The 144,179-nt window shown below is 36.5% G+C and overlaps 5 protein-coding genes, 1 long non-coding RNA gene and 1 pseudogene across 9 annotated transcripts; 2 read left to right on the top strand and 5 right to left on the bottom strand.

Annotated features, from left to right (window-relative positions):
* The first annotated feature begins 35,946 nt into the window (after positions 1–35,946).
* Positions 35,947–41,464, top strand: LOC113318754 (peroxisomal membrane protein PMP22-like). 4 transcript variants are annotated; one of them, XM_026566992.1, is made up of 10 exons: positions 35,947–36,298; positions 36,390–36,488; positions 36,808–36,909; positions 37,009–37,084; positions 37,168–37,238; positions 37,333–37,418; positions 37,548–38,343; positions 38,434–38,485; positions 38,589–38,649; positions 41,077–41,464. In XM_026566992.1, the coding sequence occupies exons 1-7, from the start codon at positions 36,227–36,229 to the stop codon at positions 37,597–37,599; spliced, it is 558 nt and encodes a 185-aa protein (XP_026422777.1). In that variant the 5' UTR covers positions 35,947–36,226; the 3' UTR covers positions 37,600–38,343; positions 38,434–38,485; positions 38,589–38,649; positions 41,077–41,464. The 4 variants fall into 4 exon arrangements, with proteins under 4 accessions (XP_026422777.1, XP_026422779.1, XP_026422776.1 ...); XM_026566994.1 differs by having other exon boundaries at positions 38,589–38,659; XM_026566991.1 differs by lacking the exon at positions 41,077–41,464 and adding an exon at positions 39,826–40,219 and having other exon boundaries at positions 38,589–38,659.
* Positions 38,727–40,989, bottom strand: LOC113318753 (dynamin-related protein 4C-like). The gene has a single exon (XM_026566989.1). The coding sequence runs from the start codon at positions 40,380–40,382 to the stop codon at positions 39,705–39,707; it is 678 nt and encodes a 225-aa protein (XP_026422774.1). The 5' UTR covers positions 40,383–40,989; the 3' UTR covers positions 38,727–39,704.
* Positions 41,465–55,181: 13,717 nt separating the features above from the next.
* On the bottom strand, positions 55,182–55,926 carry LOC113317113. Its single transcript, XR_003343254.1, has 3 exons — positions 55,888–55,926; positions 55,674–55,811; positions 55,182–55,373 (listed from the first exon to the last, which is right to left on the bottom strand). It is a non-coding gene; the product is annotated as an uncharacterized LOC113317113 (long non-coding RNA).
* Positions 55,927–55,989: 63 nt separating this feature from the next.
* LOC113317844 lies at positions 55,990–58,570 on the bottom strand. The gene is made up of 6 exons (XM_026565972.1): positions 58,516–58,570; positions 57,432–58,434; positions 57,245–57,341; positions 56,666–57,159; positions 56,467–56,557; positions 55,990–56,384 (listed from the first exon to the last, which is right to left on the bottom strand). The coding sequence occupies exons 2-6, from the start codon at positions 58,403–58,405 to the stop codon at positions 56,115–56,117; spliced, it is 1,926 nt and encodes a 641-aa protein (XP_026421757.1). The 5' UTR covers positions 58,406–58,434; positions 58,516–58,570; the 3' UTR covers positions 55,990–56,114.
* Positions 58,571–59,937: 1,367 nt separating this feature from the next.
* Positions 59,938–64,865, top strand: LOC113318182. Its single transcript, XM_026566313.1, has 3 exons — positions 59,938–61,362; positions 62,211–63,684; positions 64,383–64,865. Exons 1-3 carry the CDS (start codon positions 60,195–60,197, stop codon positions 64,585–64,587), a joined length of 2,847 nt encoding a protein of 948 aa, XP_026422098.1. The 5' UTR covers positions 59,938–60,194; the 3' UTR covers positions 64,588–64,865.
* Positions 64,866–122,280: 57,415 nt separating this feature from the next.
* Positions 122,281–124,100, bottom strand: LOC113319509 (annotated as a pseudogene).
* A 12,855-nt stretch (positions 124,101–136,955) lies between these two features.
* LOC113317502 (oxidation resistance protein 1-like) lies at positions 136,956–139,847 on the bottom strand. Its single transcript, XM_026565627.1, has 8 exons — positions 139,626–139,847; positions 138,600–139,048; positions 138,435–138,507; positions 138,218–138,298; positions 138,059–138,122; positions 137,672–137,759; positions 137,469–137,553; positions 136,956–137,261 (listed from the first exon to the last, which is right to left on the bottom strand). The coding sequence occupies exons 1-8, from the start codon at positions 139,737–139,739 to the stop codon at positions 137,223–137,225; spliced, it is 993 nt and encodes a 330-aa protein (XP_026421412.1). The 5' UTR covers positions 139,740–139,847; the 3' UTR covers positions 136,956–137,222.
* Positions 139,848–144,179: the final 4,332 nt, after the last annotated feature.

Genomic DNA, 144,179 nt, shown 5'->3' with positions numbered 1-144,179 from the left:
AATTAAGGTCGCTCGTTGTTGTTCCCTTGGGAATGACATCTAATGGGGGAGGGTTCTTTTGAACTTGTGCTTAATGGTCATATCTTGAGGGGCGTGCGGCTGTGGATTTTAGAGGGGTTATCTTGTATCTTTAAACTCCTTGATGAATGTTGTTAGCTTCGGCTATATGATTACATCTAAAATAAGATGATGTGTGTTTCTTTCTCTCAGTCATGAAATGTCTCTTACGGAAATTTCATTATGACCCCGTTCTTGTACCTTTGCCAATTTTATTAACAAAAAGGGGGAGAATTAATATGTAGTTCACACTACAAATACATATGGTTTTCGGATCATTGTGTAAGGGGGAGTGGTTTTCATGTGAGATGGAGTATGGACTAAGGGGGAGTGATACATATCACCATAGTATTATTGTTGAAGTTATGATACAATTGGACTTTGACACTGTATAATAATACTATGACACTGTATAACAATGATTGAGACAGATGCTTTCTCATTGTTATAGCTACGGATCTTCAACAACGGTGATGCTAAAATTACAACCTTTGGGATCATTGGAGTACTTGGAAGTGACGAAGATTTCGAGGAATGTTGAAGATTAGACATGTGGAATAGGAGCTACTAAAGTTTCATTATCTTTTTTTTGTATTCCATATGTATTGATAGTTTTGTCACTAAAATTGACAAAGAGGGAGATTTTTAGAGCACTGCTCGGTCAAATTCGCATGCGTTGCTATCTCAAGCATGTTTGTCGATGTTAGTGATCAAAACTATAAGTCTTGATTTCTAGTCTCTTATAGCTAAGTCTTGGGCTAGGATAGTAAGTGTAGTTGATCTCAAGGACTTCAAGGCGATTCATCATACAAGTAGAAGATCTACTCAAGGAACCGGTGGAACTTCTCGAAAAAAAGGTATGTGCAGACTTGAACTTATCGATCTATCACTCAAAAGTCTATCTATTCTATCTCCTACTCTTTGAGATAAAAGTCGTATGCTATATATATAGACTAGATCATACACATTTGATATTTCGAGACGAATATACCTCGCCTATATATATCTCGAAATATGTGTTGGTAAGATTTTCTCTTTGACCAAGTTTATCTTTACCTAGTGACGAGAGTCATGAATGGTTCAATCACTTTGATAATTGCTTTGACTAGAAATAGTGTAACAACTACATAACGTCCTCTAAGAATGTTTCAATGATTGGAATGAGAGTTTAGATTACATAACCAATGGATTCCTTGAACCGAAGTTTTCGAACTTTGTTGATCAAGAGAACCGGAAGTATGGCAAGTGCCAAGTCTGCGAACTCAGTCCGCGAACTGCCGAAGTTCTCAAACCGAGAATTTCTGCTGGAGTTGACAAACTACTTGCGTGAGCCAAGTCCGCGAACCCAGTCCGTGAACCGGCGTAGTTCTCGAACCCGAGAATTTCTGCTGGAGTTTGTAAACTCTATCCGGTGTCTTAAGTCTGCGAACCTAGTCTGCGAACTTGAGACGGTTATATATCTAAAGATGATTTCTGAACTTAATCTTAAAAGGCTAAGGAATGCATTTGCAAACCGTGGCTATTAAAGTTCATGAACCGATTCGAGTGAATAAAATCATCTTTGCTTCAATTGTGTCTTGTGTAGTTACATAAGATTTCCTTGCAATTGAACAACTCTCTTAACTAGTTCATTTGAGTCAATTGAACTAGTTATGGTGAAGGAGAACATGGTTGGTATGAAACGCTCATATGGTTAACCTCTTTGGGTAGACTATTGTTGAACCAACAATGTACACATTTGGGTGAGGTTAACAAACCTAGAAGCGTACAGTCATTTGTGTATGACAAGCTAAGTTTTCGATCTAACGTTTGAGAAATGTTAGCTTGAATCTAAATCAGGTTTTCATCTAACGGTGAATATTGATTGCTTTGTAACTAAGGCAAGACCCTGATTTGAAAGGATATATAAAGGAGACATTTAGCATTGAGAAAACTAATTCCCACACGTCCGTGTGATACTAGTTTCTCTGCTAGAGTCGATTCTCCTTTAACCTTTGGTTTTCTTCTTCTAAAACCAGGTTAACGACTTAAAGACTTCATTGGTATTGTGAAGCCAGACGGATACTACTTTTATCGTAGTTGTGTGATCTGATCTTGCATCTTCTATCGTAATAGTACAATCATATTTATTGGATAGAGATCGTGAGAGTTCTCCGATAGGCAAGATATAAAAAGTAATCACAAACACCTTCGTCTCATCGTTTGTGATTCCACGACATCTTGTTTCGCTACCATACAATTAAGATTGTTGTGAGGTGATTGATTAATCTAGGTTGTTCTTCGGGAATATAAGACCGGATTATCAATTGGTTCTTGTTCACCTTGATTATTATCAAAAGACGGAATAAAAACTTTAAGGTTTTTCTGTGGGAGACAGATTGATCCTTTGATAGACTTGTCTCTGTGAGACAAATTTGTTTATTGTTAAAGCCTGCGATTTTGGGTCATAGCAACTCTTAGTTGTGGGTGAGATCAGCTAAGGGAATCAAGTGCGCAGTATCCTGCTGGGATCAGAGGCGTAGGGAGTGCAGTTGTACCTTGGATCAGTGGGAGACTGACTGGGGTTCAACTATAGTCCAATCCGAAGTTATCTTGGAGTAGGCTAGTGTCTGTAGAGGCTTAATACAGTGTGTATTCAATCTGGGCTAGGTCCCGGGGTTTTTATGCATTTTCGGTTTCCTCGTTAACAAAATTCTGGTGTCTGTGTTATTTCTATTTCCGCATTATATTTGTTTATATAATTGAAATAATACAGGTTGTGTGTTTGAATCAATCAATTGGAAATCCGACCTTTGGTTGTTGATCGATATTGATTGATCCTTGGACATTGGTCTTTGGTACCGTCCAAGTTATTCCTTGTGTTTGATTATAGACTCGCTGATTTCTATTAGCTTTAGTGAATCAAAACAAGAGAGAGATGTTAACTCCTTGAGATACTTTTATCTAGATTGAGTCTGACTGTCTAGTTGATTCTCTAGTAAGTGTTTCGGAGTTAGTCCATATAGATTGCTAAGCGAAATATTTGGTGGTGTTGTTAGACCCCCGCTTTTTCAATATTACCAGTTAATTGTGTGTAAATAAGTTATTTAAATTGATTGCACTTACGACAACCATCATTTAGAGCACATTTTATCTGCTGTCTCATCAAAACAAACATTTTTATTTCTACCAATGAACAAATTTATACCTAGATATTTCTCATGCAAAGGCATACACTTCATCTTCACCATTGTAGTAAGATTTTGTTTAGCTGCATCACTTAAATTCTTACTAAAATGAATGTTAGACTTCTAAAGATTAACAATTTGTCCAAAGACAGCAGTGAATTGATTAATAATATCCATTAAGTTGAGAACAGACTTTATTAATGCCTTTTATAATAATATGCAATCATCCGTGAAAAAAAGATGAGAGATTTTAGGACCTCTTGTGGCTGGATGTAATGGAATAATCAAACCATTCTTTTCAGCTGTCTGCAACATTCTGCTCAAAGCTTCCATGCAAAGAATAAAATAAAAATATATGGATATAAAGCATCCCCTTGCTTCAGACTCGAGAAGGAATAAACGAATCCGTATGATAACCATTTAACAGGACTGAAATATATGAAGTACTAATGCATTGATTGATAAGTTGACACCACTTTCAATAAAACCCAACCTCTTCATAATATTAATGATGAAACTCCATTCCATTCTGCCAAACTCCTTTACCACATCCAATTTAATTGATACTTCCCCAGAAAACATATTAGTCTTTTTTATATAATCAATGACTTCATGAGCAATAATGGTGTTATCTAGAATTGTTAGAGCATAGCTCGGTCGACCTCGCATGCGTTGCTATATCAAGCATGTTTGTCAATGTTAGTGATCAAAACTATGAGTCTTGATTTCTAGTCTATTATAGCTAAGTCTCGGACTATGATAAAAAAGTGTAGTTGAGTTCAAGGACTTCATGGCGATTCATCATACAACGACGAAGATATACTCAAGGAACCGTGGAACTTCATAAACAAAAAGGTATGTGGAGACTTGAACTTATCTATCACTCAAAAGTCCATCTATTCTATCTCCTACTTCTTATGAGATAAAAAGTCGTATGCTATATAGACTGGATCATACAAATTTGACATTTCGAGTTGAGTATTCACTACTTATCTTTTTATCGAAATCGTGTGTTGGTAAAGCCTTTCGCTTTGATCAAGTTTATCTTCACCTAGTGACGAAAGTCATGAAAAGTTTCAATTACTTTGAGAATTGCTATGACGTGAAACGGTCTGTGAATAACGGCTATATAACGTCCTCTGAGAATGTCTCAATTATTGGAATGAGAGTTTAGATTACATAACCATGTATTCCTTAATCCGAAGTTTTCGAACTTTGTTGATTGAGAGAAACCGGAGGAATTGGCTTTACCAAGTCCGCGAACTCAGTTTGCAAACTCAGTCTGCGAACTGACGGAAGTTCTCTTGTGTAGTGAACTCACTACAAATTGATTTATCAGGAACAGAGTGAATCTCTAAGGATAGAGATGATTTGCGATTGGTAGAAGAAATTAGAGGATTAGGGGAAGAACTAGACGAATTAGAGGGATAATAACAAGAATACATTGGAGACAAGAAGTTGCAGAACAATTAAGGAAGAAGATAAAGTTTACATTATTCATTAGCTAGCTCACAAAATATAACTCGTTTGGATAATATAGCCGGCTTACTACTCTCGACTATATGAGTACCTAAACTACCCTTCAGATAACAATAAACCACCACATATATCCCAGCCCAGGTACATGACAAATACCCACTCCTCTAAATCATCCTTGTCCTCAAGGATAAAAAATAAGAACTGAGCTCAGATAAGGAGAGGCATTGTTGTGGCTGCAACCACATCTCGAAACCAATAGTAAATGTGAATGTGACCCTGGTGGACTTCAAGGAAAAATTCATAAGCCATTGATCTTTTTCAAGTGAACTGCAGGATTCCAGCTTGGTCAGGGTTCCATCATAGGCACAATCAACGTTAAAATTGGTAGAGCAATTGGTTGTGTAGACCCCAATGAGCATATTTTCTTCATTACTGAAATGTAGCGCAAGTCTCTTATCTCCAGCTTGACTTATCTGTAATATTTTAGCAAGATTCCTGCTTTTGGACATAATGATCCTGGTGATAAAGACGAGGTCGAAAGAATGTAACATCCAATACAGAACTTCACCCCTTTGTGCTAGTATGCTGCACTTAGTAGTGATGACTTTTAGCAGTTGATAGAGTTGGTTGCAAGCTAGAAGGTGTAAATAAGACTGGAGCCCATGTACCATCCAACTAACTCCTTCTAGGCTCTGGTCAATATACTTACTTCTCACACATGTTAATGGCTTCCCAAAATTACCAGTAATTGCCTTTGTTAGGATTCCCTTAATAGCCATCATCATGATAACCGATTTTTTCCAGCAAGCCGAACACATTAGACTTCTCAAGAGAGTGGGAAACCCTTCTTTAACTGTCGGCAACATGAGGGATGTCATAAACACCTCACCTGACTCCAACTTGTGCTGCAAAATAATTACTTCTTTGTACTGCACACATACACCATACTGAAGTTGAAAGAATAAATGATTTATGTTCCCACTACAACTCCATCAAGGACTAACACACCCAAACCCAATAAGCGATGAACTCCAAATGGCTCCATGAAAGTCAACAGATAACAACTAACATTTCTCATATTCCAAAATCTTGTAATTCTGGTGCACTGCGAAACTAGTTTTTTCCTTGTCACTTGTAGTATCAAACTACACCAGAGAATATCAACTTGATGCGCCATTTCATTGACAAACTCATAAACCTTTAGACTGCCATCACTTGTAACAATCGGGGATACATTCCCACTGTATCCAACTATCAACTTTAACCCATTAAGAACAAACATACAGGTAGTAAGAGAGTCTAGGCAGAATTCGGTACTCCTCTGAATCAACTCTACCAACCTTCCTCTATCAGATACCCTCCCAGCAAAATCCTGGACACAATAGAGGCGTCTTTCACTACTCAAACTGCCCATTACTCCATCAGATATTTCAAGTAGACTATATCCCAGATGCAAGTTATGATGCTCTTTGTTATAGCTGAAACTCTGTTTACTGCTACCTGACATTTGATTAATAAGCTCCTGAGTGTTCTCAAACACCTCAGTTGTAGTCATTGTGCAACTAACTTGCTGCAACATTTCTTCAAAGAACTTGCAAACAACATGATTGTCACTTTTGTTACCAAACACAAGCACAGTTGCATCCTTAAGACGTGACAAATAATGATCCAAGCTTAAAATCCATCCACCAGGTCCACAAGCAATACAGCTACACAATCCTGATGGCTCTAAGAAAACCAAAATATAGCCACAAACGTCTCTCATACTCCACAACCCTTTCTGAGCCTCTTCTAGTTCTTGCACATTCTCATACTCACTTTCTTTTGCCACTTAAAGTATCACCCCAGCTAAGAGAACATTACCCTGCGGAAACATTTTATCAAACCACCCTCTGGCATCACCCCTGTCACCATTCTTAACAAACAAACATACATTCGCCTTCGCAATTGACAATTCTAAACCAAAGCAAAGATTTACAGTTCGCTTATAAACAACATGTGTATTGGATTCATGCACAAAAATCAACTTATTAAGAACAATCAAACCAGAAATAAGTATACCCAAACTGAATTTGGAAATGCTGTTATTGTAATGAGAATACCTGATGAAAATTTCAAACAACTTTCCTCGATCAAATAATGTTCTAAAGGAACCCAAACAGCAGCGAGAACATACCCTACCAGACCATTTGATATTTGTAAGAAGCAACATATTTTAGTTTCCCAGCTGCTCGGAAAGTTCTTCTTGAGCTGTAATCAAATTAAGTTGGTGATGATAACTTTTATGAGCTTTATCCGATGAAGGAATTTGAATGGTGGACTGTATATTTTTGAATGAAGGAAATTTGAGCTTAAAGATCTCTACAAGAAACTGATCAAAAATGTCATGTGTCATGCGATACTCATCTTGCTTTGGCCTTTGGAGACTCAATTTAATGATCCAGAGAACATCATATCGTAGCGGAATTTCATCAGGCAGCTTCTTAGCATCTCTACTGCCACCATCTGCATAATAATGATACCTCCTCTTCAATACAAACCACTTCCCTCTATGAATTACCTTTCCAGCAAAAACCAGGACATCACAGGAACAGTCTTCACTACTTGCACAAATAAGCCCTGACTCAAAATTATTACTTCCCAGGTAGTTAAGTAATCTCTGATATGAATCTGAACTTGTTGCAACTAACATCTTCGAATACGAATTACACATTTTACCACGATCGAACATTATACAACCATAATCAAAACTAGGTAAAATAGCAAACAAGAACTCAGAATTCGCACTCAGAAATTTTAAACAATACCCACGACCAGAATTTAACTCCAAAACGAATTCATCGAACTTTCTTCCTCTACCAAATATCATTCTATTATAATTAACACCAGATGAAACATCACTAGCTCCATCGATTGTTGAGAATTTACTTTTGAGTTTACATCGAAATTTACCTTCCTCCATTGTTAGAGGAGTAGAATTATTTCCACAAAACTCATTCAACAAGTTGAAATCCTTTACCTCTTCATTTATAACCCTTCTAACTTGAAAACCCACATCATCAACACCAGATTCATTACCAAAATTGAATGGTTTACCTTCTTGGTAATCCAGAAACACTGTAGTGTCCTTGTACTTTTGAATCTCATTAACATCACTAGATCCATTAACACTAGAGAAAGCAATTATTGGTGTAGATAGAAAATTACCTTCATCTGTTGCTGTATAAGTAGAAGAATTTTGAGAGAAATCATCTACTGAACTAGAATCCAGTGGAATTGATTTCAAATCACCATCGATTTTTTCCTCGATCACCTTCGACTCCAATTCACCAAATCTTTTAGAATAATCTATTGTTGGAGAAGAACCTAAAACTTCGTCTGATACTGGTGGATTTGAAGATCGTTGAGTGAAATTACGAGCTGAACTTGAATCAATTATCATTTCTTCTATGACAATCCCATCCTCCATATCCGTAGGTTCCATATCCCCAACCTCTTGTAGTGATTCCAACTTCTTCTCGGCGATGGAAATGAGAGTTTCAATTTGTATACGATTAATATCACGATCTGGTGAATTCATATCCCAGATTAGACGTATATACTTCATTCTCAAATCAAATAATTCATTGTATAATGCTTGTCAGGCTTCATATTTATCTTGTTCTAAGATATCAACCCTAGTGGTTAATTCTTCAATTTCTGGTTCTACTTGTGAAGCTTTAGTTGTTGCAGCGGCCATCGTAGCGTTCGGAGAATCGACCGCTCTGATACCAGTTGTAGTGAACTCACTACAAATTGGTATATCAGGAACATAGTGAATCTCTAAGGATAGAGATGATTTGGGATAGGTAGAAGAAATTAGAGGATTAAGGGAACAACTAGATGAATTAGAGGGATAATAAGAAGAAGACATTGGAGACAAGAAGTTGCAGAGCAATTAAGGAAGAAGATAAAGTTTACATTATTCATTAGCTAGCTCACAAAATACATCTCGTTTGGATAATATAGCCGGCTTACTACTCTCGACTATATGAGTACCTAAACTACCCTCCAGATAACAATAAACCACCATATATATCCCAGCCCAGGTACATGACATCTTGCCGAGAATTTCTACTGGGATTTTCCAAAAACTCGTTTGCGTGTTTAGCGCGAACCTAGTCCGCGAACTGGCGGAAGTCTCTTTGCCGAGATTTTCTGTTGAGTTTGGAAAACTCTGCCGGCCGCCTTAAGTCCGCGAACTTGTTTGTGAGCTTAAGTGGGTTATGATCTAAAGATGTGCTCTGAACATGAAACTTAAATTACTAAGGAATGCTTTATGCAAACCCTGGCTATAAATTTCATGAGCCGATTCATCGAATCGAATCATCTTTGTTTCAATTGTGTCTTATGTAGTTACATAATATCTCGTAGCAATTGAACAACTCTCTGAGTCAATTGAACTAGTTATGGTGAAGAATAACTAGGTTAATATGAAATGCTCATATGGTTAACCTTTTGGGTTACTATGTTGAACCAACATACACGTACACGTTTGGGCATGGTTTTCACAAACCCAGTAAACGTCTACCCAAGTGTGTGTGACAAGCTAAGTTTTCGATCTAACGCTTGAGAATATTAGCTTGAATCTAAATCAGGTTTCATCTAACGGTGAATATGGATTGCTTTGTAACTAAGGTAAAACCCTGATTTGAAGGCTATATAAAGGAGACATCTAGCATTGTGCAAAACTAATCCCCACACGTCTGTGTGATACTAGTGCGCTCGCTAGAGTCGATTCTCCTTTAACCTTTGGTTTTCTTCTCTAAAACCAGGTTAATGACTTAAAGACTTCATTGGGATTGTGAAGCCAGGCCGATACTACTTTTATCGTAGTTGTATGATCTGATCTTGCATCTTCTATCGTACGAGTACAATCTTTGATTGGATTAAATCGTGAGAGTTCTCCGATAGGCAAGATAAAGAAGTCACAAACATCTTCGTATCACGGTTTGTGATTCCTCGGCAAACCGCTTGTGTAGTCAAGAAGGATTGTTGACAGGTGATTGATTAATTTAGGTTGTTCTTCGGGAATATAAGACCGGATTATCAATTGGTTCCTGTTCACCTTGATTTTATATCTTAAGACGGAAGAAAACCTAGGGTTTTTCTGTGGGAGACAGATTTATCCTTTGATAGACTTTTCTGTGTGAGACAGATTTGTTTACTATCAAGTCTGCGATTTTGGGTTGCAGCAACTCTTAGTTGTGGGTGAGATCAGCTAAGGGAATCAAGTGTGCAGTATCCTGCTGGGATCAGAGGCGTAGGAGTACAACTGAACCTTCAATTAGTGGGAGACTGATTGGGGTTCAACTATAGTCCAGTCCGAAGTTAGCTTGGAGTAGGCTAGTGTCTGTAGCGGCTTAATACAGTGTGTATTCAATCTGGACTAGGTCCCTGGGGTTTTCTGCATTTGCGGTTTCCTCGTTAACAAAACTTATGGTGTCTGTGTTATTTCTTTTCCACATTATATTTTATATAATTGAAATAATACAGGTTGTGCGTTAATATCATCAATTGGAAATCCAACCTTTGGTTGTTGATTGATATTGATTGATCCTTGGATATTGGTCTTTTGTACCGTCCAAGTTATTCCTTATGTTTGATTAAAAACTCGCTATTGTTTTAGCTTGAGTAAATCAAAACAAGTGAGAGATATTGACTCCTTGAGATACTTTAATCTAGATTGAGTCTGACTGTCTAGTTGATTCTCTAGCAAAGTATTTCAGAGTTTGTCCATATAGATTGCTAATCAAATTATTAGGTGGTGTTGTTAGACCCCCGCTTTTTTAATTGGTATCAGAGCAGGCAAACACGTTTAAGACCTCATCAGTCTGTGTTTGTAGCGATCTGACTCTATGGACAGAGGTGCTATCTCTATTAACGTACCACCAGTCTTTGATGGCTCAAACTACTCAGCATGGAAAGTTGCAATGTGTGCTTATCTTCAAGCATGTGATTTTCAAACCTGGGTATGTATTGTTAAAGGCTATAATCCTCCGGTTAATACAAAAGGCGATGTATTTATACCAAAGGAGGTTGCTAGTTATAGTCCTGAAGAATCTCTTGCTGCAATGCAAAACTCTTTTGGATTAAATGTTATCAGACAGGTCGTTACCCCAGATCTTCAGTACTATGTGGCTACTTGCACTAAGTCTAAAGAAGCCTGGGATATCTTCGAAACTGTATTTTAAGACAAGAGATACGTTTCTAAGAAACATGCCATCAATGGAGGAAACAATCTCAACACTCCTTCCACGAATACCTTATGTGGACAGGTGACAATTCATGATCCAAATTCTGTTAAAACCTTTGCATTCAATGCTGTTTCCGAGACAGGTAAATCCTCTAACTTATCTTGGGCTGATGAGTGTTGTTCATCTGGTTATCGGTTCAATAAACCATTGTTAACAGAAAGGATCAAGGATTTTATAAAGAGGAGCGTTAGATGTGATAAACATCCCATGTCAGCTATTGCTTCTAAAGATTCTATGGAAGATAAATCTCTTTGTGTCGACGTCTTGAATACGTCTGTTGGATGTGAATCTACAGATCTAGCGGAAGAAACCTCCATACACTCAAAATCTGATTCAGAAATTGAGTCTGACACAGAGATTTTCGATTTCTTGAATAAAGAGGTCCATCAAGAAAATCTTCAATTAAAAGCTTTATCGAAGAAACTGGAATCTTTAATCCAAGTGAAAGATCTGGAGATAGATTGTCTTAATAATCAACTCACCAGGACCATTTTTCTAAAGGAAAAAGAGATTAATACTCTCAAAGATGATCTTCAACGATTATCTGGAAGTTCTGATAAAATCTCAGCAATGTTATTTGGTCAGAAATCCTTTGGAAACACTAATGGTTTAGGATTTAAGAGCAAGACGGCAGGTATCGTCAATTATGTTCCTAAGTGTCATGGGAAAACAAAGGCTGGCAGTTGTGATAAACAGAAGGCACTTCAATAAGACAAAGGATCGCCGATTTGTTCGTTTTGTGGAAATGCAAATCATGTTCAAAACACGTGTTGGAGGTTCCAACAGAGGAAAAAAAAGAATTTCTAAACTACAAGAGAACATGCAAAAGTTGAATCTGGATAATCAAAGGTCATGCAAAACCAATGCTTCCAGAATCAGAAGGAGGAGGAAACCTATTTATACAACAAGCCTTGACAAGCAAGGGGAGCATCTGGCTCACTTTGTCTCTGGTTGAGCTCGGAGACGCCTGCATCCTCATTCTTAGCTTGAGAGGTTGAGGCTCTGCATCTTGTGGCTCAAGTATGTATCTATGTTTGTTAAGAAAATATCATACTAACGATATTGATTGTGGATCCTTAAACTGTGGAAGACTGTGTCGAGGATTAGGGTTTGACACTTATAAATCTTCTTATCTTCTTCTTTCTTCTCATACGTTTTCATGGCTCCTGTAACTAGAGGCTTTTCCAAAAGACTTGAGGAGAAAATGGATAGTCTTGAATCCAGGATTGACCTAATCGAAGATCAGCTTGAAGAATATAGAGAATACGAGAAGATTATTCAAGGTGAGTGAAATGATTGTTAAGAGGTACAGATACCTAGTAAGTCTTCTTTTTGGATTAGTTGGAAGAATAACTAGCGTTTTGAATAGCGAAGATTGTGACTACACGTAGCTATTTTTGTTTTCATCTTCTTATATTATTTTTTAGGTTTATTGGTTTTAAATTCTAAAAATATTTGGAGGATGATATTATTGCAGTAGTAATCTGTTTTGAAGTATTGCAATATTTTTATGGTATATGTATTGTTTGCGTCTGTGAACTTGAAGGTCCCATATTGTGTCAAAAGTAAAGTCGTTCATAAATTGATATTCGTATTGATGAAAGGACGAATGGACTTTTGACAATTACAAAAGTTATGCATATGCAGTCATTTATTTGATGGAAAATAGGATGAAATATTTTTTTGACAAGGATAAAGTCTATTATGTCGTTATGCAAATAGTGATGGAAAATAGAATAGATCCTTGTATGTTATCCACGGTATTGATCTTCATTGATCCATTTTGTTATGTTTTACCGTGAAGGCTCCATTGTGTATCTTATGTTGAGCACCTTACAACTATGTCGATTAATATTGGCCTTGTTGGTTGTTCCATGAGATGCTATATGTTGAGCATTCTTGAACTAAATTAATCATCTTGATTGGTTATTTAGTTATTTGCTCCGAAAGTCTTCTTTTGTCGAGCAAAATCTTTTGAAAATTAAATTGATTGCTTCGGTCATTAGGTTGGTTGTGTATTCCAATTAGATTAATTATAAGTTCTCTTGTAATTAATCTAGTTGAGTTTTTCATATATTCCACAAGTTCTTGTGTTGAGTATATGAACGACTATACTAATCATGTTCTATTGGTTGATGTAGTTGTATATTCCGTAAGGTTTTCCTTATGTTGAGTATTTGGACGATTAAGGTAGTCATCTCCGTGTGGTTATCTTAGTCGTAGCTCCGTAAGTTTTCTTATATTGAGCACAATCAATTAAATTGATCACTTTTGTGGTTTGATTTAGTTGCGTATTCCGATTAAATTAATCATGGGTTTACTTGTGATTAATTTGGTTGAGTTTTGGATATAAAAAATCATTTACATGGTTTTTGGTGACCAATTAAAAAATCCTTCTTTTCTTTCGAAATTAAGGTCGCTCTTGTTGTTCTTTCGGGAATGACATCAAATGGAGGAGATTTCTTTTGAACTTGTGCTTCATGGTAATATCTTGCGGGGTGTGCGGCTGTGGAATTTTATAGGGGTTATCTTGTATCTTAAAACTCCTTGATGAATGCATTTAGCTTCGGCTTTATGATTGCATCTAAATTAAGTTGGTATGTATTTTTTCTTTTAGTCTATGAAATGTCTCTTGTGAAATTTCATTATGATCCCGCTCTTTTACCTTTGCCAATTTTATTGACAAAAATGGGGAGAAATAATGTAGTTCACACTACAAATACATATGATTTTCGGATCATTATGTAAGGGGGAGTGCTTTCCATGATCGAGATGGAGTATTGACTAAGGGGGAGTGATACATATCACCATAGTATTGTTGTTAAAGTCGTGATGCAATTGGACTTTGATGTTACATAATGATACTATGACACTGTATAATAATGATCGAGAATCTCGATTTCTCTCATTGTTATAGCTATGGATCTTCAACAACGGTGGTGCTAAACTTATAACCTTTGGGATCATTGGAGTACTTGGAAGGACAAAGATTTCAAGAAATGTTGAAGATTAGACTATGGAATAGGAGCCACTAAAGTTTATCTTTTTTGTATTCCATATGTATTAATAGTTTTGTCACTAAAATTGACAAAGGGGGAGATTGTTAGAGCATAGATCAGTCGACCTCGCATGCGTTGCTATATCAAGCATGTTTGTCAATGTTAGTGATCAAAACTATGAGTCTTGATTTCTAGTCTATTATAGCTAAGTCCCGGACTAGGATAAAAAAGTGTAGTTGAGCTCAAGGACTTCATGGCGATTCATCATACAATGACGAAGATCTACTCAAGGAACCGTGGAACTTCATCAACAAAAAGGTATGTGGAGACTTGAACTTATCTGTCACTCAAAAGTCTATCTATTCTATCTCCTACTTCTTATGAGACAAAAAGTCGTATGCTATATAGTCTAGATCATACACATTTGACATTTCGAGTTGAGTATTCACTACTTATCTTTTTCTCGAAATCGTGTGTTTGCAAAGCGTTTCGCTTTGATCAAGTTTATCTTCACCTAGTGACGAAAGTCATGAAAAGTTTCAATTACTTTGAGAATTGCTCTGACGTGAAACAGTCTGTGAATAACGGCTATATAACGTCCTCTGAGAATGTCTCAATGATTGGAATGAGAGTTTAGATTACATAACCATGTATTCCTTAATCCGAAATTTTCGAACTTTGTTGATTGAGAGAAACCGGAGGAATTGGCTTTGCCAAGTCCGCGAACTGACGGAAGTTCTCTTGCCGAGAATTTCTGCTGGGATTTTCCAAAAACTCGTTTGCGTGTTTAGTCCGCGAACTCAGTCCGCGAACCTAGTCCGCGAACTGGCGAAAGTCTCTTTGCCGAGATTTTCTGCTGAGTTTGGAAAACTCTGTCGGTTGCCTTAAGTCCGTGAACTTTTTTGTGAGCTTAGGTGCTTATGATCTAAAGATGTGCTCTGAACATGAAACTTAAATTACTAAGGAATGATTTATGCAAACCGTGGCTATAAAGTTCATGAGACGATTCATCGAATCGAATCATCTTTGTTTCAATTGTGTATTGTGTAGTTATATAAGATCTCACAGCAATTGAAAAACTCTCTAACTAGTTCATTTGAGTCAATTGAACTAGTTATGGTGAAGAAGAACTAGGTTAATATGAAATGCTCATATGGTTAACCTTTTGGGTTACTATGTTGAACCAACATACACGTACACGTTTGGGTATGGTTTTCACAAACCCAGTAAACGGCTACCCAAGTGTGTGTGACAAGCTAAGTTTTCGATCTAACGGTTGAGAAATATTAGCTTGAATCTAAATCAGGTTTTCATCTAACAGTGAATATGGATTGCTTTGTAACTAAGGCAAAAGCCTGATTTGAAGGCTATATAAAGGAGACATCTAGCATTGTGCAAAACTAATCCCCACACGTCTGTGTGATACTAGTGCGCTCGCTAGAGTCGATTCCTCTTTAACCTTTGGTTTTCTTATCTAAAAACCAGGTTAACAACTTAAAGACTTCATTGGGATTGTGAAGACAGACCGATACTACTTTTATCATAGTTGTGTGATCTGATCTTGCATCTTCTATCGTACGAGTACAATCTTTGATTGGCTTGAGATCGTGAGAGTTCTCCGATAGGCAAGATAAAGAAGTCACAAACATCTTCGTCGCACTGTTTGTGATTCCTCGAGAAACCGCTTGTGTAGTCAAGAAGGATTGTTGAGAGGTGATTGATTAATCTAGGTTGTTCTTCGGGAATATAAGACCGGATTATCAATTGGTTCCTGTTCACCTTGATTTTATATCTTTAGACGGAACAAAACCTAGGTTTTTTCTGTGGGAGACAGATTTATCCTTTGAGACTTTTCTGTGTGAGACAGATTTGTTTATTATCAAGTCTGCGATTTTGGGTTGCAGTAACTCTTAGTTGTGGGTGAGATTAGCTAAGGGAATCAAGTGCGCAGTATCCTGCTGGGATCAGAGGCGTAGGAGTACAACTGTACCTTGAACTAGTGGGATACTGATTGGGGTTCAACTATAGTCCAGTCCGAAGTTAACTTGGAGTAGGCTAGTGTCTGTAGCGGCTTAATACAGTATGTATTCAATCTGGACTAGGTCCCGGGGTTTTTCTGCATTTGCGGTTTCCTCGTTAACAAAACTTCTGGTGTCTGTGTTATTTTTTTTCCGTATTATATTTTATATAATTGAAATAATACAGGTTGTGCGTTAAGATCATCAATTGGAAATCCAACCTTTGGTTGTTGATTGATATTGATTGATCCTTGGATATTGGTCTTTGGTGCCGTCCATGTTATTCCTTGTGTTTGATTAAAAACTCGCCATTGTTTTAGCTTGAGTAAATCAAAACAAGTGAGAGATATTGACTCCTTGAGATACTTTAATCTAGATTGAGTCTGACTGTCTAGTTGATTCTCTAGAAAAGTACTTCAGAGTTTGTCCATACAGATTGCTAATCGAATTATTGGGTGGTGTTATTAGACCTCCGCTTTTTCAAGAATGTTTCTACCTGGCACATAGGTTGCTTTCCAAGGAGATACTATATTATTAAGATGCACTTTGAGCCTATTAGCTAAGGTTTTAGAGATCACGTTATAAGCAATATTACACAAACTAATAGGGTGAAAATATGAAGGAGTTTCAACACCTAGCTTCTTTGGAATTAACACTTAGTAAGTATAGTTTAGTTGATTAAGAAGATAACATGTTATGAAAAAATGTTTAACCATAACCACCAAGTCATCAGAAACCTCATCCCAACATGTTTGATAAAACCCTGCCTGAAAGCCATCAGGGCCCGGAGAAGCCCACACTTTCATCTGAAAAACCACCTGCTTTATTTCCTTATTATTAGGAATTCTTGTAAGAGCTTAATTATCTTCTTGAGAAGTACCAGGAGTGATCAGCCCTAAAGTCTCCGAATTATGCAGAGGATGACTAGTTGTTGTAATAGAACTGAAGTGAGAGATAAGCAAGCCTTGAATTTCCTCTTTTGTATTATACCACTTTCCATTAACATCCTTGATAGAATCAATTTGTTTTCGGAGTCTTCTGAAATTTACCTTAGCATGAAAAAACTTTGAGTTTTTGTCTTGATTTTGAAGAATTTTCTCTCGAGACTGTTGAAAACTGATGTCTTCTTTAATTTGATACCATTTCTGAAGTTCATCTTGGAGTTGTTTGATAATTTGTTGGTCCAACCCTGGTTGGTGCTGAATCTCCTGTATCTTAGCTTGAAGTTCCTGAATATGACTATCCAAATTACCAATGTGCAACTTCTTCCATTTTCGAATACCAGTACGAGCAAAAATTAGTTTATTTATAAATTGAGTTGCAGGAGAACCAGACTTTGAAGTATCCCAATACTCTTTAATCATAGTTTTGAATGAAGCATGTTTAGTCCAGGTTTGATATAAATGAAAAGGTTTATAGAGCTTAGATAATTGAGGAGAAGTATCCAATAAAATTGGAGCATGATCTAAACCCACATGAATTAAATTATGTATCATAGCATTTGGAAAAATAGAGAACCATTCAACGAAAGATAAAGCCCTATCCAATCTTGTGGTAACAAATAGAAATTATTTACGATGATTAGACCAGGGAAAAGGGCTGCCTGTAAAGAGAATTTCTTGAAGACCACAATTAGAAATAGTTTGGTGTATAATAGTTGAAGTAGAAGGCTTATGAGTATAAAAATATTGCCCATCATAACTGGAAAGTGTAACGTTCAAATCTCCAATAATGAGCCCCAAGGAAAATCCATGTATAATCTCATATCTCCAATAAGACTCCATTGTTGATTTATCTCCTCGGCATAAAAAGAACTATACATACATGTTAACATCCATTGACAATTCTGAGGACCCGAATACACAATGAAATTTACCATATTATCAGTAAAATTCATGAATTCTATTTTAAATCCATCCTTCCATAAAATAGCTAAACCACCAGCTCTAATCTTTTGATTATGACACCATACATTAGGATAATTTATAGCATGCGGGAGAAAATAAGCTTTGGAGAAAATAAGCTTTCTTATTTTGTTGTACTTCAAAATCATTAGGCGAGAACTGGTATCATAAACCAAACGGATTCCTTAACTTTTAGTTCATTTATTTCTAAATCCTATAAGTCCAGTCTTTACTTTCAGCTCATTTACGTTTATCACTTGCAAAATTTACTTTCTTTACGATTTTAGTTTACTTACTTTCAGTCCTTACGAACTTAATTTCATTAATTTTCAGTCAAGCAACCAGCTCTGCTTCGTGTTTGTATTTCATTTTTAAATATCACGACAGGAGAAGTTGTCGTGTGAGTTCTCGGTACGAGGAACACATTTGAAAATTCACCCACAGATCGTCTAAAGTCCCTAATAACTAGCTTAGTCTAGTTTTCAGACAAAAAACTTCTACTGGTTGTTATATTACTATATACATGATGCATGAAAAACGTGTTTTCAAAGCCACGTTGTAATTTACTTTTCCCCATAGAAAGTCGCACTCCAAACACACATAAATAAGGCGGTAATATCTATTACTCCATCCGTTTCTAAAATATAGACAGGTTTCTTTATTTGGGTATGTCAAAAAAATAGGTTTGTTTCCATATGTGGAAAGTCAAATGTTATGATTTTACTACTATACCTATAAAGGGACCACTTCTCTCTCTCTTTTTCTCTCCTAATACAAAAAGGGGACCACTTCTCTCTCCTTTTTCTCTAATAACAAATGAGTGGGGACCAAAGGATATTTTAGGAAAAAACATGAAAAAGTGACTACAATGATTAGTTTTCTTAATTTTTGTGAAAACCAAACTTGCTTATTTTTTAAAAACGGAAGGAGTAGCATGGATCAACTTCGTAAATCTAGATTTAACGCTCACAGCCTCATTCCGAAAACGGTGTATAATCCACGTAAATTTCATTTAATCTTACCACATTTTCTTCTCATACCTTTTTTTTTTTTTTTTTTTTTTTTTTTTTTTTTTTTTTTTTTTTATCAAAAAGGAGCAAGGTGAACCAAACTAACTAGGAGCTATATTCCAAGGAGTATCTATATTAGTCGAGATATTGAGATTGGTCCATTCATCTTTGACTTTGTGAGATAAAGCATAGGTATCTAACGAGTGAGTTGCAGTATTGGCGAGCTTTGGTACGTAGTTGAAATTCCAACTATGTAAAAGATCAGACTGTCTTTTTATATCATCTCTTCACTTCCATATTCTCCAGGGGGAGGTTTTTGGGGTTCCATTCAAGCAGTGCACACCTGAGTGTCTCCTTCAATGATGATGGAATAGAGATTCAATTTGATTGTTAATTATATTGCAAGTATAAATCCATCTGCTTCAGCATAATTCACCATGTCAGAGTTGCTGAATCTTGTACTAGTACCAATGGTAGCTCCATGTCTATCTCTTGCAACCGCAACACTTGCATAGGAGCCATCCTTCCATGTGGCATCGACATTTATCTTTATATATGGTTCATGAGGAGGAGTCCAAGTTGCAATTAAATCTGCAGAAGTAGGGGTGCATGATTCTGATGTAACAAGATCTATAATTAAGTTTCCAATAATGACGATTATATTAATATATGGGGTAAATTCTTTATGACGGGATTAGAAAAAACTATTAATATTAAAATGTGGAGGTTATTATTATTTATAACTGGCCCAAATTGGGACTCTGATTTTTTATTAATATATAGAGTTTATTAATATATGGAGTATTAATAGAGTTTTTATAATATGGTACGTTTCAAACAACCAAAAAGTTTCCCAAAACCACTCCCCATAATCTTCATAAATTCACAGACCCGTTTTGCAAACATAATTAAGTCAAGTAAAGCCATGTATTAGAATGATGAGATTCGCCACAACAATAATATTGCGAGTGATAGGAATTTGTTCATATGTATCGACTACTCTGTCATGTTGCCTAAATAGGAGATAGCACGATCCGCGTATCTATCAAATTCTGTCAAAAACAATACTTCAGATATTGAATGCGGCCGACTATTCCGGTTATTAATTAATTTCAAAAAAATGGAGGAAAAACAATATTTTCATCAAGTTTCAATTATTTGTAATTATTTTGCATTAAGTTTCCGTTGTGATAAACCATCATGTCCGGATATGAATACTTTTAATTATTTACATTCGTTTCACTGGAAGTTTCCTCCATGGAATTCCATTATGTATGTAGTTGAATAGTTTCAGAAAAAAATTATATCTGTCACACATTAAGTTCCTTCACGGAAAACCCATCATTTCGGAGATGAACAGTCCTAATCATTTGTATTTGTTTCGCACTAATTAATCTTCTGTGACAATTAATCATGTCTGAAGGTAAAAATTCGTACTTATTTGATAAAATAAAATATATATTAAGAGTAAGATAGTACACGAGTCGTGAGGGTGCCACCGATACAAGAAAAACATCACTAAATCCTTTAGTGTAAATCAAAGAACAGGAGAAAAAAAATCATTCCGAACAATGAATACTAGATCTCATCTCGACACCCCCGAAGTGCCTCTATCCAGCACTAATGAAGTGTACGTCATTTAGTAATGACAATAGTAAAACATGCCCTACCCAGAATTACACGGACTAAAAACAAGTAAGATCATAATCATCACCAAGACATTGCCAGCATCAGCTATAACCTTGATAGCAAGATAAAGTTTATTCTCAGCTTCCATCTTCACCGTCAAAACAAGGAGCTACTAACTGTCCAGACAAGTAACCTTCGTCTTCAGCTTCCAGATATTTTGACGGACGTCAAGATAATAACAAGTCCTCTCCTTCAACTTTTTAGTATAAATTCCAGAGAAGTGAAGTCACAGTATGGAAAATTGTTCGGTTTTTCAGATTCTTTATCAGACTTAGCCAGCTACTTTCTAGACCCCGCAAGTTCCGCAATAACATCTCACCAAACATTATCAGAGTTATTTAAAAGAAAAAAAATGACAGGCTACCATTAGCATTACAACACTTCGAATCAGAATCGCAAGAGAAAAATACAAGATAACAAAATACTTATTACTGGAAACAATTGCACAAAAAGATAAATCTCACAAGAAAAAATCTCAAACAACTGAGTCGCAGAATAGATCGCTCTTTTTAAAATGTTTCACGACTTTGATTCTTGATTATATATGCTAGCAGTGAACTCTTTTCGAAATTCTTATGGGATAAAACAATCGATAACTCTCTTGTTCGATTTCTCTACACTATGAGAAATCGAACCAACAACTACTCTTTCTAACACTTGCTCAACACTCAAAATAGATGAAAAACGTTATATGTTTTCATCATCTCCAAAAAAATGGTCATTTATAACTTATAATCAGTTCCGTTTAAAGAAATAACTTCGTTAATTGATCCCTACGAAAAATCCTCCATAACAGTCATAAAATTGCCTGAATATAATTCCCAAAATTAATAAAATTAATTGTAGAATATTAAGTTGACAAAACTGTTTTGGAAATCAGGAGTGAAATATGCAAAAATATATTTTTTGAATCACTAGACCTCCCAAGGCCCCACTCCCATACTAATGTAATATAAGTACATAGTGTATAATATATATACCCTAGTGAAATTGTATGGGACAGAACTTGAACCCATGTCTATAGTTTGACAGCCCATACCATCACACTATTTCTCTAAGTTCGACATAGTATTACAAAAAAATAAATAACACCATCACACTATTTCTCTAAGTTCGACATAGTATTACAAAACTATGTTTTTAAACATATATCGAAACACTTACCTATAAAATAAGAAGATCGAGAATTTTCCACACACTCTTTGCATTAAAGATCATCGAAGAATCAGAATAAAACAACAGTAAAAAATATTAATGATCATTTATAGAGCATCATTTACACTGTAGAAAGTTGATCTTACCCTCAGCAAACCTTCAAACATACATTACACTTCTCTTACGAAAGAATGCTAAACTCCTCCACATTACCAGTAACTTAATGACGATCTTCGGATGACAAAGATAGTTTCCGTATTTTTGCATCAGCAACCCGCGCATCAATAACAACGTCCGCACTAGCAACGAAACGCACCAACACATCCTTACAGTTGAAGACTTCTCCTTTCTGATTCCTTTAGGGTTTGTAAAAAAAAGGAAGAATATGGATAGCATATTGTATATGTATCTTATAATCCCACGACTTATATTGCTTGGCTCCAATCCCAAACTCATTATGTAGATTCTTGATATAATTTAAGTCTCTTTTTTTCTTCAAGTGAAAAGTACCCATATATTAAATTACGTAAAATCGATTACGCTGACTACGTAAACGTAGCCTTTAGTTGAGAAGATAAAGAAGATTACATCTAAAACTAACAAAACAAGGAATATTTATAATTCTTAAAACACATAGTGCTTCTTATTTCTTCTTCGATACCCATTAAGATGTCTTCTAATGCTGGAAATGTGTAAGTCTCCACTAAAAAGTCACATGAGATGAGCGCCTATGCTCGTCTAATTTAGGTCTCATACTCGTCGAGATTTATATGATCAATATGGATTGTCCTTTGAACCCTTTAAATAGAGGGCCTTTTAACCCTATAAATAGAGGGCCTTATCCTCCATACTAAAATGGCCAGATCAGTTAAGGATCCCGAATTACGTAATATTTCCCCTCTTAATAGCATTGAAACACTTTATTTATTTTATTTATGTTTAGTTTATTAGCTTAAATAGTTAAGTTACACTTGCGTGTGATATATAGTATTTCTAGAAGCTACATATTCAACAACCATGATTCCTCGTTTGCTTACCTGCAACTCACATACCACCAGCCATCAGTTGTTGTCTACATGAGTTCCACATTCACACGGTAATTGCAACCTACTGAATAATAATAAATAGAAAGGAAAAGTATCTGCAATCCACACTTGGCGATACAATTATACATAACTTAGTTTAGGCAAGATCATGATTACGTCCTCTTCTCTTTCTTCTCTCTCCTCTCTCTCACTCTTTCTTCTTCAACAACAAAACCATCACCAACAACCCTTTTCTGCTCAGATCTGGTTCATTTTGGACCGGATCTGTGCAGATTTCCTCACTATTTCTTATTTTATAGGTTAGTTCATAGTTTTAGCTTAGTTGTTGTTCTGTTTTCTACTTATCTACACCATTATGGTGGTTTTATCTACTCTTTTGAGGTTTGTCTTCGCTTCAATGGAAGTTTTTGGTTGTTGGGTTGGGTTTTAAGATCAATATTGATGCGCTCCAACAACGAAATCTTCATCTTTTTGTCTTCGGCGAAGAAATCTTCATCATCAACTTATCCGGCGACGGAATCTTCATCGGTGATTTTTTTGACGACGGAATCTTCATCACTAGTTACAAGAGATTTGAGAAAATCACTCCTACTTTGGGAGCACATCTTTCTAAAGAAGAAAAATAAACTAAATGGTTGGAATTTACCATTCCTCCTCTTCATACTTATTTTTTTTTTATTCCGGTAATCCTTCTCTTTCTCTTGTCAGATTTCTCGATATTGCATTTTTACGTTATGTTATTGTTACTTTATATTTTCTTATTTTCGATCTTAAACTCAATGTAACCTCGAATTTCCATTAATGAAAAGGTTCATTATTTATAAAAAAAATAAAATAAAAAAAGGGTCTTATTTCCTTTTTCAACCATTCTAAAATTCCGTTATTGAATAATTCTCACGTGAACTACAGTTGGTCACTTAATTGGGCTGGAGGTTTACCTATTTTTAATTAATGGGAATAGCTTGTTTATCCAAATTAGTTGTTCATTTATGAGATAAGATCCATGGACACTCTTATATGTACATTATCATATATGACTTGGGCCATTTTTTTCACAAAATATAAAGGGCAATGAATTTAAATCTAATATTATGATGATATGTTCCTCTTAAAAGACTCTACATTCCTATAAAAATGAGCTTGATCTAAGATACTAAACCTCACCATATACCGATCTTAATTTCCACCGTTTATTTTTAATTGTTGATTCTCAAAAGATTAGATGGTGGTGTTATGCTCTCGAATTATGCTCATTTTTGGTAAGAATGTAGAGTTTTTTTTTTTTTTGAGATCAAAAGGGCAAATTTAATTAAAATTTAAAACTTATCAAAGTGATGAGTGAAAAAGTAATATAAAATAGAAGTAAAAGTAAAAAGAAGAAAAAAATCAGTTGTGACCAGTTACAACTTCCCAATTACAGGTCAAAGTACTTAACGAGTAACCTTCAAAGACTTTTGTTCCCAAAGACCAATTGAAGTGAGTGTATTTAATTGCAATGATTAATTGATCAAAATATCTTCTCTTGTTGTTAAAAATCCTGTTGTTGCGCTCTCTCTAAATAGACCACCAAATTGCAAATGATAAAATACCCCAAATCTTCTTTAATCTGTTGTTGCTCTTCTTAGCAGACCATTCCCATATATTTGACTTGATGCTTTCAGAGGAAACCTATTTAACTCCAAAACTGTCCAAAAAATATTGCCAAATCTTTCTCGTTTCTGAACAAAAAAGAAAAAGATGTCTCTGTGTTTCATGTTCCACATTGCACAAACAACAAATGCTGGAATTCATCTTCCCTGCTCTAAAAAGATATTTTAAAGCAGGGGTCCGTTGTGACATAGAGTCCAAACCAGAAAAGAAACCTTCAAAGGAAGTTTTGGGTTCCAAATCTGTTTATATGGAAAAGTTAGAAAGGCATCTACCTCTAAAGAAGAATAACAACTTGCAACTGTGAAATCCGGAGAAAAATTCCATCTTCTACTGTCCTCCTTAGTGTTATTGTGCAAACCAGTGATAAAAACTTCTAGCATCTATAACAATATATCAACCTCGCCAACTTCCTGAGTCTTCAAATCTCTCTTAAAATTGAAATTCCATACCCCTTGATCTGAAATCATGTCTTTTACAGAAGTATTTTTAAATCGAGATAACTTATACAGTGAAGGAAATCTAACATGTAGAGTAAAATTTCCAGCTCACTTATCAGTATAGAATTGGATGCCCGCGCCATTTTTCAAAAAAAGGACAGTGTTATCTTCAATGTATTTTCTCTCTTTAAGAATCCCCTCGCATAGGCTATGTCCAGCTGATTTAGAATAAGTGTTAGGAAGAAAAAAACTAATACTTCCCCAAATTTCTCATGAACAATCTTCCTCCAAAGTTCCTCTTTTTCTTTCCCATATCTCCAAATCCACATGCAATGCAAGGATTTATTAACTAACCTCAACTTTTTTATTCCAATTCCTCCTTGTGCCTTTGGCACATATGCCCTTGACCATGATACCAAGATTCATTTCCTTGTTAAGGTTGTAGATCCCCATAGGAAATTCCTTATTATACTTTCTATTTCCTTAGCAACCGAAGCTGATATTTGGAACATAGAGAGGTAGTAGATAGGGAGGCTTGCAAGTACGCTATTTACCAAAATGAGTCTCTGACCTTTTGCAAGAAGTTTTCTTTTCCATGTACTTAGCATTTGGTTACACTTCTGAATAATAATATCCAAAACTGTCTTGTTCTTTGATTTGCTTCACAGGGGAATACACAAATAATTAAGAGGAAAAGAGACCAGCTCGCAGCCAAAAATAGTAGCACAATCACTTCCATTATGAACTGTTCCAATACCAACTATAACACTTTTTCTATAATTTACCTTCAAACCACTCACCATTTGAAATCCAAATAGAACATCTATCACGCCCCAAATACTAAACCTGCTTAGATAATAATAATATATCCTAAACCTGAAGTAAAAGAATTTGGATCTACGAACTTAAGGAACATAATCTCATAAAGTAAAACAAAACTAATTCCCAAACACTCTGATACTTAATAGATGAAAACTCTTAAATGATACGAATATATGAATGTGTTGTTTTACAGATAAACAAAGAATACATATATATAAAAGATACATAAACGTTCTTAATCTGCTAAAGTTTCGAACTACTAAACGAATATCTTTATGCGCGCCATCTCTTCTGAAAAACGGAAACTGAAGAGGGAACAAGTGAGCACATCATCCCAACGGGGTGCCCAATGGAAACACATCACTTTCAAATAATCACTATATGCTTCACAGTTCTAGAATAACAGTAAATGAAAGAAAGAGTAATAAATCTAAGCATTCAGCAAATCATACAACAAAAAACAAGTGTTGTCCTAACCTCACCAAACTCATTGGAGAAGACGACGCGAGAGAAACCCTAATCAATAATAATAACATCATCCACACTGAGTGCCCATACAAACCATGATTCAAAATATTATCATCAAGATCAGAAAATTAGACAAACAAGTATAATATGCACACGAGTGATTTCCCCCAAATAAGATAATATATAATATTAAAACGGAAGGGCATCCGCCATACTATGTAATATTCGAACGGAAGAGCATCCGCCCTACTATCTTAAGACAGTAAAATTAAAATATAATAATATTCAAACGGAAGAGCATCCGCCCTACTAAGTAATATTTAAACGGAAGAGCATCCGCTTTAATAAATAATATTGCAGACCGAAGAGCATCCGCCTTACTTAACTTAGCAAGGAGCCGTGGGGAAACACAGTCACTCCTCGCAGGGAAATCTCACAATACATATCACACAAAAACACATCATAGCAAGCATCGTACATAAAAATACAACATAAACATCATACTCAAAGATACAGGAATAGTACATCAAAGTACACGCAATCATGCACATAAATAGTAAGTCTCATCATGCTCGCAGATAAAGTAAAACTTAATGATTACAAGAAGGTTACAAAGCTCCCACCTGATTTGATGACAAGCCTCGCCTACCTCGAGATCCTCAATCCACTGGTTCATCCTTTGAATCGATCGTTGTTAATATAGACTAATTGTTAATCATACAAGCACTCCAAGAATTTAGCCAATAGGCTCACACAATGCTCATAACATATTCTCATACAATTTTCTAGTTATAGGTTAAGTCAAATAACCAATGGTTCTAGTTTTATTAATGGTTCTATAATTTAGTAATAAGTAATCTTGGGATAAAACAATATCTACTTATCCAAATAGGGTCAATTTACGTATCATCGGAAATCCCTCGAAAAGTCCTACAACTTTGAAGAAGGAACCGAAAGCTAATTCGAAACAAAAGTGGTCCAAAAACTTATAATTAAGATTTATGGCCCTAAACCCAAGCCATTGGGCCTGACCCGTCCAAGCCCGTTAATCCGACCCGATACCCACTTACTAAGCCATCGGTTCAACCCACAATCCGACCTGTTGACCCGGTCTACGACCCACATAGGTCTGACTCACACCGAGTCAGATTAGTTGACTGAGTCAGAAGCTGACTCGGTCATCTTCTTCACTAGTTCTCTGAAATATTCCCAAGTGTTTGAACTCAAAACTCAGTTTAAGTGGTCACTTTCTAAGGTCTCTAGAATACAACCTATAAACCCAAATTAAACAAACGATGAATCCCTAGAATCATGGGATCTCCCTCTACAAGTTTCGTGTACTGAATAATTTCCAAATCTCGCTATAACCTATCTAGAATTACTCAAACTTATTCATAGTCGTGACCGATTACACCTGGGTTTTGCTGCGTCGACTAGTATTAGATCACTGATATCTCACTCGTTACTCAACCGATTCAAACAAACTTTATATGTGCATAATCTACATCCGGTGTACTACAAATATCATTTATAGCTCTATAACTAAATCTCAACCGAAGGTGCCTAATTAAATCTATACATTAAGGCCAGTTAACAAAATACCATGCAAACAATCATGATTTCCATGCATAAAGAACTGAATTGTCTCTTACAATTTTTCATGACAAACTACTACCCATAACTTCAATAACATACTATAATAATTATAAGAGGTTACCTTGATTGATTTCACAAGTTTTCACCATCTCCATCAACATCATCAACATCCAATAATTATCACCATTGATTAATTAATTATTCTTCATCAAACTCAAACAAGAACACCATGGTTTACCATCATCTACACTCTCTAAAAGACACTCTCTGCTTTCTATTTATCTCTCCCTAATAATCTTTCTTTAACCTTTTCATTCTCTCATCATCAAATTCACCATTATCGATCTCTTCATATATATAATATTACAACTCATCAACAACCAATATTATTCCCTCTCCTTATTTTACTTCTTCAATCCTTTTTACTTTCCTATTCATACAAACTACGGAATATGTTTCCAAAGCTCTGTCTCCCTAAAAACTTAACACCACCACCTTCACCCATAAACCTTCACGAGCAGGAGAAGAAGAGAGTTTATCTGATCGAATTTTAATAATGGTAAGAAAGGTTGTCGTTCACTCAGACTTGTAGGATTGATTTTAAGTTTTAATAAAATAAAATACTAAAAATAAGAAAATATATATATACAAAATAAAGTCACAGGATGAAAAGGGACCGGGACTCGGGATTCCATGGCTTTTCATGTTCATGGGATTCATAAATTTATCCTAGACATTTATATCTCAAAACAAAAGAAACAATGACTCTATTATTTGCCAAAGTAGATTTCGTAAAACATCAATTGTAAATTACAAGCATAGTGTATCTAAAGAACCTAAGACTGAGCATACACTATCTAACAAGATAACAATTGATTAATAGAAATCATAAATCATTTAAAATCGGTGCAAATAGTAAATAAGGAATTAATTAAATTACCCCAAGGATGAAATCCATCTTCCTCCGTTGTCCCAGTGATGGGTTCTAGCTCCACATGGTGAAAACACACTCAAAGGAATTTTTTATTGCTCAATAGGTGTTTACAAAGAGGAAAATATAACTCAGGCAATTCGCAATACTGAAAAGGCGCTACAAAGATCATTGTTACAATAATTGTTACAAACTGAAGGTAATTGTTAGAAACTGGACATTACAAACTGTTAAATATGTGACCCTTAAAACGACAGTTTTATACGGTTTTATGTTCTTCAGGTTCTTCTTCCCTGCAGCAGCAGAAAAATATGCTTTGCAGCTTCCTATTCCTCTTTGTCGCCTCTCCCAACTCTCGATCCCCCTCCTGTGAATCCTTACACCCTTTATATAGTCACAACACCTATATATCTTCGTAATAAACTCCGAAATCTTCTCACTGTCAAACCATTAACTCGGGAATATTTTGCTTCATGTTTTAACTTCTCACGCGCCTGCAGCTTCCTAACCCCATTCAACACGTTGAGTCATCATCCAGACACGTAACAAACTTGATTACAGCACACTCAGGTCACACACAATTACCATAAATGGCTCGGAAGAATCCGGAGAATATTACAACTCTGTTTAACGATAATCAAGAGAAATTTTCCCTGTTCGATGATTCAGCCAAGCCTAGTCGAAACAAACAACCATACCAACCCTGTTTCGTAGAAACAGGCTGGTTCCAATCCAAACACGAAATTTAATCTATTTCAAACCATTCATTGTTTCAAACTGAAAACCCGAGAATAAAACCATCTTTCCCTGATATGCTCAATCGAATTCTCCTGCCAATTCTGGTCCAAGCCATTGATCATACCTCGCATGTTAAGATTAATGAAGTCGTCACATACAATTTCAACCGTTGAGTCTGCTTAAATCACCTCCAGAACACGAACCCTAATTTCTGTTAGTGATGAACACAATTTCCCGCCAAAACAGGAAATTCAAACGAAGAGGATGGTCAGCCCTTATCCAACAACTGGGGGTGTGAATATCATCTGGGTGCCCCTTAGTAATTGAGGAGCCCCTTATCCAAGATGAGAGTCCGCATAGCAAATGTCCTCCGGGGGTGCCCCGAGCAACTTTTCGAGCCGATTTTTCCACACATGTTTATTTTTTCCAAAAACACCTACACAAATACAAAAACAAAATAATAAGTACGAAATCGAGTACCAACAATACGATACATTGAGGACAAATTAGACACAAAAATGCGTCTATCATTATCTTAAAGGAAAAAGATAAGTATTATTTCTATTCCCACTTTATTTACACCCCATCTACTATTACCATCTCCAGGAACTTGTTAGGGGACAACCTAATCACTAAGGGCATCAAGGTCTGGTCAAAGTGAGAATCAACAAAGGGAGTCAGTCAAGTCAACGGCGGAAGTCAGGCCAAGTCAACTCCGGTTGACTTTTTATTGTTAAACTTCGAAATCCAATTTTCCGACTGCGATAACTTTCTCATCCGGTGTTCGGTTTACTCGTTTTAGTAGTGCATTTCGCGTAACTTTTCGAGATCTATCTAATGGTACTAGTTTCACTTCCAAATTATTATTAGATTGTTTTTATTAATTATTGTTCATATTTAATTAATCGAGTCATTAACGGCTTAATCGTCTCTTGACTAGTCTAATAGCATTGACATGCTTTACAGGGCCTTACAACATCCTTAAGATTTGAAACTTGTTCTTTTGTATCATCTAAAAACACTATCAAGTCGTCAGCAAACTACAAATGATTTATTTATATGCCATTCATTGAGACCTTGAAACCAGAAAGAAGACCAAGTGAAGCAGCTTTCTTAATCACTTTTGATAAAATTTCAGCAACCATGATGAATAATAACGGAGATATTGGATCTCCTTATCTGATGCCTTTCGAACTCTTAAACATTTGTGTAGCTTCTCCATTTATGAGGACTGCAAACCTTACTTGAGTAATACACCATTCGATCCACCCTCTCCATACATTTTCAAATCCAAATCTTTCCATCACAACATCTACACAATTCCAGTTTATGTTATCGAAATATTTCTGAAGTCTACCTTACAAACAATGCACGACTTGTTTTCTTTAATTCTTGAATCAATAAGTTCCGCTGCAATAAGAATCCCATCATTTATTTGCCTCCAATTGATAAAAGCTCCTTGAAAGTTGTCAATTATTGATGGTAATACTAGTTTCAATCTCTCTGTCAACAGTTTTGAGACTATTTTTCCAGACTATTTTGAACCCATTACATTTAGGCAGAAGCTTCAAGTTGGTGCAGTTCATCCTCCAATCCATATTACATTTAGTCTCAAACTCTTTGCTTACTAGCATTAAGTCAGATTTAATAATTTCCCATGAAATATTAAAAAGTTCCATATAATCCATCTGCCACTGGTGCCTTATTTGTGCCATTAAAATCTAACTCCTTTAAAGTCCTAACTCATTGGATCCCCCACGTTGAACGGTGAGCGTCACCGCTCAATGAGGGAAGAAGGCCACGATCAATGAGGGAAGAGGGCCGCGAGCAATGAGAGGAGAGGGTCGCGATCAATGATAGAAGAGAATTGAGTTTTCACGAGGGTTGAGAGAAGAGTTCTCACGTTAAACCTGGTGAGGACACTTGGTGATACGCGATTGGTCTAGGGGTTAAGCCTTTCGTTATTTTCTTTGGTCTGCACCTCTTCAAGAAATTCAAAACCCTGACTTCTTTTTTCCAGCCGCTTCCTTTCTTCTCTCTTTATTCCACATCTCTCATGTGCTCTGTTCGTATTAAATACAATACATGACAGGTAAAGCCTAAGTCTAACCCTTTGCTTTTCTTCCTGAATGTTCCCCATTCTCAGCTCCAGAGGTTAGGATTACTTCTTCTTTGAATCCTTAGATTTTGGTTTTTATAATTTGTTATTCATAATATTTTTGATTTCGTATTTGTATAAACATGATTTTTAATGAAGGGATCTTTGCTCATATGTCAGGTTCACAGAACTGAGAAGAATCTAGGTAGTAATAAATCCCGCTGTGTTTCCTTCTTTTTTTGTTCTTATCAATCCAATAGTGTTTGTAAAAACTTATTTTTACATTGCAGGGATCTGAAGACATCACATATCTTTGTTATTTTGAAGAATGGTTCGGTTTTGGTTATTATCTTTATCTGTAGACTAATTTGAACGCCTGAATATTAAAAAACAAATAACTTCTCAGTTTGGTTTTCAACACTGACTTAAATCATGAGGCCTAACAAATATTTGTTGTGATAAATTACGAGACTCGTTGAACTGGACTCACTGGGTTGTGCATGCAGGGAGGATATAACGAGACTTTGTTACGAATCCTGTAATATACGAGCTTTGATCTGGATGCTCTAATGATTTTAGCTTTGTATTAGTAACATTGTGAGATCATAAGGTTCAAGAGAGATATCTAAAAGTGACACTACAATTAGCACATTATGAGATATATCTAAAAGATTAGGTATATCTAAAAGGCTAATTTAGGTACCTACTTAATAGATTGACACTTATTTTTTTGGTTCGCAGGGTATGAAATAGCTCGAGTTATGAAACAGTTCATGATTACATTGTGTAGCATTCATCTCAGTCAAGGGTAAAGATAATACTTAGATTATTGATGAATCTAAGTTTTTCTTGCTGAACTTTTAAGTTAGGTTTCGATCATTGAAAAATTGGTTCTGATAATTAATCCAAGCTACAAGCTTCATTAGTTAAGAGATCGAATTTCTGACGTTTGTATTTTTGTTTGTTTTTTATTACAGTGCATGCAAGCAGGTCTCTGTTTGTAGTCTTTGTCATATGGAGAACATACCAGGTAAAATCAGTATACTTTATTGAATTTTTTGTTTTATTTGATTTTCAGAAGTTAGGGTTAACCCTAAGATTATTCTTCGTGAATCTCTATAAATCTTTGTCTTAAATCAAATTTGGGGTATGGTTTTACACCATTATTGCTGAATAATGTTAAACCCTAATTATCATGTATAAGTTTCCTATTGATTCTGCAGTGAGGGTCATTGATTTCTTTCTCTTTTTGTTGTTGATATTGGAGGTGATAGTACATGGATGTGCAGATGGAATGAAGTATGAAAATTGTGAGGTAGTGGTAAGGATTTTTTTAGGTCTTACAGAAGCTTACAAAGTAAAATTATGGAATTTTCTATAATATTCTTTATTCAATGGTGGGAACGAAATTTGGTTAAGGTAGATATAATAACAGTCATGGCTCCTAGAAAATACTAAAATCTATTAAGTTTTGGTAAACCCTAAGCTTAATTAGTTTATGACTTGAGCAGTGGGAGCACTGGAAGCTTCAGTTTATAGAACATTGAATTATGGAACGGATAATTTTAATTTCAAGGTTGAGAAATCTGGACAGGAGAAGATAACTATACCGAGTGTGTTTGCTACAAGTCTATAACAAATGAAAATGAGGTACCTAATTGAGGTATATGTCATTTACTTTACTTAATAGATTGACACTTATTTTTTCGGTTCGCAGGGTATGAGATAGTTCGAGTTATGAAATAGTTCATGATTACATTGTGTAGCATTCATCTCAGTCAAGGGTAAAGATAATACTTAGATTATTGATGAATCTTGGTATGCCATAGTTTTGTGCCGGCACGGATACCATGTGATGCACTCTTGGGGTGCCATCCTTCTTTGGTGGATTATCACTACCGAGCAACCAGGGGTATAACGCACTTCTAACATATATATATATATGGCATAAAGAAATACATGTTTATGCATAAAGAAAACAACGAGATCTTAAAAATGAAATATTTTCGTAGCTGGAAGATAAAAATGTGTGTATATGCAGATATAGGTGAAACATACAGTTACATACACCAAGGGTCTCGGTTATTTGAATTCTAATTGCAAGTTTCTAAATTTATTCTCCTTACTATGTGTTTCCAATAGAAGTGGCAGACTATACTCATAAGTGTACCATTCTTTACTATGTTATGTTTGATGGTTGTCAACATTGAATCTTCTGCCTTCCCAAGTTGTATAATAAGCCAACGTCAGTTTTTTTCCCGTTATTTTATTTTTAATCTGATAAGCAGAGTATTGGTGTTTTGATATATAGTGTTTTTTGGAACCTAATCACCAACTTTCCTTGGTTTTTCTTGGTGAAAAAATAGTGATCATGAATTGGCATGCAAAGGAAGAACTGACGGAGAGAAGCATAAACATGTTTGATTATCACAGAAAAGAGAATTCAAGTATCTGATATCAGTATAATTAGAAGATACATGATAAATGGTATGAGAAGCATGTGAATAATAATGCACGGGTGAAAAATTGATTATAGGGAGGAAAACAATCGAAATATGCAGTAAGAAAGTGGGTTTGTGTCAGCAATAAACCAGAACTGCTAGATAGGCCTAACTGCACCGGCAGATGAGCTATTCAGTGTTTATTTAACTAAGTATGTATAGATCGACGAAACTGAACTCATATACCAGATGTTTGATAAATGTAAGTAACTAAGATTTCAATTTTTATTAATTTTTTCATCATTTTTTTGTGGTTAGAAATGTATATATGATTCTCATTGTTGACAATTGTGGTTCGAGTTTAACATATTTCAGTGGAGATTTTGATCATCTCTATGTGCAAATGTGTATGCGACTAGGATTGCATAGCTCGATGTTTCCTTGGATCTTTCTGTAAATTATGGTTGCCCCGAGCAGCATTCCTGGACAGCTCTTGTGATTTTCTATTGTTGTTTGATTGTTGTCTATGAGTTCACCATGACATCTGTTAGATTGTAGATGATTTTAGACTCAGCAAGTAGTTAAAAATCAGTGTGTGAAAAAGAGTGTAGATTTGCAGAGATGATTCAAAGGCTTATATAGTGTAATGTTTGAAGTACATTTTGTTTGATATGGCCGATGGATTTATCGAAAACCATGAATATTTTGTTTGGAATCTTGCTCAAATATCGGAAATAAGTGAAATCCAAAGCAGCCAAAGCAAAAGTGTAGTGAAATCCGAAGCAAAAGAAATTGAATTTTAGGGTTATGTACCAGTTTTGTTAAGAGAAAAAGATGGTTTAATAATTGTGACGGGGCAGGGAAAAACCCTGTCATACCTAATCAAAGGTTCTCAAGGAACCAAATGTATAGCGGGGCATTGCGAATCCGTGCGACACCAAATCAAAAATGCATCGGGACAGGACGAGGCGAGCCGAGCCACACCAAATCAAAAATCACAAGCGACGGGGCGAAGCTTAGCCGAGCCACACCAAATGAATAATCCTAAGCATGTCGATAACCTTACGAGGTTAGCGCCACCTCCTAATAGTTACATACATACCCAAAATGTATACAATTCTAAAAGAAATAGTCACCCCAAATCAAAAATCCTAAGCATGCATCGGGACGGCCGAGGCGAAGCCGAGCCACACCAAATCAAAAATCCTAAGCGACGGGACGAGGCGAAGCCGAGGCACACCGGATTAAAAATCCCAAGCGATTCGGTTAAAACGATGTGGTAGAAAGCAACGTGCACTTACCAAATCAAAAAATTCTAAGCATGTATCGGGACAGGGCGAGGCGAAGCCGAGCCAAGAATGCATTGGGACGGGACGAGGAGAAGCCGAACAAAGCATGCATTGGGACCGGGCAAGGCGAAGCTGAGCCACACTAAATCAAAAATTCTAAACATTCATTGGGACGGGGCGAGGCAAAGCCGAGAACCATCCATGGTGCAGTTGTATTGCTCATTGAGACGAATTCACATTACACCAAACCAAAAATATGGTTAAAAGTAAAAAAAAATAAAAATGGTTGATGGTTTTCGGGTCTGCCGAGTGTAGCATGGGCACAAAATCTAGTATTAAATTTAAATTCACTATCATTTAAATTTTGTGGAAAAAATGACACAAACCATGTATGATAGTGTGCATATAAGAGGGTACATGAATCCTCGCTCTACATTTATTTTTAGAAGACGAATGAAGAGAAACGCACCGTCCATGCAATTCCTATATTTATTTTTAGAAGACGAATGAAGAGAAACGCACCGTCCATGCAATTCCTGGCTTTTGGAATTAAATCACAGGTCCACCTCTCTAGAAACAGAAATTTCCTATGCAAATCACAACGCAATTTCTTTATTTTCTATCATATGATCAATAAAATAAAAGTCTTAGGGCCACTGTTACTCTTCCCGGCCTCCCCTTCTTCTTCTTCATTTTGACTCCAGTAAACTCCCTCTTCATTTAAAAATCTGAAAAAGGGTTTGGTAAGTCAGAGTCAAAGTCAGTTCAGTTGTCTTCTTGTGATCTCGTTTCTTCACTCTGTTCTCTCTTGCCAACTACCTCCTCCTCTTTACTTATTCTCAATCTCCATATTTCCATTCTTAAAACCCCCTAATTTCTCTGTCTTCTCAAACTCTAAAAATATAGAGAACCAGAGACAGACTGATTTGATTTAGCATGTCTGATATAATCAAAGAAGCTTGGAGAAAGTATTTGTTACAGCTACAAATCAATCCTCTCAGAACAAAGGTATTTCAGATTTGTTGCTATTAGATTGAGTTTTGATCTCTCAAATGTACTTAACTTTGGATTTTGATTTTATTTCTTATTGGGTTGCTAGGCTATTACAGCAGGAACTTTAGCTGGTTGTAGTGATTTAATAGCGCAGAAGATTTCTGGAGTTAAGAAGCTTCAACTGAGAAGATTTCTTCTTCTTGTGGTACTTGTGCTCTTTCTTTTCTAGGGTTTTATTTCCAATCTTTATTTGATAAATAAAATTTTGTTGAGTGACATATCTTTGCATAGTTAGGCACATGAGTTTAATTGTTCTTAGGGTTCCCGTCTCTTTTAAGATCTGTGCATACATCATTTGTGAACTTAAAAAGAAACCAGTGATTATTTTTGTTTTGGGAGAGGGTCATGCTGGACTCGGACCAGTGACCTTGAGAATTAGCCCCTGGCTTTCTCTACATTTATGAATTATGGAACAACAGAAATCACAATTGTGTATCTGAATTTCATTTGTGATTCTTTTGTAGCTCTATGGATTTGCATACTCGGGGCCATTTACACATTTTCTTCACAAAATAATGGATAAAATTTTCAAAGGAAAGACAGGCAAGGAAACTGTTGCTAAGAAGGTGATTTTTCCTGTAAACAAACTCTTTTGAATATGAAAAACAGATACGTACTATTGAATTTGAACCATCTGACATGGATTATACATGTATGTTCTGCAGGTACTTTTGGAGCAATTGATTTCTTCACCTTGGAACAACATACTTTTTATGGTGTACTATGGTCTCGTAGTTGATGGTATATGCAACTTCTAGGATCTCGCTTGTTATCTTTCATGTGTTTCGGAAACCTTAACTTGTATGTTTTGGCTAAATATGCAGGAAGATCGTGGAGTTTGGTCAGAAGTAAAGTCCGCAGGGATTATCCTACTGTTCAATTGACTGCATGGAAGGTACGACAACATTTTATTATTAGATAGTGTTTTAGTGACAATTTTGTTTTATGAATGGTTATATTGATGTACTAAAAGTGTTGTCAAAATGCAGTTTTGGCCAATAGTTGGTTGGGTGAATTACCAATACATGCCTTTGCAGTTCCGCGTCTTGTTCCATAACTTTTTTGGCGCTTGCTGGTATATATTATCTTGGTCTAGTTTACTGATTTATTTTTGTAGTGTTCCCATCTGTTGTATGTTTTGATCATTATAAGGTACGTTTATGTATGGACCTCCAACACTATCTTGTTTTTTTTTACAACTCAGGGCAATTTTTATGAATCTGAAAGCTCGATCAGTTGCAATTAAGAAAGCCTAAGACACAGGAGCCTCTATATCAGCTTAGCATCTCATTTGTTTTTTCTGTTTTCTTGTTCTTTTGTTGATTCTTGCTCTTTTATTGATTCAGTTTGATTGTTCTTGAATGTCTTTGAGTCTTAACTATGTTAAGATTTTGTAGCTCCCTAAAAAGTTATGGTACCAAAAGATGATTCTTGTTGAATGTTAAAAAATAATAATAGAAAAACTCTATTTTCATCATGGCTGTTATCATCTCTCAAACAAACTATAGTTGGTTATTCAACTCTTATGCATGCAGATGATAAGCATCACACCTAGTAACATACCAAAAAATGAAAAAAGAAAGAAAGAAAGAAGATTTTGATGAAGGATAAAAGTGTTCTTTTATCTTTTCATTGGTTGCTTGGAACTGGGTGCTACATGTGATCGTACTGGTGTCAATCCCTTACGAACTTCTGCAGTTTCAAAACATTTTGTTGCCTCACAATCTATTGCTCTCATCTTGCATAGAAGCCTAAGACTAGGCAAGTAGAATGGTTCCGATCTGTCTAATTGTGCTGTCACAGTTAAATATGTCTAAATAAGATCAAGCTTTACCATTTTTCTGAGAATGTTAACTGTTGAAATTTGAAAACAAAGCTTGGAATACAGGTGTGTGGTCATGTTTCAGCAAAATCAAATATACTTTCTTTTTGAAAATGTTAGCTGTTGAAAATCAAGCTTGGGAAATATCTGTCCGGTCAAGTTGTCACATCTATGTTTGGTAAGTGAACTGATTCTTGTTACTGCACCTCTGGGTGCTCATAAATGTTAAGAAAGCTACTCAGCAAAATTGTATCTCAATGTCTTGCAGACGCTAACATTGGCAGCAACTGGTTCGCCGTCTCAGCATCCATGAATATGAGGTCCTATGCTTGTATCTTACCATTTGTTCCCAATAGATGTAGAAATTCAAAATGTTTTCGTTTTGGTTATTTGTTAAATTTAGGAGCTGCCTTCTTTTTTCAGGAATGGTGCTTGGATAAGTTCGTATTACCAAACTGGTCTACAAGGAAAAACCGTGATCAAGGTTAGTCAAGGTATCAAACTTCGACGCAAGTTTCTTGTGAATGTGAATGCTACTTGTTTGTTAGTAAGTTTTTTTTTCCATACCTTTCAACCCACATTCTCTAGGTAGACATTTCATTTCTTTGTTCTCCGCCCTTCAACATTCATCAAACTCCCAAATAAAACAATTAACAAGTTGCTAAACCAAATGTATTTATGATTCATTTACTAGCGATAATAACAGTCAACATACATAGATACACTATGGATAACTGACAGATCAGATGGCAAATCCTACTCCCAGGAGTAACCAAAATCATCTCAAAAACAGACTTCAACTTTGCAAAACTATGATATTCTAAACCAAGTCAAGAAACCAAAAACATGACATGAGGTAACACATCACCGTACACAGCAGAAGACCATATCCTTGACCACTAGCAGAAATACAACCCAGAATCTTAGCTACCACATCTTTGGATTCCTGAAGCAGCTTAATGCTTCTGTTCAATTTCTCACGTTCGGTTACCACAGACGGTGGTTCTTCCAACATCCTATCAATACCACCAACACCAGCACCACCAGTAGGATTTGTTAATTAGATTCTGAATGGTAAAGATCAGATGCAGGGCCAATTTATCGACTAGCCTCCTCGTAACAATCTTCCAATAAGCCATAATTCTCATCTTAATATCAAAAGCTTGTTCAACAATTTGTGTATCCTGCAGATGCCCAAATTCAACTTCACCTAGCATTTCAAAAAAAGGTAATCTCTTTTCTTTTGATTCATCAGCCTAGTCCATGTTGCAGCCTTGAACTTTTCTTGTTGCAGCATCAGCCTAGTTCATGTTGTAATGTAATCAGGACTACAACTGTAATCTGCCATTTTCTCCATCTCCACAATCTCCTTCACTCGTTCAATTGACTGGGTTCTTGCCTTTGTAATGAGATTATGAGCCGCCCATCTTATAAAAGACTGAAGTTGTGGTAGCTTTCAGATTTAGTTAAGAGTACACAAAAAAAAAATGTCTTCCATAGTTCCAAGCCTTTTCACAAAATCAGTTGGACTTTCCGCTACTACATCTTCTCTGTAAGATTGTTTGGAATGCTGTGCGGGGTAAATAGGAAGCCAATACTCTTCGTTTCCCCTAAAACCTTCATTTCATCCTCTAAAAACTTATCTTTGTTGCTATTCCAGGCGGATTTGGTTTCAATATCAGCTGAGAAACCATCCAGCATCTCAGCCAGACAAGCTGTGCAATGCATCTTCACATCATCTGGGAACTCGTGAAGTTCTCCTGTAATGAGAATCTTCCTCGGACTCTCCTTGGCAGATCCAAGAATAAGCATAAACGCTGTTATAGCATCAGCTGCTATGCTAGACAAATGTCGAGGCATGTTATCTAATTCAGCCGCATTCTTGTTTAACATTTCACTATTCTTCTTTACAGTGTCAGGCAAGAACTTAGCAATACTTGTTGCTTGAATTTGGACAAGCTTTTGAGCCAATACAGGAACTCCAACAATAGATTTATCCATCTTTGAAAGAAGTGGATGTGAATGAAATAGCCTTGCCTTTTCAGCCCTTGCTTCGTTGTAGGTCTCACCACCGATGTGATTTCTCGCGCAAACATAACCAAGGCCAATATTAACGTTATCAGCAAGAACTTTTTCCTGTAAACCTTTAGGAGATTTATCAACTCTTGTGACTACAGCCAAAGTTCTCTCACCAATCTTATCTACTTTCTGAGACATTCTTATTGACTGGCAAGTAGGGAAATCAACGCCAGTAGATAATACTCCCTCCGTTCCGATTTACTTGACGTTGTAGAGTTTTTCACGAAGATTAAAAAATATCAGAGAGAGTAAAATCTTTCCAAGTTTATCCATATTAATTCTTCTTAAAGATTTAGATGACCTAGTTATCAATCCCGTAGTATTTTACTTGGGATGTATTACCAAATTCTCTATCATTTTGGAACACAATAAAAAACTAGAGTAGATTTAAAATTAGAGTATTGATTTCAATAAAAATTAATAATATTGTGTAATTCCAAAGTAAGGGCAAATTAGTGAGAATATGAATACCAAAACTATCATCTATTTTGGAACATAGAAAAAATCTTAAAACATCAAGTAAAATGGAACGGAGGGAGTACATTGAGAATGATGCTTTCTTTAGGAACAATATACTCCATGACAATATTATTAATCTGTTCATATATATCTTCTGGCTGACTATGAACTGGAACCCTAGTAATGCCCGGCAAATCAACCATTGTTAAATCTGGAACTCCTTTTTTGTCAACTACCAGAGTAAGAGGAGTATTTGAAATGCACTTACCATTCCCTGCAATCTCTTCGGTTGCAGAAGAAATCGCTTCAGAAATGTGTGTTTCATCAGTATCCACCACCTTTTCGCAAAACTCTAACTGCAATTTCGGTTCAGGTGAAGTGTGATTTTGGAGACGCATTATCGAAGGAACACAAGCACATATCCCTTGGCCTCGAGGAAGACTAATACCAGCCAAGGATTTGAGAGCACTAGACTTTCGGACGATTGATCACCTACTATAACAACGGTAGGAAGTTGTATGCCTTCATTCATTACATGCAAATGACGAAGTTTGTTGTCATGTACAGCTTTTGAGAGGCTGCTCTTAGTAGATTTTGGGATGTCTCGGGTAGTGAATTAGAGACGTTGTTAGTTAAAATGTATGTTAATCAGTTACTTGTTGTAGGGCCTACGGCCCATAGATGTGCGACCCAACTAGGGTTTGCCTTTCCATGTAATCCTATTACTGTTATGAATAGGAACTCTCTGTCTTTTTACCTTTCCCTATTATTCTACTACAACACGTTATCATGCACGAAGCTATACCGCAGAGCTATATTGGATCGGTTGATATATTTTTTATTTTTTTGCATGGATCCGTTACCAGGTATTTCTTTTGAACAAAGAAATTTCGTTTCGTAGTGTATATTAGGGTTCCACGAAAGCATGATTATCAAACGTATAGATTTCACCGTTTGATTTTCACGATAATTTAGTATGTTCAACGCAATTCGTTGTTATTTACTCTGTTAAAATTTCAATCAAATCGGAGTATGATGCAATCTCCAAATTCTTATTTTAGTAGAACTGTCTTCGTTTAGAAAACCCTAATTATAACAGCGTAGAAAAACCTAAGTCTCATATAATTTTAACCGTTGGATTATTCTGTAATTTTTATATGTGGTATATGCTATCCTCATGGAGATACTGTAAACTTTTCATAAAGATCCAACCATGAAAAGTACTCCAAAGTATGTGATATTTCCTGCTGTGTCCACATAAACGTGAATTGGAATAGTTATACGGCGTCATAAATATCTTTTAATCTAGCCGTTGGATGTCTTTGAAATTTTAATATGTTTGTCGAAACATTGCGGAAAATCTACAGTAAAAATTTCATGATGATCGGACTATGATGCATTTGTCTGACGATCAGAACAGTTGAAAGAAGATTTTTTTTTCAATTTTTAGGGTTAATGATATGTTTTGGGCTCATATGCTAATAGTTTCACACTTATTATCAATGGGCCTAAATATTTCATATATAATGTACCATATATGTTTATATTCATTAAACATGACCTTGTCAACCCAATGGACCGGGTCTTGGCCAAATAGTTGATCATACTTTGACTAAACCAATTCGACTCTAATTTGACCTTTTGAACTCAGAAGTACTTGAGCACCACTAAAGAGTCTATGCTGTGGAAGTTTGTGTACACAAGTACAATACTTTCTTCATAAAAATCTTCAACTTAGAAAGATACACCTTTCAAAAAGGAAGCCATACCTTCAACATTTCCAAGGCGACATATTAACTTCAGCTTGAAGGAAGTTTGTCGAAACATTCATTTTCCCCCAAACTTGAATGTTAAGTGGGATGTAATACACTTGTTAGACTATATTGAGTCAATAACTTTGACAATGATATGTTGTAATTAAAAGCACACCTCACGTTTTGTGGAAAGAAACTAACAAAAGTTTCCATGAGTCAGAGATGTAATTCTGGCTCCAGTTTTAATGATACAAAGTAAATGTATCTACCTATAATGGGACAAAGATGTAATTTTGACTCATACCAATAAGAGTTGCAAATCTTGGTATAAGCATTTTACTGAGAATGGTACAAGCGTTGTAATGCAAGTATCATATATTAGTAATCAATTACATGAGATATAGGGAGTTTAAAGGAAAACGAACACACTATATTCTTGGAGAAGGCCATGCCCTAGACATCAACAGTAATGGGAACAAGAAATTTGCCAAGTCAATACACTTACCCATTTTTTTTCGTACCTTTCGCTACACCAAATCAGAAATTTTGTTACACAAATGAGTGTGACATTTGATTTATTATCACACTTATTAGTGTCATAAATATGGTGTTTTTCTTTTGTTACACATTAGAGATCACACTAATAAGTGTCACTTTAATTAATTAAAATCACACTAAAAAGTATGTCAATTATCTGACACATATAAGTGTAATAATTTAAACAGTAATTACGAAAAAAAAAATATTCATTTTTATTTTCCCACCCTGTTTTGGGTTCATACACCCACTTTCTCTAACTCACCCTATTGTTTGATGTGCATAATCCAAAAAAATGGTACCCAAAATTTTTAATAGATGATAGAAATTAAATTAATAAAAAGAAATCTGTTTCAACATTCACTGGATATCCCCAATACACTCTTAAAACACTAAACAATAGAAACTAACAAACTATCATAAATTAAAACATAAACTCTACCTAGTAGTACTGATCTGTAACAAGGTACACAAAGTTTAATTTGTAAATTGCAGACGCTTCTTATGCCATATTATCCAACCACCAGCAACATAAGAAGATAGCTTATAGAAGTCATCACCTTGAGGAGGGTCCCAAATTGGTGCAGAATCATCGTAGACGCGTTCCATGCGAACTTTCCCCTCGTTCTTTTGGACAATTCTGTGGTGAAAGACTTCACCTTCCAAACCGGTTACCACATATCCAGCTGCAACTATTTTTCCATTCCTGTCCAACAAATTCACACTCTGATATGAAGACTCTTCATAACCAGAATTGTCGAAAGGTTGTGGCTCTGACATGGGATCTAAATTCCTGGTAAAAGCATGATTTTCTGGAGTGAAGTCAGGAGGGAACTCAGAGTTAGGGGTACAAGAATCATCCAAGATTGTTTCTTCGCTTGTCGGATGATCACTGGATATATTTTGTGCCATGACCTGTAATGCAATAGTACACAATCAACGTAAAGTCATAAATGCTTCAACAAGAAAAATATAAAGTCGTCATATATAATGTGTATTATCATTAACCATTTCTTAGAAGTCAACCTGATTACAAATACTGAGAAAAGGCTAACCAGTAATCATGGGTAAGTTAGCTTTTAGGATCATACAAAACAGATCAATAAAAAAAACAAAACAGAGGATGAACTGAATTGTGCCAAATGTTAATGGAAAAATAAGAAAAGATTTCTAGTCAAAGTAGCCAAGATGTTACATGGGAGAGACTACCAACCTATAAAAATTGTACACCATTCCATTTGAACTTTCAGTTTCACACGCACCAACATCACAATTTTTACTGATTGTACTAAAAAAAGCCCTATGAAAGTTACAAGGTTGCAACTCCTGCTCCACTTATCACTATAGGGAAGGTGGCCTAAAATGAGAAGGGTCATTTCAACGTTTTAGGACACGCACTTATCATTTTTGTGTCATTTTCTGAGCGCACTTATCACTATTTAGGACAATCAATATAGGAATTGTTCCAAGTGACCATCAGATAGGACAATCACTTATCAGATACTGAGAAGTAATCTGATGTAATATCAACACCACTGTAATCTGATGTAATGCACCCTTAATATCAACACCACTGTAATCTGATGTGAGGAATTTTGGACCTCCTTAATATCGACACCACTATAATCTGATGTGAGGAATTTTGGACCTCCTTAATATCAACACCACTGTAATCTGATGTAATGCACCCAAAATTCACAATAATAACATCTTAGAGCTCAATTTGCCTCCAAATTTGGGAGCAACTAGCACGAGTTGTTTCCAAATCTGAAGCCAACTTAAAGAAAGTTGTTCTTAAATACGAAACGCGGTAAAAGTTCAATTTTAACACAGGTGATATGCATGATTCTAATTTTGAAACCTCATGGTCTATCAATCAACGTAGTATTAACGAAAACGACAATTTTCAATAACACACATAGAAGCTCATTACATCCTAAAACTTGTAGCTAACTGAATAGGTCTAACTAAAACTAATGGACAACGACTCATAAATATAAGAAGTTCCCGCAGCAATTTCAAACAAAACACATCTTCAAAGCTAACAAAAATTGTTCGAAATCCTTAATATAGTTTATTACCCAGGCTATCAACATAAAAATTTCAGAACCTAAGTAAAATAAAGGATTAAAACAACTTCTGAAATGCATCCACATTTTGACAGTTGAATCATTCAACATTTTCATATAACTACCATCACCACTGCCACCACCACCACTACCGTATACAACCACCAGCATTTCAATCAAATGCTTCTAAATTTTATAGTGTTCATAAAATTACCAGCTTTTTATATGATTCAATCAAAATATTAACATCAACACAACATATTAGAAACATCTTCAAAGTTAGGATTTTCAGAATTAAAAATAAAACAGTGAAATAATTTATTTATTTTTACCTTTGAAGTTGTTTTAACACCAACACCATCAGTTTTCATCCACCAAATCATCACATGCAACAAAATCAGTTAAATGAAATCATTATCATAAAATAAAATTGATGAATCAATCAGTATACAGTTGAAGAAGATTTGAAACGAAAAACAAAATCGAACAAAAATTTAAGAAAAATGATGTATTATCCTAACAAAATCAAATTCAAACGAAATGTAAAATACTCGAAACACATAATCTCTGTTTAGCTTTGTTTTGCATCTTCAAACTATTGTTGTTGAAGATGACAGTAAATCGGTCATCTTCAAAATCTCCTTTGAGAATAGTGATTCTCGATTAAAAACTCTAGTTTTTCTGTTCTTTTGATTTTCTCTGTTGAAATTGATCTTCTAAATTTCTATAATACTATCTACAACTTGATTGATCTTCTAAAAATTTGTTTGAATTCTACAATTTTTTTGAGATCTGGTTTTGGTCGCTTCGGTGCGAGGAAGAGATGTTGAGAGAGAAAACTGAGAATGAAAGAAGTAACGGTTTTTCATTTAAAGGGGGATACTTTGGTAATCTAATAATCCGAGGGTTGGGCTTTTAGATGGTTGGGGGTATATTTTAAGTTGAATGATTTTTTAGGGACCATGATTTTTTTGAGGGGACCATGGTTTTATTAGGCCACCTTCCCTATAGTGATAAGGGGTGTCCTAAAACGTTGAAATGACTAACCTACCCTTAACCTAATTTAATTTAGGGATTTTTAACGAACTACCACACTTACAAATCCCGATTCAAGAAAATGCCACCGTTTTTTCAGAGTTTATTTAATGTCATAACCGTTATCAATTCCGTCAAGGCCCATGTGATTGGTCAGCCCTTATTGACTTAATTAATTTTGCCCTAAATCAGAAGAGTTTTTGCTGAGTAAATTACAAAAATATCCTCTAAATTTCTACTACCGCGCACGTTTTTCCTCTTCCGTTTCCGTCGAAGTGGCACAAACACAGACTAACTCATAACTTTCTTCTTCCTCTTCTCTTTCTCCGATCGAATAGAAAGAATTAAGTTGTACCAGAAATAGTGATGATGGTGGGTTGTTTAATGCAGTTAAAATTGGTGATTTAGAATGTATTGAGAGTCTTTTAAGAAGAAACCCAAGTTTGATACATCAACTTACTGTTTGTGATAAGCTTTCTTCTCTTCATATTGCTGCCGCTAATGGTCAGATCCAGGTAAAAGACACTAGTTGCAGTTTAACTTTTTGTGAAGTTGTCTGTGAGAGGATTTTTTTTTCCTGATTTTTTGTTAATGGGGTTTTCTTACAGATTGTTTCCATGATGTTGGGGAAATCAGTTAATGTTGATTTTGTTTCTAGATATACTGAATCGGAATAAACAAGTAATGATCTCTGTTTTGGTGATGATGTGAGCAGTTCTGTTTTGGCCCTTTCGGGGTTTGTTTTGATTGGTGTAGACTCCATTAGAAACGGGGACTTATTGTTGATTGTGTATGATATTTGGTCAGATACTGATGTTTGATTCGCTAAGTGGAAGAACTTGTTTACATTACGCTGCTTATTATGGTCATTCTGACTGCTTACAAGCCATTCTTTCGGCAGCACAGTCGACCCCAGTTGCAGATTCTTGGTATGCATTACTTTTGATTTTTAACCATTTTTAGAAATGCATTTGATTTTAGGAAAAATATTTCACTGATTTAGCTAATTTGGGGTTAAAATGAAAACAAGGGATTTGCAAGATTCGTAAATGTTAGAGATGGTAAAGGAGCAACTCCATTACATTTAACGGCTCGTCAAAAACGACCTGAATGTGTTTCGCATTTTATTGGACAGTGAATTCCATACTTGGTTGCAGTCAAGTATAAACATGGAGCATGTGCTGCATTGCTAAACCCTTCAGCAGCAGAGCCTCTTGTTTGGTCTTCCCCACTGATATTCATAAGTGAGCTTAATTGACCCGAGTCAGACAATTTAAGGGCTGAACAGTCTTTTACCAAGACATAATTATTTCCACGTAGACACTAACGGCTGTTAGCTGTTTTTCTAAAAAACGGGATGGAAAAAGTCAAGAGTATGGCATTTAATAAACTCTGAAAAAAACGGTGGCATTTTCAGAAACTGCATATTAGAAGTGTGGCACTTTATTAAAATCCCCTTTAATTTAAAACCAACCTAATAACCACCTATATATATATATAACCACCACCTCCTCCCACCACCACTGCCCACCACCGCCGATTACCACCAGCACCACCTCCGATTATCACCACCACCAACCACCGATTACCACCACCACCGCCGATTACCACCACCACCACCTCCGATTATCACCACCACCAACCACCGATTACCACCACCATCTTCTCCCACCACCACCACCACCACCGCCTATTTAAGAAATGTAACAACATCAATCCAATCACAATTAAGTTATGTTACATGATAATTTTATCGAGTATAAAAGACGCCAGCCGCAACCTGATTCTGCCATGGGACCACTCCGGAGGTATTTTCCAACAAACCCTTCACTTTGATTTGATTTTGATTGCTTCAATCGAATAGAAATCATCAAAATAGGGTTTTAGTAGGAGTCAAAAACCCTAGTTTACTAACCGAACTTCTTGAAAATGAAGAACACGAAGAATAGTTCAGTTCTATTGGATTTAAAACTAAGTCACCGAACTCTCTGTTCGGTTGTTTCGCAAAAAATTTTAAAACTACAAAGTAACCGAACTCCACCCTTAGAACCGAAAAAAAACAAATCCAGTCTAACCGAACTGTGTTGTTGTGGCCACTATCTTGAGTTCCAAAATAACCGAACTTAGCCAATAGAGTTCGGTTTTTTCGCAAAAAATTTAAAAACTACAAAGTAACTGAACTTAGCCAATAGAGTTCGGTTGATTCGCAAAAAATACTTTTAACCGAACTCCTTGTATTAGAACAACAGAAGTCCATAAGTTCGGTTCCTTCGCAAAATAAGGGTATCACCGAACTTTAGTTTACGAAAATAATGAGAAGTCCACAAGTTCGGTTCGTTCGAAAAAATGTTAAGTTTTCTTTGTAACCGAACTCTACCTAATTCGCCAAGAAATAAATTTCGTAGTAATCGAACGTTTGCCTAATTGCATATATGCATATATAAGCCCAGTTCGGTTGATTCGCAAAATATGTTGAAGATTGCGAACCAACCGAACTTCTAACACTAGGTTACTTTTAACCTGCAGTTCGGTTGGGAACTTGGTTGCGTTGAAGTTTGCGAACTAACCGAACACACAAGATGTACCCAAATAAATTGTTAAGTTCAAAGTTCGGTTACCTACCATTTTATCCTAGGTAACCGAACATTACATTGTACGACCAAAACCTCCATTAACGAGCGAGTTCGGTAACCTGCGTGTTTGGAAAACGTAACCGAACTACACTTTCATGTGTGTTCGGTTACATGTTCTTGACATATGGTAACCGAACTGACCCAAATCTACATAAAAATTTTCATTTTTTTTGAAAGTTTGGAGCAATTCAACCAACATTATCTAAGTTTGAAGCACACCTGGGTACCCAAATACCCTTCCTCCGGTTGTGGTTGGTAAAATCCATCGTTTTTCATGTTTTTCTTCTTCATCTTCTCTAACTTTACTCTTTCAATAATTCTACTTCTTTAAAAAAAACCATCTGATTTTTTAATATCACTAATTATCTTTAACTTAATCATCTCACTAACTATTATTAACACTAACTAATCATCACCCAAAATTAATCAGGAGGGTAATTTAGGTATTAATATAAATATCCAGATAAGGGGTGACCTAGATTTACTTATAATGTCTTTACCCAAAATAGAACCATGGCCCCCCAAAAAAACCATGGTCCCCAAAAAATCGTTCTTTAAGTTTGAAAGGGTATATTTTAATGAGACTCATACTAGGGGTATATTGATAATGTTCCCGATGAAATAAGGTTGAATCACAGATAATGGAAGGATTAAATCTGATATGGGTTTTATTTGGGCATTACCAAGGAGAGCGAATGGAGGTTTTTTTAATCATTCCTAAGGTTTGTGGCCCACAATAATAATGGATACCTACATTTACTACTTTTTTTTTGGATGGAAAAGGTAAATTTATTGACTAGCAAATATAGTACATGAGCGCGGTGGTCCTCTCTCCTCTCTAGAATAGGCGATTTCAGGCAGGGAGGAAAATTTTTTTTGGCATCCTTAACTGCTCAGATCCGCTTGGATCTGGGCAGTACCAGTCTTAAACATCATATATTAGCTTAGATTTATTAGTCTAGAAAAGAAATCAGGAAAAGAAAAGCTTAAACATAACCTCAATCTTCACCATAAAACCCTAAATCGACGCCATGGATTTAGCAGATCTCATAGGGTAAATCCAAGATTCATCGACCCTTCAATTCATTTAGGCTGATTGCTTGCCAGTACAATCAGTATTGCCACTTATCACTATAGGGAAGGTTTATCGACCAACACTTCTCTGCATCTCTCTCGTGCTCCACTGAGACAGTCAACAGCTCCAGCTCTTTCTTCTCCATTTTCAATCATGGAAGCAAACATGTATTGATCATCACCACCACCTTTACTGGAAGAAACTACGTCCAACCTCTCTTTATATCTACCACCACAGACACGAGAAGCATCATCATCCACCAGTCATGATCAACATCATCGATCTTCAGCCAGTGCCATCAATATCAACGGTAACTAAACATCATCAACACCGATCCATATACAGTGTCACTGCCAACTCTCTTAACTCTCAGCAGCTCCAAACCTACTCCAAGCCATCAATGGTCACCATTACTCGCTGCTAACCTCATTATGCTCTCGACTGTTCTCCATTGTATCTCCATTCTCAGACTCGGCCAACCACCATTCTTCAATGCCATCATCGCCAGATCATCACGACACCACAATATCTCTGTTTCGTTTATAACTTCTCCATCAAATACCTCTACCAGACCTTGTTAACCTCCGAGATTTGTGGCTTTCCTGTTTAGACTTGAACTTCTAATGATATTTCCATGGCATTTGTTTACGTGATGGATAAAACCCTATACTGGTTTTGTTGAATCAAAAAAGGATGAAGATGATAGCCCTGAGAAAATTGAGCGGGTGCCTATAATAAACCTGATTAGAATCAAATGGATGCCTTCCTTGGCTGCCTCCAGTAATTCTTCATGGTTTCAGTTAGTTGCTTTTTGACACCCACACGACTGCCCGTAGTGGCTTCCATGCAATGACAATTCTGCCTCTTTTATGGCCAATTTGACGGTTTCTTGTTCTTTTCGGGAATAAGCACCAAAATTCCCATAAAATATAAAACAAAGCTAATAATACGATTTCATAAGAAAACTAGCTAAGAAAGCATAATCAATCGATACTTAGAGAGGTGTTTTTAAACACCTATCAACAACTAAACTTGACAAACATGCTTGAGATAGCAACGCTTGCGAGTTCGATCGAGCAGTGCTCTAACACTTTGGATCAACATAAGCATCTTGTAACACTGGATAATGAAAGAATGCACTAGCTTTGACCAGTCATCCAAGCATTTAGAAATATAGTAACTTTATAAATCCCGCTAGTGAAACTTATAGGCCCAAACTTGTTCATAATCACAACACCATCACACTTTGTAATATGGTTTGCACAGTTAAGCCTCCAGTCCAAGTAACTAAAGCGCTCAAACTCTTTCACTACTGCCATCACTTCAGTTTTGATAACATCCCAAACAATAATGAAAAATCCCATGTATGGTATTACCATCTGTACCTGGAGACTTATTAGAATCAAAACTGCATGGGACTTTCCTAACTTCCTCTTCGCCAAAAGGCTGTTCCAGCATAATTTTGTGTTGAACATTATGGAAAGCATAAGCAAATCATCAAACTTGGGTACGTATGGGGTATTTTTTTCAAAGAAGTTTGAAGTAAAACTCTTAGCTTCATCATTTATCAACTCTTTATCACGACATACAGTTAAGAATCAAGGAGTTGATATTTTTAGCTCTTGCTTGCAGTATGCACTTTTATGGAATAATTTTGAGTTTCTCTCACAATATTCCAACCACTACCCCTAGCTTGCTCTAGCATGCCGCCTCTATCAAGGTTATTAAAAGCTTATTTATGTAAAAATATAGTTCCCTCTTTCTTACTCTCAACAAATTCTTGTTGAAAGGAGAGTTCATTTCCTCAGACTATTAGTAACATCGACAAGTCTGCCCACTTCATCCTCTATAGAACCAAAAATAACTCTACCCTAACTTTTAATAAAGTTTAAATCCTTAGAGTTTCTTAGCAAGAAAAAAGCTTCGCTTAGGGACGTTAAGTTTATCCGGTTTCATATTATCAAGAATGTGGGGATGAGAAAGAAAGTAATTTCAATGCGAAAAGATGGGTTATAAGAGATATCTCCATTACAATTGAGCAGGATATGAGTGTAACATTTAATAGGTATCTTCAATCAGAAATGATCTAAATTAAGCCGGATAACTTTATTCCTAGTCAACAACAAAAAACATAATGGTTCAATTTGCAAGGAATATGTGGACTTCGTGAATTTGTCTAAGTGAACTTTTCTCAAGACAAAATAATGTCCATCAGATGAGAGCATTAAAAAATCTCCTAAATTTTTTTCAATTAATAAACAACCACCATCAACACTGTTTTCCTTTTGAGCTAAAACAACCTTCCAACTCCAACAAGCAACCATAATTCAATCACAATTGCTTGAATATCATATAACTAAAAATGATCGGCATAATAAGAGGCCCCATAACTGTAGTAAGAATCCAAAAAAATTTATCACTAACAATTCGAATTTGATAGTTGCATAAAAAACACCTAACAAATACTTTTCCATAAAGGCTACAATTCTGTTACACATAATAGTAATCCCATCAGATCTTTCTTCTGATGGTAAGAAGATATAATCAGAACAATTACTCCCCTGCATAGATTTAATAATCCTGGCTGGTTAGGGGCCTAGAAAAATTATTTGAAGCCTACCATTTTCTTCATCCACTTAGATGAAAGGGAAAAGGGGTGTCTAAAAAGGGCCCTCACTATTAAAACCTAAAAACTTAAATCAAATCTTTAAATTCCACCATATCAGGTACTTTTTCATCAACTCATTTCTCTTAATTAGGTTTTTGATTGATCATACATTCAAAATTGATTTTTTTTAAAATTATTTTCTAGGTTTATCCAGAATCGGCCGACGTGTATGTCCACGTTAGCCGACTCTGAACAATCGGTTGACATGCACATCAGTCGATTGTTCTTGATGTTCTTCGTGGACCGTGGTTGAAGAACATCAACCCAGAATCAGTAGATGTGGACATTCATGTAAACAAATTCTAGTTAAAGAAAACACCAAATTTTCCTGCATGTTTTATAGGTTACAATCGACCAATATAAACCTATATGTATGTGATTCTTGCAATCGGTATATGAAAACATCCACATCCGCTTATTTTTGGCAGCCGAATTTTATACAAATAAATGTCACAATCGGTTTGTAAAAACATCTACATCTACCGATTGTTGCAATCAACCTATATATAAATAAATGTCAACCGATTCTAGGTATTTTTCGTGAATGAAGAACATCAACCCAGAATCGGCCTACGAGTGCATGAACATCCAATAATTCTTGTTTTACAAAAGAATCAAAACTGTTTGATGTTTTGATGATCAATGAACATTAGCTGATTTCTATGTTAACAAGATTAGACATCACTAAAGAAAATAGTTGGTTGAGTTTTTATTTTTGAAATTACTTCATAATGACCCCTTATTGTTTTTTAGTGGTAGGCCTTAAATAATTTCCTTAGGACCCAAACTCGCAGGCTAATAATTGTATCATCCACGATTTGCATTTTTTAAATTTTTTATTGGAGTGTACAAATAAAGGCATCGTTCTTTCAAATAGCATTATAAATTGCAGTAGTCTTAGTGTTTTCCCATACCCCTAATGTCCCGGGTGAGATTTTCTGATCCATTAGAACTTGAATCAGCCCTAAAGAAAGAATTCGTAGATGGACTGATGGAGAGTTTGTGGGTGGAATAGTTTGGCTATCCAAAAAAGGTTGACCCCTTTTGCTTCCGCCTCCTAGTTTTCGTTATCTGAGTTAGAATTGAGAATAATTGTCTGAGTTAAAACATAAGGCCATCTTGATCCGCGAAGTTATTTACCCTAATCACGAGTCACATACTTTCCACAATCGAATAAATAGTTCTTTACACATTTATTTTGGTGAAACATCATGGCAATTAATTGCAAGCATTTTGTAGATCCGTTAGGCGTTAGATCTCATCTCCTCCTTTAATCCACAAACAAGGTATAAGCTTTACATTTGATTTTTGTACAAGTTTAAATTCACAATTCAATACAACAGTTGCTCGGTATCAGGTGATGACACAACATCTCACGATTATTGATAACATATACAACAATTTTGCGTTGACGCCTAATAAAATCAGAACAATCTCGTGAAAAATCATTTAATTGTAGTTAGGATAACTGTTCTAGCATTGGGAAAAACTTCTCACACGATGGAAATTACCGGAAAAATTTCCGAATACATCATTTTCGTAAAACATTTACCGGGGAGAGCAATTCTCACACACAGGATAAGCCTAGGTACTTATCCACGACTTTATGATCGTTTTCGTTAGTAAAAAGTAAGTATCTTTTTATTTTTTAGGGATTTTTTTCACTAATCCCTATTTATCATTCACGTCTCACTAATTTTTGGGACCCACCACTCAAAAATGACACTGTTAACTCTAGAAGATGACGAGCCCCACAGTTCAGTGAGAGGCTGAAGATAAACCCGTATATCTAGACCTTTGCTACACACCGAAAAAGAGGACCGAGTAATGCACTTTGTGGAAATCCGACGGTCCTGGAATGACTCTGGACATTGAAATCGGGAGTGGGGAAGGAGTGGGCTCCACCCCCTCTCACACGGTGCTGCAACTCGGTGCTCTACTTCGTGAATGTATTGTTCTTCTTCGTGAATGTATCATTTTCGGTACGAAAATGCTAGTCTTCCACCACTCCCTTCCCCCACCTCTTTCCCCCATCCCTTTCCTCCATTACGTGTCAAGAAGATGTGGTGTGATGCCACACAAAAGGACCCCCTGTTAACTCCAATCCAACGGATCAAGGGCTAAGTTCGCTAGAAGGGGGTGGGGGAAGGAATGGGGGAAGTGTAGCGGCTTCGTGTTCGTTATATCTATTATCTCCCCATATTCTCTGTAGTGAAGAGAAGCGAAAATGCTACACTTCTCCCACTCCTTTTCCCCACTTATGTGTCAAGTATTTATTGATCAAATTCAATAATAATGTGACCCCCTATTAATTTCAATCCAGGAATCAAGGGCGGATGACACGGAACGGGAGAAAGGAGTGGGGGAAGGGAGCGGAGGAAGTGTCGCACTTCTCAAGAGAAGACTATTTGCTGACTAGTATGACACGAATACATAAAAATATCACATCATCACACATTTTCGCACTGTGGGAGTAGGTGTAGTCACTTCCTCATTGACTATTCAGTCCTAGCCTAAATCCCATCGAGTTAATGAAGTTATAGGGGTAAAAATAGAAAAGACAAAAAGCGACTGTTCAGTTCTTAGTACAGTTTTATCTTGGGCTTTTTAATAAAGTAACCACCTTTTTGAACCATATTTAAGAAACTGGCCGTTTTTTTGAATCTTTATATAAACTGGCCGATATTGACATTTTCCATCCCGTTTTTTTCAAAAAACGAATTTAGATAGTTAACTGGCTACGTGGCAGTTAACCTGCTAGGTAAAAGACGACTTAACCCTCGTCTGAGTTCGTAACCAAACCAGTATCGAGTCAACTCGGTGACTCATTGCAACGGTCGGATTTGTAACGGTTGGATTTGTAACGGTCAGATTCAGCTTCATTCATATAAATTAGGCCCTGCAGAGAAAAACCATAGTATTTGTCATACTCAACAGATCAAAAAAATAAAAATAAATAAGACATGAGCCAAAATGAAGTAAACTCTCCAGGCAGCAGTAGCAGCAGCAAGGTAAGATTAAGATTAAAACAACCCCTAATTTCATGTTCTATATGTGCACAGGGAATTCATGATCCAAAGGTATGTCCTTGGATTTATTCCAGGTGCAAATATATACCATGTAATGGTATAAGGCAACTATTGTGTTCAAAAGCAAAAGAAACAAACGAAAAAATGTTTTTGAAGTGTTCAATTCCAACCTGTCAGTACTTTGAATGGTTTGACGATGCCATCGATCCTGTCAAATGCAAGATGGTGAAATTACCAGTAGAGAATGGTTGTTACGCTTGCGGAGAATCTGGTCATTGCTTCAAAAACTGCCCACTGCAAAATCAAACCTGCAACAAAGATCACTGCAAATCAAAGATGGAGATGAAATTTTGCAAGAATGAACACAACAAGAACATAGCATACCTCACTTGTACAGATTGTGACGGTTTTAAATGGGTCTCATATGAAGTCTTCATTGCTGCAAAAAACAGAATTATGCATTCAAGTTTACAACTTAATGCTATATGTAAGGAACTCAACAATCTGAAAATGTAACCTGCAAATGTACTAATAAACAACCATCCACTTTTGATTCAGCATTAATTCAAGTCTACAAAAGAAAAAAATATTGTCTTCTTAAACACAAAAAATCAGAAAACGGTGGTCTGACTTGGCTCTATGTTGCTGAAGGTGAAGCTTTGTGCATCACATTCAGTCCTTTGCCTCTTTGCAGTTGGATTAGATCCCACTTCACCACCAGCACATGTTCTTTTGTTGTGGTTAGTAACATTTCCACATTTCCCACACCTCCTTTTTGTCTTCTCAACACGAGGTTCATCATAACTTCTTACCCTCTTGCTCTTGGGTCTTCCTGGTTTCCTACTGTGAGGAGGGTTCAAGATCTTCTTGTTCATGTTTGGCTACAAGAACAAATGCACTTATATTAATGTAGTTGAGAATATAAATAGGGCATATAGTTACAAATTTAAGAAGAAAAAGTACCTGGACCCATTCACTTTTATCATCTAGTGGTGCAAAAGTTGGTGCATATGTGGCCTTATAGTTCTCCACTGAATAGTAATCACTGCAGTACCTGCTCAAGCAGAGTATGTAAAGGTTAGTGCTAGATACATTTAAGGCCTAGAAATTGCATAAATAAGTTCTGAGACAAGGTACAGATTTAAAAAAAGAGAAATCTTACTTTCTCCATTGTGGCCTTATGCTATGCAATGCACTCACTGCATGCATACAGGGGAACCCCCTCAACTGCCACTGCAAACAAGAGCAAGTCTTGGCAAGTATGTTCACTGTGAACACAGAATTCTTTGGACTAGTCACCATATATAACTCTCCAGCCACACAAGGGTCAACACCATAGTCAGTCACAAATTCCAACATTTTCTTAATCAATGTAACAGCAGTAGGAACCAAATTACCATCTACCCATGATGCAGATTCAGTCCTCCTATTGTACCATGTACCCATCACTAAGTTAGCATACATTATTCCTATCATTATAATTGGTTTATTTCTCATCTTGTTGATCATATTGTTAAAAGACTCTGAAAAATTGTTGTTCATATGTTCACAACAGTGAATAGGGTTAAAAAAGGCCCTGGACCATGTAGCAGGATCTTCTCTACTGAGATAAGCACCAGCTGCAGCACTCTGTTTCACAATATTGTCAAAATGTTCCTGCACAGCCAATCAAAAACTAGCTAACTTGACTGTCAAATAGTGCATAAAACCAATAACAAAGAACTGTTGTGAACTGTCAAACCTGAAAATGCTTTTCTTTGTATGCTTTTGCTGCATTCCATAAAGAACTGTATAATTCAAGACCCTTGTAATCCTTCTTGAAATTTTTGTATAAATGTCTGCATTTTAACACATTGCAATTAACATAAGGACTTTATCTGATCTGACAAACAAAAGAAACAAGAAACAAAGTTAGACAAGAAAGTTACCTCCAACAGTATCTGTGGTGATGGCCAGGGAACACTATACCAACAGCTTCCAATAAACCTTTTTGCCTATCTGAAATGAAAGCCACTTTCACTGGATGTGCTAATATTGCATCCTTCAAATGCTTCAAAAAAATGATCCAATTTTCCTTTGTTTCAGCTCTGCATACCATAATTCCTAACATTACTAACCCATTCTGTCCATCAAGTGCAGTTGCAGCCATCAATACTCCCCCATATTCCCCTGTTAGATGGCAGGCATCAAGCCCTATAACTCCCCTGCATGCTTTTCGCCAACCCCTCATTGCAGGTTCAAATGAGAGTGTCATGCTTTCAAAGGTGTTATTCACTGTGTCAAAAGTGAACTTAGCAACAGACCCATCATTGCATTTTGTAAACATCTTGCAGAATGCTGGTACTTCATTGTAACTTTCTTTATAGTTCCCATATAATGACTCTAAAACTAGATTCCTAGCCTTCCATGCACACTGATATGGTATATTTACTCTCTTTTCAGCTAAGAAGTCTTCCTTGATTTTATAAGGGTCTGGAACAACTTTTTTAGGCTTATTCTTCATCTGATCAAGAACAAAATCCTTTACAAAATGAGGATCAGCAGATCTATTCCTATTTTGGGGATCCCCTTCACACTTATGTTCCAAATTCACTTTCCTAAGAACAAAAGTCTTCTCACCCTCTTTCTTGCTAGCATACACAAACCAAGGACAATCATGTTCTGTTTTAAACCTACACTCAGCCTTAATTCTAGAGGGAGCACTTCTATCCAAAATATATTGACACTTATTAAGAACACAATAACCCCTGAGATGTTTCTTAAATGCTTCCTTATTTTCAAATCTAGTTTTTACCTCCATTTTGCTAGGATCTACTGGAATAAAAACTTCTTCTTCAGGGAAAAGATCTACATCATGCTCACCCTTCATGTACTGACCAAAATCATCATCAAAGTCATCCATGTAAGCAGGTCTTTCATCCACATCCTTACCTTCACATTCAAGATCAACATCAGTACCATATAATAAGTTACAAATGCAAATAAATGAAATCAGTTATAAATGAAATATACCTTTTTCTTTGCCTTCTTTTTCTCCTTCTTCTTCTTCTTCTTCTTCTTCTTCTTCTTTCTCTTCTTGTTCTTCTTCATCTGACCCATACTCAATGTCTTCATCACTGTCATATACTGGAGGAGCTTCTGGATTCTCAATTGGGTGACATTCATCTTCTTTGGTGTTTTCCAGCTGAATATTGTCCACATCTTCAACAAACTTAACTTCATTTGTAGCTTTTGACTGACTGCAACCACTGCTACTAGCCTGAGAATGTTTGGATATGGGCACATCCATGAAACTCAGCTTTCTTGATGCACCTTCAACTGATTTATCCACACTATTTAGCCTTGGGGATCTTCTAGGGGTGGTTCCCTTACTAACTGTCTTCTTCTTTGGTGTAGTCTTTGGAGTCCCAAACACTGTGTCTTTCATCCCCATCCACAAACATATACATCCATCCTCATTTACAAAAGAATCCTCCCAAAAATTATCAAAATCATCATTGTTTAACAATGGCAGTGGCAGACATTCTTCCTTAAACCAATATAAATTAAACTTCTCTTTAACATCCATAGGCAAACCCTTATACACCATATACTTAAGTGTCATCAAGTCTGTTTCATCTCTATGGCAATCAGGAAATACCAAAGTCTCATTCTTTGGCTCCGCATATACACTGATATTCCTAAATTTGAACTGACTGCAACACAAATGAAACAAAATCAGATATAAACCTATGAAAACCCAATGAAAACCTAATTAAGCAATATTACTTAAAATCAAACACCCAATCACGAAAATTAAACCCCAATTAAACAATAAAAATTTGGTTTCAAATAAACCCTAATTACAAAGGAAAAAAAACAGAAACCCTAAAAATCAATCGATCAATTAAATTAATTAACTATCAATACAATGATTTTCATCATATATTAAGTCACGGGTTTCGTTAATCTTACCTTGATTCAGACTGTTTCAATCCCGGTTTGTACCTCATCTTCACTGTATCACCACTATCTCTGAATCCCTAAATATGTATAACTTTTCTTCCAAATACACTCTGGTCTTTCTGCTAACATCTATGTCTTCAGCAAAAACAACTTCAATAACACCAGCTTCAAACAGCTTCAATACCTAACCCTAGTTTCAGAACGAGGGAGAAGAGAACGAGGGAGAAAGAGAACGAGGGAGAAAGAGAAATTGTGGTGAGAGACCACACGGGTCTTTAAATGGGCAAGGGCACAGTCGTAAATTCTCCTACCGAGTTTGACTTATTCAACGCAGCTGACCGATCTGGTGGGCCCAGGTGTCAACTCTAACAGAAAGGCCAGTTTCTAAAAGAATTTAAAAGTTTGGCCGGTTTATTAATTATATGGTTTGAAGCAGGACACTTTATTAATTTGCCCTTTTATCTTTTTCTTCTCCGATACACAACCTTCCCTCTTCTCTTATAAAGTACTTCCAGACAAACTCTGTGATTTCCTTCGCAAGCATATTTCTGAAGTTCATCAACACTAGGTTTGATCTTTTGAAACGTTATTTTATTTGTTTTGTATATTTTTCAGATATGATGATTACTAACTATAAATGGTTAAGTACTGGTTTTGTTTCCTCTAATTAACTTCATTTAAAAGGTACATATATTGTAAACCCTAGGCATAGTTCTTAATTTTCTGCGAAAGGGTTTTTTCATAGAATGGAATCCGATTGGGGGTGTGATAAAAAAAGAAAAGGAGATGATTTTACATCAGAAAAGAAAGATAAAAAAAGAAAAGGAGATGATTTTACATCAGAAAAGAAAGATAAAAAAAGGAAAGAGGATGAAATCGATACCTGGAAGAGGAGATATTCAGATTTGATGGAGAGATTTAAGATTCTGGATAAAGTAGAAGCCAGAAATGTAAAGTTGAAAAAAATCTTAGATCATCAGGAACATAGGAACTCTGTTCTGTATGCATCATTTAAGGAGAAAGAAGAGGAATGTCGTGAACTTGAGGATAAGTTGAGAGACTTATATGAGAGATGTTATTATGCTGAACAAGATTTTAACGAGTACACGTTTATGTTCGATGAATTGTGTCAGAAGATCGAGGGTTTCAAGAAGAAGATTGGGCAATTTGAGTTTCTAACTTGCTCGAAAAATTCTGCAAAAATTAGTGAGTACAGGAAACAATGTAGTGAAATGCATGAAAAGATTAGAGGATTAGAAGAAGATAAGAGAGTTGTTATAGAAAAAGGGTTGGCGGAACAAGAATACTTGGAGAATCAAGCGATGTTTAGGTTGAAATATGAACTTGAATTAGAGAAAAAGTCAGATGGTTATCGAACTAAGTATAACGAGTTGTGTATGAGGTATAAGGAGAAGAAAGCAAGAGTGACTTCTCTTGAAAATGAGGTTAAGGAAAATAAGGGATTATGTGTTCAGCTGAATGAGCGAATAGCTAGTTTAGAAGAAGAACGGAAAGTTATGTGCGAGGTGGAGAAGAAAGCTCAAGTTAGAATCACTTACTTGGAAAAATTGTTAGGCAAGAGGATGAAAAGTGATAAAAGAGACTTGAAATTGCCGAACTTGGGGTTAGATGAAGAAAATTCGACTTTGAGATGTTCCGTAGGTTCTCCTGATTATGGTGAAAGAGAAAGTGACCAAAGAGGTTTGCATAATGAAAATTCTTGCAATGATAAAAGGGAGAACGATATATACGGAAGACTTCGCAGTGAAATGAATGGTGGGACTCATGAGGCCTATGTGGCTCGGACGACATTCACAAAGAAAATGATGAATAATGCTGAAAAGATTCTTACTTCTGCTTTTCGAGATAGTAACAACTTCTCATCTCAAGGAAACAAAGATGCACATGTCTCAGGTAATGACATTTAGATATGTTTTTTAGTTACTCAATAATCACTCTTGCTCGCCCATATCCTATTTTTATGTTCATGTAAAACTTTAACATTCTCTTACCTGTCTTCACTTTCATATAGACCACTTCTTTCTTGCTCTTTGTTGAATTGGTGAAGGGAATATCCTGTGTAAGTACTGTTGAGACGAGGCTCCAGCGATCCACATTCTTGGCATTTATTGTACTAGCCCACAAAAGAGTTTTTAATTTCAGTGTTGTTCCTTGAGTTTGGGGATTTGTAATTGGTAATATTAATTGGGACGACAGTTTTTTGCATTCTTATGTTTTGAATTGTCCGTAAGCAATCCCGTCTATAGTCAACGTATGTTGATTTTTTTGTTTTAATCAATTCTACTGTTACCAGTATAACAGATCTTATATATGATGTTCCTTCCATTATTGCTTTGTAAACTTGGTATGTCACCTTTAGGAGGAGCCTGTGGTTTTCTGCAAGAGCCAAAAATTCTGACCTACTGATGTGTATTCACTAAACTTGGTGTCATTATAAGGCTGTTAGAGATTCTGTTCCCGGTTCTTCCCCTAGACCAAAACTACGTCTATGTATTTATAGGAGACATTATAATCTTGTAAGGGTTAAATCTTAATAGCTTCATTTTTCTTATTAACCACATGGTATAAAAGTAAAGGTCGAATTGACCATATAGTTACCTCTGCCAGTAGTACAAAGTATAAACGACCACAAAGACGACCCATGCGGAAAAATTACTTGCATTTTATTAGTCCATTAACATCCCGTCCTATTCTATTATAAAAGATACATCTGTTTGAGCAATATAGTTTGAAACCAGCAGGTACTGTTGAGATCTGTGACAACAAGGATGAAAATATTAGTCTGCGGCGTATTTGCCACTCTGGAGGCAGAGGAGGGATGCAAGTTTCAACTGGCAATAGAACTGAAAGATGTTTAAAAAAACCATTATCTGATCAGATAGGTGAGGTATATGACAGCAGTTGTGATGAAGATGATACACCATTATTTTCCGCAGTGAAAGGAAGAAGGTTTTTGAAAATTGTAACCAGTGACGGTGAGGAAGATGATACAACTCTACTCGGTGAACTTCAAGAAAAGGTACTCGAAGAGCTTACAGTAATTCCTAAACTCAAACTCTCTCCAACGGATCTATGTGCATGGAATTCGTCGAATGTTGCTCTCTCTTCTGGTGGTCAAAATGTTGAAGAATTCGTCTCCCCTTCAGGTCAAAGACAGGTATCACTGAGAAAGCGTGAAGAAAAGAAGAGTCAGGCTGATGAAACATTTAAAAATGTCAAAGACATCTTAGCTCCGAATGATCTTGAAATGTCTGCATCACCAGCGCAAGTAAAGATAGGCAACCCAACTTCTGAGAATGACGAACAGAAAGTGGCACAAGAGGCTGGTTCTGAGAGAGAGGGTGACACTATGGGTGGATGTTTTGAAAATATTAGTCCGCGGCGTGTTTTTCACTCTGGAGGCACAGAAAGGATGCACGTTTCAACTGGTAATAGAACTGAAAGATGTTTAAAAAAAACATTATCTGATCAGATAGGTGAGGTATCTGACAGCAGTTGTGAAGAAGATGATAGCCCATTATCTTCCGCAGTGAAAGGAAGAAGGTTTTTGAAAATTGTAACCAGTGACGGTGAGGAAAATGATACAACTCTACTTGGTGTACTTCAAGAGAAGGTACTCGACGACCTTACAGTATTTCATAAACTCAAATTCTCTCCAATGAATCTATGTGCATGGAATTCGTCGAATGTTGCACTCTCTTCTGGTGGTCAAAATGTTGAAGAATTCGTCTCCCCTTCACATCAAAGACAGGTATCACCGAGAAAGCATGAAGAAAAGAAGAGTCAGGCTGATGAAACATTTAAAAATGTCAAAGACATCTTAGCTCCGAATAATCGTGAAATGTCTGTGTCATCAGCACAAGGAATGATAGGCAACCTAACTTCTGAGAATGACGAAGAGAAAGTGGCACAGGAGGCTGGTTGTGAGAGCGAGGATGACAGTATGGGTGGACGTTTTGCAAAAGGGCTTGATAGTGGAGATAGCTCAAGCGACTCAGAAGATGCAGTGGATATTGAGTTGGATTTTGGTCGCGTTGTAGCAATGATGAGAAGTAACACAAATATAGAGATGAAATGGCAAAATGAAGCAGATATGCGTTCCTCATTTGAGAAGGATCCCGTCCTTTGTATGAAAGCTGTTTGTGCTCTACATAGGCAGCAAGCAGATGATGGAAAATCAATTAAGGGTCCGTTCAGCCAGTTTTCTGCACTCAGGTTTGCTAACACAAGCCCATTATACTCATTTATTTCACTTCATTTAACTCTTCAATAGATGTTTTGTCGGTTTCCTTTAACTAGTAGTTTTAGTATAAAGCATCAATGTTCGTATTTATAGATGTTCATTACAATTTGGTTTCATCCATACTCGTACATGAGATTTTACGTCGAATGAAGGTATACCGTCTTTTCATATTCGTCTGGAAGTGCGACTGTGCACAACGTTGCCCTGCTTTTTGGTTACTTACTACTAGATCATTTCCCTGACACCCAAAGATTCTTGGTTTGATTATAATGACCACCTTGTGGTAGAATGTTATTTGGTTGGATCATCTTGATATGTAAGAGAGTCATTATAGACTTGTAAGCTTAGGAAACATTAGATGTAGATCAGATAATTCAATGTAAATGCCAAGCTATCTTCACATTGTGGAAAAAGAACAGTTAATTCTGTTTGCTAGAGAGTAGAGTCTCTCAAACTTCTACTTACATATCTTTAGCATGATTGTCCAATTTGTTAATGTCATGCTGCCTTTTTGATTTTTTATATCTGCCTCCAACAAAATCTTGTAACTGGGATGTAGTGCCAGTCATTGGAAATGACCGCTGCAAAGCAAAAACCCTCAAATTTCTTTTTTCATGTGTTGGTTATTCAAATTTTCTCTTAATACTTTGTCTTATGCATTATACTCCAGCGGAAGTGATTTAGCTGAGTTTCTAATGGATTGGAACCCAGAAGCTGATTTGGAGAAGTCTGTAAAAGAGCTGGAAATGTTTGATCGTGAAGGACTTGAAGATTGTAAAACCTTGGCCACATACTACTCGAAGCAGTTATTCTCCATTTACCAGAAAGGAGAAGATCCCTTCTTTAATCCTTCATATCTTAGGCTTACAGCCTGACATCAAAATCAAACTGCAAACTTTTGGTGGATCAAAATCATACTGCAAACTTTTTATTCTTCTCAAGGCACCAACTGGGAACCACCCTTTTTGATCAACTGTAAATTTCAGAACTGATAAATAGGCCTCCTTACCGAAGGCAGTTTGATTCTTCACTTTCTTTTTAGTTGTAACCTTCTTTGCATCAAAATATATGCGCAGTTTGATCAGTTGTGGATATTTAAGCCAGCAACATTGTTCGAATGGAAAAGTAAGTGCATGTTCACTTTTTGTTCGGTGAAACAACTTGGGAGCAGCATATACATTAATCATGTCTTGTTTTCTAATTACAGTAATGTTGCAAATGAAAATAAGAAATGTCTTGGGTTGAGGAAAGTCCTACATTACGAGCAACTTAAGATCCAATTATTATATTCCGACACTCTCTTCGTAGACTAACCACCAAAACATAGACCAATGTCCTCCAGCATTAGATTTATTAGGATAGGCCCTTTACGAATGTCAATGTCCTCCACCATTAGATTTATCAGGACAGGCCCTTTACGAATGTCATCAGGACAGGCCCTTTATTAATGCCGTCGACCAGTGTAGTCAATATTGGCCGTATCGGCCGATATATCGGGGATATTTCGGATATCGGCCTTGGAGCAGTATGATAAGCATTGTATCGGCGATACGATATCTTGGCGATAATATCGTCCGATATTAGCCGTATCGGCCGTATCGCGATATATCGGGGATATTTCGTGATCCTATTTTTCTTGATGAGCATGATGAATGGTTGGATCCACAGAACTTGGAAGACTTGGCGGTAGAAGGTGATAATGTAACTTTGGATGATTTGCAAGATATTATTGGTAAAGAAAGTCGCCTAGTTGGTAGTAGAGGTGCATGTAGCTCTCGAAGTAAGTTTACTTACACAACCGACTCTGAGTATGATGGATATGATACTGATCAATTGATGCTAGACACAGATTGTGGACTACTTGATGGAGCTAATGGAGTTACTGAAAATGATGATATCAATAGTGGCTCGTATGATTTTGAATAAGACTGTAATATCCTTGTTTAATTACCATTTTAGGTAGTAAATTTTAAAATTGTTGAAGTTACTCTCCTATTTTTGTTTTGAACTTTTAACTTGTTTAATTACCATTTTAGGCAGTAAATTTTTAAGTTGTTGAAGTTACTCTTCTGTTTCTAGTTAAAACTTGTTTATTTATCATTTTAGGTAGTGAACTTTAAAGTTATTGAAGTTACTCTTGTATTTTTTGATAAAATTGATGGTAGCTATAAATTTATAGTCTCTAAATTTGGAACCGATATTATACCGATATTTGAACGATAATATCCCCGATAAAAAGTCGTACCAGTGTATCGGTCCTGGCCGAGATAAACCAATATCCGATATTAACTACATTGCCGTCGACCACTGGATGTATTGGTCAGCAGCATATGTGAGCCGCTTTATTAGGCCTAGTTTGGTATTGCTGCGGCTTTTGCAAAAGCACTTTTCTGTTGTGCGTTGCTGTCCTGTGTTGTGAGAAAAAAACAATTAGACGTTTGGTAAAATATTAATTAAAGTTAAAGCTGATTAAAAAAACAATCAAACTGTGTTTGGTAAAATATCATATTCAACCATTGTCGTTGTATCAAATGACAATAACAGATATATATCTGAAAATAATTTTATTTCAAATTTATTGGGTTTGAAAATAATTAAATTTTTTATTATTAAATATAAACATATATAATATTAAATTTACTTAACCTCTTTTGTATATATATATATATAATTTTCAAACAAAAAATCAAACTAAAATTAAATCATTATTTAATATTATTATCAATCGTGTTATTAAACAAATATTTTATTATTTAATATTTGTTTTTATTTATATTTTTGAAAAACTAAATGAAATGATTATCATAAAATAGTTTGAAAATAAAATATAAGAAATAAAATATAAGAAATAAAAATTGATTGTATATATATTTAAGGGTAACTTTTGTCATTTACAATTTAAAATAGGGACAAAAAGGATAAATCAAACATTAAATTTTGGTGGGACCAAAACTTATGCTTTTGTAGCTAGAGCTGTTCATGGTCGGTTTTGGTTCGGTTTCTAGCCAAACCAAAACCGAAACCAATATTATCAGTTTCTAAAAATCTAAACCAAACCAATCCATTAACCATTGGTTCGGTTTCTAAATGGTTCCATCCGGTTTCGGTTTGTCCCAGTGGTTTTTGGTTAACCAATAGTTATGTCAAACGACTCAAACAAAAATAAAGATACACAAATTTACAGATAAAAAAATCGTAGCTGCCGATAGTATTGGTTTACACAAATTTACAGACAAAAAAAAATAAATAAAATAAATATCAAGAATAGTTAAAGCTTACTCTAAATCTAGAGATCAAAAGAAGATATATAATATATCTTAATTTAGTTAGTGATAAACAAAAAAGAATGAAGAAGGGAAGAAGAAAGTCGAGTAGCAGCAGTGACTGCTGTAGTTAGGGGTGGAGAAGGGAGGAGACTGAGAGAAGGAGAAAGAGAAAGAGGGAGAATATCATACTGAAATATTAGATTTAGGGTTTATATTTATCCTCTAAATCAATGGGTAGAATCTAATACTTGTTAATCAAGGTAGAAACTAAGTTTAAAAATTAGTCGGTTTTCCAATGGTTTTGGTTCGGTTTTAGAGGTCAAACCAAACCAAAACCAACACTATCGGTTTTCCACTTTCTACACCATAACCAATCCATTAGTAAATGGTTCGGTTTGGTTTCTTCCTAATTGGTCTGGTTCGGTCCGGTTCCAGCGGAAAACCGAAACCATGTTCAGCCCTATTTGTAGCTTTTAAAAGCTCCTCCTCCTCAGCTTTTAAAAATCGAGAAATTTGGAAAGTGCTTTGGGTAAAAAACACTTTGATTTTTTTTTTACCAAACACCAATTTCAAAAATTATTAACATATATAGGTTTTGAAAGTGCTTTTGGAAAAATAAAAGCATTACCAAACCAAGCCTTAGTCAACTTGATTTATGTTAGAAGGAGAGCAAAATGTGATCCGAGGAAAGCAAAACTCATAGTCGACTCACTAACTAGGTCTTGTTCTATATATTTTCTCAACTCGGTCTAAGTTGCCCTTACTAACCACTCAAATTCTTCATACAGATCATAATGGATTTGTTGGAAAATAGACACTAAAATTGGGTGAAGAAAAGAATGTTGTATTAGGGTTCAAGGCTCTAATGAAAGATTCTTTTCTTCACCCAGTTTTAGTGTCTATTTTCCAACAGTTTTCGACAATTATTCGACCCTTTCCCAATTGAATTGACGAGTACAAACAGGTCAATGAATATCGCCGTCAGGATACTTGAAGCCCCACAACAGTTGTTGGATACAAAGGTTGTACGAGCTTGATCCAACCAAGAACACACTGGTTTTGATATTGATGATGCTTGTGAGAAAGAAAACAGAGAAAGTTGAGAGATATGTTTTGAATGAAAACAAGTCTCCTATTTAAAGAGGAAATCACACCCTTTGGAGATGACTCTTCATCTCTACAGGCATCCTTTCAAAGTGAACAGGCGCGTCTCTTCTTTCAATGCGTCCATTGGTAAAACGAGTTTTCTGTTCAGTTTTCTAACTGACAATAGGAACCCTAGAACAGAAAATTTCCAACGAAACGCTGTCTCGCACTCTGTAGGAGCCCCCTTGCCCCTAGACCCCCAGCGACCTGACCGGGCAGGTCGAGTCCCGGGAGCAGCCTAAATGCCTTCAATTCAAGGGTTTGTTGAAAATGTCCAACAGGATTTTCCTTTCTTACCATCTTCGTCTTTCATGAAAAAATCATAAAACCCTAGAAGTGTCGTTTTATTAATCCTAATTTAATTTCTTTCACAGATAATCAAATATGAAATTTAAGTAAAAAAGTCAAATGAATGATCCAAAAATTTAGAAGAATGGAGTAATTAGTTAGTTCCACATTCTTCTTCTCGTGAAATCCTTTACGGATAATCTAATATTATATGAAATCCGATTAAAAACAAAAATTTTTAGAAGGGTAATATTTTGGCAAGAAAGGGGATCAAAATATTTTATGGGGATCGTTAATTAAACCTCTCCAGCTCTTTTGGATGCTTCAGTTGCAATCAAAAGGAATTGATTGAGTACGTATTCAAAAACAAAGCCAGAGCGAAATTCAAGAGATTCAGTTCAACATTAATTTATCGTGATCTAAATATATAGTTGATTACTGTTTACTGATTACAAGGTCGGGTGGGGTAACGAGTACTGATGCATATCATTTCCTATTAAGAGAGTTCAGAACCAGACGAGATAGATGATCATTACGACACAAGGGGTATTACGAACCAAGCTACAAAACTATATAGAACCAGACCTAGTTAGTGAGTCGAATACGAGTTTTGCTCTCCTCGGATCATATTTTGTTCTCCCTCTAAAAAAAGATCGTCAACTTTTAGTGAGACAACAATTCTTAGTCTTTCATATACTAGCTAGTATACGTATGAACAACTCATAATATAAACAAGGAACTATTCAACATGTAAAGTAAGGTAATTAAGAGAGAAAGTGGAGCTTTTCATTTCACGGAGAAACTAATTACACTAACAGACGGTCAACATCATATTGTGTTGGATGTCGTAAAAAACATGAACCAAAATGGTTGACTATAGTTATGCAAAACATACCAAAATTTATTTTTGTATGTTGTTGTTTTGCAAAACGAATGTGCTCGTCACAAAAATCCCCTGGAACATCATATCCAAAATACTTAGGAATGCAGTGATCTTTTATTCAGGACTATGTCTTCCTACATTTCGTACACAACTACATTTCGTACACAACAACGGAGGTAGGGGCTAAGGAGAGCTGTAGCCCATCCAATTTTTTTAAATTGATATTGCCATGGAAAAGAGCCAAAAAGAAAATATTTAGCCCACTCAAAAATATAGATGTCCAACACATACTATGCTTAGAGCAACTGCAGTGGACGAGTAAACCCAAATATTTGGTCCAGTGGGCTGGCGCAGTGGGATGGACTATCGATCAAAATTTGATCAAAGAGTAAAAACCAAACCAAATTTGGTCGGCGACCAAGACCAAACCAAAATATAGTCAGGCGTTTATATAATCTCCGCCTACACCACGGACGTTGATATAGTCTACGCCACTCATCAGGCACTCGTATAGTTAACGCCCAACGAACAGGCGTTGGTAAAATGTACGCCTGGATGGGGCGTTGGTTAAATGTACGCCCCGTCGGGCGTACGTAAAGTTAACGCGGGCAACAGGCGTTTATATAGTCAACGCCTAAAGTTTTAAAACTTTAGAAAATTTGCTTGGGGCGTTGTCTTTATCAACGCCCCATTTTTTTTTTTTTTTTTTTTTTTTTGAACCCGGGCGAACGTATAATCTCCGTCCCACACACCAGGCGTTGCTATAGTTCACGCCCCATACCAGGCGTTATCTTTATCAACGCCCCATACCAGACGTTATCTTTATCAACGCCCCATGCCAGGCGTAATCTTTATCTACGCTGGACGATGAAGCGGACTTTATATCAATGCGCGACCAAATTTACTCGTCACCCGCTACGCCACAGGACGGACTAAACCCAAATTTGATCTTTTTTTTTTAGTCTTTGGTCTTTAGTTATATTCGTACCACTGTGGACGCTATTACGCAAGTTAAAAACATTCTTCTTTCTTATCTTTTTTTTATTCGCCTTCTAATTCTGGCGTTCAAAGTAACATCTGAGCCAGCGATCAAGCACTGGCTGCTGGCTTGTTCTATGCTCTATAAAACTCTTCCCACTACCTTATAAAACTCTATTAGTTATTTTTATTTAACTTCATGGATTAGAACTTTGAACTTCGGGTTTATATTTTGTTGGTTTGTTATTTAATTTTTTGTTTAATTGATTGATGTGAATCATGTGATGTGAGAATTAGATATGAAAGTGATGTTTCTTAATTTGAACAATTTGTAATTTCATATGGTTGTATCTGAAGTGAAAGTTACTTTCTTCATTGTTGTTACAAATTGGTTAGATATTTCAAAAAATTTAAATAATTAATTATGTAGAACCCCTAGTTCATCTTATTGGAGATATATGCATGCTTGTTGAAATGTTATAATTGTGCTGCAATTGAGGTATTTTACCGCATTTATTTTTATTGCATGTGCGAGACATGAATATAATGCCCGGCGAGATTGGGGTATACCCAATAAGACAAAATCTGGTCATTATGAAGTAAAACCAAGCCACCCCTTAACCTTGTATTTTCTAAATGGCTAATATGCCCTTGTTTAATTAACATTAAAAATTCTGATTAGGTTAATTAATTAAGTAGATTAAAACTTCTCAAATTATGAAATTGAGTTATGAAATTTTGTTTTTGATTGAACTTATTTGGGAAGGTTTTTGATGAAAAAAATTTGTTTTGAGAAAATCTTTTGGAACGGAAATGAAAACACACTACCTTAACACTTCCAAAGAGGGGATTGCAAAGATGTTGTATGAAATCATACTCAAAATTAGATCAGAAATCAACACTTTCAGTTCTGAAAGTATGAAAAGTCGGCAAGTTCGACGATGAAGACCTTGTCGACTTTTTTTTTTGACATAAGGAGACGACAGAAAAAAAAGTCGGCAAGGTCTTCAAAAAATACCCTGCCGGCTGTTGAAAATACCCCGCCGGCTGTTGAGAAAAATGTATTAGTCGGCAAGGTTTTCAAAAAATACCCTGCCGGCTGTTTATTAGTCGGCAAGGTCTTCAAAAAATACCTTGCCGGCTGTTGAAAAATTTACAGTCGCCATGGCTATTATGAAAAGTCGGCAAGATATGCATGTCACGACCTTGTCGGATGTATTGGCCGGCAAGGTCTTCAAAAAATACCCTGCCGGCTGTTGAAAAAATTTACAGTCGCCATGTCTATTATGAAAAGTCGGCAAGATATGCATGTCACGACCTTGCCGGCCGAAGACACATAAATCATAATTTTTGATTTCTAACCTAATATAACAATTATATAACAAGCAAATCACACAACACAATGATGGGTTTAAGTTTAGACATCACTTAGAGTCTTCTTTTCGCCGGCCAATGTTGGAAAATCAATGTTGAAGATTTTCGGTTGATGGAAGAAATGGAACAAGATGAAGGGGGAGAGCATAGAGATTAGAGAAGAGAGATTAGGGAAGATTAAGAGTTTTTTAATTTTAGGGTTTAATTTTCAGTTAATTAGTTCAAGGGTATTAAAGTAAAATCACCAATTTTGACCACCCCTTAGCAAGAGCACTAGGTCCATTTAGATTTGGGTATACCCCAATTAATCTTGGTATACCCCAATCAAGCCAGGATATAATGGAGCGTTCATGGGAATTTTTTTTTTGTAGCCCCTAGACTGAAAATCCTGGTTCCATCAATACCCGTGTATCAAATTGATGTAGTTGAATTTTGTATTCACTAGTTGTTGCGCCCGTGTTCTGTATGGGCCTAGATATCTTGTACAGAAAAAGCATGGAATAGTGAAAAATTGATATTTAAAACTGCAAACTCATAGATGCAACCCAAAAACTGGACTAAAACTGTAGACTTTCAAAAAGAAAAAAAACACAGATGAGAGTTGAGTACATATATAACTTTTATCTAATTAATCATGTGTGTAATTTCAAAAATTCAACGCGTTTTCGACTTTTCGGAGAATTGCAAAATCCAACAAAATGCAGCACAGTAACATGGAACTAAGAAGTTGCCAGTCCAATCAATCCATGCAACAACGCAAACTGCAAGGATAACCCGCCAAGTTATAATCTACTCTGAACGTTTTCACAAATTACATCTCTAAAAACATACCATAATGCAGAAATTGAATGGAGGGTCATGAGTCTCATGACTCATCTTCCGTTTGCATTCTATTCGCTTAGTGACCCTGAAATAAATGAAAAATGAGGCAACTACCAGAGTACGGGAAAAAAATAGTGAAAAATACTAGAACCCCTACTATATGGGTTCAACATAAAGAAGCCCCACTAAATGGATCATTCATTGTCAACTCCATACATTAGGAAAATGATATTGCTAGGCCCAAAAAATCAAATTTTCTTCAGATCTGGCCCATAATTAATTATTACGAATTTTAATAATACCAAGACTACCCTTTAGTATTTATATGCAATGAAACTAACAATAAGATTTCATTTTCATTTTCACTTTCACTTTCTCTCCTTTTGTCTCTCGTCTCTGCTCTGAAGAACTTCTCTGAAGAATATTAGGGTTTTCAGATCAAACCGAAGAAAACCATTACAGAGAGCAAGAAAGCGATTTAGCTCTATCGATCTCTGCTTATGGTGTTTACCTATTAAAAACTGAAGAACAAAATCAATTATTCATTTCTAGTTTTCAGATTAAATCTCAAATCAGAACTGCAACAATTTTCTAGGTTTTTTTTTCTCTATCGATTACAACTGAATCTCTGTATTTTTCAGTTGATTCGAAGATAGCTCATGTATTGATTGAATTATTTTAGTTTTCAATCGATTTTATTCAAATATGTTTAACAAGTGATCATCAATCTCTAAGTTCGAATCATCAATTGATCTAATTTGTTGTTTCAAAGCTACTTCAAGTAAGGTTTTCAATTTGATTCAATATGTTTTCCTCATTTAGTAGTTTTATTTTCTTAGTTTGATTAAGTTCTGATTTTTGTTTTCGTTGACTTTATTCAGATCGGAGCAAAACAACATGATTTTTCTTGATTCAACAGGTTTTGAATCTAGGTATGTTTAAATGTTGTTGTTTCTGTTGATAATACTGGTTGAATTCAATCAGCTGATCTCTCGTAATTTTAATGGAGTTGTTGACTCTTGTTGTGTTTTTATGTTTCTTGTCTTGCCTACACATGTTGAGTTTGATTAAAGAATCTATGGTGGTGTTGGTGGTGGAGATGCAGGTTCTGGAGGAGGATGAGGAGGCTGTGGTGGTGAGTAAGTGGTGGTATTGGAGCAGATTTGGAGGAGGATTTTGAAGTCAATGGTGGTGTTTTTCAGAATTGATGAATTGAAATAGATGATTAGAAGAAAGATGATTAACTATTTTAAGTTTCTACTGCTGGTGCTAGTGGTCGTAGGTAATTAGCTGATTTCAGTTATTTAATTGCCGAGTGTTGAATCTATTTGTAGAATCTGTAACTTTGTAGTAATGTAGCACAAGGTTTTCCTCTTTCTTAAATGTTTATTTTTTGTTTTGTGATTAGGGTGAACTTGTTCTGATAAAGTTACTATGCTAGCATCCCCTGTGTATGATTAGTTTTTACTATTGAATTAGGCATCGAGATAGTTTTTACTGTTGAAAATATGGGTTTTTGGTGGAGCGAAAGTTGATGAACACAATGAAGCATCAAATTTGTTGATGTTGCAGGAGTCGATGAGGCTAAAGAGTAATTGGAAAAAACATTGTAGTATGCCCAAGAACTTTCTTTATTGGTTGCGTAGACTGTTAAAAGAAGTTACACTAGCAGATGCCAATTATATACCTTTCAAATTCGTATGTTGCATTTTCAGTTGATTAAGTGCTAGTTGATCTTATTTATTGAGTAAATTTTACTGTTTAAGAATCGCAAGTAGCTCTATCTGATGGCCCTGTTTGCAGCGCTAATGAAGATAACATATATGCTCCGAGTACACAAGCCATATGGATGTGTAACTGCAGATTACACAAGCCTTATTTATGTGTAACTTCTTCTTACACATGCCATACGGATGTGTAACTTCAGGTTACACAAGCTATATGCATGTGTAACTGCCGTTTACACAAGCTATTGTGTATACTCTGTAAGCATTATTAGCTACTGATGCTGCTACTGATCATTTATTTTCTTCATAGTCCTTGGTTTTCATGTGATGTAATTACAAGTCTTCTGCTCTTTGCTCTGCCTAGCTGATATATATTAGTCGTGATGTTTTATGGAGTTATATAGTGTCTGAATATCGGTAATAACAAGTAAATTTGTTCAGTATCTTGGTTGTTCTAGGAACACAAGAGTAGTCTTATAGTTTGTGTGTTTTCATAGTGTTGTAATAGATGTAGCAGCAAAAACTTTCATGTTTGAGTTTATGTTGGTTGGATAGGTAGTAGCTTTGAGTGTTTCCAGATTACATGGGTTGTTTTCATAGTGTTGTAATGCTTAGTTGTTTTGTTTTGTCTGTGGTCTTGCTGAGATTGGGTTGTGTGTGATTTTTATACTTCAGGAACTATGAAGGGTTTTGTATTAAGTTTATTCTGAGGATTGTTGAGCCTTATCCAGATAGTATGAAAGTTAGAATTCAGAATTTCACTTTATTGTAGAATGTATTTCAGGAGTTATATGGATGTGTAACTAGTAGTTACACAAGCTATATGGATGTGTAACTTCTAGTTACACATACTAATTGGATGTATAACTTCTAGTTACACATGCTGGTAAAACCTCATATATTACCCGAGAAAACTTTCCAGATGGAGTTTATGATTCTTCCACTTGCAAGATGGTTTTATCCTTTGTTCAGTCACATAGCTTCGTGCAAGTACATTCTTTTGGAAATTTGTTATGTAGGTTTCTGCGAAACTTGTATGATATGAAATGAGAATATATAAGTATAACATATTAGGCATTAGACGAGCAAAAATGATATCATGTGGTTTATTTTCTAAGTGCAGGATGATGGATTAATGTCTTGGAGCAAAAATGATATCATGTGGTTTGTTTGCTTAACTCATTTTCCCCTTTACATTTGTTTAAAGTGACTTTATTGCTTAACCAACCCGGCAAGGATGAGACAGTTCATGAATTGACCTCATCATTCTATGTTCACTGCAGCTATGGCTTTGACACAATCCATCAGTTGGAAGGTAGTTGCAAAGACAACAAATTCATCAGGAATATAAGGATATTGTTTGTAGAACAAGGAACGCAAGAACCACACCCTCCAGTAAGTTACCCAATACAAGAAGGGTTAGGACAATATCGCTACACAAGTTATGACCGGAAACAATCAAGTTATAGAGGACAGACCTAACATTTCACAAGGAGGTAAACTATATGTCCTGTCTCACTTTTACTACTTGAAGTTATTTCACATGAATATTTGTAGTTATTAATTTCTACATTATTGAATTTTTTTGCTAGAGTTACACAAGTAGACATCGTAATAACTAAGTATAGAAGTCATATGTATGTGTAAGCCCAAGTTACACAAGTAATGCATGTGTAACTCTAGATACACAAGTCATCTCATGTGTATTTTCGATTACACATGCCTATGCATGTGTAATTTCTAGTTACACATGCATTTTTTGTATGTGTACCAGCTGATTATAGATGTTTTGTTTTAGGAGTGTTTAGACTATGATATCTCAATATTTCTATGGAATTAATTTTGAATAATTGTAACCTTTTCTGGACCAATTGATATCTATGCAGGTCTCGACATGGTTTGCACGCACTGATATGACACTAGCTTACTATTAGAAGCAAAAACATTTACCAAAGCTTTGGTCTGAGAGGTGTTATTGTTGTTGTATTGCTGCAGTTTCTTCCCCTGCGGTCTTGATTAGGTTAGTGTACCCGACTATAATAAGCTTAATGATTTGTTGCTCATCATTTGATTTGTCAGTCCTTTAATATATTAGTGATGTTGTTTGACTGAAGTTGTTTCAAAAATTTCAATAGATGGAGACCTAAGATGTGGAAATTAAAGAATGAAAGTCAGGTTACTAGAAGATGTTATACTGTTTGAATCTGGAAGAATGATTTGGAAAATTCACATCTGTTTAATTTCCATTTTAATCTTATAAATACTGATTGCTTGTTGTTATATTTCAGGTTTCAGATAACTTCATAAAAGCTAATTGCTTAAATGTGATAATGGTCTCGCTGGAACCGGAGTTGACGCTGAATACACATCAGACGCATGTGTAACTCTCAATTACACTAGATAGATGCATATGTAACTCTCAATTACACTATACAGAAGCAAGTGTAACTTCTAGTTACACATGCTAAGAAATTATTGTAAATGAATATTAAAGTAATACATGTACTTTTTTTATGCGTTCTTTTTTATGTCTATTTTTTGATATGTAACTTTGCATTACACATGTCATAAGGATGTGTAACTTCTGGATACACATGGCATATGCATGTGTAACTTCTGTTTACACATTCACACTATACTTTTATAATTTTGGACCTAGATTTAATAATTTGGGCTTAAATTAAATTTTTATTAGTTTGGGGCTTGCCAATATATAAAGGGCATGAATGTCTTTTAATAACTTGGGGCCTAGATTTAAACTTCTTTTAATTAAGGGCATATTGTGGGTTATCCATGGGTTGGGCCTTAGCCTAATTTCCCTTTTGATAAATTGCTGAATTTAAACTACTGAATGCAAGTATTGCAAACATTTTGGAGGAAATTGAAATACAGTGAAAGAAAATTCTAAAAGCCAAATTCTGGTATTTAGAGACGTCCATGTCTTGAACCCAAATACCTCAAATATCTAATAATCTCACGCATCAAATTCTTTGAGCCAATTCTCACGTATTACTGCCACGTTCGACTTGCCATCCATGTTGATCAATCTGTGGTATCCACCAGTAACAGACTAGAGATCATAAAGGTCCTTCCCAGTTGGAATTCTTTGCAAAATGGGAATTAAGCTTAGTTGCTTTGAGAACTAAATCTCCTTCTTGGAACTTGTTAGGCTTGGCCGACCATGCTCTGAATATCTTCTGCTGATTCGTAATTCCTCGTGTAGTAGAGTTCCATGGCTGTGGTATGTATGGACACTCATGCAAAGGAGAGTATTTGAGATACTTTTGTCATGCTTGGCTATGTCTTCAGCAATAAACTTTCAAGGGTATTAAAGTAAAATCACCAATTTTGACCACCCCTTAGCAAGAGCACTAGGTCCATTTAGATTTGGGTATACCCCAATTAATCTTGGTATACCCCAATCAAGCCAGGATATAATGGAGCGTTCATGGGAATTTTTTTTTTGTAGCCCCTAGACTGAAAATCCTGGTTCCATCAATACCCGTGTATCAAATTGATGTAGTTGAATTTTGTATTCACTAGTTGTTGCGCCCGTGTTCTGTATGGGCCTAGATATCTTGTACAGAAAAAGCATGGAATAGTGAAAAATTGATATTTAAAACTGCAAACTCATAGATGCAACCCAAAAACTGGACTAAAACTGTAGACTTTCAAAAAGAAAAAAAACACAGATGAGAGTTGAGTACATATATAACTTTTATCTAATTAATCATGTGTGTAATTTCAAAAATTCAACGCGTTTTCGACTTTTCGGAGAATTGCAAAATCCAACAAAATGCAGCACAGTAACATGGAACTAAGAAGTTGCCAGTCCAATCAATCCATGCAACAACGCAAACTGCAAGGATAACCCGCCAAGTTATAATCTACTCTGAACGTTTTCACAAATTACATCTCTAAAAACATACCATAATGCAGAAATTGAATGGAGGGTCATGAGTCTCATGACTCATCTTCCGTTTGCATTCTATTCGCTTAGTGACCCTGAAATAAATGAAAAATGAGGCAACTACCAGAGTACGGGAAAAAAATAGTGAAAAATACTAGAACCCCTACTATATGGGTTCAACATAAAGAAGCCCCACTAAATGGATCATTCATTGTCAACTCCATACATTAGGAAAATGATATTGCTAGGCCCAAAAAATCAAATTTTCTTCAGATCTGGCCCATAATTAATTATTACGAATTTTAATAATACCAAGACTACCCTTTAGTATTTATATGCAATGAAACTAACAATAAGATTTCATTTTCATTTTCACTTTCACTTTCTCTCCTTTTGTGTCTCGTCTCTGCTGAAGAACTTCTCTGAAGAAATTAGGGTTTTCAGATCAAAACCGAAGAAAACCATTACAGAGAGCAAGAAAGCGATTTAGCTCTATCGATCTCTGCTTATGGTGTTTACCTATTAAAAACTGAAGAACAAAATCAATTATTCATTCTAGTTTTCAGATTAAATCTCAAATCAGAACTGCAACAATTTTCTAGGTTTTTTTTCTCTATCGATTACAACTGAATCTCTGTATTTTTCAGTTGATTCGAAGATAGCTCATGTATTGATTGAATTATTTAGTTTTCAATCGATTTTATTCAAATATGTTTAACAAGTGATCATCAATCTCTAAGTTCGAATCAATCAATTGACTCTAATTTGTTGTTTCAAAGCTACTTCAAGTAAGGTTTTCAATTTGATTCAATATGTTTTCCTCATTTAGTAGTTTTATTTCTTAGTTTGATTAAGTTCTGATTTTTGTTTTCGTTGACTTTATTCAGATCGGAGCAAAAACATGATTTTTCTTGATTCAACAGGTTTTGAATCTAGGTATGTTTAAATGTTGTTGTTTCTGTTGATAATACTGGTTGAATTCAATCAGCTGATCTCTCGTAATTTAATGGAGTTGTTGACTCTTGTTGTGTTTTTATGTTTCTTGTCTTGCCTACAATGTTGAGTTGATTAAAGAATCTATGGTGGTGTTGGTGGTGGAGATGCAGGTTCTGGAGGAGGATGAGGAGGCTGTGGTGGTAGAAGTGGTGGTATTGGAGCAGATTTGGAGGAGGATTTTGAAGTCAATGGTGGTGTGTTTTTCAGAATTGATGAATTGAAATAGATGATTAGAAGAAAGATGATTAACTTTTAAGTTTCTACTGCTGGTGCTAGTGGTCGTAGGTAATTAGCTGATTTCAGTTATTTAATTGCCGAGTGTTGAATCTATTTGTAGAATCTGTAACTTTGTGTAATGAGCACAAGGTTTTCCTCTTTCTTAAATGTTTATTTTTGTTTTGTGATTAGGGTGAACTTGTTCTGATAAAGTTACTATGCTAGCATCCCTGTGTATGATTAGTTTTTACTATTGAATTAGGCATCGAGATAGTTTTTACTGTTGAAAATATGGGTTTTTGTGGAGCGAAAGTTGATGAACACAATGAAGCATCAAATTGTTGATGTTGCAGGAGTCGATGAGGCTAAAGAGTAATTGGAAAAAACATTGTATGCCCAAGAACTTTCTTTATTGGTTGCGTAGACTGTTAAAAGAAGTTACACTAGCAGATGCCAATTATATACCTTTCAAATTCGTATGTTGCATTTTCAGTTGATTAAGTGCTAGTTGATCTTATTTATTGAGTAAATTTTACTGTTTAAGAATCGCAAGTAGCTCTATCTGATGGCCCTGTTTGCAGCGCTAATGAAGATAACATATATGCTCCGAGTACACAAGCCATATGGATGTGTAACTGCAGATTACACAAGCCTTATTTATGTGTAACTTCTTCTTACACATGCCATACGGATGTGTAACTTCAGGTTACACAAGCTATATGCATGTGTAACTGCCGTTTACACAAGCTATTGTGTATACTCTGTAAGCATTATTAGCTACTGATGCTGCTACTGATCATTTATTTTCTTCATAGTCCTTGGTTTTCATGTGATGTAATTACAAGTCTTCTGCTCTTTGCTCTGCCTAGCTGATATATTAGTCGTGATGTTTTATGGAGTTATATAGTGTCTGAATATCGGTAATAACAAGTAAATTTGTTCAGTATCTTGGTTGTTCTAGGAACACAAGAGTATCTTATAGTTGTGTGTTTTCATAGTGTTGTAATAGATGTAGCAGCAAAAACTTTCATGTTTGAGTTTATGTTGGTTGGATAGGTAGTAGCTTTGAGTGTTTCCAGATTACATGGGTTGTTTTCATAGTGTTGTAATGCTTAGTTGTTTGTTTTGTCTGTGGTCTTGCTGAGATTGGGTTGTGTGTGATTTTATACTTCAGGAACTATGAAGGGTTTTGTATTAAGTTTATTCTGAGGATTGTTGAGCCTTATCCAGATAGTATGAAAGTTAGAATTCAGAATTTCACTTATTGTAGAATGTATTTCAGGAGTTATATGGATGTGTAACTAGTAGTTACACAAGCTATATGGATGTGTAACTTCTAGTTACACATACATTGGATGTATAACTTCTAGTTACACATGCTGGTAAACCTCATATATTACCCGAGAAAACTTTCCAGATGGAGTTTATGATTCTTCCACTTGCAAGATGGTTTTATCCTTTGTTCAGTCACATAGCTTCGTGCAAGTACATTCTTTTGGAAATTTGTTATGTAGTTTCTGCGAAACTTGTATGATATGAAATGAGAATATAAGTATAACTATTAGGCATTAGACGAGCAAAAATGATATCATGTGTTTATTTTCTAAGTGCAGGATGATGGATTAATGTCTTGGAGCAAAAATGATATCATGTGGTTTGTTTGCTTAACTCATTTTCCCCTTTACATTTGTTTAAAGTGACTTTATTGCTTAACCAACCCGGCAAGGATGAGACAGTTCATGAATTGACCTCATCATTCTATGTTCACTGCAGCTATGGCTTTGACACAATCCATCAGTTGGAAGGTAGTTGCAAAGACAACAAATTCATCAGGAATATAAGGATATTGTTTGTGAACAAGGAACGCAAGAACCACCCTCCAGTAAGTTACCCAATACAAGAAGGGTTAGGACAATATCGCTACACAAGTTATGACCGGAAACAATCAAGTTATAGAGGACAGACCTAACATTTCACAAGGAGGTAAACTATATGTCCTGTCTCACTTTTACTACTTGAAGTTATTTCACATGAATATTTGTAGTTTTAATTTCTACATTATTGAATTTTTTTGCTAGAGTTACACAAGTAGACATCGTAATAACTAAGTATAGAAGTCATGTATGTGTAAGCCCAAGTTACACAAGTAAGATGCATGTGTAACTCCTAGATACAAGTCATATCATGTGTAATTTTCGATTACACATGCCATATGCATGTGTAATTTCTAGTTACACATGCATTTTTGTATGTGTACCAGCTGATAGATGTTTGTTTTAGGAGTGTTTAGACTATGATATCTCAATATTCTATGGAATTAATTTTGAATAATTGTAACCTTTTCTGGACCAATTGATATCTATGCAGGTCTCGACATGGTTTGCACGCACTGATATGACACTAGCTTACTATTAGAAGCAAAAACATTTACCAAGCTTTGGTCTGAGAGGTGTTATTGTTGTTGTATTGCTGCAGTTTTCCCCTGCGGTCTTGATTAGGTTAGTGTACCCGACTATAATAAGCTTATAATGATTTGTGTGCTCATCATTTGATTTGTCAGTCCTTTAATTATTAGTGATGTGTTTGACTGAAGTTGTTTCAAAAATTTCAATAGATGGAGACCTAAGATGTGGAAATTAAAGAATGAAAGTCAGGTTACTAGAAGATGTTGATACTTGTTGAATCTGGAAGAATGATTTGGAAAATTCACATCTGTTTAATTTCCATTTTAATCTTATAAATACTGATTGCTTGTTGTTATATTTCAGGTTTCAGATAACTTCAAAAGCTAATTGCTTAAATGTGATAATGGTCTCGCTGGAACCGGAGTTGACGCTGAATACACAAGTCAGACGCATGTGTAACTCTCAATTACATAGATAGATGCATATGTAACTCTCAATTACACTATACAGAAGCAAGTGTAACTTCTAGTTACACATGCTAAGAAATTATTGTAAATGAATATTAAAGTAATACATGTACTTTTTTTATGCGTTTTTTTATGTCTATTTTTTGATATGTAACTTTGCATTACACATGTCATAAGGATGTGTAACTTCTGGATACACATGGCATATGCATGTGTAACTTCTGTTTACACATTCACACTATACTTTTATAATTTTGGACCTAGATTTAATAATTTTGGGCTTAAATTAAATTTTTATTTAGTTTGGGGCTTGCCAATATATAAAGGGCATGAATGTCTTTTAATAACTTGGGGCCTAGATTTAAACTTCTTTTAATTAAGGGCCTCATTGTGGGTTATCCATGGGTTGGGCCTTAGCCTAATTTTCCCTTTTGAAATTGCTGAATTTAAACTACTGAATGCAAGTATTGCAAACATTTTGGAGGAAATTGAAATACAGTGAAAGAAAATTCTAAAAGCCAAATTCTGGTATTTAGAGACGTCCATGTCTTGAACCCAAATACCTCAAATATCTAATAATCTCACGCATCAAATTCTTTGAGCCAATTCTCACGTATTACTGCCACGTTCGACTTGCCATCCATGTTGATCAATCTGTGGTATCCACCAGTAACAGACTTAGAGATCATAAAAGGTCCTCCCAGTTGGAATTCTTTGCAAATGGGAATTAAGCTTAGTTGCTTTGAGAACTAAATCTCCTTCTTGGAACTTGTTAGGCTTGGCCGACCATGCTCTGAATATCTTCTGCTGATTCGTAATTCCTCGTGTAGTAGAGTTCCATGGCTGTGGTATGTATGGACACTCATGCAAAGGAGAGTATTTGAGATACTTTGTCATGCTTGGCTATGTCTTCAGCAATAAACTTTCAAGGGTATTAAAGTAAAATCACCAATTTTGACCACCCCTTAGCAAGAGCACTAGGTCCATTTAGATTTGGGTATACCCCAATTAATCTTGGTATACCCCAATCAAGCCAGGATATAATGGAGCGTTCATGGGAATTTTTTTTTTGTAGCCCCTAGACTGAAAATCCTGGTTCCATCAATACCCGTGTATCAAATTGATGTAGTTGAATTTTGTATTCACTAGTTGTTGCGCCCGTGTTCTGTATGGGCCTAGATATCTTGTACAGAAAAAGCATGGAATAGTGAAAAATTGATATTTAAAACTGCAAACTCATAGATGCAACCCAAAAACTGGACTAAAACTGTAGACTTTCAAAAAGAAAAAAAACACAGATGAGAGTTGAGTACATATATAACTTTTATCTAATTAATCATGTGTGTAATTTCAAAATTCAACGCGTTTTCGACTTTTCGGAGAATTGCAAAATCCAACAAAATGCAGCACAGTAACATGGAACTAAGAAGTTGCCAGTCCAATCAATCCATGCAACAACGCAAACTGCAAGGATAACCCGCCAAGTTATAATCTACTCTGAACGTTTTCACAAATTACATCTCTAAAAACATACCATAATGCAGAAATTGAATGGAGGGTCATGAGTCTCATGACTCATCTTCCGTTTGCATTCTATTCGCTTAGTGACCCTGAAATAAATGAAAAATGAGGCAACTACCAGAGTACGGGAAAAAAATAGTGAAAAATACTAGAACCCCTACTATATGGGTTCAACATAAAGAAGCCCCACTAAATGGATCATTCATTGTCAACTCCATACATTAGGAAAATGATATTGCTAGGCCCAAAAAATCAAATTTTCTTCAGATCTGGCCATAATTAATTATTACGAATTTTAATAATACCAAGACTACCCTTTAGTATTTATATGCAATGAAACTAACAATAAGATTTCATTTTCATTTTCACTTTCACTTTCTCTCCTTTTGTCTCTCGTCTCTGCTCTGAAGAACTTCTCTGAAGAATATTAGGGTTTTCAGATCAAACCGAAGAAAACCATTACAGAGAGCAAGAAAGCGATTTAGCTCTATCGATCTCTGCTTATGGTGTTTACCTATTAAAAACTGAAGAACAAAATCAATTATTCATTTCTAGTTTTCAGATTAAATCTCAAATCAGAACTGCAACAATTTTCTAGGTTTTTTTTCTCTATCGATTACAACTGAATCTCTGTATTTTTCAGTTGATTCGAAGATAGCTCATGTATTGATTGAATTATTTTAGTTTTCAATCGATTTTATTCAAATATGTTTAACAAGTGATCATCAATCTCTAAGTTCGAATCAATCAATTGAATCTAATTTGTTGTTTCAAAGCTACTTCAAGTAAGGTTTTCAATTTGATTCAATATGTTTTCCTCATTTAGTAGTTTTATTTTCTTAGTTTGATTAAGTTCTGATTTTTGTTTTCGTTGACTTTATTCAGATCGGAGCAAAACAACATGATTTTTCTTGATTCAACAGGTTTTGAATCTAGGTATGTTTAAATGTTGTTGTTTCTGTTGATAATACTGGTTGAATTCAATCAGCTGATCTCTCGTAATTTTAATGGAGTTGTTGACTCTTGTTGTGTTTTTATGTTTCTTGTCTTGCCTACACATGTTGAGTTTGATTAAAGAATCTATGGTGGTGTTGGTGGTGGAGATGCAGGTTCTGGAGGAGGATGAGGAGGCTGTGGTGGTAGAAGTGGTGGTATTGGAGCAGATTTGGAGGAGGATTTTGAAGTCAATGGTGGTGTTTTTCAGAATTGATGAATTGAAATAGATGATTAGAAGAAAGATGATTAACTATTTTAAGTTTCTACTGCTGGTGCTAGTGGTCGTAGGTAATTAGCTGATTTCAGTTATTTAATTGCCGAGTGTTGAATCTATTTGTAGAATCTGTAACTTTGTAGTAATGTAGCACAAGGTTTTCCTCTTTCTTAAATGTTTATTTTTTGTTTTGTGATTAGGGTGAACTTGTTCTGATAAAGTTACTATGCTAGCATCCCCTGTGTATGATTAGTTTTTACTATTGAATTAGGCATCGAGATAGTTTTTACTGTTGAAAATATGGGTTTTTGGTGGAGCGAAAGTTGATGAACACAATGAAGCATCAAATTTGTTGATGTTGCAGGAGTCGATGAGGCTAAAGAGTAATTGGAAAAAACATTGTAGTATGCCCAAGAACTTTCTTTATTGGTTGCGTAGACTGTTAAAAGAAGTTACACTAGCAGATGCCAATTATATACCTTTCAAATTCGTATGTTGCATTTTCAGTTGATTAAGTGCTAGTTGATCTTATTTATTGAGTAAATTTTACTGTTTAAGAATCGCAAGTAGCTCTATCTGATGGCCCTGTTTGCAGCGCTAATGAAGATAACATATATGCTCCGAGTACACAAGCCATATGGATGTGTAACTGCAGATTACACAAGCCTTATTTATGTGTAACTTCTTCTTACACATGCCATACGGATGTGTAACTTCAGGTTACACAAGCTATATGCATGTGTAACTGCCGTTTACACAAGCTATTGTGTATACTCTGTAAGCATTATTAGCTACTGATGCTGCTACTGATCATTTATTTTCTTCATAGTCCTTGGTTTTCATGTGATGTAATTACAAGTCTTCTGCTCTTTGCTCTGCCTAGCTGATATATATTAGTCGTGATGTTTTATGGAGTTATATAGTGTCTGAATATCGGTAATAACAAGTAAATTTGTTCAGTATCTTGGTTGTTCTAGGAACACAAGAGTAGTCTTATAGTTTGTGTGTTTTCATAGTGTTGTAATAGATGTAGCAGCAAAAACTTTCATGTTTGAGTTTATGTTGGTTGGATAGGTAGTAGCTTTGAGTGTTTCCAGATTACATGGGTTGTTTTCATAGTGTTGTAATGCTTAGTTGTTTTGTTTTGTCTGTGGTCTTGCTGAGATTGGGTTGTGTGTGATTTTTATACTTCAGGAACTATGAAGGGTTTTGTATTAAGTTTATTCTGAGGATTGTTGAGCCTTATCCAGATAGTATGAAAGTTAGAATTCAGAATTTCACTTTATTGTAGAATGTATTTCAGGAGTTATATGGATGTGTAACTAGTAGTTACACAAGCTATATGGATGTGTAACTTCTAGTTACACATACTAATTGGATGTATAACTTCTAGTTACACATGCTGGTAAAACCTCATATATTACCCGAGAAAACTTTCCAGATGGAGTTTATGATTCTTCCACTTGCAAGATGGTTTTATCCTTTGTTCAGTCACATAGCTTCGTGCAAGTACATTCTTTTGGAAATTTGTTATGTAGGTTTCTGCGAAACTTGTATGATATGAAATGAGAATATATAAGTATAACATATTAGGCATTAGACGAGCAAAAATGATATCATGTGGTTTATTTTCTAAGTGCAGGATGATGGATTAATGTCTTGGAGCAAAAATGATATCATGTGGTTTGTTTGCTTAACTCATTTTCCCCTTTACATTTGTTTAAAGTGACTTTATTGCTTAACCAACCCGGCAAGGATGAGACAGTTCATGAATTGACCTCATCATTCTATGTTCACTGCAGCTATGGCTTTGACACAATCCATCAGTTGGAAGGTAGTTGCAAAGACAACAAATTCATCAGGAATATAAGGATATTGTTTGTAGAACAAGGAACGCAAGAACCACACCCTCCAGTAAGTTACCCAATACAAGAAGGGTTAGGACAATATCGCTACACAAGTTATGACCGGAAACAATCAAGTTATAGAGGACAGACCTAACATTTCACAAGGAGGTAAACTATATGTCCTGTCTCACTTTTACTACTTGAAGTTATTTCACATGAATATTTGTAGTTATTAATTTCTACATTATTGAATTTTTTTGCTAGAGTTACACAAGTAGACATCGTAATAACTAAGTATAGAAGTCATATGTATGTGTAAGCCCAAGTTACACAAGTAAGATGCATGTGTAACTCCTAGATACACAAGTCATATCATGTGTAATTTTCGATTACACATGCCATATGCATGTGTAATTTCTAGTTACACATGCATTTTTGTATGTGTACCAGCTGATTATAGATGTTTTGTTTTAGGAGTGTTTAGACTATGATATCTCAATATTTCTATGGAATTAATTTTTGAATAATTGTAACCTTTTCTGGACCAATTGATATCTATGCAGGTCTCGACATGGTTTGCACGCACTGATATGACACTAGCTTACTATTAGAAGCAAAAACATTTACCAAAGCTTTGGTCTGAGAGGTGTTATTGTTGTTGTATTGCTGCAGTTTCTTCCCCTGCGGTCTTGATTAGGTTAGTGTACCCGACTATAATAAGCTTATAATGATTTGTTGCTCATCATTTGATTTGTCAGTCCTTTAATATATTAGTGATGTTGTTTGACTGAAGTTGTTTCAAAAATTTCAATAGATGGAGACCTAAGATGTGGAAATTAAAGAATGAAAGTCAGGTTACTAGAAGATGTTGATACTTGTTTGAATCTGGAAGAATGATTTGGAAAATTCACATCTGTTTAATTTCCATTTTAATCTTATAAATACTGATTGCTTGTTGTTATATTTCAGGTTTCAGATAACTTCATAAAAGCTAATTGCTTAAATGTGATAATGGTCTCGCTGGAACCGGAGTTGACGCTGAATACACAAGTCAGACGCATGTGTAACTCTCAATTACACTAGATAGATGCATATGTAACTCTCAATTACACTATACAGAAGCAAGTGTAACTTCTAGTTACACATGCTAAGAAATTATTGTAAATGAATATTAAAGTAATACATGTACTTTTTTTATGCGTTCTTTTTTATGTCTATTTTTTGATATGTAACTTTGCATTACACATGTCATAAGGATGTGTAACTTCTGGATACACATGGCATATGCATGTGTAACTTCTGTTTACACATTCACACTATACTTTTATAATTTTGGACCTAGATTTAATAATTTTGGGCTTAAATTAAATTTTTATTTAGTTTGGGGCTTGCCAATATATAAAGGGCATGAATGTCTTTTAATAACTTGGGGCCTAGATTTAAACTTCTTTTAATTAAGGGCCTCATATTGTGGGTTATCCATGGGTTGGGCCTTAGCCTAATTTTCCCTTTTGATAAATTGCTGAATTTAAACTACTGAATGCAAGTATTGCAAACATTTTGGAGGAAATTGAAATACAGTGAAAGAAAATTCTAAAAGCCAAATTCTGGTATTTAGAGACGTCCATGTCTTGAACCCAAATACCTCAAATATCTAATAATCTCACGCATCAAATTCTTTGAGCCAATTCTCACGTATTACTGCCACGTTCGACTTGCCATCCATGTTGATCAATCTGTGGTATCCACCAGTAACAGACTTAGAGATCATAAAAGGTCCTTCCCAGTTGGAATTCTTTGCAAAATGGGAATTAAGCTTAGTTGCTTTGAGAACTAAATCTCCTTCTTGGAACTTGTTAGGCTTGGCCGACCATGCTCTGAATATCTTCTGCTGATTCGTAATTCCTCGTGTAGTAGAGTTCCATGGCTGTGGTATGTATGGACACTCATGCAAAGGAGAGTATTTGAGATACTGTTTGTCATGCTTGGCTATGTCTTCAGCAATAAACTTTCAAGGGTATTAAAGTAAAATCACCAATTTTGACCACCCCTTAGCAAGAGCACTAGGTCCATTTAGATTTGGGTATACCCCAATTAATCTTGGTATACCCCAATCAAGCCAGGATATAATGGAGCGTTCATGGGAATTTTTTTTTTGTAGCCCCTAGACTGAAAATCCTGGTTCCATCAATACCCGTGTATCAAATTGATGTAGTTGAATTTTGTATTCACTAGTTGTTGCGCCCGTGTTCTGTATGGGCCTAGATATCTTGTACAGAAAAAGCATGGAATAGTGAAAAATTGATATTTAAAACTGCAAACTCATAGATGCAACCCAAAAACTGGACTAAAACTGTAGACTTTCAAAAAGAAAAAAAACACAGATGAGAGTTGAGTACATATATAACTTTTATCTAATTAATCATGTGTGTAATTTCAAAAATTCAACGCGTTTTCGACTTTTCGGAGAATTGCAAAATCCAACAAAATGCAGCACAGTAACATGGAACTAAGAAGTTGCCAGTCCAATCAATCCATGCAACAACGCAAACTGCAAGGATAACCCGCCAAGTTATAATCTACTCTGAACGTTTTCACAAATTACATCTCTAAAAACATACCATAATGCAGAAATTGAATGGAGGGTCATGAGTCTCATGACTCATCTTCCGTTTGCATTCTATTCGCTTAGTGACCCTGAAATAAATGAAAAATGAGGCAACTACCAGAGTACGGGAAAAAATAGTGAAAAATACTAGAACCCCTACTATATGGGTTCAACATAAAGAAGCCCCACTAAATGGATCATTCATTGTCAACTCCATACATTAGGAAAATGATATTGCTAGGCCAAAAAATCAAATTTTCTTCAGATCTGGCCATAATTAATTATTACGAATTTTAATAATACCAAGACTACCCTTTAGTATATATGCAATGAAACTAACAATAAGATTTCATTTCATTTTCACTTTCACTTTCTCTCTTTTGTCTCTCGTCTCTGCTCTGAAGAACTTCTCGAAGAAAGAATATTAGGGTTTTCAGATCAAACCGAAGAAAGAAAAAAAGAGAGAAAGAATAGAAACCATTACAGAGAGCAAGAAAGCGATTTAGCTCTATCGATCTCTGCTTATGGTGTTTACCTATTAAAAACTGAAGAACAAAATCAATTATTCATTTCTAGTTTTCAGATTAAATCTCAAATCAGAACTGCAACAATTTTCTAGGTTTTTTTCTCTATCGATTACAACTGAATCTCTGTATTTTTCAGTTGATTCGAAGATAGCTCATGTATTGATTGAATTATTTTAGTTTTCAATCGATTTTATTCAAATATGTTTAACAAGTGATCATCAATCTCTAAGTTCGAATCAATCAATTGACTCTAATTTGTTGTTTCAAAGCTACTTCAAGTAAGGTTTCAATTGATTCAATATGTTTTCCTCATTTAGTAGTTTTATTTTCTTAGTTTGATTAAGTTCTGATTTTTGTTTTCGTTGACTTTATTCAGATCGGAGCAAAACAACATGATTTTCTTGATTCAACAGGTTTTGAATCTAGGTATGTTTAAATTGTTGTTTCTGTGATAATACTGGTTGAATTCAATCAGCTGATCTCTCGTAATTTTAATGGAGTTGTTGACTCTTGTTGTGTTTTTATGTTTCTTGTCTTGCCTACACATGTTGAGTTTGATTAAAGAATCTATGGTGGTGTTGGTGGTGGAGATGCAGGTTCTGGAGGAGGATGAGGAGGCTGTGGTGGTAGAGAAGTGGTGGTATTGGAGCAGATTGGAGGAGGATTTGAAGTCAATGGTGGTGTTTTTCAGAATTGATGAATTGAAATAGATGATTAGAAGAAAGATGATTAACTATTTTAAGTTTCTACTGCTGGTGCTAGTGGTCGTAGGTAATTAGCTGATTTCAGTTATTTAATTGCCGAGTGTTGAATCTATTTGTAGAATCTGTAACTTTGTAGTAATGTAGCACAAGGTTTTCCTCTTTCTTAAATGTTTATTTTTGTTTTGTGATTAGGGTGAACTTGTTCTGATAAAGTTACTATGCTAGCATCCCCTGTGTTGATTAGTTTTTACTATTGAATTAGGCATCGAGATAGTTTTTACTGTTGAAAATATGGGTTTTTGGTGGAGCGAAAGTTGATGAACACAATGAAGCATCAAATTTGTTGATGTTGCAGGAGTCGATGAGGCTAAAGAGTAATTGGAAAAAACATTTGTAGTATGCCCAAGAACTTATTGGTTGCGGTAGACTGTTAAAAGAAGTTACACTAGCAGCATGCCAATTATATACCTTTCAAATTCGTATGTTGCATTTTCAGTTGATTAAGTGCTAGTTGATCTTATTTATTGAGTAAATTTTACTGTTTAAGAATCGCAAGTAGCTCTATCTGATGGCCCTGTTTGCAGCGCTAATGAAGATAACATATATGCTCCGAGTACACAAGCCATATGGATGTGTAACTGCAGATTACACAAGCCTTATTTATGTGTAACTTCTTCTTACACATGCCATACGGATGTGTAAACTTCAGGTTACACAAGCTATATGCATGTGTAACTGCCGTTTACACAAGCTATTGTGTATACTCTGTAAGCATTATTAGCTACTGATGCTGCTACTGATCATTTATTTTCTTCATAGTCCTTGGTTTTCATGTGATGTAATTACAAGTCTTCTGCTCTTTGCTCTGCCTAGCTGATATATATTAGTCGTGATGTTTTATGGAGTTATATAGTGTCTGAATATCGGTAATAACAAGTAAATTTGTTCAGTATCTTGGTTGTTCTAGGAACACAAGAGTAGTCTTATAGTTTGTGTGTTTTCATAGTGTTGTAATAGATGTAGCAGCAAAAACTTTCATGTTTGAGTTTATGTTGGTTGGATAGGTAGTAGCTTTGAGTGTTTCCAGATTACATGGGTTGTTTTCATAGTGTTGTAATGCTTAGTTGTTTTGTTTTGTCTGTGGTCTTGCTGAGATTGGGTTGTGTGTGATTTTTATACTTCAGGAACTATGAAGGGTTTTGTATTAAGTTTATTCTGAGGATTGTTGAGCCTTATCCAGATAGTATGAAAGTTAGAATTCATAATTTCACTTTATTGTAGAATGTATTTCAGGAGTTATATGGATGTGTAACTAGTAGTTACACAAGCTATATGGATGTGTAACTTCTAGTTACACATACTAATTGGATGTATAACTTCTAGTTACACATGCTGGTAAAACCTCATATATTACCCGAGAAAACTTTCCAGATGGAGTTTATGATTCTTCCACTTGCAAGATGGTTTTATCCTTTGTTCAGTCACATAGCTTCGTGCAAGTACATTCTTTTGGAAATTTGTTATGTAGGTTTCTGCGAAACTTGTATGATATGAAATGAGAATATAAGTATAACATATTAGGCATTAGACGAGCAAAAATGATATCATGTGGTTTATTTTCTAAGTGCAGGATGATGGATTAATGTCTTGGAGCAAAATGATATCATGTGGTTTGTTTGCTTAACTCATTTTCCCCTTTACATTTGTTTAAAGTGACTTATTGCTTAACCAACCCGGCAAGGATGAGACAGTTCATGAATTGACCTCATCATTCTATGTTCACTGCAGCTATGGCTTTGACACAATCCATCAGTTGGAAGGTAGTTGCAAAGACAACAAATTCATCAGGAATATAAGGATATTGTTTGTAGAACAAGGAACGCAAGAACCACACCCTCCAGTAAGTTACCCAATACAAGAAGGGTTAGGACAATATCGCTACACAAGTTATGACCGGAAACAATCAAGTTATAGAGGACAGACCTAACATTTCACAAGGAGGTAAACTATATGTCCTGTCTCACTTTTACTACTTGAAGTTATTTCACATGAATATTTGTAGTTATTAATTTCTACATTATTGAATTTTTTTGCTAGAGTTACCAAGTAGTAGACATCGTAATAACTAAGTATAGAAGTCATATGTATGTGTAAGCCCAAGTTACACAAGTAAGATGCATGTGTAACTCCTAGATACACAAGTCAGATCATGTGTAATTTTCGATTACACATGCCATATGCATGTGTAATTTCTAGTTACACATGCATTTTTGTATGTGTACCAGCTGATTATAGATGTTTTGTTTTAGGAGTGTTTAGACTATGATATCTCAATATTTCTATGGAATTAATTTCTGAATAATTGTAACCTTTTCTGGACCAATTGATATCTATGCAGGTCTCGACATGGTTTGCACGCACTGATATGACACTAGCTTACTATTAGAAGCAAAAACATTTACCAAAGCTTTGGTCTGAGAGGTGTTATTGTTGTTGTATTGCTGCAGTTTCTTCCCCTGCGGTCTTGATTAGGTTAGTGTACCCGACTATAATAAGCTTATAATGATTTGTTGCTCATCATTTGATTTGTCAGTCCTTTAATATATTAGTGATGTTGTTTGACTGAAGTGTTTCAAAAATTTCAATAGATGGAGACCTAAGATGTGGAAATTAAAGAATGAAGTCAGGTTACTAGAAGATGTTGATACTTGTTTGAATCTGGAAGAATGATTTGGAAAATTCACATCTGTTTAATTTCCATTTTAATCTTATAATACTGATTGCTTGTTGTTATATTTCAGGTTTCAGATAACTTCATAAAAGCTAATTGCTTAAATGTGATAATGGTCTCGCTGGAACCGGAGTTGACGCTGAATACACAAGTCAGACGCATGTGTAACTCTCAATTACACTAGATAGATGCATATGTAACTCTCAATTACACTATACAGAAGCAAGTGTAACTTCTAGTTACACATGCTAAGAAATTATTGTAAATGAATATTAAAGTAATACATGTACTTTTTTTATGCGTTCTTTTTTATGTCTATTTTTTGATATGTAACTTTGCATTACACATGTCATAAGGATGTGTAACTTCTGGATACACATGGCATATGCATGTGTAACTTCTGTTTACACATTCACACTATACTTTTATAATTTTGGACCTAGATTTAATAATTTTGGGCTTAAATTAAATTTTTATTTAGTTTGGGGCTTGCCAATATATAAAGGGCATGAATGTCTTTTAATAACTTGGGGCCTAGATTTAAACTTCTTTTAATTAAGGGCCTCATATTGTGGGTTATCCATGGGTTGGGCCTTAGCCTAATTTTCCCTTTTGATAAATTGCTGAATTTAAACTACTGAATGCAAGTATTGCAAACATTTTGGAGGAAATTGAAATACAGTGAAAGAAAATTCTAAAAGCCAAATTCTGGTATTTAGAGACGTCCATGTCTTGAACCCAAATACCTCAAATATCTAATAATCTCACGCATCAAATTCTTTGAGCCAATTCTCACGTATTACTGCCACGTTCGACTTGCCATCCATGTTGATCAATCTGTGGTATCCACCAGTAACAGACTTAGAGATCATAAAAGGTCCTTCCCAGTTGGAATTCTTTGCAAAATGGGAATTAAGCTTAGTTGCTTTGAGAACTAAATCTCCTTCTTGGAACTTGTTAGGCTTGGCCGACCATGCTCTGAATATCTTCTGCTGATTCGTAATTCCTCGTGTAGTAGAGTTCCATGGCTGTGGTATGTATGGACACTCATGCAAAGGAGAGTATTTGAGATACTGTTTGTCATGCTTGGCTATGTCTTCAGCAATAAACTTTCCGATAGTATGCTCAATTTGAAGAAGCCCTGGACTTAACCATTTGGTGAAATATTGCTGAGGCGAGGTGACCGGTTGTCAGCCGTGCAAATATAATTCACTTTCTCACTCAACTAGATATAAATATAGTACGTGATAAGAAAGAGTTCGTTCCCACACAGAGGCTTTTGTTGTTATCAAATTTTCAGATTCTTAAGTAACCAAAGGGGGGGATTTTTGTTTTATCTAAATAAACAAAACAATAAAAGTAATCAAAAGCAATAAAATAATTTGAATAATCAATAAGGAGAAGATATTGGTCATGGGATCGTATCATTCACAAACATGTATTTTCATCAATGACTAGAATTGGAATTTTAATCTCTCATTTACTAAAAGTCCTAGGATATCTTGATCGCAAGAGTATCCCGTTTATTTCCCGATTTTATCACAAACAACATTAAAAGATGCTATCGTGAAATCTACCTAGAAAGCAACCTAAAGTGTAAAAGCACAATTAAGTTTAACTCCCTAAGAGCAATAAGTTCTATGAAATAAGACTAATCAATGCAAACAAACGTGTAAAAGCACTAATTCGTTTTAACAAAGGTTATGATTCATATGCAATTAAAAAGATGTATCACTACAAGTAATAATGGCACAATGCTACTTAGAATCAAGGATAAACAACTATTTCGTATTGAAAACCTAATCTAGCAATAGAGATGAAGACTAATCTAATTGATTCCGGACTCAACCAAACTAGCATTCAAATCATAAAACAATATCAACCATGAATCATAAACAATAAAGTTTTGAGACAAAACTAATTCATTGATTTAAATAACATGCTTGAGAAATCAACTTTTGTCCCATAACCAATAATTGAGTTTAGTTACTCATAATAATGGAGTTCATCATAATCATAATCAAAAATAAATTGAAGAAGATGAAAAATAAACGAAAGAAAACCCTACTCGCGGCTATCTCCCCAAAGCTCCAAGAATAATACGTGATCCCCCAAAAGAAAGTAGAATACTTTTTTTTGTAGCTTTTCTCCCTTCCAAAATTAGGTTAAGTCTTCAAAAGTCCAAAGTCCAATAGAAAGATGTCCACCAAGCCCATATGTGAGAAAAACCCATGTAAAAAATATGTCCAAAATCGTCGCCGGAAAACAGCTCAGGTGACCGGCAAAGTCCGCCCGATCACCGGTCAACGGGTCAAATCGGTAGGGTCAACGAATCAAATCGGTCAGGTCAACCGAGTCAAGCTGAGTCAGTTCTAGTCAGATGGGTCAGGTATGAGTTAAGTCTAACTCAGCTGACTTGTTAAGCCACAACCATTTTGCAGGCCAAAGCTTTGCTGATGCACAATGATTGTGCATCACTGCTTCTTGGCAAACCAACTTGTGATGCACAATCATTGTGCATCACTGCCAAATCCAACTGCATTCATTCCTACACATTCATTTACACTGCTCCATGTAAACTTACTGCGATTCGATGCCACCACCTGCAAGTCAGGTCCAGCCAATTCTTGCAATTATGCATCTCCATTTTCATGAAGCTCTCAACACATACACCTGTAATATAGTTCATAACTGCAACATTAACACCAACAATTCCACCTGCAGTATCATTCATATTCAATACCACCAGCAACTTGAACTGCAGCTCCAATCTTTCCTTGTACACCCATGAATGCTATTCCATTCACAGCTCCATAACCTTAGCAACATAACACGACACCACTAGCTCATGCTCATTTGATCTCTACTTGTAGCTCTTTCCCTGCTTCATTCTGATCTCCATTAACATCTCAACTTGAACATCATTAGCACAAACCCATTTCTATGCACTAACTGTAGCTTCATCATAGACTCATACCCTTCTCAGGTCACTGCAACACATAGCACCAATACCTGCATTCATTCAATTGCAACAAGTCTTCAGTTCAGCTGCAACAACAACTCCATTTGCGAGAAAATCCAATCTTCACTTGCAAGAACAACCAATCTTCACTGCCCTGTAACTCCAAACTGTAATCATCCATTTTGCACTCAAACCTATAATTCCAGTTCCTCCAACACTTCCTCTCTTCAATTCGACGTCAGACAAGCATAGCCACCAATTGTCTTCTCATCCTCCAACCACGACATAAATCGCAGCTGCTGCTCATAGTACTCAAGCCATTTCACCCACCTGCAGCTTCTCTGAAACTTCCTCAACTGCTCAGCTGCTTCAATCTCTTCCATTTGCGGCAGCTTATTGCAGCGCCAAACTAAGACAACTGCCATTCATCTCCACAACCAGCTGCATCTAATTACCAACAACAGCCTCCACTTCTCAGCTTTAACTGCATCTTCAACTTCATGCACTCCTGAACCATTCTTCATTCTAGATTTGATTCAACAGCAGCAGCTTAGCTTCATCCCACCAGCAACAGTTCATTTCCATATCTGCATCTCAGAGTTCCCTTCTTTAGATCCAGCTCAGTTAATAACTTCAACCGAATCTTCAGTTCTTTCTAATTCTTCATCAATCTTCTTCTGCCATCAAATTAACAGCAGATCCCCATGAATCTTTTACCACAACAGCATATATCTCCATTTTCTCAACTTAAATCACCAGGAGCAAAGGTAATTTCTCCAATAACTTCACTGCCTCATCTGAACAGCACAACCACCTCTTCCTTGTTCAGCTCGAGCCGTTAATTATTCAAGAACAACGCCAGAATTCATCCACCTAATCATCTTTAGAAAACCCTATAAATCATTATCAATTTCTCGATTCAAATCAGCTCAGGACCTTCTCATCAGATCTCAAATTCATCTCAGTCATCACCCTAACACTTCATTGATTTCATCACCCACAGCAGATCCAATCTGCTTCTCTATTTTCTTTCTTTTCCACTGAGTAATGGTGCCGCCACTCTTTCTCCCAATTTCAGATGTAATGAAGAAAGCAATTCCCGATTGCAGGGTTGTAATGATTGAAACTTATATTGCCACCCTGTACTACTGGATAAGGGTCAACCAAGGTGACTCTAGGCAGCCAGAAAAGGGATACATGCTACCAAATATGGTAACCCTTATGTAGGCTTGGCTTACTCCACTCGGTTACGCTCCCAATAGCGGTGCACATAAAATAATGCTTTTCCTTTTACTCATAAATGAAGCATTTTGCCTTCTTTTTCTCCTAATGACTCCATTGCACCTAATAACTCAAAACTAAACATAATATACATAATTCACAAGAAAAATAGCAAAGAAAGCATAAACATTGATATAAAATTAGGTGTTTTACGACACCTATCAAATTCCCCCATACTTAGACTTTGCTAGTCCTCGAGCAAATCAAACAAAATTTATTCTAGAGTATGCATACAACTCTCATGAGGGTTTACTAGAGATATACCCACAAAATATGCTTTTCCAACTTACTAGTTGTTCGTAAAGATAACATCCAACTCGCTAAGAAGACATAGAGATTCTGCATACTAGTCATAAGAAGTTAGACACATAAATGAACACAATCTCATCCTTAAAAGTTGAGAGAGAAATAACCATCCCTTCTCGAAAGAAATTCGGGTTCGGAGTGATCGAAAGTCTTGACTCTGCCTCACAAGAAAGGGTTTTATAAAGTTGCTCTCAATAATAAATAGCTCTTTATGGGTCACACATGTGTCCAGGTAGGAGTGAAGAGAGAATCATGCGACACGTTGAATGGTAGGAAGGCAAAAACCCTCCGAATCGTTTTGAAAACCCACATCTTTTATTGTTTTGAAAACCCATTTTCTGACGATCTCTAAGAAAGGATATCAACCACTTAACGAAGGTGGGAATATGCTTACTTACCTCGTTATCCGTTCGACGTGCAGCTAGCACCACTCTCACAGCATCCATAGAAACGTCTTCGGTCTTCAATCGGTGTCTTCATATTCGTCTTCGGTCTTCAACTCTTGATGATGAAATATTGAACTTCGTAGAATCTTGACAATGTGATTCTTTCCTCTAATTCCTTGTTGCTTGAAACTTCATTACGGATATTTCTTCTTCCATTGGATTTATTGAATAAATACAAAACCAAAAACGAACTAAACAAACAAAAATATGATGCAATGATTTTTTTTTTTTTTTTGAAAATAATAAAATAAATACAAAATAAAAATAAAAAAAATATGAAAACTAATGATGAACCTAATAAAAATTTTCTCTTGTCTTTTTTTTTGGCAAGGGACCTAGCATAATAATGACCATGTCCCAAGTTTTTTTTTTTTTTTAACAAGAGAAAATGATACAAATACAAAATAAAAATAAAAAGCAAGTACAAAGGCCATGGTGTAAGTACTTTACCGCTCGATTCTCCACAACTCGTATGTCTCGATATCATAAACTTCTTGACTCTCATCTTGATAATATTCGCTCTCGTACAATAGTCTTCAACTTGTAAAAAAAAAATTCTGCTCCTTGTCTTGTTGCTATACTTAAATCTGAAATCTGCTCATTTCTGTACTGTTGCTTGTAAACCTTAAACGTCTTCAACTTTCCTTCGAATTTGTGATGCTCCTCTTGTTGATGATGATGGTGTTTCTATGGACCTGTTGGTGTAGAGAGATAAAGTGGATGGTGCTAACTGCGAACAAGATTACAAGTGATGTAAGTTAGCAATTCGATGTCACCATTCATGATTGATAAAATAGCACTCAAGAGATCAAAATAGTGCTTCTATTGGTGGGAGGTTGGGTAGCTCACCATTCTACCCGGAGTTTACGTACGGTGACACACACTCTAAAAGCACAAATTTAGACAGGTACAAAGAATGAAGGTCGGTGCCTCTCATGATGTAACATGGGTAGCTCCACTATAAGGGATCACAAATCTAATACCGAATTCAGTCTGCACCTCATTTGCCACTGGGATGGTTAAATCCAACTTTAACTCTCATACAAGTAAGAAACCCGATCATGTTCTCTGTCATCTCTAAGTTCAGTCACTCTTATGAGAATCTCGATGTAATCTTAGCGACATGTATACTATGTGACTCTAAACTAACCACAAGTTGGAGTTTTCTTATTCACTATTTCACAAAAGTTGAAAAAAATTGAAAATTTTACAATGCAAATGCTTAACCACTCCCCCACACTTAAACTTTACATTGTCCTCAATGTAAATTGAATCGTCCAAAGAAAGTCAAGGTGGGAAATTCTATGATAATGACAAAATCAGAAAAAATAAAATAAAAAAAACAAAACAGACAAGAAAACTAAAACAAACAAAAATAAATACAAGACAAGAAATACTCATCCTATGGGTTGCCTCCCATTTAGCGCTTGGTTTAAAGTCGTCAGCCCGACTATCTCCTTGCTTTCTATGCCTCCTCCAGAGGGAGTGCATCCACAAAGTTAGCTCCTTCCACCACTTCGGAAGTGAAATTCTCATAATATGGTTTCAACCGGTGCCCATTAACTTTAAGTTCCTTGCCTGTAGCTATGCTACGAATTTCCACTGCACCATGAGAAAACACATTAGTAACAATAAAAGGTCCAATCCAACGTGACCTTAATTTACCCGGAAATAAATGCAAGCGAGAATTAAACAAAAGCACTTTCTGCCCAATGCAAAATTGTTTCCTAGAAATCATGTTATCATGAAATGCTTTCGTCTTTCCTTATAAATGCGTGAGCTTTCAAATGCATCATTGCGAGCTCCTCTAGCTCTTGGAGTTGTAACTTCCTTTGCTTTCCAGCCCCATCCATCTCCATATTGCATTGCTTAATAGCCCAAAACGCCTTATGCTCAATTTCAACGGGTAAATGACAAGGTTTACCATACACAAGCCTAAAGGGAGACATCCCGATAGGTGTCTTGTATGCGGTTCTATAAGCCCACAAAGCATCATTAAGTCGCATGCTCCAATCTTTCCTTGTTTTCACCGTCTTCTCTAGAATGGATTTCACCTCCCGGTTGAACCTCGGCTTGTCCATTTGTTTGGGGATGATAAGGTGTTGCAATCTTGTGCGACACATTGTACTTCTTCAACAAGCTTTGTAAGATCCTGTTTTTGAAGTGAGAACCCCCATCGCTAATTATGGCTCTTGGAATTCCAAACCTTGCAAAGATATTAGCTTGCACAAAATCTGAAACCACTTTAGAATCATTAGTCGGGGTGGCCTTAGCTTCCACCCATTTGGAGACATAATCAACACAAGTAAGATATAAAAATTCCCATGAGAGTTGACAAAAGGACCCATAAAATCAATACCCCATACATCGAAAACTTCAATAAATTGAATAAAAGTTTGTGGCATTTGATTTCGGGCACCTAGATTGCCTGTTCTTTGGCACCTATCACAAGTTGTACAAAATATATGCATCTTTAAACAAGGTTGGCCAATAGAAACCGCTTTCAAGTACCTTGTAGCGGTTCTCTTACTCCCAAAATGTCCTCCGCAAGCATAGGAGTGACAAAAAGACAAGATAGAATTAAATTCATTCGGGAACGCACCTTCGTAACTTGGTCACTACCTTGTTTCCATAAGTATGGATCATCCCATATGTATTGGTTCCCTAACCTCTTAAGTTTGTCCCTCTCAGCACGAGACAAGTTCTTTGGGATTTGTTTAGACACCAAGTAGTTCACAATGTCAGCATACCATGGTTCTCCAAAGGCAATTGAGAATAGTTGCTCATCCGGGAAACTTTCACGCAATGGGATAGCTTCCTTGTCCACAGCAAGACGGCTCAAATGATCCGCAACGGTGTTCTCAATTCCTTTCTTGTCTTTGATTTCAATATCAAACTCTTGCAAGAGTAAATCCATCGTATGAGCCTCGGTTTCGCCTCTTTTTCATAGCAAGTACCTAAGTGCTGCATGATCAGAAAAACAACAACTTTTGTACCAATTAGATAAGAGCGAAACTTTTCCAAAGCAAAAACAATAGCTAATAACTCTTTTTCAGTGGTTGTGTAGTTTTGTTGGGCCTCATTTAACGTTCTAGAAGCATAATAAATAGCATGAGGTATCTTCCCCACACGTTGCCCAAGCACCGCACCAACCGCATAATCACTTGCATCACACATGAGCTCAAAAGGCTTGCTCCAATCCGGTGGTTTAATGATAGGGGATGAAATCAAAAGTTCTTTCAAACGATTGAATCCCGCCATACACTTTTCATCAAAGTTAAAAACCACATCTTTTTGCAATAAGTTGAAAAGTGGTGATGCTATCTTGGAAAAATCCTTGATAAATATACGATAAAAACCTGCATGACCAAGAAAAGAGCGTATCTCTCTCCCCGTAGTTGGAGGGGTTAGAGAACGAATAAGGTCTATTTTAGATTTATCGACTTCCAAGCCTTTAGAAGATATTATATGGCCTAAAACTATGCCATGAGTTACCATGAAATGGCACTTCTCCCAATTTGGCACAAGATTTGTTTCAACACATCGTTCAAGGATTAATGACAAGTTGTGCAAGCAAAGGTCAAATGAATCACCAAAGACACTAAAGTCATCCATAAACACTTCGATTATGTTTTCAACATATTCTGAGAAGATACTTACCATACACCTTTGAAAGGTAGCTGGAGCATTGCACAAGCCAAAAGGCATCCTTCTATAAGCAAAAGTACCGAAAGGACAAGTGAAAGTGGTTTTCTCTTGATCCTTCGGCGCTATCATAATCTGATTGTAACCTGAATAACCATCAAGGAAGCAATAATAAGAATGTACAGCTAAACGTTCAAGCATTTGATCAATAAAAGGCAATGGAAAATGATCCTTCCTAGTGGTGGCATTCAATTTCCTGTAATCAATGCAAACCCTCCAACTGGTTTGCACACGGGTTGGTACAAGTTCGTTCTTATCATTCTCCACCACCGTCACACCTGATTTCTTTGGTACTACTTGTACCGGGCTCACCCACTTGCTGTCGGATATGGGGTAGATAACACCCACGTCCAAAAGCTTTAGTATCTTCTTTTTCACAACTTCCATCATGGGAGGGTTCAAACGACGTTGCGCTTCCCTTGTAGGCTTTGCATCGTCCTCCAAACGGATTTTGTGCATACACACGGCAGGGCTTATACCCTTGATATCGGCAATTGTCCATCCTATGGCCGTCTTGTACTTCCTTAGCACCCTTAGAAGTTTTTGCTCCTGTAATTCACTAAGCTTGTTAGAAACAATCACAGGTAAATCTTCCTTGTCACCCTAGTATAAGTACTTTAGGTGATCGGGAAGAGGTTTCAATTCTAACTTTGGAGATTTAACAATGGAAGGTACAATATTTTCATCACTGCATGGTAAAGAAATAAAAGAGATATTATGAGTTTCCGGGCATCCTTGTAGTGAATTAAGATCACCAAGGGCTTCCTTGATTTCATTACCACACTCTACACCATTATCCATGGATGTAGTCAAAACGGTTTCCAAAGCATTATCACCATTCAATTCAAACACTTGTTGTGCCAATGTATCCATAACATCAATGGAGAAACAAGAGTGGACATCACTAGGATATCTCATCGTCTCGAAAATGTTGAAACGTATTGTTTCTCCATCAAACTCCATAGTTAGCGTTCCTTTATCCACATCAATAATGGTTTTCGCCGTTTTCATGAAGGGACGCCCAAGTAGCAATGGAAGAGACGAGTCCGGTGACCCTTCATTCATCTCTAACACGCAAAATTCAGCTGGAAATACAAGTTTATTAACCTGCACAAGAACATCCTCAACAATACCCATTGGGTAAACATTAGAGCGATTGGCTAATTGCAATACAATTCCAGCCTTTTTAAGAGGACCTAACTCAAGTGAATTGTACATAGATGCAGGCATAACATTAACGGATGCACCTAAATCCAACATAGCTTTGTTAAATGTGGTGTTACCAATTGTGACTAGAATGTCAAAGCTACCGGGATCCTTACATTTCAGTGGGAGTTTGTGTTGTAAGATTGCCGAAGCATTCTCCCCCACACTTAGCACTTCATTACCTTTGAGCCTTTGCTTATTGGTACACAAGTCCTTCAACACTTCCGCATACTTGGGAACTTGATTGATCGCATGAATGAGTGGTATGTTCACATGAACCTTCTTTAAAACGTCTAAAATCTCCTTTTCTAGTTCCGCCTTCTTGGAACTTGCAAATCTGCAAGAGAAAGGTAAAGGATGAACATAAGTAGAAACCAGAGTTTTAGAGTTAGGAATAGGTATCTCGGGTGTTTGGGGATTTTCATCCCTCTTTTCCTCCAAAACAGGCTCCTTTGGTGTTTCCACCTTGCCCGAATCAGTAATTTCGGGTTGCACAAGTTGTGTACCACTTCTCAACGTAATAGCATTGACACCCTCTTTTGGGTTGATAGGTTGAGAAGGGAGTTTCCCACTATTTTGTGCCTTCAACTTGTTAATATCAATTGCCATGGAGTCCATTTGTGTCTGCAACTCCTTGATAGCACTCTTAGTTTCTTGTTGACTTTCCTTAAACATGGTAGAAATGCCTTGCATAAAAGTTTGAAGCTTTGCATCGATATCGGAACCTTGATTTTGCATCGATTGTTGTGGTTGCTGAAATTTTTGTTGTTGCGGCTGGAATTGTTGTAGTTCTGGTTGAAATCCACCCGAACGGTTGAATGTAGGTTGTTGAACCGCGCCTTGCTTGTTTGCATAGATAAAGTTGGGGTGATCTCTCCATCCCGGATTGTAAGTGTTGGAGTAGGGATCATACCGTCTTTGTTGATTTGGAAAGACCGCACTATCTTGCTCCAACTCTTCACCATATGGAGGTAAAATAACCGCAACCATCTTTTGCATCATTTGCTCCATGTTATCCATCCTTTGATCACGGTGTGATGATGAATCCGTAACTTCATGCAATCGCCTAACCATTGGTTCACCTCTTGTGTAGAATTGTTGCGAGTTTGCAGCCATGCTTTCAATCAACTCGGTAGCTTGGGCCACCGTCTTGTTCACTAGTGCACCACCACCCGCTGCATCAAGAAGATATCTTTCACTTGTTTGGAGACCTTCATAGAAGTATTGTATTATCATCACGTCACTAAATTGGTGGTGTGGACAGCTTGCCACCAATCTCTTGTATCGCTCCCAACATTCATACAAAGATTCTCCTACGTGTTGCTTTATCCCACAAATGTCTTTGCGAATTTGAGTAGCCTTTGACGCAGGAAAATACCTCTCTAGAAAGAGTTTCTTCAACTCGTTCCATGTAGTGACACTTCCGGATGGTAAATAATACAACCATTCCTTAGCATTGTCCGCCAAAGAGAATGGAAAAGCTTTCAACATTGCTCCATCCGCATTAGTCTACGGTGGAAGCATAGCCATGATAACGTTGTGGAAATCCATGAGATGCTTGTTTGGATCTTCATTCGCCATTCCATGAAACTTCGGTAACTCTCTAATCAACCCCGACTTGATCTCGAAGGTTGAGTTTGTATCAATGCACCACCGTTGTGCATCAAGCCTATGAGAAGCCAAGTCATTGAGTGTACGATTTGCATCACCCATTGCTTCTTCTTCTTCTTCTTCTTCAACTAGTGGTTCTTCTACAAATTGAACGTCTTGTTCTTCTTCTAGTTGTAATTCTTCTTCCACTTCTAAATCTTGTTCTTTCGTCGTGTCTTGACTTGGTTGGAGTATTGTGCCTCTTCGAGTAGCTATCCCGCACCTTGGATAGTTCCAATCTTTAGAAGCCAGGGATTAGGTACCTGAAAACAATTCTCGCAAACAAGTGAGAAACAAGACAAGAAAACAAAAAGCAAATATGAAAGCAGAAATGATGATAAGAAACTAAAAACTTAGTAACAAGCTGTAAGCCTCCCCGGCAGCGGCACCAAAATTTGACCAGTTGTCAGCCGTGCAAATATAATTCACTTTCTCACTCAACTAGATATAAATATAGTACGTGATAAGAAAGAGTTCGTTCCCACAGAGAGGCTTTTGTTGTTATCAAATTTTCAGATTCTTAAGTAACCAAAGGGGGGGATTTTTGTTTTATCTAAATAAACAAAACAATAAAAGTAATCAAAAGTAATAAAATAATTTGAATAATCAATAAGGAGAAGATATTGGTCATGGGATCGTATCATTAACAAACATGTATTTTCATCAATGACTAGAATTGGAATTTTAATCTCTCATTTACTAAAAGTCCTAGGATATCTTGATCGTAAGAGTATCCTGTTTATTTCCCGATTTTATCACAAACAACATTAAAAGATGCTATCGTGAAATTTACCTAGAAAGCAACCTAAAGTGTAAAAGCACAATTAAGTTTAACTCCCTAAGAGAAATAAGTTCTATGAAATAAGACTAATCAATGCAAACAAACGTGTAAAAGCACTAATTCGTTTTAACAAAGGTTACGATTCATATGCAATTAAAAATATGTATCACTACAAGTAATAATGGCACTATGCTACTTAGAATCAGGGATAAACAACTATTTCGTATTGAAAACCCTAATCTAGCAATAGAGATGAAGACCAATCTAATTGATTCCGGACTCAACCAAACTAGCATTCAAATCATAAAACAATATCAACCATGAATCATAAACAATAAAGTTTTGAGACAAAACTAATTCATTGATTTAAATAACATGCTTGATAAATCAACTTTTATCCCATAACCAATAATTGAGTTTAGTTACTCATAATAATGGAGTTCATCATAATCATAATCAAAAATAAATTGAAGAAGATGAAAAATAAACGAAAGCAAACCCTAGTCGCGGCTATCTCCCCAAAGCTCCAAGAATAATACGTGATCCCCCAAAAGAAAGTAGAACACTTTTTTTTGTAGCTTTTCTTCCTTCCAAAATTAGGTCAAGTCTTAAAAAGCCCAAATTCCACTAGCAAGATGTCCACCAAGCCCATATGTGAGAAAAACCCATGTAGAAAATATGTCCAAAATCGTCGTCGGAAATTGGCCGGCAAAGTCGCCGGAAAACAGCTCAGGTGACCGGCAAAGTCCGCCAGGTCACCGGTCAACTCGGTCGGGTCAACGAGTCAACTCGGTCAGGTCAACTGAGTCAAGGTGAGTCAGTTCTAGTCAGATGAGTCAGGTCTGAGTTAAGTCTAACTCAGCTGACTTGTTAAGCCACAACCATTTTGCAGGCCAAAGCTTTGCTGATGCACAATGATTGTGCATCACTGCTTCTTGGCAAACCAACTTGTGATGCACAATCATTGTGCGTCACTGCCAAATCCAACTGCATTCATTCCTACACATTCATTTACACTGCTCCCTGTAAACTAACTGCGAATCGATGCCACCACCTGCAAGTCAGGTCCAGCCAATTCTTGCAATTATGCATCTCCATTTTCATGAAGCTCTCAACACATACACCTGTAATATAGTTCATAACTGCAACATTAACACCAACAATTCCACCTGCAGTATCATTCATATTCAATACCACCAGCAACTTGAACTGCAGCTCCAATCTTTCCTTGTACACCCATGAATGCTATTCCATTCACAGCTCCATAACCTTTGCAACATAACACGACAACACTAGCTCATGCTCATTTGATCTCTACTTGTAGCTCTTTCCCTGCTTCATTCTGATCTCCATTAACAGCTCAACTTGAACATCATTAGCACAAACCCATTTCTATGCACTAACTGTAGCTTCATCATAGACTCATACCCTTCTCAGGTCACTGCAACACATAGCACCAATACCTGCATTCATTCAATTGCAACAAGTCTTCAGTTCAGCTGCAACAACAACTCCATTTGCGAGAAAATCCAATCTTCACTTGCAAGAACAACCAATCTTCACTTCCCTGTAACTCCAAACTGTAATCATCCATTTTGCACTCAAACCTATAATTCCAGTTCCTCCAACACTTCCTCTCTTCAATTCGACGGCAGACAAGCATAGCCACCAATTGTCTTCTCATCCTCCAACCACGACATAAATCGCAGCTGCTGCTCATAGTACTCAAGCCATTTCACCCACCTGCAGCTTCTCTGAAACTTCCTCAACTGCTCAGCTGCTTCAATCTCTTCCATCTGCGGCAGCTTATTGCAGCGCCAAACCAAGACAACTTCCATTCATCTCCACAACCAGTTGCATCTAATTACCAACAACAGCCTCCACTTCTCAGCTTTAACTGCATTTTCAACTTCATGCACTCCTGAACCATTCTTCATTCTCGATTTGATTCAACAGCAGCAGCCTAGCTTCATCCCACCAGCAACAGTTCATTTCCATATCTGCATCTCAGAGTTCCCTTCTTTAGATCCAGCTCAGTTAATAACTTCAACCGAATCTTCAGTTCTTTCTAATTCTTCATCAATCTTCTTCTGCCATCAAATTAACAGCAGATCCCCATGAATCTTTCACCACAACATCATATATCTCCATTTTCTCAACTTAAATCACCAGGAGCAAAGGTAATTTCTCCAATAACTTCACTGCCTCATCTGAACAGCACAACCACCTCTTCCTTGTTCAGCTCGAGCCCCCAATTATTCAAGAACAACGCCAGAATTCATCCACTTAATCATATTTAGAAAACCCTCTAAATCATTATCAATTTCTCGATTCAAATCAGCTCAGGACCTTCTCATCAGATCTCAAATTCATCTCAGTCATCACCCTAACACTTCATTGATTTCATCACCCACAGCAGATCCAATCTGCTTCTCTATTTTCTTTCTTTTCCACTGAGTAATGGTGCCGCCACTCTTTCTCCCAATTTCAGATGTAATGAAGAAAGCAATTCCCGATTTCAGGGTTGTAATGATTGAAACTTATATTGCCACCCTGCACTACTGGATAAGGGTCAACCAAGGTGACTCTAGGCATCCAGAAAAGGGATACATTCCACCAAATATGGTAACCCTTATGTAGGCTTCGCTTACTCCACTCGGTTACGTTCCCAATAGCGATGTACATAAAATAATGCTTTGCCTTTTACTCATAAATGAAGCATTTTTCCTTATTTTTCTCCGAATGACTCCATTGCACCTAATAACTCAAAACTAAACATAATATACATAATTCACAAGAAAAATAGCAAAGAAAGCATAAACATTGATATAAAATTAGGTGTTTTACAACACCTATCACGACGTTATCCATTCATAGCATTTTGCAATTGCTAAGTTGTTGGTGGAGTAGAGCCCTCGAACCAAAGCAGCATATTTGAAAACTGACAATATGGACACATGAGGAGGAATAAGACTTGCCTGATCGCGAAACCTTTTGATGAAAGCATTTTCATTTTCTTCAGGCTTTTGTGTCAGTTCCGTCAAGGCTTTAGTTTCCTTTAGATACTCAAACGGTGGAGTATCCTCTATTTCTTCTTCCGAATCAGAGCTTTCATCAACGGAGAAATGTGCAACTAAAGTTGAAGGTGTTGGGGTTACCTTTCTAGCATGAATCCACGTACGTCCATGAATCATATCATATCCTGGATCTTCACGGATTATGTAAAATTTTATTTCTGTCCAGGATGAGTTTATGTTCACTTTGATAGTAATGTGGCCATAAGCATCTCTGGTCGTTCCTTCATAATCTGCGATTGTTACTGGAGCATGAATGGCTTCTTGGCGTGTGATACCAGCATCTCTGGGAGTTTTCAGAGGGATAACATTGACAACAGTGCCAACATCAATCAATGCTCGTTTGAACTCGTTTCCCTTGAGATGGACTGTGGTGAGAAGTCCCAAGTCGTACATTTCTTCGTCTGTTGTCGAGGGCGGCTCAGGGAATGCTTCTTGAATCAACAGACGCTTCCCTAACACGATGTGATTCAGTGCAGCGAACATGTCTCCCCTTTGAGACTTTGATAAGTATAGCAATTCGCAGATATGATCGATTAAGGATTGAACTGCTTCTTTGACAGGTGGCTCAGAAAGAGTGAAAGTCCTGACTGGGAGAGGATCTCTGTGCACTCCTTGAGTCCCAAAGTTGAGTTCTCCTGACTCGATCTTTTCTTTAAATATGCGCTTCAAAGTTATGCAATCACTTGTGGGATGGTTGACGAACCTATGAAAGCGACAATAGCGAGGATTTTCCATTGCCTCTTCAGTTGGTTCTTTTTTGACATATGGCCGCTTGATTGCGCCGTCTTGAACCCAGGCATCTAGAAGTTCAATAACTTTTTCAATGGAGCAGGGAAAATCGGGTGCCTCTGGACCAGCTTCCATGTGTTGAGTAGGAACTTGCGTATTATCCTTCTTTTGCGTCTTTGAAGGAGTTGAGGAAGTATGTTTGTGACGTGGATCGGCTTTTCTCTTGCTCCCTTCTGCGACAACATTTGTGGAAGGTTGGAGATTGTACTGTTTGTTGATCAAGTATCTTCTACCTCGAGTTTCTCGTGGTTCTTCAGCTTTTGTAGTCTTAGCTCTCTCCAACAGAGCAGGTGCAGTAGTTGTTGATCTCTTGGACGCTTCATGAAGTTCTGAGAAAGTCTGAAACGTGAGATTTTCCAATAAATCTCTGTAGACTGGAATCATTCCATTGATGCACAAGTCCACGAGTTGTTGCTCTGTGACATTTGGATCATGGCAGTCCAAAGCTTGAACTTTGAACCTTTTCACATAATCATTAGGATGTTCGTTTCTCCTTTGAAACATCCTTTCGAGACCAGAGAGAGTGATTTGCTCTGAAACGAAGAAATACTTTCTGTAGAAAGCATTAACTGTTTCTCCCCAACTTTTGATACTTCCTGGTGCGATGTTGTTGTACCAGGTATATGCCCTGCCTTTCAGAGACTTTGAAAATTCCTTCAGACAGACAACATGGTTATGCTCATGTTCACCCAGTGCTTCCAGAAATCGAGAAACATGTTCTCGAGCATTGTCGGTTACATCATAAAGTGTGAAGGTTGGAGAGGTGTAACCTTTTGGCAGAGGAATCCTTTGTGTAGCAGCAGGATATGGAGGTTGGTGACGATGGACATGAGGTGTTTTGTCTTTTACACGGTCCTCCAAAAGACGTTCTAGGTCTTCACGGGTGATGAAACTGGATGACTCTTTTGCTGGTGGATTCTCTGCATCTTTAGGAACTTCCTCATCCTCTACTACATGGATCAGAGTGATTTCGGGATCAGCGTCTGAAGACGTTTCTTTATCTTTTCCTTTCTCTTGAGTTTTCTATGACATCTTGTCTGTAAGAGTCTTGAGATAGTTGAATAGTTCTTTCTGAGTAGCAGCCATGTCAGTTTGATTTTTGTCCAGAGTCTCTTGCACCTTCATGAGATCACCAATGGTAGGTGGATTTTCTCTGATTTATTCAGGAGACCGGCCAAAGAGTGGATTGTTGATGGTTCAGGGTTCAGGGGTGATCACCGGGGTGATTGCAGGGGTGATCACCGGGGAATTTGGAGGAGTGGTGGTGGTAGGCTGCGCCGGAGGAGTGGTATTGGCATTACCACTATATCTTGCAATATTGGAATCGGGTGTTGAACCCGGATTGGTAACTGAACCAGACCTAAGACCGACCATCTTTGTGAGAATTGAGATTGCAACCGAGAGAATGATCTCCCACTGTGGTCGCCAATCTGTAGATGGGGAAAAACGAGTTGCTAGTTTTTACGAAATTGAGGAGACGACCGTGCGGAAGAAACTCCTTGAACCGAGCGAACTGTCAAACCTCACACAGATGCATTGCAAGAAGGGAGTGCTTTGAATTCGAGAGATCAATCTGTAGTACTCCGGCCTAAACAAAGACAATGGGCCGTTCCAGAGTAAATTCGGTCACAAGAGAGGATGGGTCGATCTGTAGGAGGGAAGCTGAGAAATGTGTGAGATCAATGGTGATCTAAGATTGTAGGTGTGTTGTGTGTTCTGAAATAAGATAAGTTCTGAATGATTGAATTTGATTTGTTGAGAGTAATTGCTCAGATGTTGAGTTGTTAATCTCTTTTTGTCTGTTCGACGTGAGACTCCCCTTTCAGAGACTTATTTATATTGCTAGAGTTGTAAACACCATGATCCCATGAAGTGTGACAGTTGATGGAATTAAAGAGTGGAGAAGTGGGAATCGTGTTAAAACCAGTTGCTCAACGCGTGGAGACTTGGTCGATTTTCCATCCACTACTTTGTTAACTCCTTCAACTGATTGCACGACTTGCTCACATTCTCATCGTGTGTATGAACACACGTGCCGTAGACCGCCAAACCAAAACCCTGGTTAATATCCCCCATGTGACACGATTGATGTCTCGTGATTGTGGAGTCTGCAAGGAAGACGTGTATTTAGTTAGTCAGTTGATGACTTCACGACTTCATGGGACGATGAGTCCTTGTATTGTTGAGTCGAACATGATTTGAAAATATTCTGAGACTCATGAATTGAACATGTCTGCTGAGACAAAGGTATAATGTATGAATAAACATTGATAGTTAACGTGAGCAAATATTGCTCATTTGATGAATTGCTGAATATCGATAGTTTGAACCAATATTCCTTGGTTTGAGCAAATATTGCTCATTTGGGCGAATGTTGCTCGTTTGATGAATTATTGGTAGCAGGACCAAATAAATATTGATTTAAAATACTGGCGACCGAACCAAGTATAATTAATTAGAGTGATGATCATGGGATCAACATAAGATTTAGTGTTTGAATCTGGAATTATGAACCTTGGACTCAAAACCCTAATTTTGATCAATTGCTGAATTGATGATTAACTGAGGATTTATTGAAAATCATTTATGAAATGAAGGAGGGACCGGATACATGGGATGATGAATCGACCATGTAGCACCTAGATGCTCAAGTGAGAAAAATACCAAAGTCTCTTGAAGACCAGTTGGTGAAAGGATGATTAAATGCTAGTTTAATCATTCGTTAAAATAATGCTTGTCTGAGCCTTAGGTGATAAAACCTAATTAATTATGAAGAGATGAGGGACCGACCAAGGGGTCATGAAATCGGCCCTGGGTGGTGATGGGATCGACTGACGATCATTTTATGAAGTTCCAAATTGTTTGGAAGAGTTTGCACCTAATATGAACAAATTAGGTCAAATGATGAAAATATATGGGACCGGCCTCTTGCAAGCCAAAGAGCCAACCTTGGTCGGTCAAGGTAGTATTCTCATGTCGTCTAGCGTTCATGTCTCAGTCCTGAGAACTTTGATATTTTCTGATGTGCGTTTGAGCAATCATTTGAGAAAATATGAAAATATGAAGAAATCAGGGATTTTGCTGAAACTAAGGAAACTTCATGAGATGAAGGAAAAATAATAATAAAATGAAGGAATCATGAAGTGTGGGACCGGCCATGGCCAAGGCATGGCCGAACGGCCAATGAGCCCGTCCCGTAGCATTTTCCTAATTTTATTATATTTTTTTCATGATTTTATGGAAATATCATAAAATCAAGGAGTTTGTTGAAACTAAAGAGTTTTGTTGAAATCAAGGAGTTTCCTTGAAGTGAAGGAGTTTCCATGATATGATAGAAACACATATTACTAATAATAATAAAATAAGGGCGTGTGGGACCGGCTTGGGCATGGTCGGCCAGCTGGGGCTCGGTCCCGTGAGTTTTCCCTAATTTTATGTATTATTTCATGATTTGAAGGAAACATCATGAAATCAAGGAATTTCATGGGATGAAGGAAACATAAAAAATAATAATAATAGAATAAGGGGCGTGTGGGACCGGCTAGGGCCCGGTCCAACGAGTTTCCCTAATTTTATATTATTTTTCGTGGCTTTAAAGAAAAATCATGAAATTAAGGAGTTTTCATAAAATTTGGGAAATAATAATAAAATAATGAGGAATCATGAGGTGTGGGACCGGCCATGACTAGGGCATAGCCGGCCGGCTAGTAGACACGGTCCCACGACACCTTTACCAATTTTATATTATTTCCTTGATGCGAAGGAAACACCATGAAACTGAGGAGTTTCCTTAAAATGAAGGATATTTGTTCAAATGAAGAAATTTTCATGAGATCAAGGAAAATAATAAAAATATGATAAAATATAGAATTGGGCGTGGGACTGGCCACGGCACGACCGGCCGGTGGGCCCAGTCTCCCAGCGCCTTGATTAATATTTTATTATTTATTATTTTTGTTCCTTGCATAGGTTCATCGTTCCTTCGTGTTTTTGGAATGCTCGTTCGTGCATTTAGATGCTCGTTAGTGCATTATTGTTGAGTATTTTTGGTCGGGGCTTACTCGATAGTGGCTCAGATGGCCGTGTGTTGAATATTTATTACTAACCCATGGAAGACTGTTGGGAAGAACCATGGATTGAAGTATGAAATATTATGGAAAACATAGAATACTTTCCAGGGATTCAGTTAATGAATATGATGATTTAAGAATAATTAATTAAATGCTCTATACTAGTACGATCGTCTAGGAGCATTAATTATTCATGAATTGAGTGATATGAGCTTGTTGAAGCGTCATACTTCTTTTATATAGTCAGGGAAAACAATTGTTACATCCTGAAGACGTTATTGCTCTATACTAGAAGGTGAGATGTCTAGGAGTCGTCCAATCTTTCGATTCTATATATAAATAATTTCTGAAATTGCTCAGTATTCATAAGATATGTCGTTGCCTCAGCTGAGAGACTACTCATCTACATATATTCTGAGAGACAGTATTCTCAGTCAGAGATCTTTGTGGCATGAGCTTTCACGCTTTCGATAAGAGACATGAGCCTCAATACTCATCTAATTGCTGGATCAGGAGTATGTATAATTATGGGTTTACGAATTTACCCTTTGTCGAAAATCCACCATCTACAGGCCCAAGTATGAATTTTTGATGATGGTGTTAGTTTGTGTATGTGGTGCAGGTTGGTGGTGATTGAAAAATGATGTGTTCATTATCACTGTGAGATACCCAAACTATTGATCTTCCTCTTTTTGGGTTTTGAAAATGTATTTTTATTCATTATACTCACGTGCACAGTTAACTCTAGGTTAACGACAGTTATAACGGAGCACTTATTATCAATTTAAAAGGAGGTAATGCAAAATATCCATCTTTTTTGAGGAGGAAATGCAAAATCCCCCCCAAAACTAATGCAATATAAAATCAATAACCCTATTCTGTACGTTTATCTCACTAATAACTAATAAACAACTAACTAAATTAGGATAATTTAGCCATTACTAAAAATATATAGATAAAGGATTCTTCATTTTACTTCATAATATCTCATTTTTATTGTTTAGCATCCCCCAATTTGTAGAGCTATTTCCAAAATGTGGGTTCATAATTTAGCCATATTTCTTTGTTAGAGTTTCTTTATTTATCCGTAGATGAAAACTGGCACATATTATTTGGATTTTTTTTGCGTTAATTTAATATATATATTTTTTTTCTGGAACATAAAACCAAAAGCAACCACCTAGAATGATTTGGGAAAAACCGAATAAAAATTCCAATCTTTCGATTTGGGAAGAAAACCGAATAAAAATTCAAAACAATAGGGTTATTTTTTGCATTAAATTAAAGGGAAAATTATCGTTTGGTCCTATTTTATATGGTCCCAAGTTAGTTTGGTCCACCAACAAAAAGGGAATTCTGTTTGGTCCCTATTTATTAAAAAATATGAAAGTATCTAAAATACCATTTCTCTCTCTTATTTTCTTTCTTCCTCACGTGATTTTCTTTTTTGGTTTTCTCCCTTCTTTATTTTCACTACTAATTTCTCTCTCTTCCTAACATTAATAGATAAAACCTTAAAAATTAAATATCTCTCAAAATATAAGTCGAAAATTTATAAATTTTATATATTCGGAAAGGTCTCGCCGAGATCTACACAAAGAGTACTCATTATACTATGTTTCAGAATTTATTTATTTTTTGGGTATAGTAGTAGTTTATATCCGAGAATGAATACTATTTTAGAATATGGTAGTTCATTCTAGTTCTAGTTGTTCATTTCGTAGAATGAACTCGTATATACTTGCAATTTGTTTTGTAGAATAAAATCATAATAGTAGTTCATTTTGAACAATGAAGTTGCAATGGTAGTTCATTATTATAGTTCATATTATAGAATGAACTCGTGACAGACGTTCTTATTTTCAAATGAACTCATAATGGTTGTTCATATTGTAGGATTGATAATCCATGTTGTAAAATGAACTCGTAATGATAATTAAGAATGGTAGTTCATATCGTAGAATGAACTCGTAATAGTTGTTCATTATTGTAGTTCATATTATAAAATGAAGTCGTAAATGGTAGTTCATATTATAGAATGAACCCGTGATATGTGTTCATGTTGTAGAATGAACTCGTAATAATAGTTCATTATACCAGTTCATTTTGTAGAATGAACTCGTATGTTATTTAATTCTAAGAGTTCACTTTTTAGAATGAACTAGATAGTATGATAGTTCATTAAAGTAGTTCATTTTGTAGAATGAACTCGTATAATAGTTCATTTTATAGCTAAAAGAATAAGGTAAAAATTAAAAGCCCCGAAATATAGCAGCAATGGTACTCGTTGGAAAGCTCTCATCGAGAGCTTTCCGAAGATATAAAATTTATCATTTTTGGACATATGGTTCAAAAGATATTTCTGTTTTAAGTTTTCATTTATTTATTTTTATTAAGAGAGAGAAAAAAGAGAACCACTTTGAAGATCTTTGTCATAAATCTTATAGTTTAGGTAAGCGCGCAACAAGCTGCGCGTCAAGCCCTTTCTGAATTGCAAAACCTATTCTTTGGAAAACAGACTCTCTCAAACCGGGAATCATGACATTATTGTTCATGACTTTCTGGACTACTTTTAGGAGTCCAACCACTTCTGGAGCTAAAACAAGCAAATGTATCAAAAGCGAAGGGAATAAAGACATGTCCATTATCATGACATACTTATTCATGTTTCACTATCTTACCTGAGGCAGCTCTCAATGCTGCTTGTCCAACAGTAAACGCGCCATGTCCAATGTCTACCAACGAAGAAACCCCAGTGAGGTCAATACATGCGTGTTTCCCGTTAGCCCACCCAAAAATAAGAACATCAACTGGCCTAAGCGTTGATCTCCCCTCAAGTGGATCTGTCAAAAAGTTGGAAACCGCTTCTTTCTTTGAGGAGATACCGACTCTCCATAATACATCATACAAATCATCCCTCACATGATCATGTCTATATTTAAAACCAGGGTCTAGTTTGCAATGAACTGCATGTTCTTCGTAGGCATCCAAACACCCTATGAAACAAGCAGCACAACATGAATCCTGAGGGTATAAAGGGATCATCAATCTATATTTAAGGATTGCACGGTACTCCACGGGTGACATCTTTTGTCCAAGGCCCTCAATCGGAATAACAAGGAGAAAATCCTGGGCATGCACTGCTTACAGGCAACCAATAACTGCTTTTTGTCTGTCTAACTACTCGTAAACCATGTCCATATCTTTAACTATTTTACCATAAAGAGCAGTCGCTAAAGTGCTTTGCGATTTTGGTGGTGGTGGGGTGGGGGTGGGGGTTCTTTATTGGTAAAGCTGTTAAAGTCAAAATCAGGGAGAGTAACTTGTAACATCTTCAAAGCCTTGTGGAAATTTTCATCCATGCCTTCCACATCCCCTACCCTTAATATATGATTCTGTAATCCTCAGGTTTGGACACGAGATGCCAGAAAGGCATATTAGGATGCCTCACTAGCCGTATATAAACCAAATCCTCTGTATCTAATTGGAAGAGTGGATAGCCTCCATTGTAGCTCTCTAAAGAACGGACCCCCACAAACAATTATGCCCTCTATCACTTCCCTCAAGCCTTTATCAAAAATGTCTACTGCCTCCATAATGTATTCCAGTTGGCAAATATGGAGTCCAAAGAACAACTTGGAAATGCCCATGCATGCACGTAGAAGTAATAATTCACTCTGCGGATCACGGAGTTTGGATAAAACCTACATCAGTTCAACTGCCCTCTCTGCTCTCTTAATTGCAAGCCCCCTCACAATCCCATCGTCTAAACTGACTGCGCCACCCAATAATTTCACCCCGTCACGTGGCCTTGAAATATCAGCTGGAAACAACCCATCAGTTAACTTTCGTCCATCACAAGAAGGCCAAAAAAATTCTGTTTTCTTAATATTCAATATGAGCCACAATGCAGGCCCTTCTATCTGGACGATCGTAAGTGCTTTTTCCACTTCTAAAGTGTCACCAATAACAGCGCCATCATCGAGGTACCAAGCTTGTAAGGATAAAGTGCATCGTTCATTTATTTTTGTTACAAGATGATGGAGCACCAATGAAAATAATAATAGCCCCAAAGGGTCACCTTGCTGCACCCCTGTAGATGAATAAATGTAATAGTCCCCCACGTACAATCTTTCAGACTGACCATATAAGTATTCAACCCACGACGATATGGATGGGCATGGCTTGCGCACCTCAAGAAGCATGGCTGTTTGGTCAACTAGGTTGAAAGCATTTGTAAAGTCCACGGTTAACATAGTAAGGATATCATCCCTCTGGTGTTTACTAACAAACATGTTCACAACATGAAGGATTGCCTCCGCGCCTCCAGATACACCTACCCCAAACTGGACGTCTTGTAGGTACGTTGCCATGTCTTTACCTACCCCTTTCATATCCACTTTGAACACAAGACGACGCCAAATCGTGCCAACAACAATAGGACGAATGCTCTTTTCTGGATTAAGAAGAGGCGTTAAAGGTGCTGATGCAATGAATTCTGCGAGGTTAAGTGGGCATTTCCCAACAATCCACAGGTTAACCATCATTGTTATCGCCGCAATTTAATCAGCAACAACAGTTGAACCTTCCCCGCAAAAGGCATCCAAGAGATGTTGTGCTCGAAGACCATCCCTTCCACATGACGTTCCCTTAGGAAAAGATTTAATGCATCTTAGAATAGTCCCCTCTTCTGCTACTAAAGGTGTCTCATGTAAGGGGATGGTTGGTTTCTGCGGAGGGGGCTTTGTTGGTTGTTTATCCTCCAGTACTTTCCTTGTATTCACATTGTTTGGTGCCACCCCTGATGAGCTAATGACCTTCACTGCAGCTGTGATATGCCCATCTGAAACTTTGCGTAAACAAGTTGTTACATTGGTGCCTAATATACTTTCCTCCTCTTTGTCATCATCGCGCACATCACCTCCTGTATTTGGTACCTTTAAAACCTCCCTTACAAGCCTTTGTATCCCACCAGGTTCCCCCCAGGTTGCCAAAGCTTTAAGTATTTGTTTTTGCTGGAGTGCTTTACGATTCCCGGATTTGCATTCAACTCTACCCTTAGGGCGAAAAACCCTCAACGTACAACGAGGAAGCAACAAAATTTAACCCAATTCACAGAGGATTTAGGTTCCGCTGCTACTTTATGAAGTGACGCCTTTAGAATGTGCGAGAAAGCTAGTCGAAAACCCCTCGGAATACTTTGGACAGTACGAACTGGAGCTCTGAAGACTGCGTCCAAAGTCTCCACAACTTCGTTTTCGTCCAACTGAACTACACCTTCCTACGAGCAGGGACGGGGTACTCCAACAATGACTTCAACCATATCTGCGGAAACCTCACACACTGCAGGTCGAACCTTAATGTTTCCCTCATGTTTGCACGCCCTACTCCAAGCCTGGATGGACATACAATCAAAGCAAATCCACTGTTTTAGGGTCCTCAGAGTATTCTCTAAACCAGCAAAAATACCCAAGTCACCCCGTATGGCTTGCTGCAATGCATTCTTCCATTGCAGAGATGCAGTCTCTTCAAATGAGGAATTAAGCATGAAAACCCCTTAATCCCCATTCCCCCATATGGACAGCCATGAAAGTCTCTGAAAGGGCATAATAAATACCTCTACCCGCAGAAGTCATTTAGGCACAATATCAAGCAGTTTGAGCTTCCCGTAGACAGCATAAACTTAGTTTCCACCGGATGGATAACAAGCAGTTGTTGTAAACCGGGTGTATGCAGCCAATAAGATGAAGAACTATAGAACCAAAAAACTATCTGAGATTGAAGAACTACGAAGAACCTAAGAAAATAATAGACGTCGTTCATGAGAAAAGAATCGACATGGCCAAACAAAAAGAGAAACAAAAGAAAATAAAAATAAAACAAGGACCCTAACCCTAACCACACTCTAACCCATCGAGTTGATGGTGGTGGCGGTAGGGAAGGAAGAAGTGGTTTACAGGCGAAGGTTTCCTTGGTTTTTCAGGCGAAGGTAGGGAAAGAGAAAAAAAACAAAAAAGTATTTCTGCCACTATTAAAGGACTGTGACTCATTGATGACATCATCCCGTATGGGTATTGTCCACCCTAAGACCAAACAATAATATATATTTAAGAAAATGACCAAACAGATAGTTGATTAAGTCAAAAGGACTAAATGAACTGTAATATATTATTCTTACACCAAGTCTAGAGACACCGCGGAAAATCACCGTGAATTGTCCTGTGCCCAGGTGTCGTGCAAGGTGGACAACTCACATGGCATTCATTTTTTAATATATACTTATTTTTCTCTTTCTTTCTCTCTCAAAAGAACTGTATGCAGATAGAAAATGGTGAACCAAGCGATTCTTTTTTGTTTTGTGCAGAAAAATGGCGACTTTTTTTTTTTTATCAAATCTGCACTAGATTCAAATGATTAAAGTTATAGTGAGGCGGATATAAGATGGAAATGAAAAAGATGGTGTGAACTTTGTGATCTTAGGTGATTTTTTGTGCAGAAAAATTACTAACTAAAAACAATAATTGGGGATCTGAAGCCGGTGAAATATTGGGTTGTGGTTGTTATATGCAATCAAATCAAAATTGGCTATTCTCAAATCAAAAAACTAAAATATAGAACTTTAATCAAAACCCAGTTGTTAGATTGTGGAATAAATTTGGATTTTGTTTTGATTTGTATGACTTGAAATCGGGATTTGAGATATAACAAGAAACCCTAGTTCTATCTATACTAAGTTCTGCAACATCTTAATTTGATATATAAGCAGTGGGTTTTTTCCCATTTGAAAACCATATTTGTTCTCATGATGAATTGACAGAGATAGGAAAAACATCCTGAACCTTCAATTCATCCTTCTGATTTAAAAAAATAATAATTATACATAATCATCTTGAAAACTATCATGATTGTTATTGCTTGGAGAAGATGCTTTTTGGATTTGAACCAGGTGATGATCCTCAACTAATTATCAGTGATATTATTGTAGTTGTAACAGAATTGAATCATTGAAAGAGAGAGGGAGAAGATTTGACCAGTGTAGTCAATATCGGCCGTATCGACCGATATATCGGGGATATTTCGGATATCGGCCTTGGAGCGGTAGGATAAGCATTGTATCGGCGATACGATATCTTGGCGATAATATCGTCCGATATTAGCCGTATCGGCCGTATCGCGATATATCAGGGATATTTCGTGATCCTATTTTTCTTGATGAGCATGATGAAAATGATGAATGGTTGGATCCACAGAACTTGGAAGACTTGGCTGTAGAAGGTGATAATGTAACTTTGGATGATTTGCAAGATATTATTGGTAAAGAAAGTCGGCTAGTTGGTAGTAGAGGTGCATGTAGCTCTCGAAGTAAGTTTACTTACCCAACCGACTCTGAGTATGATGGATATGATACTGATCAATTGATGCTAGACACAGATTGTGGACTACTTGATGGAGTTAATGGAGTTACTGAAGATGATGATATCAATAGTGGCTCGTATGATTTTGAATAAGACTGTAATATCCTTGTTTAATTATCATTTTAGGTAGTAATTTTAAAATTGTTGAAGTTACTCTCCTGTTTTTGGTTTGAACTTTTAACTTGTTTAATTACCATTTTAGGCAGTAAATTTTTAAGTTGTTGAAGTTACTCTCCTGTTTCTAGTTAAAACTTGTTTATTTATCATTTTAGGTAGTGAACTTTAAAGTTATTGAAGTTACTCTTGTGTTTTTTGATAAAATTGATGATAGCTATAAAATTATAGTCTCTAAATTTGGAACCGATATTATACCGATATTTGAACGATAATATCCCCGATAAAAAGTCGTATCGGTGTATCGGTCCTGGCGGAGATAAACCGATATCCGATATTAACTACACTGAATTTGACTTTAATTTGCTACGCTGGAAATCCACCTCTCTTGACACGTAAGCCACGTGATAAATCACGGGAATTCCTTGGATGTGTCTAGACTTATTGTTATTCTTAGGACCAAATGGTATTTCCTACTAAATTATTAATTTAATTGTAAAATAGGTCAACTAATAATGAAAAGGAGGTAGTTTTATTTTTTTATAAAATTTTAAAACGATTTCATTGTTGATCACTGGGGATTGAAACCCCAATCTCTGGTCCCCAATCTCTGGTTTCGTAGACCAGTAGCGCCTTACCCACTGGGCCATGAAGTCTTGTTGGTAGTGCGTTTTTTTAAATTATTTATCACACCGAATTCAGAAATCCAAGACTATGAGGAGGGGCATCTATATTCTGGTGATAATAACAGTAGCATTCAATCCTCTAGCCTGTATCAGTACTTTAACATTTCAATCCGATTCGTCGACCAGAAGTACTACAAATGAGACTGAAAATAACCTAACACAACTTTTTTTTCCCCACTTGATAATTTGGTTGCCAATGTCTTGCATCCTTTCTCTGTTGCCCATTACTCTGTTAAAATCTGTGGGTTTAAAGCTCCTTTATTTTATCGTAGCTCTACTGGTAAAGGTTTCAGATGTACACCATAAGAAGTAAACTCTCTGTAACAATGGCTAAACAAGTGATTTTTGATAGATGCCGACTCGTGATCAAATAATGAGTCCAAATACTTTACACGTGCAATGGGAACTCTGAGTCCAATAGCTCCATTGCATAATGCATAAAATAAAAATCTCATATTAGAAGAACGAGTAGATATTTCCAAAATAAATGCCAAGGGTCTTCAGGTTCGAACACATTTTTATTGAAACTCATCATTATTATATTCAACTTCGCCGGATCACCAATAATCTCCACAATTGCAGTTTCCATGAACAAATCTGTGGTATCTGTTAGCATCACGAACAACAATTTCTCTCTTTATCACTATACTCATACACTTGAAAGCCTCATGGCAGTCCTTACAAATCCTCAAATTCTTCAGAATCCTAAGAGCTTTACCCGGTGGTGCTGCTCCACTTACTACCCCAAACGCCAGCGCCAACTTTTCACTATGAGACCAAAGCAACTCTCTCTTATCCGCTGCTTCCATTTCATGCAACTTTTCATCAACTGCCTCTTTGTGTCCCATTTTTTTTTATCTCTTCCCTCAACTCTGCTAACTTAGCGTATATCTCATTCATCCTTTCATGGTTTCTATCCCCAGCTAAAAACACATGAACTTCGCCTTGAAATTCGATCCAACTCATCCCACCTTCCTTTCTCACTCCTCGCCGTCTCATTAGCTTCCTCACTTCTGCCACTTCAGCCCATTTTCCTGCAGCTGCATTTACATTAGCAAGTAACACAAATGCTGAATCATCACGTGGGTTATGTTGCAGTAGTCTTTGAGTTACTTCTTGAGCTACCTCTGATGCACCATGAACAGCACAAGCAGTCAATAATGATCTCCACACAGCAGCGTCGGCTTCAAATGGCATTTTCATAGCCAGTGCCTTAGCTTCCGCAATCCGTCCATCTCTTGTCATTGCATTTATAAAACATGTATAATGTTGAAGCTGTGGTTCAACCCCATAATCATCTTTCATACAACTCAACCATTTTTCAGCTTCATGAACTGAACCAGAATTACTACAAGCAGTAAGTAACGCAAGAAAACTGTACTCATCAGGAGAAAAACCTCTGAGTTTCATGTCATAAAACAGCTTAATCACAGATTTTTTATCTCCTTGTTGAGCATAAGCTCCCATCATCGAATTCCACAGAAAAATATTCGCATTCGGTAATGACTGATTAAAGATATTACGAGAATCAGCGATGAGACCACATTTTCCATAAGCATCAACCAAAGCATTACCCACAACAAGATACGTATGAAACCCAGTAAGTATTGTATGTGCATGAATAATTTTACATTGTTCAAGTGCTGCTTATTCTGCCGTTGCACGAAGCGCACCAGAAATACCATACATATTTGAACTAACAGTAGAAGAATTATTCATTTCAGAAAATAACTTAAGAGCTTTTGAAGGTTGAGAGTTTTGAGCAAGACCCACAATCATTGAAGAATAATAAACTTCATCTCTTTCAAGAATTTTATCAAACACTTTCAACGCTTCGTTTGGCAACGAGCATTTTGTATAGAAACTGATGAGTGATGAACCAGTATAACACAAGTTACAGAGGGAGAGTTTTAGAGAGACAGAATGAAGTTGAATGCCAATCTGTAGTGTCGAGAGTGAAGCACAGGTTTTGAATAGAGGAGCTAAAGTTCTTTGGTTTGGTAATGTAGGATGGCGAAGCATGGAAATGAAGTGATGAAAGGCGTTGCTAGTGTTTATATATGATGAAATCAGAGCTGTCCATGATACAACGTTAGGTTCAGGGATTTGATTAAACACACGTTGAGCATAAGATAATTTGTTCGATTTGGAATAATGTGTGATTAATTCATGGAATAAGAAACGATGTTCTGATGCAATTTTAGATTTAATAGCCTGGGCATGGATACACCGGGGATCTCCTCGTCTTGATTCTCTGTCTCTCATTTCTTTTAATCGAAGTTGCAAATTTTTGAAAATGGGTGGGAGTTACTCCCCCCAAAACTAGGGCTGTTCATGGTTGGTTTTGGTTCGGTTTCTAGCCAAACCAAAACCGAAACCAATATTATTGGTTTCTAAAAATCTAAACCAAACCAATCCATTAACCATTGGTTCGGATTCCAAATGGTTCCAGTTGGTTTCGGTTTGTCCCAGTGGTTTTTGGTTAACCAATAATTATGTCAAACCAAAAAAAAATACACAAATTTACAGATAAAAAAATCGTAGTTGCCGATAGTATTGGTTTACACAAATATACAAACAAAAAAAAAATCAAGAATAGTTAAAGCTTACTCTAATTCTAGAGATCAAATGAAGATATATAATATATCTTAATTTAGATATTGACAAATAAAAAAGAAGGAAGACGGGAAGAAAAAAGTCGAGTGGCAGCAGCTGTAGTTGGGGGTGGAGAAGGGAGGCGGCTGAGAGAAGGAGAAAGAGAAAGAGGGAGAGTATCATAATGAAATATTAGATTTAGGGTTTCTATTTATCCTCTAAATTAATGGGTAGAATCTAATACTTTTAAATCGACGGTAGAAATTAAGTTTAAAAATTAATCGGTTCCCCAATGGTTTTTGGTTCGGTTTTCAGGTCAAACCAAAACCAAACCAGTAATGTCGGTTTTTCAACATCTTTTACCAAACCAATCCAAATCTAAATGGTTTGGTTCGGTTTCTTGCTTATTGGTCTGGTTCGGTCGGTTTCCAACGGTTAACCGACACCATGTTCATCCCTACCCAAAACACTCCAACTCTCTCCTTCGATTTCATCCTAGAGATCTTACCATTAAAATGGTTGTAAATATAGAGTCGCTGGTCAATTAGAAGTTAAAACGATTCTAAGGCAAGAGAAGATAAAATAAAAGTCGCCTACATAGATCCCAAGGACAATTCCTAGGGAAATTGTCATTTGAAACTCAAATGGATGTGAAGATGAGTTTTGCCACTCGCTAGAAAAGATCGAAGGTCTGTCAAGCGGCAGCTTCCTAGCAGCTAAGTCATTGCCGCTAAGCGACAGAGGCACTGTTACAGCGGCAAAGGCTTTGTTGCTAGTGGGGAATAACATTTGGTCCCCTTTTCATTGTGCTTTGGATTCTCTATTCATGTCCTCCAAAGCCTGCTCTACCCTTTCTCCGGTCCTCATTTCACATTTATTTATTTTGATTAAAAAGGATATATTAAAAGGTGTAAAATATGTACAAGACAAGATCAGCAAACCAAATCATCACCAGCGAACCTAATATGATTCATCATCCACCACTTGACCCAATTGCCATCGGTGAAATTCAAAGCGTATTTGATATGTCGGCCACGTCAACACCACCACCTTTGTACTTGGGAGTCCACTTCAAAAGTGGAAGATCATTAACACGTATGTCTCTTCCGCTACTACAAAGAATGACCCGTAAAGCGAATGGATGGAAAACGAAATGCCTCAATCAAACATGAAGGTTAGTACTCATAAAGACCCCGCCCATCTCTACTGCAAATCACATCATGCAGATAAATCTTTTACCCGCACATGTTCACAAGCAAGTAGACAAAATTTCTAAGATTTTTTGTGGGGCCACGATGCATTATTCAAAAAGCTACATCCTTTTGATGGGATAAATTGACGAAACCCATGGGGGTGGGGATGATGAAAAGCTTACACACTATTACTAAAAAGTGTTTGGGAAGTACATGACCAGCCTGACTCGATTTATACATCCATGAGTAGAGAGAAATATTTCAAATAATGAATCTTTTTTCCAATCCAACCAACCCCAACCTCGGCTAGCCCGCTTTGGAACAACTCACTCCTCTTCTTTCTTCTACCATACCCCATTTTTTCCCACAAAATAGGCAATGGAAATCCTATTTGGACTACTTCCAACTGGATTCTAGATCACCCTCTCTCAACTAAACCAATGCCAGAATTTTCCTATAATATCTGATCTTATCAATCCAACTTCAAACTCTTGGATCCATAACCGATTTACACAACTCCCATAATTGGCTATGCTCAGGATTGTTAACATCCACCTTCCGCAAGATGGTCCGCCAGACAAAGTTATCTGGCCATACACAAAATATGGAAAATATACAGTTAGCTACAGATATCATATGCTCATTCATCATTACCCTTATATTTCAACCACAAATCAGCTACAACCCTCCAATCACATCTAGACATTAAAATGCCCCAAAAAATATAGTTTTTCTTGTGGAAAGCTATCAATGAAGGCTTACCTACCTTCATCTTATCACATAAAATTCACCTTACTACCTCCAATCTATGTCCTAGATTTAATTTATCTCCAGAAACAACTGAGCATATCCTTCTCACATGCGGTACGCTAGAGAAGCTTGAGACCTTCTTTTCAACCATCATGAAGCAGAATCTTCCTTTCAGCACCGAAAACCTCAACCGTCAAATTAGCAAGGAATGATCTGATTAACAAGGAATGATCTGATTTATAGAAGGAAACACAAACCTCATTCCGATATAGTCAAATTAGCCAACCACTTACATCAGGAGTACAACTAGGCGAATCCAGCGGGTGGAGCTTTTATTTGCAGAGACTGGACAACCACAATTATTGTCTTAATGGCCCAAACTTAGGGGATCACAACAGTGCTGTTAGCAGAGATATGGGCACTATTCATGGCTCTAAGAACGATCACACTTTACCAATGGACTAAAATCTACATTGAATCAGATTTCCAGACTCTAGTTCATTTCATCAAGCAACGGTCAGAATTGTTAGGATTAAGACCTTAGAATTAACCTCTCCACTAGACACTAATAATTCTTTGGATCAATGTAGAACTAAAGAAAACAGAAATAAGATGCACTGAACGAAAAAAGAAAGACACAAGATTTAACGTGGTTCGACAATGTGCCTACGTCCACAAACAGCTACAATCAACTCTTATTATAGAACAAATTACAGAGAATTAAACCACAACTATGACCAGCAGGATGCTGTTCACAAACACCAAAATAATTCTCTATGAACAAACGTTCTAAACCCTAAAATTCTCTGATTGTGAGAATTCTCTCTTACTTTGTTGTGTGTGTTTCCCTAAGTCTTGTACGCTTATGTATATAGGTTACAAACTTGTCTTTTAAGTATATGAGTTATACTAGGAAACCTAAACATAGCTAAGAAAGGAAGCCTTGAGTTTAACTAAATCAGGAAACTTCTAGATATACCAAAATAAGGAAACACCTAGACGATTCTACAAAATTCGTGAACCTTCCTAAAACATCGACAACCTCTGACAATTCTCCACCTTGCCGATGTTTCCACCAAACTGAGTTGATCTTAAAAACAAGTTAACCGTAGCCTCAAATGCCCCTAGGGCCTCAAGAATGAGCAACATTGATCAAGCTGAGACACTTCTCAAACTTGACCTTCGGAAGGACTTTCGTCAACATATCTGCTGGATTATCTTTAGTATCAACCTTCAACAGTTTTACTAATCCGTTATCAATCACTTATAGAACCTTGATAAAAAACATAAATATGCTTAGTACATGCATGAAAAACTTGGTTCTTAGATAAATAGAGAGCACTTTGACTATCACAGTTCACAACAACACTCTGTTGTATAATCACCAAGTTTTCAACTAAACCAATAAATCATAACGCTTCCTTAACAGCCTCTGTCACAACAATATACTCTACGTCCGTAGTAGACAAAGCTATGATTGATTGTAACATAGACCTCCAACTGATAGGTCCTCCACTCAATGTAAAACAATACCCCAAAGTAGAAAGACACTTATCTCTATTACCCGCATAATCTGAATCAACAAATCCACAGACCTTCAAACTCTGCTCCTTCTCAAACACTAAACCAATATCCAAGGTCCCTTGAAGATATCTCAAAATTCCCTTCACCGCAAACCAATGTGCTTTCCCAGGATTATCCATATAACGACTAACTAAACCAACTGCTTGTGCAATATCCGGACGCGTACAAATCATAACATATATCAAAGAACCTACCGCATTAGCATAGGGAACCTTGGACATAAACTCCTTCTCCTCAGTTGTAGTAGGACACAGCTGTTTTGATGAAGGCGATATTGGAACACTAATAGCTTTTGATTTATGCATTCCAAAGCAACGAAGAACCTTCTCAAGATAGGATTTCTGAGTAAGACATAACTTCCCCTTTGACCTATCTCGATTAATCTCCACACCCAAAATCTTCTTGGTCGGACCCAAATCTTTCATCTCAAACTCTGATCTCAACTGTTTCTTTAAAACATTAATTTATGACTTGCTCTTGGCAGATATGAGCATGTCATCCACATAGAGTAAGAGAAACAAAATTTCCATCAGGAAACTTCTTAAAGTACATACACTGATCGTACTCACTACAAGTGTACTTTTGCTGCAACATAAATGTATCAAACCTCTTGTACCATTGTCTTGGTGATTTCTTCAAACCATACAATGATTTCTCAAGTCGACACACATAATCTTCCTGACCAGCAACTTCATAACCAATGATGTGACATATAAATATCTTCCTCCAAATATCCATGCAAGAAAGCAGTCTTGACATCTAATTGCTCAAGCTCTAATTCAAACTGTGTCACAAATGCTAAAAGGACTCGGATATAAGTGTGTTTAACAAGCGGAGAGAAAAATTCATTATAATCCACACCTTCCCTTCGCGCATATTCCTTAGCCATTAATCTTGCTTTGTATCGTACACCACTAACGATACCCTTGGAATATGGAATTTCATCCTTTACCTATAGACCCACTTGCACCCAATCTTCTTTCGGCCCTTAGGCTACTTGTCAAGTTTCCAAGTGCGATTTTTTTGAAGAGACTTCATCTCCTCATCCATGGCTATTTTTCACTCAACTGCATGAGTATTACTCATTTCCTCCTCAAACGCAAACGAATCATCCTCAAAAACAAATAATGCATAAGACGCATATTCATCAAAACCATAACGGACTGGTGCTAGTCCCTCACGTTGAGATGACAAGGACGGAATATTCTCAACTTGTTGTTATGTAGATTCTTCACTAGGAACCTCAAACTCAAGTTTCTTTTTCTTCTTTTATAGTAGATGAACTAGGAACTCTTTGCTCCATCTTCATCGAATCATCTTCAACACCACTACTACTCTCACTTTCAATATGAGAGTCCCAACCTTTGAACTTCTTTGAATCAAGCATTGCTTTCTCATTAAAGGTCACATCACGAATAATTATGAACTTATTCAATTCCGGACACCATAGACGATATCCTTTCACATCCAATTGATAACTTAAGAAAATTACTTTCTTATCCCTAACACCCAACTTATCTTCTTTAACATGAATATAGGCTGGACAACTGAACACCCTTATATTAGAATAGTTCACGGGATTACCAGTCCATACCTCCATAGGTGACTTACACTTAATAGCTTTTGATGGTGATCGATTCACTAAATAACACGCCGTATTAACTGCTTCAGCCCACTAAATCTTATCTAAACTTGCGTTTGACAACATGCACAGTGTTCTCTCAAGTAACGTTCGATTCATTCTCTCCGCTGCTCTGTTTTGTTGTGGTGTACCTTTGACTATGAAGTTCCTAACGATACATTGTTCCTCACAAAACTCCTTTAGTGGGTCTTCGATGTATTCACCGCCATTATCGGAACCTATCTTCTTAACCACACGACCAAGTTGTTTCTCTACCGTGGTATTCCACTTCTTAAACACCTCGGTGACTTCATTCTTATGCTTCATGGTGTAAAACCAAACTCTCCTCGAAAAGTCATCGATAAAGGTCACAAACCACCTAGCACCTCCCTTAGAAACTATACGACAAGGACCCCAAATATCAAAATGGATGTAATCAAACATACCCTGTGTGAGGTGTACATCGGTACCAAAACTGCTCCTACATTGATTTTCAAAGATACAAGGCTCACAGAAATCAAGCTTGCAAATCTTCTCACCTCCAAGCAAGCCTTTACTACTCAACACGGACATACCTTTCTCACTCATATGCCATAAACGTGTTGACTCCACCTGTTTCTCATCAATTGATTGAGAAATCATAGCTCCACCACAAACTATATCTCCTTGTAAGAAATATAAATTACCATGTATTTCACTGGTCATCTTCAAACTACCATCGTAGAATACCTTCAAGAATCCATATTCAACAACATACTTGTATCCAAGAGATTCAAGTACTCCTAACGAAATCAAACTCTTTCAAATCTGGAACATGTCTCACCTCTAAAAGTGTTGTGATAACACCATGCGAACAAACCTAAACCGTACCAACACCAATTGTTTTGCAGGCATTAGAATTACCCATCATAATTGTACCAGCATTCTCCTCTCTGTAAGTGGTGAAACAATCCTTAGTAGGACACATATGATACGAAGCACCGGAATCAAGCATCCAACCATCATTGAGATAACTCTTTGATGTAACGGTTAACACTTCCTCATCAAAACCACACATTGGGTCTTCTAAAACTTCACTGCCTTCAGCAGGCGAAGCAACAATATTATTCGAATATGATTTCTCACGTTTCTCGTCTCTTTCCTTAAGCTTGAGACAATCATCCCTAATATGACTAGTTTTTCGACAATAATAACACCCAATATCGCTCCTTTTGTAACGATTCCTTGACTTTGACTTCTTTTTACCATTCTTTCCTCTATCAAAAAATAAGCCCTCTACTCGTGCTTCATCGCTGAACTCTCGTTTCCTTAACGCCTTAGCTTGTAAAGCAGAGACCACATCATCGAAAACCAACTTATCTTCATGCATCTCCGTCTTCATCGGTTTTCCCACTCAGCAAATGTCAACAAAAGCATCATATGACGGAGGCAAAGAACATAATAATATCATGGATTTATCCGTATTAGAGATAGTGACACTGATATTATACTAATTAGAACATATCTTATCAAACTCATTAATATGATCAATCATAGGCTTACCTGAAGACATACGAAAGGCATGGAGTCTACGTTTCAAGTAAAGTTCCGAAGTCAAATCCTTTTGTAAGTAGAGCTTCTCTAACTTATCCCACAACACCTTTGCAGAGATTTCACTCGAAAAGTTATGAGTGATATCCCTTGATAAACATAAGCAAATACTTGAACACTCCTCCAAATCAAGGTCAGCCCACCCCTCATCGGTCCAATCCTTTGGCATCGCAGCTGGCTTCTCCTTGATTGCTTTGATTTTTTTCATACTAACAAGAATAACTTTTACATCATTTTGCCAATATGTGAAATTATTCTTCCCATTGAACTTGATAATATCAAATCCATGCACCTTCGAAAAATCAGTTGATGTAGAACCAGAAATCTTCACTTCCAACTATGATCCTCTCCACGCTCACTGCACCACTTGTTATGTTTAAGAGCTTAGAATTAACTTCTCCATAAGACACTAATAGTTCTTTAGATCAATATAGAACTAAAAAAAACAGAAATAAGATACACTAAACGAAACAAGAAAGACACAAGATTTAACGTGGTTCGGTAATGTGCCTACGTCCACAAACGGATACGGTCAACTCTTATTATAGAACAAATTACAGATAATTAAACCACAACTATGACCAGCAGGATGTTGTTCACAAACACCAAAATGATTCTCTATGAACAAACATTCTAAACCCTAAAATTCTCTGATTGTGAGAATTCTCTCTTACTGTGTTGTGTGTGTTTCCCTAAGACTTGTACGCCCATTTATATAGGTTACACACTTGTCTTCCAAGTAAATGATTTATACTACGAAACCTAAACATATCTAAGAAAGGAAGCCTTGAGTTTAACTAAATCAGGAAACCTCTAGCTATACCAAAATAAGGAAATACCTAGATGATTCTAGTAACAGCGACAACTTCTAACAAGATCCTCCATGGTACCCAAGAGAAATGATTTCTGATATTACAAAAAGACTGGAAACAATTCTCCAATACAAAATTCAACACAATTACCGGGAAGCAAACCAGGCAGCAGACGCTCTTGCCAACCATGCAGCAGATAACAGTCAACAGGGAGTATTGCAAACTAACATATGGGAATACACTGTTCCCGGCTTTTTGAAACAAGTTATATTAAATGACACCAGGGGAGAAATATTCCCACGTGTAACACGATTTTATCTAATATATCATGCTTCAAAAAAGAAAAGAAAAAAGACCAAATCAAATGAAGAACGGAGACATACTGTTACAAAACAACTATATTCGCTCATTAAAATAGACCTTGCGAGTAGGCCTGTCAACGACACTTAACGTAACAAATAATGGCTCTGCCGCTACCGTTGCCATTAAAATTAGCGGTTAACCGATATCCGTTAAGTGCCGACGGAATTATGAAATTCAAAACCATTGCCGTTACGTCGGACTTATCGGTTAACGGTTAATTTTCCGGTACCAACCGGTATGTCACAGGACAACACAAAACAGGTTTAAAACACAAACCAAATTACACATAATAACTTCTAAATCCAAGCAAACAATTTCTAAATCCATGCCACACAAAAAAAACATACAGATGTTCATGTTCTAAACCAAATTACATGTTCTGATGTTCTAGCAAAAGAAAAAAGTGTTTTTGCAAAAGAAAAGACAAAGGATTAAAGGAACTTCCAACTGCATCTGCTGATCTGCAAATGCTTCCTCCATCTCCAGAATCTCCACTGCCAACTGCATCTGCAAATGCATTCCTCCTTATTCCTTAGTCCTCAACTTCTGCATTTTGAAAGGAAAATCAAAAGTGTTGGACAGTGAAGCAATTTAAGCTGGCAGTGTCAATGCAATAAGGCAATGGCAATAAATATAAAAGCAAGTAAAAGATTAAGGTGTAAGGAAAATTACCAGTAACACAACTATCACTGTCACTGAGAGTAAGATCTGGCAACCAATCACCCAAACAAAGCAAAGCTTCAACAAGATCTGGAGCTAATGAACTCCTGTGAGATGTGAGAACTCTGCCACCAATACTAAACATAGATTCTGATGCTACACTTGTCACCGGAACTGCCAATACATCTCTTGCAATCCTTGAGAGAATTGGGTACTTAGGAGCATGATTCTTCCACCAACTTAAGATATCAAACCTCATTTCTTCAGTGGCTGTGCATTTAGGAAGAACTGGTTCTGCTAAGTATGTCTCCAATTCTGACTTCTCAACCTCAAACATATTGTTTTCCATAATGAAATCATCATAACCAAATTCATATGATGTTGTTGTACCTGCAGAGCTCTCAATTGCAGTTGAATGCATTCCAGTATCAAAGTAATCTGGAGATGTAGTGTTAGTTTCATAAGCACAGAAAAGAGCATTGAGTTCAAGCTCAAATTTTTTATAGTGACTTTTATAGTGTTCCACACCATATACTCTCTTCATAACAAACTCCACTCATTTAGATTTGTACCTAGGATCTAAAACAACCCCAATGCCCATCAAAGTGTTACTTTCTTTCCAGTAGGCATTAAATTTCATCCTCATATTCTTGGCCATGTCTCTAATATACTCATGCTCACTTGATTCCCAGATCTTAATGCATCTATTAACTTCTTGCACCCCATTATAATACAAATTTGTTGTGGGATACTTAATCCCAGCAAATTTGGTTGAAATGACATCAAATAATTCCAAACATTCACATACATGTATTCCTTGTTGCCACTCCTTAGCAGTTGGTAGTATCTTGAAGTCATTATCCAAATCAGCTAGCCAAACAAAAGCTTGTCTCAGAAAGATTGCATCCTTTAGCATCTTAAAGGTGGAGTTCCACCTGGTATCCACATCTAAACCCACAGACCTTGAAGCAGGAAGCTTAACTTGGGCAATAGCACATTCAAATCTCTCTTTTCTAGCCTGACTTGCTTTGACATATTTTACACACTCTCTAACTGCATCTATAAATGGAGCAGCCACTCTCATTCCACACCCCATAATCAAGTGCAATACATGATTACTACACCTCATTTGGAACATATCCCCATTAAGAAATAAACAGTCTTTGGTATCAAGCCATTTCTTCAGATGGTCCATCATAACATTGTTGGAGATAGCATTGTCAGCAGCTACAGCAAAAAGCTTAGTGTCTATGTTCCAATCTAGACATACTGATTTCACTACAGATGCTAGAACTTCTCCAGAATGTGGTGATGGCACTAAAGTATATGCTAGTGTTTTCTTAATCAGTTTCCACTCATCATCTATGTAATGCATTGTCACACAGCAATAACCATCCTTTGTATGCTTACATGACCACATATTTGTTGTTAAACTACACTTATATGTAATTGTCTCAAATTGTTCTTGTAATTGCAGTTTGAACTCAGTTCTTAATTTCATGATATCTTCCCTAACTGTATTCCTAGTGTAAAGCTTAGCAGTAGGATTTAAAGACTTCACAAACTCAACAAAATATGGATGCTCAACTATAGTGATTGGATAACCATGTTTAGCAATCATCTTGGCAACAAGAATCCTAGTAGCATAAGCATCATATTTCCAATTAGCAAGCTTAGTTTGTGCATTACCTGTTTTGATTGTAGTAATCTTTCTTTGTCCTTTCTTGTTTGCAGGTTTTTCTTTGCAGGTTTTAGCATGGTAATGCAATTTGCTGGTTCCTTGGCTACTGGGTGCAGGCATTCTCCTCTTACAATGTTTGCATTCAGCTATAAGTATCCCAATCTCCTTACCTTTTACCATCTTCTTTTCAATTAACCTTTCAAAATCATTCCAAGCATCAGACCTTACTGCACGTAGTTTCTTCTTTTCTTCGGCTATAATTGGATCTTCATCTACTTCTATTTCTGCTACAGCTTCTTCTGTTGCAACAGCATCAGGTGTTGTATGAATTCCTGAACCTTGAACTGGGTTTGATGCAGAAGGTAATTGAGATGCAACTGAAAGTGATTGAGAGGGATTGCTTCTGCTTGATGAACCAACATAATTGGATGCTCCTCTTTCGCTTTGGGACATGATTAATTTCACGAATTGAAAACCCTAATTTCAGAAACCCTAAATTGAAAATTTAGCTTTTAGGATTGAAATTAAACTCGAAAGAAAAAGAAGAAGATAACCCTAGTTTTCTAATCAGTAATCACAGATGATTTGTATAGAGAAGATGATGATTTTGCTCGAATTGAAAGGAAGGAGATGAGGGTGAGGGGTGAGTTTTTCTTCTCTCGTTTGTGTTACTGAAGAAGAAGAACAGAAGAAGTGAATCAAGTGATTCTATAGTGTCGAGTATAATATCTAGGTACAACGGAATTTACACGTGCTAGTCACACGTTAGCGGTTATCGGAACTAAGGCTAACGAAAATACCCCAACCGGTACCGTTATGGTAGGATAAAATTATCCGCTACATTATCGGTTACGGTTAACCGGTTACCGGTATAACGGAACTAAACCTAACGGAATCCGGGTAATCGGATTCGGCTAACGGATAACGGTTGTCCATTGACAGGCCTACTTGCGAGATAGTGAACGACTCAAATGTTGATCTATTTGAGCACCATAAATGAACTGTTTGTTTGATAATGACTTCCATTTTATCTTCTGATGTACCTCTGCAACCATTCGTCCTTCCATTACGTTCTTCCCATAGCTTCCAATATACAACACTGATCAACAAAGGCCATATATCACGTCTCTTTCCGTTTTAGATATTTCAGATTCTAACCCTTCAAGAGATTGTTCACCTCAAATGGCAGTACCCAATCTATCTCATGTCTGCAAGAAGTAATTCTACACTTCGGTAGTAAACATGCAGTGAATAAGAAGATGCCGCAATTTTTCCTCTTCACTAGTACAAGCACGCAACTCACATTTGCAACATTAACTCCCATGTCCCTTAAAATGCTTCTATTGGAACCGATTTATATAGAGTTGCCCAAACAAAGAATAAAGAATAACACTTCAGCAGAGGTATGTATTTAGTCCTTAGAATCCCTGCATGATCCCAAGAAATATGATCCTTGCAAAGAGATTCATACAATTTAACACTGAACTCCCCTTCTATAGAATCATCATTTTTGGAAGTAAAACTATTAAGTTTAGATCATGTCTCAAAGCAAGCATATCAATTTTTCCTCCCTGAGTCCAAGATTCTGCAAAAATGTAAGCTTCAAGAATCTCCAAATACTCTGCCACACTTGAATCTTTCTGTCAACTTAGCTTGAAAAGTCTTAAGAAATACGGATTTCAAACTCTGGCCTTGAATCCACCAGTCATGCCAAAATCTGGTTTGCCCACCACTCATTACCTTAATCTCGACACATTGCTCAGGTCTCGTCTGAATTACTAACTGCCACATACTTCTATACTAACTGCCACATACTTCTACCAACAGATGTGTTAGACTCAGCCGGGATCAAAAAGATCGGGTCAGTTCGACTCTTTTAAGCCATTATGGTTCTTTTAAAAGCTTATTTTTCATGTGAATATCTCCATAACCACTTTGCCATTACAGATTTGTTAACCGGTCGTAAATTCCTTATGCCCAAACCTCCCATTGGTTTGCAAACCTTTTTCCACAATTCTTCCCATCATCATCTTCTTCCCCTCATAGGAATTTACGCATGATAGTGTTCAATTTCCTCTCTACATCAGTCCACAGTTGGAGCAGGGACATATAATATAAAGGCAAGCTCGCTGGTGAACTCTTAATAAGAGTTACTCGACCAACTATATTCAAAAATTTCCTCTTCCAAAGTACTAGCTTCTTTTGCATCCTCTCAACCACCACTTTCCAAACTCCAAAACCGCCTAGACACAAAGAGCTTTTTCATAAACAAGTATGATATTATAGAATTACTAGGTGTAAACATTGATACCAATGGTCACTCGATCAAATACAACAATAATCTTCAACTGCATTTGGCTAATTTCATTTTCATACTTGTTCCAAATTTTTGAGTATGGTATATTTTTACTAGGGTAATCGAATAAGGGAAGCACCCTTAACATAGGAATACAAATAAGAAAGAATAAAGAATGACATTATTGGCAAGGGAAGAACTGGAAGGCAATAGTGTCTCCAATGCTTTACTGCCCCTGCCACCAAAACTGGTTAATTCAGGTACTTCGAAGAATGCCGGAATCCCCACAGCTGCAAAAATAGACACCACATTACATGAGAACCAAGGGAGAGAGAACTGATAAATAAGTTCAGTTTTAAGAAGACTACGATCCGAACCTACACAAAATGTGCAGAAGAGTCTGTAAACTATTTTGTTCATCATTTGGGGACAGAAAGAGTGTTATACTGTTGCTGAAAGACACAAATGAAATAACACAATCTGAAATTCAGAATTACCTCCACATTCTTCAGTTCAAATTCAGGACTGTTTGCCAAGCATAAGTTCCCGAAGGTCTCACACGGACCACTTGCCCCACGTAACCTAATTCAAGCACCATTTTATAAAATTAGGAGAGCCTGGTAATTAGCAGTGTCGTTAGACTACTAAAACAATCTTTCCTCATTGATTTTCATTTCTAAATACACCAAAAATAACTTACAAGTCTTCGTCCAAGCATAATGCAAAGTTGCCACCTCCACCAATTGCCAGCAAGTCATTCAAACAGATGTAGTAATACCGGTTTGCACCTGTACAAAATAGTAGTCATGGTTTTTACTAGGCGTTATAAAGAGGCCCGTAACTTTATGAAAACGAGATATCTACAGAGTTAAAGCTTTGATGGATCTTTGTGTTAGTTTCAACAGCATGACATGTTAACAACACAGAGCTAGAGATGTTGTGGCTGAAATAAAGATATCTATTTATTTATATCGTGAATTACTACCGATCATATCTTAACAGATCCAACAATGAGTTGAGTTGGTCCGTAGATGTAGAAACACAAAAATTGAACGTACAGAAACACAAAAATTGAATGCAAACCTACCAGTTGCTCTGAAGAGCCGTGGTTGACCATATATAGTAGTGAACACAAATGTCTGGTTAGTTCCCTGACAAAATAGAATGTGATAAAGAAGTTAAAGAGGCACCATACAAAAAGAAGACAAGAGATTATAACTACTTTATCATATCATAATCGGCTTACTTGATATTTTCTTTTTGCAGTAGGTTTTAAAGGGCACTCTAACAGCCCACCAAATACAGCACCTTGCATATCTCCAACAATCTAGAGAAGGAGAAAAATTACGCAAATCAGTTCACATGCCCAATAAAAAGATAAAACAAGTGAATAGAGTCTAAACATATGCCATTTTTAAGAAGACAAAAAAGAAAAGATTCAATTAAAATGTACGTGAGCTTACAAGTAAGCAAGGACCAGGAAGTTCGCCACTCTTACGAATAAGCGTGCGAAGTGATATGCCATGTTTTAACGTACTGCCCTTCATTCGAACAAGAGTCAAAGAATAAAGTAGAAGAAACAAACACAAAAGATGACATAAGAAAATTGTGGTTCTGACAAAATTTACCTATACAACAACACCCATTGGCACCCTTTCACAATATTAGAAAGAGTTGAATGCAGAAACTCTTGAAGATCCGAGGATATAAATGAGGACTCGTCAGAAAGATTGGGAAAACAATTTACAGAAATTTGTGAGGTACTCGTTTCTTCACATTTGTTTGAAACATTAATGTTCCTCAAGGCATGATGATCTTCTTCAACCTTGTTACAAGTCTCCGATGCTTCATTTCTCGGACACGCGGGTTCTTTTTCTGTTATAAACTCAAGGGGTTTATCTCTCCATGTAAAACTTTTGCTTCTCCATCGACTTGAAAGTGATCGGCTAGGCTTTAAATCTTGCCGATGTTTGTTTGCCTTGTTCCCATTAGAACTTGAAGATGGTATAAAGGATAACAGATACGCTGATAATGATCTCTCAGAACCATATCTCTCCTTCTTAGATAACAATGAGCCCTGCAATAATGCAACCAAAAGTCACAACATAGAAATTCAAAATAACTCCGAAAAATAAATGTAATACACTTTCTTAAGTAACACTTATATGGCTTACTAGTGAAACTGATGTCCCTATACATATTAAAATGGTCACAAAACAAAATTAAAAACCTAGTAAATGACGTGGTACGATATCTGACATCCACCAACTTAATTTACCGGTCTACTGGAGTTAGTCTTTACAAAACAGACGAAAAACGATCATTAGGATAACAAGCCAAAGTAAAGATATCAAAAATGTATATCAATTTCACGAACTATAGACATGCAACACTAAATTAGGTTTACGAATGTTGGATGCAACTCTGAATTCTTCACCGTGATAGTTTAAGCTTCAACAATTTTAAAATAAATAAATTACCATAACCAACAGAGATGTATAACATATAGTTGAATCAAGAATTCAAACAGCTCAAACTCAAATTTCATAATATTGGTATCTCTACACAATTTCACCCAATCTCCACAAAATTTTGAGCTGAAAAAACGGATCTGAAACAAATGAAAAATGAAAAGATAGGAGAAAAAATGTTACCTCAGATTTAGGAGTGGAAACAGGAGAATCATCAGAGAAATGGGAAGGAGAAGAAGGAGAATCAGCTAGAATACGAGAGAGTTTGTCAGCAACTTTCTCTTTTAATGCATGCATTGCTGAAGAGAAGAACAAAATTAAGAACCCTAACCCTAATTCTTATAAGAGAATGTAAGATTGAAGAAGAATGGTAGGTGTTAAAAAATGGAGGGATAGTTCTGAGAATCCATTTTATTCCTATTTTATTTTGGGTTATTTTGTGTTTGGTACTCAGGTTTTGTCGAGGTTTTGAGTTTGGTCTAACATTTATCCAGTTTGGTGTTTGGTATTTGGAAATGACGTTTACCGGAGTTGACTGTTTATAACCAGACTTTAATTAATTTTATAAAATAAAAATATAGTAAATACTAAATTTACAAGTGTACCCCTGAAGTGGGTCTTAGATCCAAGGGATGAAAAGAAAAACATTTAATCTGCGGCTTGGATGTAAGATACCAATTAACCTAAAACCTAACTCTTCTTCCTCCGCAACTCCGCCCCCAACCTTCTGCAATAGCTGCAAAACCCCATTCTCTTCAAGTAACTCCGTCTTCCAAATCCAGCAACCACAAGACCTGTTATCTTCTTTCCTTGATTTCAATATCTTCAACAATAACAACTTTAGTCAAATCCATATCTAGTCCTAAAACTTCATTTAGTCCATCCACTTTCGATCCTTGCCGATTTCATATTAACTCAAACACACTTTACAAAATCATTCAAGTTGGGTATTCAAGTTCTAACTATGAAGTATTCAATTCCATCAAATTATTCAACAACGGCATCTATATCCATGCAACAACATTTCTGATTTCTTATTATTTAATCAAAATTTCTAATTGAAACCCTTACTTGAAACCCCGATTGGAACGATTCCGTCATGATCCAGAACTGATACCCAAAGATGAATCGAAACCCTAATTTAATTTTTCATTCAAAACCTCAATTTCTCAAAACATCGAAACCCTAACTAAGGACAACGCAAATTCTGCTAACTAAATCCAATTCGTCTCTGAAAATAAAATAGAGTATATTCTAAAGAACCGAGATGGCAGTAGAAGAGATATAGATAAGAGAGGGGAGAAGAATTCCATCTGTGTTGTGAATTAATCCTATATCTGGTTATGCAGAGTTGTGGAACTTTTGGAGGCGAAAGAAGTGAAGTAGAAAATGAATTGGGGAGTCGGGGAGACGTTTTTGCTAAAGTGAAAGGGTAAACAAGTAAATTAGAGTAGTAATTAGAATTAATTTAATTTTTACAATAATTATTAGACAAAAGTCAAATTCTAACCAAGTCAACCCGAGTCAACGTTTTTTCTAGGTACCAAACACCAAGCTGGACAAATGTTAGACCAAACTCAAAAATTGGACAAAACTTGAGTACCAAAAACAAAATAACTCTTTTATTTTTCTTATTTTATTTAGTAAATAAAAGAAGTTTCGTTTCGGTTTTGCTTTTCTTTGTCTTTGTCTATTAATTTCTTCATGCGCTTTCCAGTTTCTCCACTATTAATTCGTGAACTTTCACACGTGTGAAAGATGAGAATTGCGTTGTGCTTATCTTTATTTATTTATTTTTATTTTTAAGTCAAAGGACTGTGCTTACTTGTTAGGAGAAAATGTTTAGAAAAGATTTTTCTTTCTCATGATTTGTTCATTTTGTTCCCATTATGGACTCAACAAACATGAAAAACGAGTGAACAAATCAACAAATTTATTGGTCTGTTGAGTGTGGACGATGAAAAGACGCGCATTTGATGTAGAACCGTTCTGATGAATTTGAGCCGGTTTCATATGATCCACTCGGATTAATTTGAGCCGCCGGCGGTTTCACTAGCCCCGCCAGCGGGTAAACTAAAAATGCCAACAACTATATCTAAATTCCAACATCCAACGGCTCCTACCCTTTTCACTATAAATTCAGCTCATTTCAAACTTAAAACTCACACCTTCTACACCTCTATCTCAAAATATCTCAATTTTATACCATCTCAATGTCCTTTTGTCTTTGTTTTTCACGCACAACTACTCCTACCATCCCAATTTATAAGATTTTTTTTTTTAATAATCCATTGTTTCTTACAAATATGGCATCCCCCTCACAACAATCCCACCGACAAACGTAACAATCACAACGAAAAAACACTAGAATTCGTGGTGTGAAGTATACGATGGATGAAGACGAAGCCATTTGTAGGAATTATGTATTATATACAGTAAATCAAATCAATGGTTGCCAGCAAGAAAAGAACTCTTTTTATGGAAAGATATTTAAAAGATTTTGTGAAGAAACCGGTAACATCAATGGCCGTGATGTTGAGGGGACGTCTCATTGTTTTCACATAATTAGCAAAGACGTTAATGAATACGTAGCTTTGATCATTCAAATGTGGCGCTGCAAAAGAAGTGGTGAAGGTGAACCAGATGTGGAACGAAGATGTCGGGAAGAGTGGCAAAGATCCCACAAAATAAGTTTCCAACATGAAACTTGTTTCACCATTTTGAGGGTGCTTAATAAGTTTAATCCATACTTGTTGGAAGGTAATCAAGTGCCTGCAAGATCAACACATGGTTCAATCTCGCAGGATTTTCAGAATGGTGGGTCTGCTTCCTCACCTGAAGGAAATGGATCTTCATATGGTGGGTCTCCAAGTAGTCAGGAACAACACAACACCAATCTGGAAGTTAACACCAACGTGAAGAGGAGTAGGTCAGAAAGCTGGAAAAATAGAGACGCAGTCCAAAGAGCAGCAGAAGGAGGTTCAAACGAGCTCAACTATTCCGAGCACAGGGAATTCGAGCAGAAGGTATAACAAGATAGAAGTAGGGATCATGACATTGCGATAAGGCAACTTCGAAAAAGTCGTCTTTCGCGAGAACAACACTACAGGGATTTTAAGATAAACAAGCTACTCTCCTTGGACACTTCAACAATAAATGAACGACAACATGCTTTATAGACTAGGAAATGGATAAGGTGGAACAACAATTCACTGTATAACAAGATGGACAGTCTGAGAATGAAGAAGACGATGCCGAAGCCGATGTTGATGCCTCGGAAGAAGACGAAGATGAATACCGCCTTGACTAGTCAATTTTAGATGTAGCTAATTTTAGTTTTTATTTAGTAGTTAAATTTAGTTTAAATTAATTTTAATATAATTTCCTCGGCCAACCGTTAATGTAATGTTTTATTTAAGTTTCAAATAAATATAAGGTTTACTTAAGTTAACTTATCAATTATTAAAATAATTTCATTGTATTAAATAATTAATTTGTTTAACTTACATCTAATTAAAATAAACAGCATCTATCTGCCTCGACCACCCTGGTTTTGACGTCCCCGCGTCTCCTCTCTTGGTCCTCTTATAGCTCAGAGGTGCTTAGTTAGATCTTTACTTAGCCGTCCATAGAGTCCCCGATTTTGGATTATGTCAGTGGAAAGTCTATATTCTCTTTCCAGACGACCATGCTGCACCATAAGCATCGGCCTCAAATCTTCGTCTGGAAAACTAGTCCAGGTTGGGTCTCGTCTAGTTCCTCAATGGCCATGTTATGCATAATTATGCAAGTCAACATTATTTTGTTCATTTCTTGAAGGTCAAAAAAGTGTGTCGACCCTGCTATGATGGCGAACTTTCTTTTCAGTATGAAAAAATAGCGTTCAAAATCCTTTCGGAACTTCATCTGTTGGCCGTTAAAGTACTTCACATTCTTCGCAATCGTCGGTCCAAAGCCTGTGACTATAAGCTAGGACCAAAGTTGGCCATTCTGGATAGATCCCGTCAGTGCGGCCCGATCCCATGCTTAAGATCTTCAAACAATGGTGACTTACGCAAAATGTTAAGATCATTATTTGAATACGGGAGTCCAAAAAAAGCATGCCAAAACCAATAATCATAAGTAGCCGAAGCTTCCAAAATTACAGTTGGTTTTGGATAATGACCCTTATATTGACATGCCCATTCAACCGAACATGCATGCCACGTCCAGTGCACGCATTCAAGACTACATAGCATTCCTGAAAAACCCCTCGCGGTGTTTGCGGCAGTGATTCTTTCAACATCTTCCTGAGTAGGCTTTCTTAAAAAAGTTGGACCAAAATGCTCGACTATTTTTTTGCAAAACAATTTAAGATACCTTAATGCGGTTGGTTTTCACATACGAATGTACTCATCCGCAGAATCCGCTGGTAACCCATTACATAGTATACGGAGGGCGGCATTGACCTTTTGTTCGGGACTAAATCCTCGTACATGTCGTGCATCGAACTGATAATTAAATAAAGGTTATGTTAGAGCACTGCTCGGTCGAACTCGCAAGCGTTGTTATCTCAAGCTTGTTTGTCAAGTTTAGTTGATCAAAACTATATACTTGATTTCTAGTCTACTTAGCTATGTCTCAAATTAGGATAGAAGTGTGTAGTTGAGCATTAGACTTCATGGCGTTCACCAATTGAAGAAGAAGATCTACTAAAGAGCTTGGAGGAACTTCATCAACAAAAGGTATGTGGAGACT

This window comes from Papaver somniferum, chromosome 10, assembly GCF_003573695.1.
Source record: "Papaver somniferum cultivar HN1 chromosome 10, ASM357369v1, whole genome shotgun sequence".
Lineage (NCBI taxonomy): Eukaryota > Viridiplantae > Streptophyta > Magnoliopsida > Ranunculales > Papaveraceae > Papaver > Papaver somniferum.
Note: the sequence above shows the minus strand (reverse complement) of the source record. Positions and strands in the feature narration are given on the sequence as shown.

Excerpts from the sequence above, each read along its gene's own strand:
- LOC113317502 (XM_026565627.1), bottom strand. The coding sequence starts at position 139,739 with ATGCATGCATTAAAAGAGAAAGTTGCTGACAAACTCTCTCGTATTCTA. Across the intron at positions 138,299-138,434 it reads TTCCTGGTCCTTGCTTACTT|ATTGTTGGAGATATGCAAGG; the intron begins GTAAGCTCACGT and ends CTCCTTCTCTAG. Across the intron at positions 138,123-138,217 it reads CTGCAAAAAGAAAATATCAA|GGAACTAACCAGACATTTGT; the intron begins GTAAGCCGATTA and ends CTATTTTGTCAG.
- LOC113318754 (XM_026566992.1), top strand. The coding sequence starts at position 36,227 with ATGTCTGATATAATCAAAGAAGCTTGGAGAAAGTATTTGTTACAGCTA. Across the intron at positions 36,299-36,389 it reads TCAATCCTCTCAGAACAAAG|GCTATTACAGCAGGAACTTT; the intron begins GTATTTCAGATT and ends TTGGGTTGCTAG. Across the intron at positions 37,419-37,547 it reads AACTTTTTTGGCGCTTGCTG|GGCAATTTTTATGAATCTGA; the intron begins GTATATATTATC and ends TTTACAACTCAG.
- LOC113318182 (XM_026566313.1), top strand. The coding sequence starts at position 60,195 with ATGGAATCCGATTGGGGGTGTGATAAAAAAAGAAAAGGAGATGATTTT. Across the intron at positions 61,363-62,210 it reads CAAAGATGCACATGTCTCAG|GTACTGTTGAGATCTGTGAC; the intron begins GTAATGACATTT and ends TGAAACCAGCAG. Across the intron at positions 63,685-64,382 it reads AGCCAGTTTTCTGCACTCAG|CGGAAGTGATTTAGCTGAGT; the intron begins GTTTGCTAACAC and ends ATTATACTCCAG.
- LOC113317844 (XM_026565972.1), bottom strand. The coding sequence starts at position 58,405 with ATGGATGACTTTGATGATGATTTTGGTCAGTACATGAAGGGTGAGCAT. Across the intron at positions 57,342-57,431 it reads CACCACAGATACTGTTGGAG|ACATTTATACAAAAATTTCA; the intron begins GTAACTTTCTTG and ends GTTAAAATGCAG. Across the intron at positions 56,558-56,665 it reads ATAAGGCCACAATGGAGAAA|GTACTGCAGTGATTACTATT; the intron begins GTAAGATTTCTC and ends CTGCTTGAGCAG.
- LOC113318753 (XM_026566989.1), bottom strand. The coding sequence starts at position 40,382 with ATGTCTCAGAAAGTAGATAAGATTGGTGAGAGAACTTTGGCTGTAGTC.